We start from the raw sequence: 143,569 nt of genomic DNA on the forward strand, positions 1-143,569 counted from the left end.
GGAAGGTAGAGGGAGAGACTCTCAAGCAGACTCCCAGCTGAGCATGGAGCCCGACAGGGGCTCAATCCCACCTCCCTGAGACGATGACCTGAGCCGAAACCAAGAGTTGGATGCTGACCAACTGCACCACCCGGTGCCCCAACTTTTTTTACTTTTTAATCCCTCAGATCTCAAAGTAATCAATGGAATTGATACATGTTAAACATTGTTTCATTTATTTTCATTTCTGTTAACTGTTTTTGATAAAAGCTCTTCACAGATTCTGGGAATAAAGGAAGAGGACAGGTAAAGGAGGAGAAGGGGAGGCATTTTATAATTTATTAGATAATTTATCAAATTAATATATATCAATTTATATATGATTATAAGCCAGAGAAGCGCTGACTAATATTTTTCTAGGTTGGGTGGGGGATCTGGAAATGAGATGTTGGTGGAAAAGGAGACACAGTGCTTCAGAAAGGCATTGGGGTGTCCGGGAAATTTGGGGAGAACCTTCCCTACAAGCTACACATAAATGACGGCTCATAGTATCAGTGCCACACAGTGAAAAGTGGGGTCCCCAGGTGGGGTCCGCAGGTGGGGTCAGGATGCTGCTCTGGACAGTTGATGGATACTTGCAGAGTATTCACCACATGTGACAAATACAAATGGGTTTTCTGAGCTGCTTCTGCAGGAGTTTTCAAGTAAAGGGTCACAGCATTTGCACTGTAGACCAAGAAATGTTTTACCATGAAAATAGTCTTTCCTAAAAGAATGCAACTCTCTCGGGTCAAATCAGTAGATATGAATGCAGCCACTTGCTGTGATTCTAGTAACTATATGATCAGAAAATTACTTAATTACTTTCTTTTTTTTCCCTGCATTTTTGTTCTGTCGTGTTGTGAAGGAAGATGTCTTTGCAAGCTGGTTGTTCCATAACCATTTTTGCTGCCCTACGTAGATACACACCCTGAAGAGCAATGTGTTTTCCTTCTGCCAGCCCTGCTCCTGGAGGCATATCGACCTTCGAGAGGCATCAGGTTGATGTTATTGTGGTTGTTACTGTGTTTTATTGATGCAGGGGTGTTGGGGGGCTGCATCCACAGACTTTTTGGTTTTCTCTTGCTTAGAATTGGCTTACCAGGAATTCTGCAACCTTTCAGTCGCCTTCTAAATAACGTGTTGCTTTAGAACAAGTTCCTTCCTTCATTCGTTTGTTCGTTCCTTCGTTCCTTCCTTCTGAGACTTTTATCAGAGAGAGAGAAAGAGACTGTGTGCATGAGCAGGGGTGGGGCAGAGGGAGAAGCAGGCTCCCCACTGAGCAGGGCTTGATCCAGGCCTTGATCCTGGGACTCCCAGATCATAACCTGAGCTGAAAGCTGATGCTTAACCCACTGAGCCACCCCAGTGCCCCTGAAATATGGATATTTCCACAGCTGGGATTTAACAGTTTTTGAGAACCTCCTATTTCCAAATAGCCCAAGAACTGGAGGCCCAAAAATGGCAGCGATGCCTTCTCTGACTGCAGTCGAAAGGGAAGACGAGCGACACGTTGGTAGCTGCAAAATGGTTGAAACACCTTCCAGGGAGGGCATGGGTTGCATGGAGCACTGGGCATGGTGCCTAAACAATGAATCTTGGAACACTGAAAAAATAAAATAAAATTAAGATGCTAAAAAAAAAAAAAAAAAAAGAGCCTGTACGGAAACCGCCAGCAGTCGTACTGCTGTCTGCGTCGGAGAGATGAGGAAGCTGAACGGCAGCGGTAAGGCAGCACGAGTCATGCTTGAACATCCGGGGTGCGAATCCCCGGTGTCAAGGTCACCCAAGCAGATGGCTCTGGCAGACGTTTTCGTTTGCCTCCAGAATGGCGGGTCCCAAAGATACGTCCATGTTCTAATCCCCAGAACCTGGGAGTGTCCTATTAGATAAAGTCATGATTAAGTTAGGGGTCTTGAGGCAGTGGGTTATTCAGTTCAGCCTTGAACAGGCGGCACTGAGGACTCTCCCATGCTGGGTCCCCGGGAGGGAGCACCGCCAGCCCCAGGCCTCATGCGTCTGCTCTGGAGGTTTCGTCGTGATGTCCAGCACACATGGAGCAAGAAGGGAAGCTTATTTCCTTAAGCAGTTCTCCCTCAACCTGTCACCAGTTCCGTTTTTGGGAGTATTGTCTCTCTGTCGCGTGTCTTCTGGGGGGAGGGCTGGGAGGTGAGCCACGATGGGAATTCCTGGAGGTTGGTTCCCAACCCCACAGGGTAGCAGCCTCTCCGCCTTGCCCCACACACGCGGTGTGGGAAGAGTGAGTGCTTGCGCGAGGGGTCCTGGCTCCGGCTCTGGGACTGGGGAGCCCCGGTCAGCCCCTGTGGCTGTGAGGCCCGCATGAAGGACCGGGGCAGGAGGTACTTTCCCCTCAACAAGCTTATGGCCTGAGGCTGTGGGAGTGGGAGAGCCTTTTCTGCTCTGTAAAGGCATTGCCGTAAAATATGCCTTGTGGCCCCAGTTTTTGTGTGGAATTGTATGGAACTCTGTAGATGGCCTCTCAAAGTGCCCCTGAGGGAAGGAGACAGCTCACCCCGTAAAGGCATAGCTTCCGTGACTGCTTTGGTAAGAAAAGAATGTGCTCATGACCCACTGTTAAGATTGTGGGTCGCGGAGAGTATTTACTAGTAAACACACATCTTAAAACCACTGTTCAGTGCAGCTTGAAGGCCAGGGCGTGAAGAAAGGAGGCTGTGGAGGGGGTGCTGGCATAGGACGGTTCCAACAGATGGAGCACAGAGATCACAGCCACCAGGGCAAGGAGCCATGTGGGGAGTTGGGGGGACTCTGGCAGAGCTGGGTTTAGAGGAGGGCAGGAATGAGGGGCATGGGCCCTGATTTAGGAGGTGATCTGACATCCCAGCTGACAGCAGCTAGGAGCCCCTACCATGGCAAGGGGACCATGGGGATGGGGGTAGGAAATGGATTAGAAACTAAGGAGGAAGGGGTGCCTGGGCAGCTCACCCAGTTGAGTATGTGAATCTTGATTTCGGCTCAGGTCGTGATGTCTGGGTCCTGGGACTGAGCCCCGTTTCAGGCTCCTTGCTCACTGTGGAACCTGCTTGAGATTCTCCCTTTTCCTCTGTCCTTCCCTGTGCTCACACACGTGCTCTCTCTCTCTCCCTCTCTCTCTCAAATAAATAAAAATAAGGAGGAAGAACAGATATGTAGCCAAACTTGTAACATCAGATACAATTAAGGATCCAGAGAGGACAACAGTGAAAGAAACAACTATAGGAGTATCATAGCGGGGAAGAACAGAAAAGTGGGCTTCCGTGTATCTGCTAGTGCCCGGAGTTTGGGGAGACTCCAGGATGCAGAGTAATGCATCCTGGTAAGTCGAATTGAAGGCTACGACAAGGCTGAAGGAACTACTCAGGCCTGGAACCCAAGCCTGGTAGGGGAAGGGGGCTCATGTTTCCAGTCTGAAATGTTTGACTGGCATGTATCAAAGTCATCACCTGTACGCAGGGATGGGCCCAAGCTTTGAGGACCCTATATCTTAGGCAGTTTCCAGAGTCTTCTATAAGAAAGGGAATACCCAGTATAGTGCTGGGCTCTGGGGTCTGTGGCAGTGTGGGACCCTGCACTTAATTAAGCTTCGTTGCCATCAGCGTGAATTTGCCCGTGTGGGATGGCAGGTGAACTACCCACAACAGAAGCATGAACAGCCCGTCCCCCAGTGCCCAGCTTGAGCTCCTGTCCATAAGCAACCCTGCCAGGCTCTCCTGGCCTGAGGCACCGTCCGCCAGATGCAGGCTGATCTTCCCTTGCATGTCTTTCTGGGGTCCTCCACACAGAGATGCGTCTCCAAGCAGTAGTCTATTGACTTTTTTTTTTTTTTTAAAGATTTTATTTATTTATTTGACAGAGAGAAATCACAAGTAGGCAGAGAGGCAGGCAGAGAGAGAGGAGGAAGCAGGCTCCCTGCTGAGCAGAAAGCCCGATGCGGGGCTCGATCCCAGGACCTGGGATCATGACCTGAGCCGAAGGCAGCGGTTTAACCCACTGAGCCACCCAGGCGCCCCAAGTCTATTGACTTTTGAGTGTTTCTGGACTTGATATAAATGATGTCAACATGCACATTATCATTTTGCAACTTGCCTTGTTTTGCTCAAAACGTGAGAGTCCTGCATGCTGGTGTATGCAGCTGCATTGGCTCCTTTTCCTCCTCACTGTCTGAATACAGGGGGGGTCCCCGCCTTGCACGGTGTCCTGACCCGTGCTCAAGAGGCACGGCCGGCTCCACTCCCTCCACTTCTTCACTGATTTCCAAATGTTTACTGATCTGGTAGCTGGAAACCGATGACTCTCATGGGATGTTCTTGATTTGAAGGAGGCTGAAGGTACTCCTCGAAGTTCATCAGCTTCCTGTGTCCCCTCTGCACTGCTAACCATCCTGGGGCGGCGCCCACTCTGCACCGGGGTTGCTGCTGCTTGCTCACCGGTCGTCTGGGGGTTCTTTGTAAGCAATACTTTCTTCGCTTTATGCGCTGTTGAGTGTTCTCATTAGTGGCTTACTTTTTTTTTTCTGATTAGGCTCTTTTTTTTTTTAAAGATTTTATTTGTTTATTTATTTTAGAGGTACAGTGCGAGTTGGGGGAGGTACAGAGGGAGAGGGACAGGCAGACTCTGCTAAGTGCAGAACCTGACGTAGGGCTTGATCTGGGGACCACAAGATCATGACTTGAGCCAAAATCAGGAGTCGGATGCTCAACCGACTGAGTCACCCGGTGCTCCTCTGGTTAAGTTCTGAATCTCCAGATCAATCTTTTCATTCACGGTTTCTAATCTCGTCTTACAAAGTCCTTCCAACGAATGTCACAGATAATGTAAATTGTAGGGTGTGAATCTGCGTGGAAGGGAGGCTTGTGATGTGGCAGGCATCCCACTCCCTGGCTTCCCACCCGGGTACTGGATGTCCCCGCAGAAGCCCATCCTTTCTGGCATGTCACCGGCTTCCACATGGTGTCGGTGTCCAGGGCTGTGGCTGCACGAAGGCCTCAATGCCCTGCTCACTGCCCTTTCTCTAGGAGCTGTCCTGTGGGCCAGCAAGCCCCCCTCCCCCGAAATCTGCAGGAGAAACAAGCCTGCTCCCCCGCAGCCTCACACCATCCGGAGCGACTGACTCATCCCCTCCATCCCTCCGTCCCTGTGACTGCGGGTCGCATGCCATTTGACACATGTTCTGGGGATGGTCTCACCCTGGCCACTACTCCCTGTTCAATCTCCTCTCTTGTCCTTCGGAGGCTATCCCAAACCTCATCCCCCTCTCCAAGTCCCAAGCCCCCTCAGCTTTTCTCAGCCAATGACATTCTCAGGCTAACAGCCGGGGAGGCCTCCAAACTCATCACCTGCACAGACCCCTGCTCCCCTCCAGTTGGCTGAATCCAGTCCCCTGAGACTCTGCTCTAGCCTTGTCCCCTTTCTTCCTGCATTTCAGTGTCTCGTCCTTTGCCCCCTATTTTTGAGCACGTCCCCAAATTTCTTTCATCTTTACCCAAGAAAAAGAAAAAAGTTCAAAATTCAAAGTGGAAACACATGAATCCTTTCCTCCGTTTCTGCTAACCATGAGAGAGGACGGGGCGGGGGGGGGGGGATTGCAAGGTGGTGTGCCCTCCCCCCCTGCCTCTGCACTCACCCGTCAGCTTCAGCCGCTTCCTCCCTGCAGCTCTCTGAGCTCCTTCTCTAGGCCAGATAGTGTTCAGAGCTCCAGACCCGACCCTCCGGTTGCTTCTAGACCAGCTGCCTGGCTGACTCAGCTGCTCCTTATGCAGACATACAACTTACCATTTTTGCTCTCTTCCCGAATTCTCACTGTGGTCACTCCAGGCGGACCTGAGAGCTATTCTACACCCACTTGGCTGCAGAATCCTGTCCTCCTAGCCCCCAACCATGTCTCCACGGTAGCACCTTCTCCAGCTTCATTGTCGAACTGTCCTAATACCCTCTCTGCTGGCCTCGTCCCCGGCTCTCGTTCTTCACGCAGCTACCAGTTCTTTCTAGAGACCCGGGGGCTTCCACTCCTGCTCGTTTCTGATGTTCTCCATCGCTACTGGAGAAAAGCCTCAACCCTGCCACGTGACGTGCCAGCCCCCTGCACCCCGTGCCCCACGGATAAGGGCATTTCTAGATCTCTCCTGGTGCACGGACGCTTTCCAGTCATGTGACTACACTCTTGTGAGGGTCACTTTTCTCCAGCTCGCCCGTAAATGCTTGTGGCAAAGCAGAGCTGCCATCTCCCAGAAAGGCATTCTAACATCACTCACACCAGGCTCAGTGGTCTCCACGCCCCTCTGGTGCCCATTCTAAAGGGCGTGGGGACACTCCATGATGCCACCTGTGGTCGGATGCTTGCATCTGTCCTCTCCCTGTCGTCCTAACTAGCGGGGACAGCAAGGTCTTATGCACACCTGAGGGCCCAGACCCTGACCCCCTCCACCCCGACCAGCAGGTGTGGGCTCCTCCCACTGCACACAAAGTCCCCACTCACTGAGGAGGAAGGACGGGATACCCATCGTTACCACAGCCTTGCCACAGGCGTTGTGGAGTTTGCTGATATGCCCTTGCCCGTGAACTTCCTGCAGTCCTCCAATGTTCTCACGTGTTCAAGTCGGATTCTGAAGTCTATGGAAGCAAGCTGCTTCTGACATCTTTTTGTTAGTTTTGACTCTATTTCACAGATTTTATATAGTTATACCACATAAAAGCACAGAGTACTCTCAACTCTTATTTACAGGGTGTAAAGTTTTTAATAACAAAGTTTTCATATCTTGAAAGAGGATATTAACTAGAGCAGAAATACTGTCCATGATTGAGTCAGAGACAGCACAGACTATGTTCTATTTCGGGATTTTGCCCTCTAGGAGAACCCCCAGGCAGCGTGTCTAAATGCGACGACGACCCACTTCCGTGCGCTTCCCTGTGCTACACACTCTGTCGTGTCTTATCCCGCAGACGCGGGGGCAGTGGGGGAGGGCAGAGCTGGGGGTCCGCCCCCGGCCCCCTCCGCCCGGAAGCCGTGCTTGCCGGGGTCCTGCAACCGCCTCAGGATCGATTATCTTCGATGATGATCGTTCTGGGGAAGGGCTCGAGTTCGACAAATATGTACCGGAATTCATACTCGCCACTTTCTGGGTTCTGAAAAACAAACACATTTCCAGGTGTGACTTTTGTCGCCAGGGCTTAGGCCCCGCCCCCCGAGCCCTCGGCCGCACACCTCCTTCACTTCCAGATGCACGGTTCCTTGCTTCCCAGGCTCAGAGCCCTGGATGTAGAACTTCACCCGCATGTGTTTCAGCCCGTCCTTCACATATTCGATGAAACTGTGGGGAACCAAAGAGCACAGCTGCAATTCCCGTCTTTCAGAAACGACCCCCAGCTTTCCCGACGCCTGCGAAGCGCAGTACCTGACGTGCTGCCTCCGCCCACGGCGCGTCACCTCCCCGTAGCCCTTCACCGGCTCGCCCAAGACGGTGATGACCTGTGGGACAGACGCAGCACGGGACGCGGTAAGGCCTCCACCTTTCAGGCTTCCCTGGGAAATATTTTCTGAGAAACCAAGTGATTTTTTTAAGGAAACAAATCATTAAGCCTGGGACCCTCTCAAGACGACAAGTCCAACGATGGAGAAACCGCCCCAACAAGTATGTCTTTCCCATAGACACTGAAGTCAGTGACACTGTGGTGTGACCCACGGCTTCGCGGCAGGTGTTCCTATTTCCCACAGACCAGGCACAACGAGCTGGGCAAGGGTTTAAACACACATCGGAACATTTTTCGTGAAATGATTCTCATGGGCTCTAATGCTCAAAGCTATAAGAACAAGACAACTCTCTGAGTCACTAAAGACAGTCAAAGAAAACGAGTGCAGGCTTCCCCAGCTCTCCAAAAGTTGCTTTACTGCTTCTCTTCAAAGAAGAACCTACGCGAGTACATGTTTTGCTAACTGAACAAAACCCAAAGGCTTCTCGCTTTCCGGAACTGGTGGCTGGGCCTCACTTCACGCCCCCCACTCAGGAGCGCTTCCACTGGAGCGCACCACCCTCAGATGCCGGGGAGCCTCCAATGACCAGACAACAAGCCAGATCTAGAAGCATGAAACCATGATTCCTAATGGGAAAATCGACAATGACGTGGAAATGTAGCTCTTCCTGAATTTAAAGGGCAAATACTTTGGAGTCTTTCCAAAAACGTAACTGGAGCCTTCCTTAGTCCCTGCGCAGTTCCCCCTTTCTCAGAGGTGTGTCTCCCTGCCTCCTCCTCCATGGTTCCCGGACGGCCCAGAGTCTGATGATAAGAATCAACAGACTGAGAGAGCGAGAGGCCAGAGCCCGACAGCCTGGGGTCTCCTCCCAGACAGGACTAGAAAACGGGTGGAGCGAGTGGGGGCAGGGCCCCGACCAGCCAGGCACTTGCGGCTTCATTCGTCTCCCATCCCAGGGTGATGCGAGTTGTCTCTCACACACCTCGGTCTGTGAGAAGGTGCCGACAGTTTTTGGTGCTATCTGCGGTTTTCCTCTGAGGTATACAGACTAAGATTTCAATGAGTCACATTTGTCCCTGCTGAAGCTTTCCAGCCAGAGAGCAGGAACTCTGGCATACGATGGCTGTGCTGGCTTTCTGTCTGTGAGCGAAAGCAGCACGGAAAGTCCTCCTTCTGGAAGAACCCCTAAGAGCATGTGGGCGACTTTTCCGGACGCCAGCCTGCCCCCAGGTAGTGCTCTGGGCCTGCTGCGCTGAGGAGCATAAGCTTTGGAGTCACACAGACGTGCGCTTGGGTCCTGGCTGTCCCACTTACAGCGCGGCCATCTCGGTCGAGTTAGCTCATCTCTGGAGCGTCAGCCTCCCCTTCTGCCAATGGGACAGTCGTAGTATTTAACACCAACGGCTTCCGTGAGAGCCAAGAACGACGAGGCACTGAGTGTGGTGCCTGGTGCCTTCAGTGAGTGTCAATAATTACTGCTATGATCACAGGGTCATGAATCAGGTTTTTTACAGGCCTAGGAACTTACCACAGGAGTTTAATACTCTGGCAAGGTCTAAGGGTTTAATATCTCTGACCGTCTGTTATATCAGGATGAACACTGCTACACAGACTTCTGGGTGGTCCTAAAGCATTTCCAGTACAGAACAGAGAGCTGATACCATAATCACAATCCAACTGTGTGACTCGTATGACTTTATTACAATACAAACACCACTAGTCTCAGAACCAGTATGTGTGTTCTGCTCCCCGCCCCGTCCCCGGCCCCGGGATTTTTCCTGATCTTCAGTGTGTGCGGGACTCCACCTGGAAAACTAACCTCAGGGTGTGATCTGCACTTTTCTAAGGCTTTCCCGTAGACCTTATTAGGACTCCATGGAGAAAAAAGTTCTTTGAAAACTGCGTAAAACAAGCCACCTGCAAATCACAGAAAAAGAAGATCAAGCAAAGCAAGAACGAGACAAATGTGAAGTCACAAAGGGTTTAGGGGTCATTATTGTACTTGCTGTGATCAACCTGTGATACTGATCCCAAAGAGCACCACCATCAAGTAGGTGAAGTCTCTTCCGGCTTCTTTCACTGTGGAGAGAGAACACGGCAGAGTCAGACGTGGGCCCGACAGGGGCAGCGCACGCGGCTTCAGCGTTCCTAGCATGAATCGGGGCATGTGGATCCGGGACCCATGGCGGGTCTGCATGTGCTCTAGAGCGGCTGCTCCCAAGCCTCCCTGTGAATCAGAACCACCTGAAGAAAGTTTTCAAAAGAACCTAGCAGAGTTCTGGGCCACGGAATCGTACTTTATTTGGTATTATCATTTTAATACTCTTCACTTTCTAAGATGAAGAAACACCTGAACAAGGATCCAGGCCCCCGGGGGGAAAACATGCTACAGACTGGGCAGCACTGGACACGTTCTGCTGCTCCCAGATCGAGTGTTTGCTTTGTCAGCTGCGGCCCAAGGGCTGGAAACAGGCCTCGACTCTGACAGTCACTTCCCACGCCAGCGCGCCCCCACTGGCTGCACACACAGCACTAACAGAACAAAGAGCGCTGGGAATGAACGAACTCAGAACACGAGGAGCCTGTAGACACGGCGTCTCTACTGAGAAGGAGCAGCAGCAATGGTGTGTAGGAACGGGGCACAGACAACAGTGTATGTGTACGGTCTCGCTTAGGGTTCGTGAGCCCTCCTACTTATTATCACCTTGTTTTAAGGGACCCGGACCTTCTGGATTTGGGCTGTCCCATACAGTAACCATACACCATGCATGGCTATTTGAGTTTAATTTTACAATTAACTTAATTGTAAAATTAAAATTAAATAAACACTCAGCCCTCAATCACACCAGCAACACTTCAAGTGCCGAACAGCCGCATGTGGCTAGTGGCTACCATACAGAGACCACATACAGGTAGAACATTTCCATCCCCGTGCTAAGTTTTATTTGGACAATGCTGCTGTGGACATTCTGCAAAACAGCACATCTGTCCTTTCTATTCAAGCCACATTAGTCAGAGCCCAGAGTAACAAGGAGCATGTGTCAGGAAACTTGATAGACACATGCACTCTAAGTGTATGTGTGTGGGGGAGATGAGCCCAGAACACAGATCCAGGGCTCACTGACCACATAAATACAACTCTTAGGGGTACACTGCATGGGGCATGTTAAGACACCCCACCCCAAATGAAAGAAACTACTGCATCCCATACCACGATGTGTGGTAGGTCCCTCTGGACTCTGTGGGCAACATATCCCCCATTTGGAAACACTGCTCCCCCTCGGTCACTGAGTCATCAGGAAGGCTGTCGCCTTTGAATGGGGGTACAGATGAGGACAGGACTCTGCAGCAGGACCCATGTGCAGTGGAAGCAGTAGTGCTGCTGGAGCCAGATGACTTGACACCTGCTGTTGGACAGTTTGTGCCTTTGCCCTCTGCATATAGGCTGTCCATTCGTGCTGCACTTCCAATCATCCCCCCCAACCCTGTTCAGGCTATCGTGGTTGAATGATTATGTACATGTTCTCATGTTCAGCAGATTACAAACCATTGATAGGATACAGTTTTGTTTTGTTTTAGTTAATGTTGTTAAAAACTATATGTATCGAAATGACATAGAGCAAAATATTTGCAATAGTCATCTTTGCACGGTATAATCACAGATGTCTCAACCGTTTGCTTCCTTTTTACTTTTTTTTTTTTTACAGATTATTTGTGAAATAAAATAATAAACATTAAATTCATTAGCTCATCTGTGAAAACTCTGACTTTTCCTGACAGAATTACATTTTGTCTTTCCTATTATCTGTGTTCTTTCTATTGCTGCCCACATCACCCAGGGTAAATGTTGTTTTGAACATCTTTAATTCTGTAGCATGACAAGTCTATCTCAACATCTGGGCTCAGAAGTCATTCAAGGGGGGTGCCTGGGTGGCTCAGTGGGTTAAAGCCTCTGCCTTCGGCTCGGGTCATGATCCCAGGGTCCTGGGATCGAGCCCCACATCGGGCTCTCTGCTCAGCGGGGAGCCTGCTTCCTCCTCTCTCTCTGCCTGCCTCTCTGCCTACTTGTGATCTCTGTCTGTCAAATGAATAAATAAAATCTTAAAAAAAAAAAAAAGAAGTCATTCAAGGGCAGTGCTGAGTTGACCTGCCTGAGCTGATCCCTATGGATTATGCCTCATAATCCATATTCATTCCACCCAATTACTCCGTATCTATCGTACGCTCCCTGGTACTCTCTTTGTAGCACAATTACTGTGTTATCACTGTTTCACACTCTGTATCTACTTTTTCCTTCATAAAGTGCTCATCCATTTGTGTACAGGAATTCCCTGGCACACCCATTAGCATCCTTTCAAGTGTCAAGCATAGAGAAAATGGAAACTCAAGAAATACTCGTGAGTGGTTGGTTGTTCTAAAGAGTACTGACATGGCTATTAGAAAATTAAGATTAGGAAAATGTGGTTTTAACTTTCATTTGTATGAAACTGGGAAAGTGTGCCTCATATATAGAGTTTTAATGTCCCTCGATGGAGTGAATAGGAAACTCAACGGAGATGAGATGGCATCTGTGAAATCTACTAACTTGTTATAAACTTCTAAATAATGGCTAAGTTTTACACAGCTCCACACTAAAACTAACCGAAGTTGAGAAAATGTTTCTAGACATAATTCGACAAAGTTATGTAAAAACCAACTTTGAAATCTAAGTCTGTGAAGAAAACTGCAGGTCTATATTCTCAAATTCTGGACCGTGTTGCACGGTCCTACCTTCCAATTTGTGTGACTTGTTTTTCTATTTTTAGCACCGAACCTGTGTCAAAAGACACTGGCAGCTCCCGCCACGCTGGCCGAAAGACTGATCACTCCCGTTACCTTTCTGTGACGTGGAGACGACGGTTTCCCCTCTCTGACTGTGCACAGACACCTGTTTGCTGCCGTCGTCCCCTACCCTCTGGGCACTCTGCCCCTGCGTCCAGAGGGTCTTCTGGGCGACTCCAAGGAGACACTTCTGTAGCCCCGTTCTCTTTCGCTCTTGCAGACCCCAGCTCAAGCTAGGCGCAGTCTTCAAGCAAGCTTTGTTAAGCACTAAGTGTGGCGGGAACAGCCGCTTCCCCGACGACCTGCGCATCCTCTCCGCACACTGTGCAGCTCGTAAGAAAGTACAAATCATGATTACAGGAAAGTGCTCCGCTTTGGGAAGGTGCCAACTACGTCCAGCAAAGCTTCACTTCCCAATACACCCGCAGCCGGGGTGTACTCAGAGCCACACATTCACACCGGCGATTCTGCACGGCGTGTTCGGCAAAAACGTTAGCTCACGAAAGAGGCTCGTCCACCTCCTCTTCCCTTCCGAGCTCTTTTTACTCGAATTAAAGTGCTTTAATTACCTTCCGTACTGACATTCACACACTACCCGCCATGCCTCTGCAAAGTAACCTGGGAAGCCGCGAGGAGTCCTGGGAATAGTAGTTTCAGGCCTTCACTCTTCACAGAACTACCGCGGGGGGGAAAGGCATCAGGACTACAACTCCCACAGTGCAAGGCGGCCAGAACGCGCTTGCCCCCTCCACCACCTTCCAGGTCCCCTACGCTTGCGCCGCACGTATTTGGCCCCCCCCGGGGGGGGGCGTGATTAAGCAACTGACGAAAATCGAATTAGCGATTACAAGCTGGGTGTTCTTGTGTCCCTCTGAGACGGCTTTAAACTGGGAAATCCTCGCTCTGATTGCGGCTTTGCTGTTCCTCATGGGCAAATGATGTAGCCTTTGCGTTTCAGTTTCGCCCCCAGGAAACTGGTCAGGAAGGAACACAAACTTCCCCAGAGCCAGCACGTGGGGAGGGGCGAGGCCGTCGCAGTGCCCAACGCCAGTGGCCAAAACTCAGAGGCCCGCTTGCCGCGGGGCGTCCTCAGCATCAGGCCGTGGGACGTGCGAAGAAGCACGGCTCCCGAAGTTTCTAGAACAGCTCCTGTGGCTGAAGGAGAGGTGGTGTTCCCCTCCGCCCCGCCCCTACGTACGCGCGCCGGCGTCGAGTGGGCGTGGCGCCGGGCGGCGCGCTCCTTCCTCCGACCGCCGCTCCGCCTCGGGCGCGCCGCTGGGTCTCCATGGCGACGGGACGCGGCCGGCTCCTGCAGCTGTACTGGCGCGGCCTCCAGGCGCCGCGTTTGCCGCCTGGCGGCGTCGGGATGGCCCCGGGGCCCGACGGGGAGGCTGCCGGGCCCGCCGGGTTCAGGTGACTGTCCTGAGGCCGCGGGTCGGGTCACTACCCCCCCACCCTTTCCCCCTAATTTCCTCCGTGGGCCCCGCGCGGCGTGTTGCTCGCGGCTCTTGGTGGTGCCGGAGAGGTCTGAAGCCGCGGGCGGAAATTTCCTCAGCCTGGAGACGTGCGGTTTCCGCCAGTCCTGGTCCTAGCAGACTACGGCCCCGGAAGAGTCTCCCTCCTCCCCTGCGTTCAGTTCTCGGCCCTGTGGGGACCTGGGAGCCTCGGCGCAGCGCCTCGCGCCCCGCCGCGCGGATGCGCTGCACCTGTGGGCCGGTGCGGTCCCCGGAGGGGCGGGGAGGGCGCCCGGGCAGAGCGCGTCCTCCAAGCCGCTTGCTCCTTCTGGGGCCGGAAATCACTTTTCTCCTCCTCATGAGTTTGTAAGTTAGGGAAGCGGACTCTCCTCAGGAGAAGTTCCGCGTCTCGCTCCCGCCCGTGACTGCCGGATGGAGGCCACACCCCGCAGCAGGGAAGATGGTGGTGGTGGGGGGGGGCGTCGGCGAGCGCGCGTTCCCGGGGCAGCCCCTGCGCTTCCACCCTCCAGGAGGTCTGCTCGGCGCTTTCCTTCCTTCCCTCCTCTTTGGAGAGAGTTGGGGAGGGCAGAGGGAGAGGTGGGAGAGGGAGAGAGTCTTCAGCAGGCTCCGCCCGCGCAGGGCAGAGTCCCACCACGGAGCTCAAGCTCGCCGCCCGAGAGCGTGGCCCAGGCTGAAACCGAGTCGGCAAACCCCGCAGGGAGGCCTGCCGACAGCCCCTCGCTGGTGTTCAGTCCCCTGCCCCCTTCTGCCCGTCTTTGGGACCAAGCGCTGGGCTGGTGTTCTTGTCCCGACGTCTAGAGCCCGTCTCCTACCTTTCTCTCGGGCACCCTGGTTCTGAGGGGGTCCTCTTCTTCAGGGAGAGAAGGTCACGTTGAGGAGATGCGGAGGGGCGGGCAGCAGGAGCTGCAGGTGCGCTCCGTAAGGATGTTCAGCTTTACTCCAAGGGTAATGGTTCATTTCTCAGTGAAGATCTATCCGGTGGAGGTGTCCGGGCGCTATCGCGCTACCTTATTACATTCTTCCCATTTTATGGTGCGTGGTTCCTCGCTTTATACCCCTCATCCCAGTATTTGCCAGGTAGAGGGACAATACAAAGAACAGTTTGCATTCTTGAGATTCCTTTTGCGTGCAAGTCCTTATGATTTGTAAGATACAAAAAACACATGCGTATTCTGCCTTCTAATAAACCAAATGTCTGTGTTTACCTATAAAAATGGTTCTGTTATTTAACAGTTCAGTAACTTGAATTACTTCTTGTTTTCCCGAATCTTCAGGCTATGGCCCCATGGTCGTTCTAGAATCCATTACCCACTCACTCTGGTTTCAGAAGTGGTGCTCTGCCCCTTCGTATTATGGTGATGGTTGGTTCTGGAGCATAGTGCTAGGCATACCACAAGCCTCGTGACAACAAAAACGGGGACAGTGCCTCCAGAACTTCTCTAGGAGAGAAACAGTGGCATTTAACTTGGAACCTTGAACTTTAAATCAATTGGCGACGATTACTAAAATTACTCTTTATATAGAGAGCTCTATCAGTGGGGAGCAGGAGGATTTTTATGTGATGAATCTTCTGTTACTTTGTAAGTTGAGTGAACTACCTGGTGATGACTTAGAGTGCCTGGCATGGGAGCTCGCATGTCAGCCTGTAATTTGGTGAGGTCTCCATTCTTTTTTTTTTTTTTTTTAAGATCTTATTTATTTGACAGAGAGAGAGGTCACAAGTAGGCAGAGAGGCAGGCAGAGAGAGGGGGGAAGCAGGCTCCCCATTGAGCAGAGAGCCCGATGTGGGGCTGGATCCCAGGACCCGGGGATCATGACCTGAGCTGAAGGCAGAGGCTTAACCCACTGAACCACCCAGGCACCCCGAGGTCTCCATTCTTTATGGGGAAGAACAATCAGCTGTCAAGAATGATTGCAGATGGTCTAAGTAGGTGGTGACTTTATTGTCTCACTGCAGAAAAATTAGACTTTAATAAGGAATCACTAGCTCCCTTTTTAATGAAAAAATGTGAACATGTGTGAATGTCATAAACTGTTAGGAAAATAGCAGAAAGGATATTAGGCTGGCTTAATTTCTGCTTGGTCTAGTTTCTTTGGTTTATCAAATATCAAAAATCAGTGTCAGAAGATAACTTTTTTCTTTTTTTTAAGAAGGCAAGTTTTAAAATATAGAATTTATTCAAAGCTATTGGACAAAATCTATTACTTAAAAACAGTGGTTTTAAACCAAATGTCATTTTACTAATTATGTCAGCTAAGTGTGTGCTTAATTTTATAGACGCATAAATCTATGTGAGGACATGCATGGAATCTACTGATTTGTTAATTGTGTGGCCCTTGAAAACGTGCAATTGGCTTATTTTATGGAGAAATGGAGATGTACTTTTAGTAATACCAAAAGCAATAGTGATAAGATATAGAGTATAATATAATACGGTCGGAAGAGCTCTGGAGGGACAGTCGGGAGGTGAGAGTCTCTGGGGCTCTTGGCCTCTAGCTTTGGGACCTTAAATGAGTCGCTGTAAGTGCCTTGTTAGAACTGTAGTTCTAACTGATTTGTGAAATAGGGATTCATGAGATCTCTTTTAATTATGGAAAAATTAAACAGTAACAGGCTGTACTTCTCAAACATGTAGGTACCAGTGGGCAGGAAATGCACAGGGCATCCTCCTGACATGTAAAACGAATGCAGTGGCTGTGGAAAAATGTTAAGTAATTTAACTTTTAAGTAATATAATACATTTGTATAATAAGACAACCACAGGTAAGTATCCAGTACAATGCAACATTTGCATTAATTTTTAAGATCAAGTAGGAGATTTTTTTTTTTAAAGATTTTCTTTATTTATTTGACAGAGCACAAGTAGGCAGAGAGGCAGGCAGAGAGAGGGAGCGGGAAGAAGGCTCCCCGCTGAACAGAGAGCCTGATATAGGGCTCGATCCCAGGACCCTGAGATCATGACCTGAGCTGAAGGCAAAAGCTTAACCCACCGAGCCACCCAGGTGCACCTCAAGTAGGAGATTTCAAAGGACTTTTGAGCTTTCTGCCGCTGTGTCCCCAGATTTCAGGGCCACTGGTAATCCAGAATGGTGCAAATGTCTTTGGAACCACTGCTATTGCCTAAGGATTGTGCTCACACACTGTGAGTCCGAGCTCTCTTGTGTATGGGATTCTCAGTTTTGAAATTAAAACCGCTGAAGTCGCACAGTTTATTGCATATTAAGAAATATTAGAAAATATGTGGAATTCTGTCACTTCAATTCTCCAGCCCCCATTTAAAAACAACCACCACCCCAAAACCTTGTAACCTTGTAATCCTGTGAATCAGGCGTATCACTGGTTAATATCTTGTCTTTCCTTCCAGACCTTTTTCCTTTGTGCATGTTTAGTTTTTCTCTTAAGAGACAAATTAAAAAATATGATTATGTAGTGTATCCTGATATAACCTGCTTTTTTCAACTGATCTGTTATTAATGTAGCAGGTATTTATTGACTGTCTCTGTACGCCAGGCGTGTTGTGGGTGAAGAATGAGGAGTGAACAGAACTTACGCAAAAGACCTGCGGATGTGCCGCTTGCAGTTCCAGTGATGTGAGCGAAGTAGATAAGATGTGTAGTGACGGATGGTGATATGTGCTAAGCAACAAAGGAAGGAGGGGGCTTAAAGTATGTGTGCGTGTACGTGGCGTGTGCTCGTGTGCACACGCGCGCGTGTGTGTGTGTAGTGTGGGTCGGAGTTTGAGAGGGAACAGCCAAAGGAGTTGTCAGAGAGATGGTGGCATTGGCACGCATACCTGAAGGAGGTGAGGCACCCGCCATGCAGACATCTGGAAGACGTCCCGAGCTTGTGTCTAGCGCAGACACTTCCGCCGTGTTGAAGTGTCCGTTTCTTGGCTGAGCGTTGCTCACGGTATGGAGCCAGGCCGCTCCATCAGTCCCCGTCCTGTCCTGGGAAATTCGTCAGTGTAGACAGATCTGAGATGGACTTTCTCGAGTCACATATTTGGGCTTATTTTCTCGCTTTGGGATATATTTTGTACAAGTGAAATTCCTGGCTTAAAAGAATACATGTGCCTTTTAAGGCTCTTGACAAACACTCCCAGATTTGGCTTCCATATTGTTTATACCAGTTTGTGCTCCCAGCAGTGAAGGGGTGTTCTTTATTTGGTCTTCGCCAGTTTGCTAGATTGAAACAGATCGATACAGCGTATTAATTTACTTTTCTTCGACTCCCTTAGAAAAGACTTAGGGTGTAATAGATTTTATTTTTTTGACACTTTTTGATTGCAGAAATATGTATGGGAAAAAGCTGTTATCAATTTACTAATGCTTTTTTTTTTTTAAGATTTTATTTATTTGTCAGAGAGAGAGAGCACAAGCAGAGGGAGTAGCAGGCAGAGGGAGAAGCAGACTCCCTGCTGAGCAGAGAGGCTGAGGCAGGGCTCATTCCAGGACCCTGAGATCATGACTTAAGCCGAAGGCAGATGCTTAACCAACTGAGCCACACAGACATCCCAATTTACTAAGGCTTTTAAGCAAATTTATATTTGAGGACTCCAGCAGTATTCATTTAAGTTAAGGAAGCTTTCCTCAGTCTCTGCGTACAGCATATAGATACAGACCTCCAGGCTTCTTGGCATGACCGTTCATACTGCCAGGGCTCTAAGGGTCACTGGCTGGGAAGTCCTGACAGGTAGTATTATTTGATGGAGAAGTAATAGAAATGCCTTTTACTTAAAGCTTATGTGTTAGAATCCTTTGTCAACTAAAGGTATTTGTTTGATCTTGGAATATGTAATACAGATTGGCACAGAATTTACAAGAACTTGACCACTTAAAATAAGGAATGCTTTTAAATCACTTAAAATGCGTATGTTTAAAGATTGTGTATTGCGTTGAATGGTGTCCCTCAAATTCATGCTCACCCAGAACCCTGGGATGTGATTTGATTTGGAAATGGGGTCTTTGCAGATGTAATTGGTTAAGATGAGGTCACACTGGGTTAGGATGTGACTGGCGTCCTGATGAGAGGAGCCAGAGACACACAGGGAAGATGGTAGGGTGAAGATGGAGGTTAGAGCTGGCCATCCTATTGGCCATGAGCTGAGGAACACTAAGGATTGTCACCAACCACCAGAAGCTGGAAGAGGCAAGGGAGGATTCTTCCCTGGAGACTTTGTGGAGGGAGCATGGTCCTCCCAACACCTTGACTTTGGACTTTTGGTCTCTAGGACTGAGACAATACATTTCCGTCATTTTAAGTCAGCTAGTTTGAGTCAGTTTGTTAAGGCTGCCCTAGGACACTTAACACAATTAGGAAATTGTATTTTACTTCTTATTATTGTCTTAGAGCCAGGTCCGTGGAGTTGAAGCTTTTCTTTTGTGGAAAGCTTTGCTTAAGTAGTACTTTCAACAGGAATACAAAGATCGAGTGCATAGGTGGAAATCTCTGAATAAAGGGGGAGGACATGGCAGAGCTTTCCAAAGGAGGGCCTCTTCCGCCTGCTCTCATTCCCTTCCTGTTCTGCTGGGCACAGATTGGGTATCACTGGTTCTGCCTAGCTTCTTTGTGTTCCCAAGAACTCACTGGCACGTTGAGTGTCTTTCGTAGAAGCTGGCATGGAGAGGCCTGGGGAGCCAGTGTTTTTTACCTTGGTGAATTTGTTACTTTCCAGGATCTGGAGAGATTCACCATGTCCCTCCTGTCCCAGGCGGAGGTGCCAGTGTGCAGATGCTAGCTCGTGTTTATCCAGGGCTGATCACAACCAGCACGATGGCTGACGTGATACAGACAAACCTATAAAGGGAGGACAGACTCATTCTCTGGCTGCTCAGAAGCCCGTGGGGAATCATCAGGCATTTGAGTGCTTACGGGTGTGCACATGGTGGCGTGCCCATTTCCACGTGGGTTTCAGGTTGTGCTGGGTTGTGGGCTATATGGTCCCTGTGCCTCTGAGGGGTGGGCCACGCTGGGGATCTCGGACCATCCTTTGTTCAGATCCATCCCTGGGGCTTTGGTTCTTCCACTTCCAGAGAGATTACTGCCGTTCCTTCCAACATCTCATGGCCCTCATTTTGCCTCCAGTTATTGCCCATATCCTTTCTGATTGTTAGTCCAAATATATCCAGGGAATCGGCTTGGTAGGAAAAATGGGGGTGGGTGCTAAACTCTTGGTGAACGAAGTACGTACTTGGAGCAAAGGCACATTGGTGAACTGGGCAAGTGGAACCTATCCCCTAGATTTTAGTCACACACTGGGTGGGAGGCGGGTCAGTAATTGATGTATGTGTGTTTGTGTGTGTGGTCAAGAAGCAGCTTCCAAAGCTTTCCAAGATAACTAGCATCCCCACCAGTAGCTCTGTCTGGGGGCTGCTGCCTGGAAACTGAAGGCTACGGGCCCTGTGCCTTCCTGGGTTTCTGGCCGGGATTTAGATCCCTGCGGAGCCACGGTGGAGCAGAGCTGGTTCGGAGGGCTGTTTTTAATAAAAATGTATTTCAGGAACTTCTGAAAAGAACTAACTGCATAAAATAGTATACCTTATTTCATTGAATCCTAAAAGCCATTGATTGTAAGATTTACTATTTTTTTGTACCACTAAAATAAAAAAATAGATGGCCAAAGTATATTCCATTGAATGTGAGATACTTAAAATGTGAAAAAAATTGGAGCAGATTACTTAGTGTTTCCACGGCTATGATCGCCAGAGCTAGGTTGGAGCATTACCATCCCTCAAAGACCCGAAAAGCTGCAGATTATGTGGGCAGTTCTGGTTCACAAATCTGAGGTTTTTCTTACTTGACTGAGGCTGTTCTTTGTTAGGTTCCTGTTATTACACTGTTGAAGCTGACCAGTTGATAACATTTTATTTTTTCCTTTTGTTCCATTAAATGAGTTTTACAGCACCTCTTTGATATGTTGACAGCCTATAAAAGCAAATATTTAATCTTCTTGTTTACTACACTTGATCTTAGCCAAAGGGCCAGAAGCGATTAATTTTTTGTTTAAAACACATCAGAGTGAGTCCAGGTTTCAGGTATACTTACTCAGGACACATGGAATGTTTTCTAGTCCCTCTCCTGTCCCACCCCACTCCCCACTTCCTTATTTCTTTCCTTCCTTCTTTCTTTCTCTCCTTCCTTCCTCCTTTCCTTTCCTTTTCCCGAGAGGAACTTTTACAGTGAGTCATTCTTGGAGTTTATGAACCCTTTACGGTTTTGTAGAGGGGACTGGACAGGTCATCTGTCATTCTAATTTGACTTTTCCGTCTTACCCTCAGAAAGGGGCCGGGCGCCAGGAGAGCAGGAAGGGCTGTCCTGAAGCAGTGTGCCCGTGGGGGGAAGCGCTGTGGGCAGCACCCCAAAGACCAGCTGGTGTCTATGGAGAGGTGAGTCCTCATAGATGGGGCTCTTCTGGGGGCCTCTGGGGTGGAGTTCTTAGACAAAGTTCCAATGCTGTGCATACCAAGCTGCTATTCTGAGCTGAGAATAGAATTGCGTAGGAAGAAAGTACAACATGGAGAGTTTGCTGTGAGTCATCAGCCTGTCACCACTGTCATTATTAGACTAGGTTTATGAAGTGAACTTCTGAAAGTGACAAGTAAATTTTCCTTTTTAAAAAATGTTCTTCAAAATTATTCACGTTCTAGTTGATCAAAATGCTTGAAACCGTGGAAAGGAGATTAAAGTGTGTTCTTCTAAAAGCTCCAGGGGCCTCTGGGTCTGTTAGCTTTGTGAGCTTTGCAAGTCCATTTTGCCCTGGCAAGGTTCTGCAGGATGTTTTTTTTTTTTTTTTTTAATTTTTTTTTAACTAATTGTTTGAACTTGATGCTGAGATGGCTGTGGATTTGTGCTGTACTGATGCTTCTGGAGCACCAACTCTCTGCTAAGCATTGTCTGGCACCTGAACACGTGTGGGCACTGCAGACATTTCCAGTGGGGGGAGTAGGGCTCACATAGTCTGTGTATCGCAAAATCCAGATTCAAACGTAAGTTGCCTGATCTCAAGTTTTGGGCTTTGATATTATAACTCAGCTACCAGAGTACATGCTTTCAGGTGTTTTTAAAGAGAAATGAGAACTAAAAAAGAGTTAATTAAGGACAGCAATTTAAGCTTTAAACACTATACTCTGAAAACACTATTTGTCATACAATAATATGATACAAGAAATAGAACGAATATTCATTTGGTTTATCTGTTTGCCAAATATCCGAGGACCTTCTCTGTACTAAATACTGTGCTCTGACACTTTGTAAGTTTCTAGGATTGTCCTGCTTCTCACTTTCCTGTCTCCTTCCCCATCCTCCCCCACCTCCATCCTCTGCAGTATGAAACAATTAGAATCCCACACAGAGTGACCCAGTATGGTGTGGATAGTGATTTTTCCAGCTTTGAGGATACCTCATGAACCATAGCTAAGAATGTCTTTGATCTCTATTGTTCTAACTATAAAGTGGGGGGTTTTCTGCTTTTGCTAGAAGTATAGGGAGAACCCTCCTCCCTTCATTATCTTAGTCTGCTGGGTAGGAAGGTGAACCCTCTAATGGCCTTTGAATAGGATTTTAGTCTAATTAATTCTTCCTGGATAAGATTTGCCAGATACTTTTCTGAAATGTTTTCTTTAAGCCCAGCTCTACATTTTTTTAAGATTACATTTGCTTATAAAATAATAACTATGAGTTTTTGTGAAACAGTTGAATCAAAATATGAAAACTGTGTGCGACGGGTAATCCAAATGGTCACAAAGTGTATTTTCTTGCAACTTTGCCATCTCTGTGTTAGCAACATTTTGCCGCTTAAAGTGTCTAATTTATTGACTCTGAATGTAAGGAATTTCATTTGGCAGGAGGGATTTAATTAATCCCTAAGCAAAACTGCTTGTTTAACGAATCGGGGAGTCTCTGGTTGAATATCCCCAAAGCTTCTGAGTGGGGGGAGCTCAGCCTGGTGACGCAGACCAGGCAAGTCTTGCATTCGTCATCTTTCTCCGAGGATCCATTTCATTCTTTCTCACTATTGTTGGAATCTTAGGACTGATTATTTCCCTATGAAACATTTGATAACCTGACTTTCATTATAATTTAAAAAAGTAAAGTCATTGAAATCATAAGTGGGGATAGGGGCAAACCATTTTAAATTGGCCGAAGGGTTTTACTGCCCCAGTTCTCTGTCCCCAGGCCCCCCACCCCTTGCCCCACAGTCTTCTGTGGCTTGCTTTCTTCCAGCCTCAGGTCCAAAGGTGCCCGTTCCTGACTTCCTAACGTTGGTAAGGCTTTCTGGACACGCTCAGGTTCTGATAGTTGTTATGTAAAAGTGTAAGAGCATAGAAATACATGGGGTATTGAGAATTCAGCTCAATGTCATTTATTTAGGCAATAAAGGAGAAAGGAAAAGAGAGTTCAGGAAATCTTATGGGGCTTGGAGTTTCCTTAAAGTGCTGGAGGAAGGTTTCAAGTGTGAGGATGTATTGGAAGGGGGTGCATGAGGGGTGGTATGGGTTAGGTGGAAGATAAGTGGATATTTCCTATTCCAGTTTCTTCTTCCTCTCCTCCTCCTCCCCCTCCTCCCCCTCCTCCTCCTCCTCCTTTTTTTCTGAGGAGGAAGATTCTGTGTTACTTTTTAATGAATAGCTAAGAATCCATTCTTTTTCTCTTACTTCGTTTTATCTCATCGAAGAATGATGGGTACTTTCATGGGAAGTCCTGCCTGTGGATTCACAGTGTATGAATATGGGTAATGTGCCAAAGGAGTTAGCTTGCCATGACCTTGGGTCTCTGGATTCGTTTAGGTCATGAGCACTGTGGTAGCAGGACATTTCACTTGAGAAACCAGTGGAAGATAAGGGTGCAGTTTGCCTCTCATACAGGAGGGGTGCTGGTTGCTCTCTGTTTGGTGGTGAACAGCCAGGTGTTTTCTGGGTAACTTTTAGCTCAAATGCTTGCCTGCCTTTCTGATTTTTCCCCCTCTCCCAGGATGCCCTCAGAAATCTTGCTGAAGATCTTTTCCTACTTGGATGCTGTGACCCTGCTGTGTGCTGGATGTGTGAACAGGCGCTTTTATCATCTGGCCAATGACAAGTAAGGAGAAAACCAAATCTCTCTGACCTCTTTTGATGGTGTTTTGATAGAAGTCATGAAAACTAGTAAGACTGTTTTAACCAATTTTTTTAAATTTAAAAGAATTAATTTTGAAAGTGTTTCTAGACACAGATGTAGTATGTCTAATGCTTTACATGGTCAAATGGATATTCCCAGTGATTTGCATTTATACACTTTAAAAAAAAAAAGGAGTATCTTTGCATGAACTGAAAAAGATCAAACTTGTTATTGGTGTGCGCTTGTCTCCTGTATGGAAGACTGTATCTTCAGTGTCCGTATGTGTCAGTATGCACACAAGTGGGTTTCAGTGTGGGTTCAAGGGAAATAAGCCTGTTCTTGACAATAACTCTAGAATGGATGTCAGGCAATTTTTGTGTCTCTTTCTTAATGACTCTAATAGGAGATGAAGACATTCACTAAAGCAAAGTGCAGTAAGGCATTTTCATGAAAGAGGTCAATTAAATATCCCAAACTAGCTTTTTCGGGGAGTTCTTACATTGTTAAAGGATAGAGTTCCGATTGCTCAATAAGTCGATAAATTATAAATAGCTTTGTTTCTCTAAACATCACCTCTCCCCACTGACCTTCACGGGCTCAGATGGTGTAGGCACTGGGCCTTCCAGTGGATTTGGGGCCATACCTCTAGTGATGTTCCTTGCATACTTTTCTTATTAATTATATGCCCATCCCACTTTCTTGGGAGTTGTCCTTTAAAAATCTGAGCTTCTGATGCAATTACCTGTGTGTTTGTTTTCTTATTATAAGAAATATCTTAATTGCATACATTGCATTTTATTTTTTAAAGATTTTATTTGTTTACTTTAAAGAGCTAACGTGTGCACAAACATGAGCAGGGGAGTGGGGGAGAAGGAGAGACTCTCCAGCAGACTGTACCCTGAACGTGGAGCCTAACAAGGGGCTCTATCCCACGGCTCCAAGACCATGACTGGAGCCGGAACAGCGAATCCGGCGCTCCTGCCGCTCCTCCTGCTTGTGCTCTGGCTTTCAAGTAAATAAATAAAATCTTAAAAAAAAAAAAAAAAATCAGGTGCTCCACCGACTGAGTCACCTAGGCACCCCCGCACATGTTGAATGTTATTTTTAAGAGTCACTGTCTGATCGGATAGTCAGACTTCAAAAAGGGCACGTTAACACTTCATTAGAACAATAAATTGGGCCCATTTTGTCAACAGCTTGTTTGATTGAAGTGTGTGTGTGCCTGACTGGTAGTCAGAATAGCTAAATACGCTCTTGTCCTCAAATCCACCTTAGTCTTCTAACAGGATGGGGATCAAGAAATGAAGTGTCTGGGTTTTAAGTACTTGTTGAAGCATCTTATACTTGACATTTGTATTTTATAAATAATTACGTGGAACAATCCACACAGGATTTTAATTCTATAAAGAGCTCTTTTTCGGCTTCACTACGGTAAGCGCGGTCGGCTGACGTGCGGAAGCGGTTCTTCCTGCAGGTGGCACAGGTGGCACAGGGGGCAGGTGTGGCGGTGCCCGAGGCTGCGTGGGCCCCGGGCGCGCGCTCGCGGGTCGGGAGCCGGCGCGTGCGCGGGAGCAGAGTCCGCTCTGCTGCGAGCGGTGCCCGGGTTCGCGGTGCCCGGGTTCGCGGTGCCCGGGTTCGCGGTGCGAGTGACGAGGAACGTCGGTCCGCGGAAACCGGAACAAGCTTCTCTGCCAAGGGAGTTTATAAAACTGCCTGCTCAGGGGCTCTTGGCGAAATCGCGTCAGGCTTACCTCGCCGGACCTCAGTCGTCGTCCTTTTGCAGCTCTTAGCTCAGGTGGCAGAGCCGGATGTTTCTGAACGAGACGATGAATACCCGAGGGCAGAAGACTTGGCGCGGACGCTTCCGTGGGGAGAGGAAGGACCGGCCGGCGCGGCCTAGAAAGAGTGGCGGTGGGGTCCGGTTCGGGGTGTGTCTGCGGGGCCCCTCGCGGCTGCGGCAGTGCCGGGCTGCGCCGTTCTGGGGGGCACAGGCTTGCCTCCGGGGCGCGGGGGTCCCCGGCGCGGGGCCGCCTTGTCCTCGCTGCCTCTGGGCCGCGGCCACGTCGTCCCACATGCGACGACGCCGAAGTGCGGAGACGGGGGTCAGCATGTCGTTGCGCTTATTCAGGTAAAGCGCACTTTTCACTGTAGGAAACTGAGTTAGCCCCGCCTCAGTCTCCCCCAAGAGACTGTTCCCCAGTTTCTGGCTTTCCCTGAAGGCGACCGTTGGCTGTTGGCTGGGAGAGGCCTGCCTTGGGCTGGCTTCGTTCGCCCCGACCCCCGCTGCCGCCTCCGAGCTCCTGGCCTCGGGGCGCGACAGGCAGGAGGGGCGCGGGTGGGGCTCTGAGCTGAATTGGGACCCAACCTTGTGGCTGATGGGCTCTTTGCATTTGGGTAAATTACTTGGTTCCCTCAGTTCGTTCGCTGTTACTGAAGAGGCCGAGAGCCCGCAGGCAGGCGTGTGAGCTCTGGCAGAGGCTGCGGGGGCGGCCCCGGGGCTTCCGTCTCCTCAACAGACACGGACGCGCCTGGGCCGCAGCTTCGCACGGGGGCTCCGTTACAGTGTCTGCTCCGTGGGGACAGTAATAGTAGCCACTGTCTGGGTTCGTTGATGATTAAACCAGTTAACCTTTACAAAGTCCTCAAATTAATGCTTAACACAGTGCTCAAAAAATACTGTGATTTTTTCTTTTTTCGCTCATTATGCAGCGAATTTTTTCTTTCTTCTCTTTGTGCAAGCACAATGTGTTCCTTGTGGAAAAATTAAAACATAGAAATCAAAAATAACATACAATTCCATTGCTGCTGACATTTCTCTCTGTGTGTATGTGTATATGGTTCTCTTCTGATCTTTTAAAAAGGTACATACTTAAAAGTACACAATAGGAATCCCCGGGTGTATTTCTTGTTATCTCTCTGCAATGTTATTCCATTATTGCTGTAGAAAGGTAGTGGTTTGGAGATGCCAAAGACCATGAGATCACTCATTTCAACTTGACCCTGGGAAACAAGCTTTTCCTTTTAGTGTGTGTTTCTGGGGTTGGCGAATCTGAAACACTTACCTCAAACTGCAGTTCACTGTAACACACAAGCGACTGTAAATGTTCGGTTTGATTTATTCGTGGACTCAGACTGTTTAAAAACGATCGTGCATCTCTGAGGTAATCTGTTGCTACTGCAGGAGCATGCCAGTGTCTCTTAGTTAACGTAGTTCCTCTTCTCCCCCAGTTTTATTTGGTTTAGAATCTATACAACTGCATTTTCACCTAAAAGATGTAACTGGAAAGTTAACTCAGCAGAGAAGTCCGCTGTATCTATGAAGTCACTGTCGGTTGAGGATAAAGAAGCTGGATATTGGAAGAAAGAATTTATTACAAAGCAAAGAGCATCTGTAAAAGCCGCGCTCGCTCAGGTTCTCCAGCCTGTCAACCCGGACACAGGCCTTCCCGTCAAAACCAAAGAGGCCCTCAGGTATAAGTGCCCTCTTGAGCCATGCACGCCGGTTACTTGAGGGCCCCGTTTAACATTTATGTGCCCGTCACTGTGGAAAGGATGACAGAAGCCCAGGGGACCCTGTGTGTGAGCACATAGGTGCAGCTTAGCCTGTAAGGGACCGTCTTTTGAAGATTTATATGTTCCTGTGCACCTGTTAGCCATATAGTATTTCTCAATTCCATATACATGGCCCGGAGTTTATATGCGAAGCAGAAATAACCTAGGAATCTGCTGTAGTCAAGCAGGAGCACCCAGAGCACCCTTCCTTCTGGGTAGAACTTGTGTATTGCCAGTTCCGAGAACATGGGAGGCGTTCAGTGACTGTTTGATGGGTGAGGAGAAAAGCTCTGTAGAGGGAACCGTTGATGAACTGAACATTTACGTTGGGTGCTTTTGGAGAACTTCAGCTTTGGCTTTTCAGGAATTAGATACTTTAGAGATGATATGTGTAGTCGACTTTAGCGGTTTTTTTTGTTGTTGTTTTGTTTTTTTCCTCCTGCAACGAGGCAGTCATTTTTAGCTTTTCTTTCTCCAGAATATCTGGTTTATGTTGGGTAATTATATTGAAAGCAAAAAATGGACAAGAGTACGTCATGGAACACACTGACCTTTCCGTACATGATTCATCAGTGACGATTATGTGGTATGGCAAAAACTGGCCACAGCTAGCCATGCTGTCAGCCTTAGATTTGTGTGGTGTGATGCCAGTTTTTATGGACCGGTCTAAAACCCCCTCCAAAAATGGGTAAGTACTAATTCAACAGAACCTTTGGGTGAGAACATCCTAGGTGTAAATACTTGTACGTTAAAAATACCATCAGCATATTTTAATTTGATTTCATCTTAAAGACTTCTCGTGCATTGCAGATCACCATAGAATAGAAAAAGAATGGTTTTTTAACATTTATGATTAGATCTAAATTTAGTGTCCTCATATGTTAGTTGTCTGTAACAGAGAGTAGTATTCTAGTTAGCAAAATTCCTAGGTGACTGATGGCTAACCTTTTGTCCTTAGTTTTAACCATTTTAACACAAAGATATACAAAGCTATTATATCTGTTTTTAGTAAATGGTACAGTAATCATAGTTTAAACATTAGGTCCTAAGGTAATGATTCTTACTTTTATGTGCCTTTCTGTTGGACTGACTGGATGTGTGATCTTGGGCAAGTGGCTTAACCTCTCTGTGCCTCAGCTTTCCCATGTGTGGAAGGGGTTGGTGATGATGGCGATGAGTGCTGAGTGTGTGTGGCTGTTGTGAAGAGGACCAGAAGGTTTCACTGTCAAGTGCATTAGTCAGATCCGTGGGTGTCACCTTGCTGATGTGCACCGAGTCCTCACTTAGGGCTCTGTGCTGCGTCCACATGCATTCCAGGTCTCTCCCGCTCACTCTGCTGGTCATTAGTCCCTTTCTCCTAAAAGCCAGATGCTGCCTTCTCTACTGTCCTGACCTCCGAGCGCGAGTGCAGCTACATAGAAGGCACCGCGAACGTAGAGGTACACAGGTCATAGCTGCCTTTTCCAGGGTTGGTTTCCTGCCCTCGACTGTCTCCTTCACTGCCTGGCATCCATTGATGTTGCCATGGCATTTACCAGGCGTTGTTCCTGCCAGCCTGTGTGCTGGGGTTCCACCCCAGGTTTCTGTCACACGTCACGTGTGTCCTTGGGATGGAAGGTATTATTGTGGTGCGAGAGCGTTCTTTCCAGCCTCCCTGGACACAGACACATTTTTACAACTTTGTAACCCGGGACCTTGTTTTAGTTTCAGCTCTCTGGTGCTGATTCTTTGAGGATGTTTCAGGGTGTTTCTCCTTGTGCTGGGAATGTGAGCTCTGGGCCTCTCAGTGGTGATAAAGCTGGTCTCATTGTATTCTGAAAGTAAACTTAATGCTACTAAGAATAACACATGAATGATTTTCCCTGATTACGTTACTGAGATATTTCGGAAGCATGTTTACTTTTATAATTGGTACCTGTATTTGGATAAATCTCTGAAATTTCGTATGGTATCATGGTAGACACCAGATTTTTCTAAGATAGTGTTTAGTTTCATGCACTAGGAAATGGTGTTTGGAGAATCAGTCCACTATCTCTGTACTAATACAAACAACATGTTACCTGGCATATCACGAAATATTATTTATAGTATTAGGACAACATTATTAACATCAATTAAGATGGTCATGGAAGATGAAGTGGATAGGCTTGAACTGTAAAGCTGAGTTAAAGCTATTTTGCTCCTTAAAACTGCCATATGAGTCAGGAATCCTAGATACCGTGCAGTGGGAGAAGTGCTAGAATTCATCAGGAAAATTGATTTAGTGTAATTTATTTCCATTAAAACTCAGTGGACTTCAGAAAGTGTTTGATAAGCTGTGGGGAACAGACATTGAAAGTGTTTTTTAGGAATCTGTTTTGAGGGGCTCTTTGTTGCAAGTGGGAGAGTGAATGCTTTTATCATGCAGAAATTCTCACATGCATCTGTGTGACAGCAAAGGAGAAACTTGGTGATTGTTATTTGAGTCTTTTTTGTTTCCTCCATGAGGAAATTTTCAAGAATAGTGAAAGCCTTATTTATGTAATTTGCAATTTGAATTTTCCTGTATTTGATACCTTTCTAGTCAGACTCATTAAATTTTCTTCTCTGCAAGTGTTCTCCATGCTGTGATTTATGCTATATGTCTCCAAGATATTAGCCTTCGTTTCTCCTCTCTGTGTGGCCTGTGAGGCCGAGGCACATAGGGACTTCGCCTGTTCTCTCTCGAGTCTGTTTAAACTGCTGTGCAGCTGTGGTATGACTAGTCTCCTTTTGGGCCCACTGAAGAGTGTGAGAGGAGGGTTTTCATGCCCTGCTTGGCCTCATCTGTCCACACTGATAACCATAGAGGCAGTGACTACCATTTCTGAGCACCTTGGGGTTGGATCTAAGGTTTTCTTGATGCCAGACTTAGGTTCCTAACCCTGTGTTTGGCTTTCTCCCTGTGTATTCTACCTAACTGGGGTATATTTTTAGGTCACACATCACACACACACACTCGCCGACCACCACTCCCTAACTGTGGTTTTCAGCCCAAAAAGTCCTTTGAAGATTGAGGGAGAGACGAGGGTAGTCTGGGAGCTGCCGATTTGGTTCTGATGCTTAAAGCCTCCCCTTCTCACGCTCCCACTTGGAAACAGTACCACCGCAGAAACTCCTTAGTTTTCTGATTCTTTTACTAAGTGAACATTTGAATACCTTTCTCCTGCCAGCTGGTGTCTTAGGTGCTGGAGGAGAATGCTGGAAGGCCACATGGCCCCAGCTCCATAGGGACTTGCCTCAAATGGTAAGCTGTGTTAATTGGCCACTGAGAGCTCACCTGCCTTATAATTTCTATATATTGCTATATCTATATGATTTCTATATATCTATATATTTTATATAGCTATATCTATATTTACCATTGTAGCACTTTAGAAGTTTCATTCTGTTGTTTTTACCTCTTATGATGAATAGCAAAAGTGTTTCCTTTGTGTTTCCTTACACATCTGAGTTGTTACTTCCTCTTGGATATTAATTCAATACGCAGTGGATCTCCTTCATGACAGCACTCAGGAGATTTTGGTTTAAATTCATTTTCTAATATTAAAATGTTCACCCTCTCTGAGTTATCCTTGATAAAACTTTAAAAGGTATATATATCTGCTTTCAGACAATACCCTGAGACCCCCTCCTTTTTTGTCATTTAAAATATTTCATCTTTGCTTATGCATTATATGCCTTGATTAGGAGTACATGTGGGAATCTACTTTTGATGATAGCATTGTGCTGGGCTCTGAGGGGAAGAGGAGAGAAGATGGTTCTTTCTCACCCTCATGACTCTTCTACTTCTGCCTGAGCTGTTGAGTTGATAGTAAGAGCGAGGAGGAGGGAAGGAAACCAGTTGGGTGAGAAACTTGGGTGTGTCCATTTTCCTGTTATATAGGAGTTGTTTATGTCCCCGACCCTCCCCACACCATTCATTAACGAGGTGCACATTATTAGCATGCTCTTCTAAAGTCTTCTTGGGTGCGCTACACAGAATTGATAATACTCCAGATGTGAAAACTCATTTCTCTCTTTCCTTTCTTTGGCATGGATGTGCAAAGACCTCGGTGGCATTCTTTAATTGCAAAGTACAATCTAAGTAACTTAACTGAATCCACCATGATTGGCTGGGACAGCCTGATTCGGATCTTCTGTCTACACCCAGGCCTCCTGGTGGGGCTGTGGAAGGTAAGGTTCCAGTGCCTGCCTGCACTGTGCCATTTCCCTCCCCGCTCCATGTTGACTCACCATTATGCATGATACCAAATGTGAGGTCCCTCCAACTTTCCAATAACCATAGTCTGTTTTACGCTCCAGCAACTTCATTTTCCTAGCTAAACGACCCCCTGTTCAGGGGAGGCCCCTCTGCTGTTCTGCTGTCACAAATGATAGGCAACCTGTTCCTGTCTCCATGGTTTTGTTCATGTTCTCCCTCCCGTGTCATTGGAGCCTCCCCCTTCCTCCTTCCCAGCAGTCCCTGCTCCCTCCTCCTTTCACATCCGGTGTCTGCCAGAGGGTCTCTTACTGTGTGTTTACCCAGTCTCCACATGTGTTTCTGATCTGGTATGTGTGGCCTTACATGTCATCTGCCTTTCAGGAGACAGTGTCTGAAGAGTTCTCCTCTCCCACTAGATGAGGTTTCTTTTTTGCCGGGGTGAGACTGTTGACTGGCCCCGTCCTTTGGGGTTACTTTCTGGGCAGTCACTTCGGCAATGAGCATAACAGTGTGATGTTTCCTGTGCACCACATGTGGATGGAGATCTGTGGCCTCGGTTTGTGGGGGCTTTAAGATGGAAGTTCACAAACGAGAATAGCAGTCCACAAGTCTGAGTGAGGCTCAACAGAACCAAGATCTACAACATCGACCTTTTGTCATACTTTGTCTTTCTCAACCTGCTGGGGCCATCAGTTTTCCTATCCCTCCCTCGCTCTCTGTGTGAGGGTGACTTGTAGCCCACACAGCATTTGGCTTGTTGGGCACCTCCTTGACTTGAATTCATCTGTCTTTGTTGGTGCACGTAGTTATGAGGACCCTGGTTGGGCTGGTCATCCTCTGGCTGGCTACCGGAGAGCGGTGCCTCAGATCGACCATTCTGGGTTATCTCCACCAGTCCGTGTCAGCTATGAATTTGGGCAGGAATGGATGTCTGTTCCTCTACAGTCACATTTTCTACTACTCAACCTGGTGGCTGAATCTGTTTATTCCCACTGGCTTTGTCAAGTCAAGCAGGTAATCAAGAGAGGAACATGTGCCACTAATGTTAAGTATTTGTGGAATTAATCTTGTATATGTGAAGGTCTTACCAGTATTGTCATTATCTTGGGAAAGAGTTTGAAAGAACCTGGAACTAACCATGTGTATTTTCACGATGCACATAGAATATTTTGATATTTCACAAGTGCTGGTGATGTGATTGACATCACAGGATGTTAACCCTTTTGGTACCACGTGCTCTGTGTATTTGGGTAAACCGCGGTCCTGCTGTCAGTGCGCCCTGTGAATCTTACTGGATGGTAATAATGTATTAGCAGGAATAATGCTTTAGGACTGTGGTGATCTTGCAGTGGTAAGAAACTGCATCTATCCATAAGACGAATGTGCTGCGACCTTGTGAAAGATTAAAATATTTCAGTTGAAAATGTATTCTTTCTAATTAACTTTTCAGAGGGAGGAAGAACTGGCTTTTGTAATGGCAAATCTTCATTTCCATCACCTTGTGGAGAAGAGCACGTTAGGCTCAGCCACTGTGTATGTATTTATATGTGGGTGTGTTAAATTTTTGTATAGTCAATGTAAAGGATTAGAAGTTGATACCATCTTAATATCCTGAGAATAGCTACAAGATCTTCTGTTTTCAATCAGTAGAAACAAGCCAACAGGTGTAATTACTTAGCTGTTGCTGAAATAATTGGATTATTCATGAGCACACATTTGCTTTATTTGTTCTGGGTTCAGGATTATGTCCCCAGTAGAACAGTATTATGGGGGCAGGATAGTGTGTCATTAGCTTGTTATGCAGCATAGTGTGTCGTTATCACAAGATGCCAGTGCCTCAAGATGCTTCCCATTCTTTGCACTAATGTGTGTTTTCATATCTTGCAAGGCACGCAGACATCTGGCCAAGTCGGGTCTGCAGATGTGTTTTGCTTGGTCCACACAGTGTGTGTCTTTCGATGAATTTGAAGGTCTTCAGTTGGGGAATATGCTTTTCATCTCACTGCTCTCATACTCAATTTTTAAAAAAAATTATCTGGAAAGCTCCTGGATGCTTTTGAGTTTGCTGCCTTACCCAGTAAGGTTTTTCTTACCGAATAGAACTGTTCATCACAGCTGGGGCTCTTCAGCCTGGGTTCCTGCTCTGTAGGTCTGTTGTTTGGTGCATTCTCCTGCTGGGCAGCTCCATCCTCTGGCCCCGAGACTCCGGATGAGCAGAGCTGTCTTTGCAGAGCTGCTGGCCTAGGCACGTCCCAGAACCACGCTCCTCCGTGGTCCTCTGGGGAATACTTACGGAACTCATTCCTTTGCCCGGTTTTATAGAAGTTGGTGAAGGGAACATAAGGCGGTTCTTTCAAGTTCCTGGTGTGGAAGATCACTGGGAACCCTGTAGACGATTGATAGGAGCTGGTGTTTGGATGGATGCTAATTTGTTTTTGAAAGAGTATTTTCAGCTTAAACATTTTATCTCTGGTGTTGATAAACTTGTGTGTATGTTTTGTTTTGCTTTTTAGCCCCTACGAGCTACCTCCTCATACCCCTCTTTTGGATGACCACCCAGAGTACGGACTGCATGGCTACCAGCTCCATGTTGATATGCACAGCAGTGGAATTTCCTACCTGTGTGGCACATTTCGCAATCTCTTTACCAAGAAAGGTGAAAGTAATTGATTTTTTGTTTCAGTATGAAATTAAAAGGTTGGAGACAACAGGGGACCAGTTTTTATATGAGTTAAGAATTGTCTCTTCACTGATCATCTGTTGGCACTCTGTCTTCCCATACCCATACCTCATCCTACGACTTAAGAAATCCCGTGGCTAGATCTAGTCTCTTTAGTCTTGGGCTCTGTCTCCTTCACTACCATCTCTCTGCCTTCTGGAATATTCTCTACTCATCTTTTCTGCTAATACTTTCCTTACTGTTTAGCCCTGCTGTGCCTCCCCCGCCCACCCCAAACTTCTTCCCTTCTTTCTCGAAGGAATTCGAGAAAGTGTAGCATCTGTCCAGGATAAGAATAAAGAGAAACCACCCTTCTGTATATACTGCATCCATGTTTGTCATGCTCACCAAAGCCGAGACAAAGACTGGAGAAGGCTGAGAGGGAGGAGACCTCAGTTGAGTGAAACAGAAGAGGAATATAGAATGCCCCCTGTTCTGCTTTGTCTTATTGTTTCCTCCTTTTTTTTTTCTTAAAAGATTTTATTTATTTTACTTGAGAGAGAGAGGGAGAGAGCACAAGCGCAGAACAGCAAAAGGAGAGGGAGAAGCAGGTTCCCCACTAAGCAGGGAACCCAAAACCAAGCTCAATCCCAAGACCCTGGAATATGACTTGCGCTGAAGGCAGATGCTTAACTGACTGAACCACCCAGGTGCCCCTCAAGCATTTTTGGAAACAATATTTTATAGGGGAAATTTTATACTTCATTTCTGAATATCCTACTTCCCAGAATTCTTTCATTTAATAGATTTGATATCCATTAGTAATCCTTGCCTGAATCAATTTATTTTAGAGTTTAGAAAATGGTGATTTTCTAATTTTTGGTGATTTTTCTTATTAATGGTGATTTTCTAATACTTCTACATTTATTAGCTGAGATTTTCTAAAGAAATTCCCCACATCAACTGGTGAGCTCCTGTAGTGGCAGGGTTAATGAGCTTTCTCTTTGACCACCAACGGTCAGATTAAGGAATTGATGTTATCATCACTCCATGTGGTGGGAATTATTTTGAGTGCACTCTCTCTCTTCTTTGCTGTTTAGTGTCATTGTGGACTCTTGGTTTTTTATTTAGTCAATAATGTATAGACAACTATAGACATCATTCTTTTTGAAGCTAAAATTGTCCTTAGTTTGGTCAGTGGGTCTACTTCAAGCCAGCTCCTGTGCCCTTTTAATACACCCTCATAAGTCTTTAAGTCTTTGTTTTTTAACTCAGGATTTCTAGGTTTTTCTGTGCCTGTTGGCATTTTTATTAGAATTATGTCAAATGTGTATACTGACCTAAGGTGAATCAACATCTTTGTTGTTGAATTTTCCTCCCCAAGAATGTGGTTTATTTTTCATTGTGTTCAAGAATACTTACATGTCTTTTAGGGTGTTTCAGAATTTTCTTCATACTAGTCTTACACATTTCTTGTTAAGATCTTTAGTATTTCATCTTTGTTACTTCTTTTAAATTGTACCTTCCATTTGTAATGTTTTTTTGTGGCTTTGGTCTCAGGCCACTTCATAGAGCAAGTTGGGAAGTATTCCTGCTTACTTCTGGGGTTTTTTGGAGGCTTTTACATGGAATTGGTAGTAGATCGCCTTCAATGGTTGGTCACCTGGGAAGCCATCAGGGCCTGGAGCTTTCTTTGTGGGAAGGTTTTTAACTACAGCTTCAATTTCTTCTATAGATAGAGGGCTACTTAAGCTATCTCTTTCTTCTTGCATGAGCCTTGGTATTTTGTGTTTTTAAAGACATTTGTCTAAATATTAATTATGTTAAGATCAGTGGGGTAAGGGTATTTTTGGCTTGCTCCCTCTAGTACAAATTTCTCTGTGAATGTTCACCAAATGATGGGTACCTATATCCATCATTTTACTAGAGACTGCAAAAATGATGTTTCCCGGGGCGCCTGGGTGGCTCAGTGGGTTAAGCCGCTGCCTTCGGCTCAGGTCATGATCTCAGGGTCCTGGGATCGAGTCCCACGTCGGGCTCTCTGCTCAGCGGGAAGCCTGCTTCTCTCTCTCTCTCTCTCTGCCTTCCTCTCCATCTGCTTGTGATCTCTCTCTGTCAAATAAATAAATAAAATCTTAAAAAAAAAAAATGATGTTTCCCTAGTGCAGTCATTCCCTCTGTGACCATTATCTAGTATCCTTCTGTAAAGAAGAGTTTTCTTTTATCAACTATTTGGTTACCTGAAATATGATTAGTATGGGAAGGGCAGGGCATGTGCTTGAGTCCTTCTTTTTATTTACAGAATAGTGATAAATGCTCTAACAGTCTTCAGAGATGACTTAGAGGGTTTTGGGGGGGGGTATTATTTTGAACTCATAGATTAAAAAATGTAGTTTATGTATTTTCAGTCATTATTCCTTTTATAGTTATTGTGATGCTCAAATTGTCATCTTCTTTTGTGGTCTTTTGACATGACATGATTCCTCTTTGGTAGCTTGCTTGTACTCTAACATGACCAGATACCTCAGGCTCATCTTGTCTGTATCTTGTGCACATTTGGAATTATCCATTTTCCCAAGGAGTTCTGGTTCCCTTTAGTTCCACTACACAATGGCATTTAGAAACTATAACTTGGATCTTGGAGATGCACGTTGCTTTTGGGTTTTCATTCCCTTTAGCGTTTTCAGTAGGCGGTGCTAAGAAGTTTGTAATTTTTATAGTGGGAAGAAATAAATCATGCATTCATGTAAATGAAAGATTCTAAGGTTTTTACTTAACTTAGGTTTGACTCTATACTTGTATCTCTTTCTCATGCTGCAAGTCTTTGTCCCAAACAACATCAAAATATGTAATCATTTAAAAATGGCAATATTGATATTGTTACTAATAATGAACCCACTGAATGTTCTTTTAATTAAGATTTTCCTGCTGCTCTTCATAGGCTTCAGATGCACCATGCCAGAGAGTGAAAACACCCAAAGTAGTCCTCGGTGTGGTTATGCTGCCACTTACCGTACAACCAGAGTGATTTGTTTCAGTTGATTTTTTTTATTTTTCGGGATTGCTTTCCTTCTATATTTACATTAAAAATTTTTCATCCTGCATTTACATGGTTTATCGTTGAAACTATAAACAAGGAAGCTCGGGGAGGTTTACTTCTACCCTTGTCCTTCATCCCTGCTCTCTCCCTTCCTCCAGAGGTGACCCTGTATTTTGATATTGGCCTTTGGCTTATTCCGTAGATGCTTTTTTCTGAATATACAATGCTACAGGTCCGCGTGTTTCTATTTCTCCCAGCTTTTCTAAAGGGGCACACTGTACTCCTTTTTGAAAGTTCCTTGCTCTTTTCCAGTTGGTAATAGATTCTGGAGATTACTCTTTAGAATGACATGGAGATTTTTCTCATTCTGTCTTTTGAAACCAGCTTTAGGTAGGCACTTTGTTAATGGTTTCTGTCTGTGGTTTCCACGATTACAGAGAGTGGTATAGTAAATAAATGACGTTTTCCATACGTCCTTTTATATTTCGCCAGTTTGTCTTTGTAATACTTTCTGAGGATTGCTGGTCAAGGGGCAGATGCACGTATAATTTTGAAAGAGACTGTCAAATTCCCTTTTATGGGGGGATTTCTAACTTAATAAGGATATGAAGTCAATAAAATGTTTTATTACTGGGGATGTTTGTTCTAGGTTTGTATTATGTGTTATACAAGGCAGTTAAGGAACTTTCTATTCCTAAAGTACTTGGATTTAAAAAAAATATTGGGAATGGTGGGTAAATGTCAACTATGTCTTTGGGCAGTACTGATGCTCATATGATTCCGTCTCTGTGATGCTATTAATGTAGCCAATTTCCTCAGTCTGTCTTCTAGTGGGAAACATCCTGGAGCTTCTGACAGAAGCTTCTCATGTCATGTGTCTGCTTATTTTTAAGCTACTGTTGGTATTTAGTGTTTTTCCATTTACACTCAGATTATTTATAGTTTCATTTTTAAAAATCTGCTTCTGATCTGGTTATAATCCGGTTTTTTACTTTTCATTGAATCAGTTTTTAGTATTTATATGATTTCCTAGAATGTCGTATGTTTTGTTTAGATTTATTTTGATCTCTTTCTAGCTTTTTGAGTTGGCTGCTTTATTTTTTAATTCTCAGGGTTTCTTGTTTTTCTTCAGTTCTCTTTGTGCTGTGCGCAGGATCTTGGAGTCTCTGCTTCAGGAAGGAACTGAAGGTGATCTAGAGAATGAGCCCTCTTGGACCTGAGTGTGCTCTGCAGCCTCTCCTCAGGGCCTTGCCCTGGGAACAGTCCTCCCAGTTTTATGAAGGCGTGAAAATTCTGCCTTTCTTCTCAGTACTTCATCCCTTTTAACTTTATTCTGTTATTGAAATAGAGAAGAAAATCTTCTCCCTTTTTCCGGTATATACTGTTGAGGGGGCTGTTAACTTGCAGTGGTCTGTCCGCAGGGTACAAACACGTTTGCCCTCTGGGTCCTGTTAGTGGAGAAATTGTTCTCTCGAGGACGTCCTCAAGTGCCCTCTCACTTCCAGACTTTCTTATCTAGCACCATCTACACTCTCCTTGAGAGCCTGTGCTGTGTCTTCCTGTCCTCTTAGGTCAGATCTGTCTTAGGGCTGAGTGTGTAGAACTTCAGGAGGAGAGTTCTAAATGAATACAGCATTACCTTGATTAAGCCTTGTGTGCGTTCCTTATACCTGAGCTGTGCCCTTAATGAGGAAGACCGCAGTACAGGGAAGACTTGTGGGCACTCGTTATAGGTTCTTGCTGAATGTTTTATATTAATTATGCAACGTAATCTTCATAGCAAGCCGACGAGTTGGGTACTATTTTCTCTCCCGTGTTATTGGTAAGAGGCTGCAGCTGGTAGTGTAGGTCAGTTCTTTAATATTAGAGCGCTGTCTGCACCCGCACAGGCCGGTCTCCAGAGCGTGGGTCCTAAACACTGGGCTGCACTGTCTTCCGTATATTTGTACTTTCAGTGACGTGCTTCTCGAATACGTGTTCTTGTGTGTGTGACTTGGTCTGTCTTTTCAAAGTGTTGGCGTCCTAAGGGCAGTCCTTCTGGGTCCTTCTCTATGGCTTGTGGGGGCAGCCTGGAGCCACTGTTTTGTTGATGCTGGGGGCCCGCTGGGTAGGCTGGCTGATTGGACCCAGAGACTGAGGAAGTTGGAGGAGAACGGGAAGCTGAGATGGGGGTAACTCACTTTTCATCCCTTTTCACAACTAGAAAATAGATTTCCACCTTGAGAAGCCTGCCCAAGCGAGAGGCCTTTGTTTCCTCTGCATGTGCTTCTGCGATCAGGAATCAGCAGAGGGCGCTGCTGCCATCGGCGTCTTCTCAACATTTGAGGAAAGTACAAGCTGGAATGTCCTCTGCAGGTTCTGAGAAACTCTCTGGTGGTACCATGTGGTATATTTAGTAATTCTGGCCCTGTCATTGCAGTTGGGGATGACAGCACTTTGCCCTGCATTTTAAGAACACTTTCTCTCCCTATCAAGGATAAAAGGTTTTATCATCGTGTCCCTAGCGTTGAGGTGGCTCTGTCCACTGTCATCAGTGAGACATGAGAAACCCGGCCTGATTCTAACGAGGCCATCTGTAGGCAGCGGAGGAAGCAAAGGGGACAAGGTTGGATTTGTATATCTGATTCATTCATCAACAAGCAGTTAGTGAACGCATGTGCGCCAGCCACGGGCCATAGATGTGTCCGACGCGGAGCCTGCTGAGCTAGGTGACAGGCACGTGCGGGGCACGCGGGATTCCTGGGGGGGTCCTCTGGAAGGGCAGACCAGGTGACCAGCGCAGTGTTCAGATAGGGTAACAGTGTGGGTCTAGACTACTTAGCAGGAGACCCAGGGCATGGAAAGGGCACAGCTTTAATTAAATATGACGTAACTTTTTTTTTTTTTAAAGATTTTATTTATTTATTTGACAGAGAGAAATCACAAGTAGGCAGAGAGGCAGGCAGAGGGAGAGGAGGAAGCAGGCTCCCTGCTGAGCAGAAAGCCTGATGTGGGGCTTGAACCCAGGACCTGGGATCATGACCTGAGCCGAAGGCAGCAGCCTAACCCACTGAGCCACCCAGGCGCCCCAATATGACGTAACTTCTAAACAGAGCCTGAATTTGGTGATTGCATAGGGTCATTTCCAGCTTTCCACCTTTAAATAGGAATTCTGAGGACATACCAATCTAGTCCACAAATTCACTGCAGTTTTATTAAAAAATCCTTGTGGGAATTTACAATGCAACTTGCAAAGTTGAGTCTACATCCATTTAGACGTACTCAGGTGCATATCGAATGGCTGACAAAATTTTTGTTTTAAAATTTTAATTGTGAGATAATATATTCTTTCCTACATATGATGTGTGTACAGACTCCAGACAAACAAACAAACAAATAAACAATAAAACCCATGTAATCACCACACAGTTTAGGAAATGAACCATTACCAGTAACTTGGAAGCCACCTGGGTCTCCCTTCTGGCTGGTTCTGTATATTGTGTTAACCATCGTTCAGTGTATTAATTGTTCCTTTGCTTTTTCTCTTTCTTAAAATTAAACTTCTTTGTGTTGTGCACTGACACAGAGAAATGCATCAAACAGATTATCGTAAAGCAAACACTCATGTGATCACCATCCAGGTCTTGATTAAATTTTGAAAATGCATGGAGGGGACTGGCCAGACCTCATGTTAAACCCACTGACCAAGAGTGTGCGGTGTCACGGAGATGGGCGCAAGCTATACACATCTTTTGTGCCTCCAGAGTCTTTTATCAGATTATTCTCCCAAATGTGGGGCACACCACACAGCAATCACTAGCTGTTTTAATGAGTTGTACCACGATATACCTGTGTGTGTGAGCATGCCTCCCTGTTAGAGGACGCGTGTGTGTTCCTCTAGCGCGGTAGTGTAGAGTGCATCGTATAGATTCATTTGGCTAAAATGGGCTGAGAAGCTCTTCAGAATTGTCTCTGCAGGGAACACACACAATCCAAAGGCTCATGCCATGTTTTTTTTTTTTTTTTTTAAGATTTTATTTATTTATTTGACAGACAGAGATCACAAGTAGATGGAGAGGCAGGCAGAGAGAGAGAGAGAGGGAAGCAGGCACCCTGCTGAGCAGAGAGCCCGATGCGGTACTCGATCCCAGGACCCTGAGATCATGACCTGAGCCGAAGGCAGCGGCTTAACCCACTGAACCACCCAGGCGCCCCTCGTGCCATGTTTATACTGAAGTGCAATAGCAGAGTGAGTTCTGGCCAGTTGAGATGCTCGGCCTCTCTGTCACAGTATTTTCTCTGAACAAGACAGCCCTTTGTTCTCTTTTCTTAACTCTGTCTCATGGACTTTGCTACAAGGTCCTTTAGATTTTTTTTTCCTTTTTACCACACATGTTACTGTTACAGACAAAGCGGAAGACCCTGGTTAGTTCTTGGTGCCTGGAGTGGGACTGCTGACACAGAGAAGAGGTCAGGTCTGAGTTGGTTCGGTGGGAGATACCCAGGATGAGCAGGACCTCTGCGGCTCCCCAGCAAGGCCCCTGCTTGCGGCAGGCCTGTCCTCATCCACCTGAAGCCATTGCTAATGCCTCTCGGGGTTGGATCCCCGCTCTGGCTTGGTGCGCTGAGTTCCCAGGCTGGTGACCGCCCAGCCCTGCAGGATTCTTCAGCTGCCTTCACCCTTTCCAATCAGAGCAGGCTCCATTCTGGAGTGCTCAGGAGTAGCCTAGGACTTAATTTTATAAGATACTGCTCAAGGTTCCAGACATTATTTTCCCTCAGTCAGACATTGTACTGAGGGCAGGAGTTACTCCCTCTCGGCACTACCTCCTTGTGAATGAAAGGATCTGTGTCCTTCCTTCTTTCCCGAAAGTTTTCACTCCCTCCCCTTGGAATTTTGTCGTATTCCTCCCCCAAGGAAACTGGGAAGTTTTCTCTTTGTATTTTTATGTGTTCTGTCACCTTGACAAGTCATGGATGGATTCAGAGGTTTCTTAAAAGGATCCATATTATCACTCTTCAAAGAAAAATTGATGATCCCTCTACCTGCCCATACTTGCTACCTGCTTCTTTGTGTATGGTCCCTAAAATAAAGCTAAAAGGATGTTTAGGAGAAAAAATGTTTTGTCACCTAAAGTGGATTTATGAAAGGCAATGGGTAGGAGAGATAAACAGTGAAGGAAATAATGAAAGGGGTTTGTGAATGAAACCGTGATTTAAGCTTGTAGAAGTGTAGTTTCTTTGTCTGCTTGCTGTCTTTTGTTCTTTCAGAAATGTGGGTGGACTGCTGGCATTGGTATCCCAGGGCCAGTCCCGGGTTCAGTGATTCACTAGGAGAACTCACAGGACTTAGGATGTAGTAGTATTGATGACTAAGGTTTGTTATGGTGAAAGGGTACAGAGCAAATTGGCGAAGGGGAGAAGGTATGTGTGGGGCCTGCAGAAGGAAGCCCTGTGTGGGGCAGTCGCCTGGGAGGTGCTTATTTTCTCCCAGAATGAGTGTGAAAACATGGGTGCAAGGTTGTCTGCCTGAGAAGCTTGTTTAAAGACTCAGAGCCCGGGGTTCTTGCTGGGGATAGGTGCGGGAGGCCCCTCTGCCTGGCACTGTTGCAGGCCCCCAGAGGGCGGGATGCACAGCATAAACCACGTGGCTATTCCGATGACGATGGGAGGAGCCGCTGCTGTGGGTTCGGAAGGATGCGGTGGGAACACGGGTGGACTCCCAAGTGCTGGGACGGGCACAGGCCGGCCCCGCCAGCAGACAGTCCCCGGGCTGCTGTGTTGACTCTGCTCCACACGACTGTCCAGGAGCACTTCCATGAGAGTGTGGCCCAGCCTCTGGAAGGAGCAGGCAGGAAATACTACAGCTGCGTTTTGAAGTGTAAATAGAGCTTGAAAAAAGGCATGATCAGCAATGCAAAGGATGAAGGAAAGTGTATTTTTTGATCTTTGTATCAAGCTAATTATTACCAGTTTTCAGAACCTGAAGGAAAAGGGTTTTGCCCAGGACAGCATGTTGTAGCCTTTTTATCAGGATTGGGAGGGAGCATGATAGAAAAGAAGCAAAGGGGAAGGATTTTTAAAGTATGCTGCTTCTGTCATTTGACTTTTCCAGTTATTAGAAAAACGCATTTAAAATCGAATGCTTTTTTATTATAGGATTTAAAAATTCTGAATATATAGAAGTTTATAAAGAAGCAAATAAAAATCACCCAGGACAACTATTGTTTATATTTTGGCCCATTTTCAAACACCCAGCTATATTTCTATCTGTGGACCATATTCCGTGAACATACTCTGCCTTTTCCCCCCTTACCGCTGTGGGCATTTTCCCATGTCACTAAATCGTTTTAGCAAATTTGTTCTTGAAAAGTTGTATGACCTCCCATTGTTCGGTTTTATCATGATGTATTAGCCCATTTTCCTGATGGGCCTTTCGGTCTTGGCTTTTCATGATTGTAGTGCTATTGTGATGAACGTTATTTTGAAAAATATTGGCTGATTTGAGAAGTGAAAGTGACATCTGGTTGTTTTACATCTGCACGTGTCTTTGAATGTTAGCCTATTTACAGAAGCTGTTGACTACAGTAGAGGCGGGTGGTTGTAGCGGCCACTGGGTAGGCTGGGGGCAGGCATCATCACAGGAGCCCCCTCGCTGCTGCCGCTCACAGGCACGTGGCCGTGGCCAGCGCTCAGTGTCCTTGCTTGCAAAGTGTGGCCACATCTGAGCCTGCCTTCCAAGGACTCTCAGGGTCAGGCAGGTACTGGGGGCGCCACCAGGATGCTTGGCCTGGGCTGCGGCCCTGAGGCCCATTTTTACATTTCTCTTCTAACTGAATCTCCATGTGCTTATTTGATTGGTTCTGTTGTTTCTACGATTTATAGGAGTTGTATTTATTGAAAATATTTTCTCTATTTTGTCTTTTGCTTTTTAAAAAGAAATTAATTTTTTTCAGTGTTCCAAAATTCATTGTTTATGCACCACACCCAGTGCTCCATGCAGTACGTGCCCTCCATAATTCCCACTGCCAGGCTCACCAAACCTCCCACCCCCCTCCTCTCCGAAACTCTCAGTTTGTTTCTCAGAGTCCACAGTCGCTCATGGTTTGTCTCCCCCTCCAGTTTCCCCCAACTCACTTCTCCTCTGTCTTTTGTTTTTTAATTTAGTGTATATCATTTTTGGATCTCGTGTGTGTAAACCCACACTTCCTTTTGATTGACATAAAATGTTCAAAGCCTATGGATTCCCAAGCCCTTCCCTCTTAGGACTTTTTCTGTTGAAAATAAGCATCCCTCCTTCTTATGTCCCTACCAGGCAAGAAGATATTTTGAGCTTTACTTGTGGGTTTTTTTTTTTTTTTTCAGTTTATTTACTTATTTATTTAAGTCATCCATACGCTCAGTGTGGGGCTTGAACTCACAATCCTGAGATGAAGAGTCACACTCATCCAACTGAGCCCAACTGTACCCTCTCATGTTTCTGTTAGAAATTATGTGACCCTCCTCCAATATGAAATTTTTTACTGGTGAATCATCTATGTTTTCTCTATTTTCATCCAGTTATTCTTTTAGATGTGTTTAATAACCACTCAGCCAGATCTTAAAATATCTCATTTGGATTTTGACCAGATTTGCATTAAAAGTGTATGTCAATTTGGAAGGCAGGCAGTGATCTCTTTCCTTTTAGGGTTTCAGACTCTCTCTCTCCTTTATTTAAGTCTCTGTCGCTGCCTCCAGAGAAGCATTCTCTGTGTGAACCCTCCACTCACTGAGGCTTCATTTTTGTGTTGCCATCATGGGTGAATTTTTGCAGCTCATGTTTCCATGATCTCTTAGATTCAGGCTATGACCTACTGAGTTTCTGGAACATGCTCTTCATTAAAATACTGATTAAATAATGCATGTTCAATACTTAAGTCTGTAAGACACGCTAGAATATGTTAGGAGAAAAAGAAGGTATGGGTTTCAGAAACTTCCTTTTCCTCCAGAAAAGTGGGGTTTCATTTGTTCAGCAGCAGAACCTGATAAGCCCAGACAGATAACCTGTCTTTAAAGAAATTCTGCTTATAAAGTTTTAGTAGTTTGTTTCGGATGTTTTTCATATGTAGCATGTTACCTCATTTTTACTTTTGTGATTCCAAAAATAAATGACTTGTTTTGTTCCCTCTGTGGATACTAATTACTTTCTATGTTTCTAGGTCAGATTATTCTCTCTAAGCATTTATCATAACAGGAAGACATTAGAAATAGTACACTCCTGTCTGGGTGGTAATTACCTCTGAAAATTAGAACAGATAATTCTTTTTTTTTTTTTTTTTTAAGATTTTATTTATTTATTTGGCAGACAGAGATCACGAGTAGACAGAGAGGCAGGCGGGAGAGAGGGGGAAGCAGGCTCCCGGCTGAGCAGAGAGCCCGATGCGGGGCTCGATCCCAGGACCCTGGGATCATGACCTGAGCCGAAGGCAGAGGCTTTAACCCACTTTAACCCACCCCCCCAGGCGCCCCGAGAACAGATAATTCTTTACAGCAACTTCATTGGTGGTGGCTAGTACATTCCCTATTTTGTCCATCTGGTGAAAGATCAGCATTCCAGATGACTGTTCACGGAGCAGGAGAGCACACATCGCTGTGCCTTTTATGCCAGGGCTCATCAGGAGCTGAAGTACTCTATCTGGAGGTGAGACAGGCCACATGATTTGTGGGGCCCAGTACAAAATGAAGCTGCAGGGCTCCTTGTTAGAAATGGAAGGGTTTCCAAATGGCAGCAGAAGAGCCCAGGCCGCGTCCAAGTCAGGCCCAGTGAGGAGAGGCCTCTGTGTGGGTCCCTCTCGTCTTCTGCTGTTCTGCACTCTGCCTTCTGTGTGAAGGCATTCTGTCCTCACATTTTGAGTTCTTTCTTTCTCTCTGGTGATTTGAATTTTAAAAATAATTCAAAAGGAAGGATATGAGGTCTTTATTTTGTTTGTTTTCACTTTCAAGGATATTGTTTAAATAGTAAACCGTGATTTTTCATGGATATTTATTAAGGCAAGAGTGAAAAATGGAATCTCTTAAGACAAGCAGTTTGAGGAAGTTACCTCTAATAAGAAACATAAGAAATGGGTTTTCTAATTTTTCCCTTGTGTGAATTTAGTTGTTATTAGAACTGTAGACTGTCAGGATGTTGAACTTAGTAAAGCCACTTCGTAGGTCACAAAAATGTTACCGTCCATGAATTCTGTGTCTTCAACAGACCTTTTTGGGTTATTACTTCTTCTTTCTTCTTTCCCTTTCTGCCGTGATTTTCAGGGCACACAGCTGGGGTTCCGTGTTTGGTGTCAGTCACCGGAGAGCCCCTTTCCTTATTGCCCTGTGGCGTCCCTGCATTGGATAACTAAAACACTGCTCCCTGTGACTCTGCTTTCCTCACTTGAGTGCCCCCTGGCCCCTTGGGGGAAATCACCAATGCGTGACCGTTGGTGCTTTCAGACTCCGATTTACCCCTTGTTGCGACCCAGAAGTCTTAATCAACTCGCGTCAAGTCCCCTTTATGTGTCATGGAAGGGCTGTTTAGATATGATCAGAGCCCTCTTCCTGCTCTGTTCCTTGTTCTTGGGCTTACTACCTGATGTGCTAAGAAACATTGTCACCTCTGTGCCTCCTGATTTTCCTCTCTCATCTGCTGTCACATTGTCACTATATTACAGTCTCTTTGTGTTCTTGGGTTCTTTTCTGTTTCAGAGAAAAAGATGTCCCACTTCTTTCCAGAAAGTATATCCCAGTTTCTGTTCCTAAATATATCTGCCCTGACCTCCTCTGGGACCTGTATAGAGCCGTTTGTGTCTCAGCATCATCTCAAATATGTTTTCCCATCATCATCTTCTTACTTTTTCACTTATATTCATTTTTCTGATTCAAAAATTATTTTTAAGAGGAAAACCTCACTTCTGTACAGATGAAAACAATGGGTTGAAAACTACGGAAAACCTAACCTCAAACTGGCTAAGCAAGAGAGTTTCATGTTGAAAAACCCAGGAGAAGGTTTTATTTCAAACAGTTTGATCAGGGCTTAGTGCCTGCCAGTGGGACTGGATGCGTCTAGACAGCCTGTCTGCCCTCCTCGCCTCTCCCATTCTGATTTGTCCTGCTTCACTGTATTCTGGGTTAGACTTCCTCCTTCACAGCAACTCTGGCTGCTCCAGATCTCATGTCCTAGTGTGAGGTTCCTGTTGCCAACACCTCCTCCCCAAGAGTTTCATTGCACCTCCTTGGTTCTCGTTGGCTTAGGAACTCGTCCCTGACTCAGACGTGTGCCAGGTGAATGGGAAGCTCTGTGTCTGAGCCTGGCAGCTTCCGTCTGAAATATGGAGCCTGATCTGGGGTGTGTCTCTGAGGAATATAAGAACAGGCTTGGTGAGAAAGGCAGAACAGATGTTGGAGAGCCCAAAACAAATAGCCATACACCTTGTCCCTAAACATCTTTGGAAAGAGTAGCCTAGAAAAAGTAACGTGTACTCAAACCAACTGGATTAATGTAAAATTGGTCCACAGGCAAGGAAGATAGGATTGGGTCTTGTGAAAAATACCTGAAAAAGTCTAAATTTTTACATCAATGGAAAAAGTTATTTTGAAACATTATTCAATTAAGGAGCAGTGAGTTTTTAAAGAGTCTAAGTACACACTTCATCCTGTTGAAAATCGAGTATTATCACCAGCACCGGGAGCAAGGCCAGCAGCAAGTGTAGCCTGTTAAGGGTTCTCGCTAGTATGAGAGAAGTAGAGACTCAGAGACTTAGGAGATTTTACTGATGTTGTCAACTTACCAGCTCTGGACTTGGGAGGGAAATTGTCCTACAGATTTGAGAGTTCTCCTCTTCCAGTCTCTTTCCATCGCAGCTCCAATTCATTTCACTCTTGCCATCCACACAGCAGGTGAAACTGGGGGAGAAAGTTCTGATCCTCATCACACTCGGAGACCTCCTCTCTTTTCATAGTTCACGATCTGGGTCTGTATCGAACTACTTAAATTTCATGTGTATCAGGGGTTTGGAAAATAAGAGAGGTATCTGAAAAAAATTAGCTGAGAAAAAGGGAGAAGCTATCTGTTTGCCTTGAAGAGATTTTTGATAGATACCCAGCAAGGAAAGGGGGAAATACTCAAGATTTTCTCACCTGAAGAGCAGGTGCCTGTTCTATCGATCATTTGAGTCTGATGACTTTTCTGTCTTGTTATTAACTATTCCTTTGTAATGTTGGTGTCTCTGCAGGTTTCAGTTGTTAATACTTGATGACAAATATTTTCGAGTTTGTAGGGTCTTCCTTCCTCTTTACCCAAGATTTATACACCTGCTTGGGAGTTGCTTCCAGATGTCCAGTCCATGAATTCCTGTTGGTTTCTCAGATGGCACGCTAGGGCACCACCTTCCTCAGTGCCCAGGCTTGTGTTCAGTGAGCCCGTGTGGCCTTTCCTGCCTCAGCCAGTACTGTTCTTCTCTAACCCTCTTCTCTTTTCTCCTTGTTTGCCTTAGGAAAATCATTCCATCAAACCAATCAGTCCATCTCTCCTCCCAACATTCTTTACTTCCTGCCTTTCCTCTGTTCTATTTATGGGGCAAAAAATGAATTCTAATCATGGCTGAGAAATGAGAAATGTTATTAGTAGTGCCATTAATCATGCCATAGAAGACATGACCTTTATTCCCAAAGACAGTAGGTTATTTTAGGAAACCTCTAACATGCAGAAACAATCCGGTATAATTAAATGTTAAGGTGGATGTGCAGCAGGGCTTAGAAAAGGAAGAGCTTAGTGTAGGATGAAGGGTGCTATGAGCCATGGAGGTGAATGTTGAGGTTTTGAGGGACTAAACTCCCTAAGGGAAGAGGAAGAAGATGTAAAGACACAGATTTGGGCATTCCCAGAGTTATGGGTTGGATAGGCAAAGAGCACCTCATTGTCAAAAGCAGAAGGGAGCCTTCAGAGGAAACTTGATAGAGCTGCTAACAGCTCACCTTTATTGAGTGCTACTTTTTTGGTAACTTTTTATTTTGATGTAATTTCCAACCTAGAAAAAATTACAAGAATAGTACAAGGACTCCCACATACATTTTTCTGATTTTTTTTTCCCCCACCATAGATAGTTTTGCTTTTTCTAGGACTTTATATCAGTGCGATCCTACAAGATGTACTCTTCTGTGTCCAGATTCTTTCTTTCAGCAAAATGCTTTGAGTTTCATTTATACTGTTGCAAGTCTTGATGTCATTCCTATTTATTGAGGAGTAATACTCCATTGAATGAATATGCCACAGTTTGCTTACCTGTCTTCCTGTGGACGGATGGGGAATATGGGTTGTTTCCTACTTGGGGCTATCCTGAGTAAAGCTGTTACAGAATTTTTGTGAAAGTCTTTTTTGTGGAGATAAGTTTTTTATTTCTCTGGACGAAGTACTTAGTACTGGAATCGTTGGGTTTTGGGGGAGGTTAATGTATTAAAAATTGTAAGACATTTTATTATGTACAAGTACATTTTATGTGTAAGAAATTGCCAAAATATTTTTTTAGAGTGTTTGTACCATTTTGTAGTGCTGGCAGTGTTGTGTGAGTGTTCTGGTTGCTCCATATCCCAGCCAACATTTGATGTTGTTAGTCTTTTAAATCTTTTTTTTTTTTTTTTTAAAGATTTTATTTATTTATTTGACAGACAGAGATCACAAGTAGGCAGAGAGGCAGGCAGAGAGAGAGGAAGAGAAGCAGGCTCCCTGCTGAGCAGAGAGCCCGATGCAGAACTCGATCCCAGGACCCTGAGATCATGACCTGAGCCGAAGGCAGCGGCTTAACCCACTGAGCCACCCAGGCGCCCCAGTCTTTTAAATCTTAGTTGTTCCAGAGTGTAGGAGAGAGATTGATCATCATGGCTTTCATTTGTGCCTCTCTAATGGCCAGTAGTGGTGAGCACTTTTCTCTATACCTCTTGGCCATTTTCCTATTTTCTTTTTGAAGTGTCTACGAATCCTTTCACCTTTCTAAAGATAATGACTTGTCTATTCTTGAATTATAGGAGTTCTTTATGTATCCTGAATACGAATCCTTTGGCAGATAAATGTTCTACAAATATCTTTTTCCAGTCTCTGGCTGGCTTATTCATTTTCTTAATGGTATCTCTAAAAATATTTTTTTATTGAGACATAATTGGCATATTACATTACTTTCTGGTTTATGGTATAATGATTTGGATATTTATACATCATGAAATGATCATTGCAATAAGTCTAGTTACCATTTGTCACCGTAGAGAAATTTTTGGCAACTTTCAAGTATGCTCTACAAATATTTGACTGTAGTCTTCATGCTGTATATTATATCCCTGTGGCTTACGTATTATGTACCTGTAAGTTTGTACCTCTTGACATGCTTCACCCATTTCATTCACTCCTCGCCTCTAGCAACCATCATTGTGTTCTCTGTATTTGAGTTTTATGTTTTTGTTTTGTTTTTCAGATTCCATATATAAATGAAATCATAGGGTTTTGTCTTTATGTGTCTGGCTTAGCTCATTTAGCATTATGTCCTTTAGGTCCATCCATGTTTTTGCAAATGAAGGATTTCCTTCTTTTTGGTGGCCAATAATATTCCTCTGTATGTGTGTGTGTGTGTGTGTGTGTGTGTGTGTGTGTGTGTGACGTATTTTTTGATATGATTTTTTAAATGTATATTACATATTTTTTTCCATTCATCATTAATGGGCACTTAGGTTGTTTCCATGCCTTGGCTGTTGTAAATAATGCTTCAGTGAACATGGCGAGGCAAAGGTTTTTTTTGACCTGGTGATTATATTTCCTTTGGACAGATACCCAGAAGTGGAGTTGCTGGATCATATAGTAGTTTTTTTTAAAAACATTTTTGAGGAACATCTATACTGTTTTCCATAGTGGGAAGTGTAAATTAGTGCAGCTACTTACCAACAGCAGTGCACTTGGGTTCCCTTTTCTCCACATCCTCACCAATGCTTGTTATTTCTCGTTTTTGTTGTTGTCGTCATTGTTGTTTTGTTTGTTTTTCATAACAGCCGTTCTGACAGGTGGGAGGAGACATCTCTGGGTGGTTTTGGTGTGCATTCTCTGATGAAGAGTGATGTCAAGCATCTTTTCATGTATCTGTTGGTCATCTGGATGCCTTCTTTGCAAAAAGATCTATTTAGATTCTCTGTCCCTTTTTTAATTGGATTTTCTTCTGATACTGAGTTTTATGAGTTCTTTATATATTTGGCATAGCAACCTCTGTTGGCCATATTATTTGCAAATATTTTCTCCCATTCAGTAGGTTATCTCTTCACTTTATTGATGGTTTCCTTTGTGGTGTCGAAGCCTTTTAGGTTGCTGCAGTTCCATTTATTTACTTTTGCTTTTGTTGACTTTGCTTTTGGAGTCAGATCCAAAAATGTGTTGCCAAGACCTATAGCAAGGAGCTTATGTTTTTTATGGTTTCCAGTGGTGAGTGTTAGCTCAAGTGAAGGAACCCATGCCACTTCTAACCTAGTTATAGGAAGGCTGGGGAGGGCAGATGAGTAAGCCTGGGACTCACAGATGCAGGAAGTGCCACAGATTTGGGGAGCTGGAAGGGATTCCCCAGCATATATTGTCTGCTAGTTTATAGGTCTTTCTCTACTGTCAGTAATACGAAAACAAAACCATGTGAGAATTTAAATCTATATTATAAATTCTCAGTATTTAAGCAAATAGGAGATTATGTTTCCCCTTTTGTATATGTTTTAATCTGCTATAAGATCTGTCTTGTAATAGACACATAATGTGTGAATCATGTCTCTGCCACTTAGTGGTATGACCTTGGATGATGTACTGTTCATCTCTCTGTGTGTCCTTGTCTAACCTGTGAACTCAGAAAACTATAATACCTAATTAATAGTAGGATTTTAAGATATTTTAAAGTAGTTCTTTTAAGGTACTATATATAAAGTGCTTGACCCAGTGGTTGGCATACAGTACTCAAAAATATTGCCTATCTTATATATACACATTTTCACACATACATTCAATGCACAGATTGTTTAAATGCAGGGTGAGCTTAACCTTTTTCTCTGATAGATACAAGCACTTACAGAGTGTGCAGAGAGAGCTCTGACCTTTCAAGATCCTGCAAATGTTAAAGTTGTTCTGAAGTGGGAGAATATTTGGTAATAAAATAACAACAGTCCTTGCTTCCACAGAGATTTCATGTTCATTAGCTGAGACAATTGCCAGTGAGATGTTATTGGCTGTTGTACTTTGGGGTCCATTTTCTGCAGTGTCCTGAGGACAAGCCACATGGAAGACAAACTCGTGGTTTCCTGCCTGGCTGCCGGCGTGCATGCCAGCGGTCGGAGGTCTCTCTCGGTTTTGCACATGGCTGTGCAGTAAGGCAGAGCAGAGCAGAGCCACATCTGGTCCACTCAGAATGTCATTACCGCGTCTCCTCTGAGGCTTGGCTTCTCACAGATCTCCTCCCTGCTTCGGTCCAGCCCTGCTGAGGGGACAGGGAGCTGTTGCTGGGAAGGGTCAGTGTCATTTGGCGTTTGCTCCCGTGCTGGGGGAGAGGAGGAGAGAAGCTTCGCGGTTCTTGCTAATTACTCAGCAGGGATGGGGCGCCGTGGTGAGCTGCCTCTGTCCTGGGGACAGACAGGCTCCCGGTGCCCTCCTGCAGGGCTGGGAAGCTCAGCTCCAACGGGCTCTCCTGCTCAGAGCCATTACTGTGTTGTGGGAGAGGCTGCTGGCAGAGCGGCACTGAGGCTTGGCTTCAGGGACGACACTGCCGAATTCCTGGGTAGGGCTTTGGCTCCCAAGGCAACCTAGCTTTGGCTTTATTTTGTCCCCTGGAATAACTCACCTAAGGTCAAAGAACATTTGTTCTTCCCCATCCTTCCGTGACTCCCTTTGCCGAGTAGGAGTGAAGGAGCTGTTAACGTTGTCCCGTGCGCTGGTCACTTTTCAGGGGACACTAGGAGAGTGTGCGGAGTGCCTCGTCCTGGAGGTTCTCTGAGCATCAGGCCTTAGAAAGTGGAACCTGCATGCCTGGGTCGTCATGGGCCCTTGCTGGTGGCCAGGTGGCTCTCAGTCAACATTTATCTCATCAGAGGAGGGGCAGGGCCTCTGTCCTTAGCTGTTGGCGGGAAGTGCAAGGATTTGTACTTACCAATAAGCACGTGAAAGATGTTGGCTCCCTTCATGTGCATGGGGCTTTGCATCTCTTCCCTACTGCCCTGCTCTCAAGGTCCTCAGTCCTGTGGACATCGCCCTCCTTGCTCCCTCATATTTCATGTCTGGGCCGCTCTGGCATCAGCTTTCCGAGAAGCTCCAGTTCCTGTGTACTATTGTCCTGCTGTGAGCTTAATCAAATCAGGAGAACCTCGGCCTCCTTAGCAATCTCTCATCAGTGACAGGTAAGATCCAGGTTCACCCCAGGCCGCTCTCCCCACCCCACTTTGAGGGGGGCTGCACGTTTCCAGGGTCCACACTCGTGTCTCTGTCTCTGGAGCACGGGCATGCCGCCCACTGCAAGCCAGATGCCTGCATCCAGGACGTGGCTAGATGAGGCATTCTTTAGGAAGCAGCAAGCCTCAAGAGTCTTGACTTGTCCCACATGGGTATGTTGTAATTTACAAAATCTTACATCTTTTCAGGATCCATTGAAAATGGATATGTGAAGCTTGTTGTTATAAGGTTTAAAAATAACACAGAACACCTACCTCTTATTGGAAAAGTTGGCCTCTCTTGGAGAACTGATGTTTTCGATGGCCGTATAAAGGTAATTTGTTTTATTTTCTTAATGTAACCTGGCTTCTGTGGAATAAAAAAAATGTCTGTCGATGTATATCTATGATACTGCTTTTTAAGTCCTGGTTTTACTATTGTAATGTCTGAAGATATGTGCACATTCTCTTCGTTTTTGACAGCCAGTTATCTGTTCAACCAATGCTTCTTGAGTGCCGCCTGTCTTTTGTGGAGTGTGGCGGAGCAGGAGTGGTGGGTGGTATGCCGTGACATTTTTGTATCCCTGCCATCCCTTGAAGCCCCTCTGTCTGTCTGTCTTGTGGAGAGAAAGTGGAGCTCTAGATTGGACCACGCAAGTAGCATTTACTCACCGTCTTAACTGCTCTTACACCAAGTTATAAGTCAGGATATAGAGACTTCCTTGAATACCCTTCCTTGAACAGTTACATCAATTTGTGCCTCACCAAAAATTAGCCACAAGGATGGGAGAGTTTATTTAGTGGTTGGGAGTCGGCAGGGAAGGAGGGAAGAGAAGGGGGCGGAGGAGAGTGAGAGCACTTGAGACGGAGTTTATTTCTTCTGTGATCTCATGCCCATGGCTGCCCCTGCTTCTCATTGTTCTCCATCTTTGTTTTACGGGATGAATCGGACTTGTGTATCCCTGGTGAGCCAGTGACATCTGTCTTCAGTAACATACCTCTGTACGAGTGTGGACGCCTTGTTAGAATAATTACTGATGGTCACGAGAGCATGTCATCATTGAGTGTTAAAAACAGCTAATTATCATTAATATCTCTTGGGCCACTTGCTGTTTGATACAATGAACTGCTTTATTCTCTTTATTTGTAAAGAAATATTTCAACTTTGGTACAGAGTATTTTTATCATATACAAAAGAATAGTGTTTCATGTCTTTAAGAACACAGACCTGGCTTTTTTAATGGGTCTTATAAAAATATGTACTGAAATAAAATATTAAAGTTGGAGTAGACCTTGAGATCCAAGAAAGGCAGAATGCAGATACAGGAGACTTAACATGTCTGTGTGATTATAAAACTGATGTAATTTGTTCTGTGTTTTCTGGTATTTGGAGCAGGATGAGAGCAGAGGGAGGGAGGTGGAGTAATTCAGAGAAACAAAGCTCTGTCCCAGCTCTCGTTGTCACACACAGAGTCTCTGGTGGGACTTTATGTAGGGCAGACTAAGCTGCGGAACAGAGCACCCTAAATAGCATTTTAGCTGCAAATGTGGGGACAGATTTTTTACAACAACCAGAGGCCAAAGGTGTAGCTTTAAAAGGAGCTCCAGGCCGTGATTCTGTAGGTCACTAGACTGACATGACTGAAGAGTGCATGTTTCCAGCAAAATGGCTGTATCTGAAAATGAGGTTTCGAGTCCTTGAGGTCAGGCATGGACTGCATATCCCCGCACACTGTCCCCCCAGCAGTTCCTTCTCTCAGCTGGGCTCTGGGGGGAGGTGGAGCGGGGCTCCATGGCTGGGCCCTCTCCCGTGGGCCGGCTCCGGCTAGGTGAGGACCATTTGTACTTAACTGTTCCTAATTTGGGCTTTGGTATTAGGACTGAGGTGTCCTCAGAGTTCCTAAAGGAGAAAAGTTGAAGTAAGTGATGTCATTCATGTCCCTTGTGTTCGCCATGCAGATCGGGAATTTCCCTCAGGCATCTGAGCAGTGTAACTAGTGAAACTATAAAACATGTTTTAAGAAATTGCTCTCAAGACGTCAAAAATTTTATGAACAAGGGTAAACTATAAAAAGGTTTCTTAGATACATGTAACTATTAAACACCAGAAAACAAAGTGGCATGCTTGTGGTGAAAATTGTGGAAACAGCCTCCTGGCCTGTCGCCCAGCACCGCCATCAGGGCACAGGTCATTGAGGAAGTGTCCCCCAAGCCAGTGACTTTGCGCCCGGGACGGATATTAATGATCGTGGTAATGACAGAGGGAGGAGCTGCCTGTGGCGCCGTGTTGTTGAACTGCCGTGTGGTCATGGGTGGGCTCTCGGAGGGCCTCCTGGTTTACCGTGCCCAGAGGAGTCTTCTCCGTCACAGGAGCACAGGGGCGTGAGGGCCGCCAGCCCACCCTCGCTGCCCAGAGGCCGTTCAGACCAAATATATCTGTCGCCTGAGTGACCACAGTCCAATGTCAGCAACTCATTATTTTATGTGGGCGATTACTCAACTGTCAACATTTATTTATTTATTTATTTATTTAAACATTTAATTTATTTATTTGACAGAGAGAGATCACAAGTAGGCAGAGAGGCAGGCAGAGAGAGAGGGGGAAGCAGACTCCCTACCAAGCCAAGAGCCTGATGCGGGGCTCGATCCCAGGACCCTGGGATCATGACCTGAGCCGAAGGCAGAGGCTTTAACCCACTGAGCCACCCAGGCACCCCTCAACTGTCAACATTTAAAAACATCACATCTTTGCTGATGAGTTTTCTTTTTCTTTCTTTTTTTTTTTTAAATTTTATTTATTTATTTGACAGACAGAGATCACAAGTAGGCAGAGAGGCAGGCAGAGAGAGAGGGGGAAGCAGGCTTTCCACAGAGCAGAGAGCCTGATGTGGGGCTCTATCCCAGGACCCTGAGATCATGACTTGAGCCGAAGGCAGAGGCTTAACCCACTGAGCCACCCAGGCGCCCTTTTTTTTCTTTTTTTAAAGTTAGATTGTGACCTCAGAGGTGTAGTAGAGCTGACTGCCGTGGCTGCTGTTAGTCCCGAGTCCACACAGACCTGCTGCCCTCTGACTGGTCGCCATGGGTTTACAGTCGCCGTGTGGACGGCCGGGGCGGTCGGCCTGCTGCGGCCTTCGGGAGAAGTCCATGTCGTCCGACCCAAACACTCTCGTGCCTTCTCTCCGTTCCTAGTGGAAGTGCTGAGGGATGGAGTTTCCTTCGGGAAGGCTTTTCTCATACCCGTCCCTTGTACTTCATCCTTCATGCCTTGGCATTTTGGGTGTTATTTTAATGTTACTTTTAGATCTGTACGGTGCTTGACATCCGTTGTGATTCAAGCTAGATGTTTTAGTCTAACTGCGGTTGTGCTTTGTGCAAGAATAGTGAAGCCCGCCGTGGGCGGGTCATGGGTTCAGGGTGTGATGGTGGCTGTGTCCCCACCCCAGCCCCCGGGAAAGATGCCCTGGCGGGTTGGCTGGCAGTGCTGGGTGGTTGAAGGAGTCTGCACCTTGGGAGGAACCCGACACCCCACGTGCATGAGGAGGTGGCCTGTGCTCTGTGAAGCAGGCTTGGGTGTCCGCAGGGACTGGCGAGGGGCGGAAGAGCCTGGCAGCCGCTGTGGGTCCACCTTGTGACCTGGCTCCCCGCTCAGTGAGGAATGCCCCGAGGAAGGAGGGAGTAGCAGGAGGCAGGTGGAGAGGCAGGCTGGGCGGCTCACGGCTCACGAAGGGCCTCACATCCCAGGGTACAGAATTTGGAGTTGAGTTTGTGTCCTGGGAGGCAGTTGAAGGGTTTTGGGCCGCCATGTGCCGGGCATTCCGTGGGGTAAGAAGGGGTTGGAGAATGCAAGGCCTTTAGAACCGGGTGGGCGTTGCAGCTCGCCTCGAAGGTGGCTGGGGGCCGGGAGCAGACAGAGGAAGCCGTTTCCTGGAGGGCTCAGGGCTCGTGAGCAGCGTCCTTCTCGAAGAGTTCTTACACCTGTTGACTGTTCCTCCGTGATGTCCTCCTTCACCTTCCTCTGAAATGTTGGGGCAGCCCGGGATGTCCCCTTCTCCTCCATGGTCCCCTCCTTGCTCATGCTTCTAGCCGCTGGATTTCGATGAGGTTCTGAGGAACAGACCTGAGAGGCTGCTAAGCCCGCGGCTCAGACGACGAAGGGCAGTGGGTCAGTGTGACCACCCGACCTGGGATTTATCTTGGGCACTGACGTGGCTGCAGAGCCTCCTTCTTCAAACGGCCATGATGATGGCTATTTATTCTAGAAGGGCTCAGCGACCTCAGCACAGAGACACACTCTGGCTCCCAGGGTTGGCTGTGGCTCCCCCGTTCTCAGCTTCAGCGAGCCCTTCTCCGTGGTCTATGAATGGCGGGCCCTGTTCTGCCAGAAGCAGATGGGGTGGTGGGTGGACGTGCGCTGTTCCGGGACCCGGAAGGGCATTAGGAGCAAGGTCTGATGTTGGGCTCCTCTGGCTGTCTCGCCGGGTGACCCCCGCCTCATGTGCGCGGGGGCTTTTGGCTCTGGGCCACACTCTCTGCCGTCGGGGACTGGGGGTGGTTCCTATGGCTGGTTCTTCACTCAGGTCTCCTCCAGAGGCGGGAACCGTTTCTCATCACTCACTTAATAGACCAGCTCTCACTCTCTTTTTTTTTTTAAACTTCTGGAATGTTTGTGTTCCTTTAGTTTCTCTCTGAGAAACACTTTTTTTGAGTCGGGACTCTGGCCTGATCATACTCAGGTCCACATGGTCAGCACCGTTGGCCACATTGAACCATGTGTAGATCTCTGAAAGCAGTGTTTATGCTGACATCTGTAATATCTTTATGTATCTCTCTATGTAGACATCTGTACTATCTGTGTGTCTATAGTTAGGTTGATATCAATGATATCTAAGAGTAAGCATTTAAGTTCCAATTAATAAAATACTAACACAGGGCACAAGTCATGGCAAATCATGAGCCATTTCTAAAATGGGAAGTGTTGGAGGATTTTAGCCTTGATACTGCTTCATAGTTTCTTGAGGGAAATAATTAATTTTTGAGGATGTAATAAAATAGTATATGTAAACTGCCTGGATTAGTGGCTAGTAAATAGAACATGTTAAAAAATAGAGCTAACATTACATACTCATGTTCATCTCATAGCAGCATTAGTCACAAGAGCTAAAAGGTGGTAGGAACCCAGTGTCCGCCTGCAGCTGAACAGAGAAACACAGTGTGGTGTGGACTGCTGTGCTGTGGACTGCTGTCCCGCCTTCCAAAGGAAGGAAATCCTGGCCCATGCTACAACATGGACGAGCTTTGAGGGCACTGTGTTACATGAAATAAGGTAGATGCAGAAGGTCCGATACTGTAGGGTTCCACTTACATGAAGTACCGAGAGCGCCCAATTCACAGAAACATTGACTAGAATGGTGGTTCCCGGGGGCTGAGGGGAGGGAGGGCTGGGACGTTACCATTTCATGGGTCCAGAGTGTCGGGCTTGCAAGATGGAAAGAGCTCTGGAGGCAGACGGTGCTGAGGCTGCGTAGCAGTGTCACTTAATGCCAGGAAGCTATATGCTTAAAAATAGTTATGAAGGTGAAGATTTGTTGCATGTGTTTTACCACAATTAAAAAATAAATGTAAAACTGTAGCTCGTTAATAATAATCAGCAGCAGCATCTCCCCCTGACTCAAGTCCCCGTGGAGCAGTGACTCTTCGCACGGCATGGTAGATGCGGCAGGTCTGTAAGGGACACGTTTCTTCTCCCCAGACCCTGCTCTTCTGCAGCGATGGGAGGGAGAGAGTGGGAGGTTAGCGCCCCTTCTACCTTGCCCTCACCTCTGGATACCAGATTCTGCTCAGTGTGGCTTATGCATACTGCCTCTGGCTGCTGAGGGCTTGGCTTACTGTCTCTTTGCAGACGTGTAACGGTCACCTGGGCCGTTCTGCGTGGCCTCCATCCCTGTCTCAGTGCTCTTTTGTTTACTGGAGACGCATTTATTGGCACTAGTGGTTGCTTGCGGTGGTGGAGGTGATGGGCAGCCTCCCTGCCGTCCTCATGACCCCGCCGTCCCCTAACGCCCCTAGTTCCTAGTCCCTCCAGCGCTTCCTGATCTCCCATGGTCCTGGTGTGGCCCCGCCTGCTTCTGTAATTCTCTTCTATTTTCTGTCCTCCCTGCCCTTTCACTTCACCCTTCGTGACAAGGCTTCATTTACACATTTGTGCGTGTGTTCGTTAGACCTGGAAATCAGGTCCAGCTGGCCATTTTGCCCTTACACTCATGAGTATTTGTTTATCTTGTAGAGTTGTTCTATAATGGACGTAACCCTTTTGGATGAATATGGGAAGCCCTTTTGGTGTTTCAGTTCCCCCGTTTGCATGAGATCTTCTGGGCCCTCTGATGGGCCTAACTTCTTGGGACAGACTTACTGTGTTGACTACGTGGACTTGGAAGGAAAAGTGCACGTGGAGCTGGTGTGGATCAAGGAGACGGAAGAATACTTCATCGTCAGCCTGGTCCTTTACCTGAGGACAGCAAAAATAAACCAGTGGTTTGGGACAGCGTACTAAGTACTGGCAGGAGGTGGCAAATTCCTGTTGCTGTTTGTTTGTTTTGGAGTGCTCACCGGTTGTGTTCTTGGTGTTGGAAGTTGAAATAAAGCAATCGTCTGTTTGATGCCTCCTTCTTTCACATTAGAAATTTGATTCCTGGGTCATTTTAAAAGTAATGCTTAGAGAATTAAGTTAAATTTTTAAAACAAGAAAATAGCATGTATTTGTATAAAATAAGGGAAAAGATATTCTCTTCTGCCCTTACAATTTAAAAGACAAGGCATTCTGCTTAAGCATGTGATCATGTGATCACTGTGTGTGTGATCAGTGTGTGTGTGTGTGCACATGATGACTCTGTACATGTGTGTATGTGTGCACATATGTCTGTGTGCATGTGTGCGTGATTACTATGCACATGCGTATGTGTGTCATATGTCTGTGTATATGTGTTTGTGTGTGTGTGTACATGTTGTAGAGATAGAGGATTTTTTTCTTTATTGGCTAGAACCCAAAATGAAAAAGTGCATTTATTTTTATTTTTTATTTTTTTTTAAAGATTTTATTTATTTATTTGACAGAGAGAGATCACAAGTAGACGGAGAGGCAGGCAGAGAGAGAGAGAGAGGGAAGCAGGCTCCCTGCTGAGCAGAGAGCCCGATGCGGGCCTCGATCCCAGGACCCTGAGATCATGACCTGAGCCGAAGGCAGCGGCCCAACCCACTGAGCCACCCAGGTGCCCGAAAAAGTGCATTTAAATATGAACTTCATGGTGTCCATTAAAATGAGAAAGTGCTGTGTTCACGGCATTCAGCAGCCACATTAGTATTTAGTGAAACTAAAGTCGACAAGTGCCTATCTCCTGAGGTAAGATGTATCTGAAATCATCAGAAGAAACTGTTATTGCTTAAAAGAACAAGTGCGATACAACTGCAGTGAACGCCCCCAGCCGGATATTAGTGGAGACCCGGGAAGGCTGAGTTAGAGGGGAGCACATCCTCTGTGCAGATGTTTTAGGACAACTGACAGGTACTTGGCTTTCAAATATGGGGACCACGCATCTGAGCTGTGTGCTTTTGTTTTAGGGATTTGGTTCTAAATTTGTTTTAAATTGTACAGATTATTTTTTGATTACGTTTTTATCTCCTACTTAAGGTTACCCTCGTAAGTGATTTCTGAAATGCCGTGTTGCTCCAGGGCGGGGTGGGGGACTTGTCGGTGTGTGTCCTCTCCTATTTCCCATCTCATCCTAAGCTATCCGATCAGCTCCTCCCTTGAGGAGTGTGTGTGTATGAGCTGCTTGAAGACAACAAGAAAAGGTCTGGGACAGATATCAGGTTCTTTTTCAATATCTATCTATTGAAAAAATGGGACAGTACAGTACAGTACAGCCGTCCCTGCTGTCCTGACCTCTGGGTCCTGGGCTGGAGCCCTGGGAAGGGAGAAATCTGAAATCTGGGTCAGAGCAGAGAACAGGGGCCGTATTATCTCGTGGTGCCACCAGAGGGGTGCAGAGCACCTGCCCCACCTGAGTGAGCGGTGGGGGATGGAGAGGCAGTGGCTGGAGTCATGGAGAGGACCAGATATCAGGGGAGGCAGTGGTGAAAACCACGTGTCACCTGTAGGTCAGAATTGAAAAACAACCACGGAACAGTGGGTGGTGATGCCTGGAACACATTGAGTTAAACTGTGGAGGATGTAGACGTCCCGGAAATGTAGGAAGCAAGGCAGAGCCAGGGACAGAGTACGGGTCTCTTTGCCCCCAGGGGAACGCTATCTGGATGGAATGGGCAGCCAGGTCCTTCCGTGATGGTGGAGAGACTTGGGCCAGGGCATCTTGGTAGAACTCTTGTCTATATGGAATTGAGTATGTGTGTAAGGTCTGCCGACCAGACTGCTAGGCCCGTGAGCACGACTCTGCTGCCTTGTTTACTTCTTTCTTTCCAGCATCTAACAGGATGCCAGTCTCGTAATACTCACGATGGTTGAATCCACAGAAATTATAAGGACTGTACCCACAGCTATGGGAGCATGAGGCAGGCAGGCATAAATTCTGACTTGACGAGTCTGGGAGCCCTACATGTCTGAGTTACCTCTGGGCGGTGTTGCGGGGAGGGGGAGCACAGCCAAAGAAGGACATTCATGGAGTCATGGCATTTGTGTCTTATCAGAGCACCGTGGGTGCACCCCACATCACCAAATGGTGCCAGAAGACCCGGTCCTGCCCTCACCTGCCCTTCCGTGGGTCTGAGAGAACGCTCAGCCATTTAAAGCTGTGTCTTCTCAAATTTGGCCCTGTATTTCTCAATAATATTCTTCTGTGGCTGTTTCTGGATTTGTCAGTTTTAGACATCTATTGACTGAAGGCAGATAAAAGATAGCTTTCCTATTCCAGCCACCTCCTCTCTTGCAGCGTATCAAGTGGGGCAATTTTATATAGTTTGTTATGGTTTGTTAATTACAGCTCTGATACCATTCCCTGCCGAGTCACAGAGAGTAAGAGGGTACTTCTTTCTTTTACAACTTTTTATTTTTCTTGCACGAATAATTGTCTCCCTTTTTTCTTGCACGGCTTTGGTGAGCCTTAGATTTTCCAAGAAGTTCAATCTTTCATATGGTGGTCAATTTTTTCAGTATTTTTTCCTAAATCAATCATATCAAATAATGTACAAATTCTGTTTTTTCCCCAGGCTATTTCATTTCCAGAGTTCTGCCTCTGTTTGCTTTAAACTTCTTTTTAGCTCTGCTGGACAGCTCTCATCCTGGGAGGTTCCTGTGGGAATCTTATTTTATGGAGTCTTGTCTTCCTCTTTCTTGATTTATATCTTTTTTTTTTTTTTTTGCACACATTCTAAGAAAAGTGATGTGGGAGACACATTTTGGGTCCTTGAATTCCTGAAAACGTCTGATGGATAGTTTAATTGGGTACACACTGTAGGATGGCAAAGGTTTTCTCTTAGAACGTGAAGACAGTTTTAACATGTGCACATATCCTAGCCTTGCTGTGGATGGAGATCCTGCCTTTTTGATTGTTCTTCCTTTGTATGTGACCACCTGTTCTCTTTCTCTTCTCTCTCTGGAAGCTTCCAGAATTTACTCTTCTTGCTTGGTATTTCAAAATTTCAAGATAACATGTCTTGGAGTAAATCTTTTTCATTCATTATGGGTCATTTAAAGAATTTTAGTACTTCAATCCTGGATTGAAAAAGAAAAGTATTTTCGGGTGCTTGGTGGCTTAGTTGGTTAAGTAACTGCCTTCGGCTCAGGCCATGATCCTGGAGTCCCAGGATCAAGTCTCACATCGGGCTCTCTGCTTGGTGGGGAGTCTGCTTCTCCCTCTGACCTCTCCTCTGTCATGCTCTCTCTCTCTCTCTCATTCTCTCTCTCAAATAAATAAGAGCTTAAGAAAAAAGTATTTTCTCTTTTTCTCTAGCTTTTATTGATCAACTGTCATCCTCTAAGTTTAGTTTTTAAAAAACTTCATCTTCACCATTTGGCAAAACCAAAGTAGATTATTTTAATTTTTTAAAAAGATTTTATTTATTCATTTCACAGAAGGAGAGAGAGCACAAGTAGGCAGAGCAGTAGGCAGAGGGAGAAGGAGAAGAAGGCTCTCTGCTGGGCAGAGAGCCTTATGTGGGACTCCATGCCAGGACCCTGGGATCATGACCTGAGCTGAAGGCAGCCGCTTAACTGACTGAGCCACCAGGTGCCCCCACTCAAAGTAGTTTCTTATAGGCAAGAATCACCAATGGATGCAAAAATTTGTGGGTGAAAATATGTTGAGGAACAACATGGGGACACGGTCTCCGAGTGTGTTGCTGGAAGGTACTTGCTGTTACAGAGGACAGAATAATGTGTTCGTAGTGGAGGGACCTGGGGAGACAGTCTATTCTCCCGCTGCTCCCCTCTGGCCAGATGCCTCCTCCACACCTTGGCACATCGTGATTGCATGCTCTGCCACAAGGAGACCCTTCTCATCCTGCCCATCCTCACCCATATCTCATGCCTCGGTGCCCCCCGGCCCCCGCTCCTGCACGTGCGGCCTCCTCACCCCACGTGGGCACGGAAACCTCATGGTGCCACCATGTTATGAGATTTCAAGAGTCTTTTGCTGCTGGGACGCAGCATAGCGAGGCACGGAGAGATGAAAGGCAGCTCCCTGTGAAGCTCGGCCGTGGGGGGCATTGTGCCTGGGGACAGGGTGATGGCACACTGGCACTGGAGGGGGCGTCTTATGAATGGAAAGCCCAGCAGGGATAGCTCATGTTTGAAAGCTCCTGGTAGGTTTGCAGATTTGGAGAATCCTCTGGACGGGGGTTGTCCTGGTTGTCTACTGCCTGCACCTGGGGCCGTTAGGGCAGGTGCAGAGAGGTGCCAGAGTGTGAGAGCCCCTCAGCTAAGGAGGTTGGTGGTCTGTGGACTTAGCCTCCCAGGAAGGGGACTCACCTGCGTCTAGCCTCAAGACTGGCTCGGGACAAGCATTAAGAAAAGCCCCAACCCCAGCCAAAACCAACCATTTGACAGCCACGTCTTTGCATGGATGTCCTCACCTCCCTCCCTCACCGGGCTGCTTCAAGTGAGGAGCCCTCCCACCCTGTCCGGAGTGTGTGGACCCTCCACCCGCCCACTGCAGGTGCCTGCCTTGTTGGACCCAACTTCACGGCTGTTGGAATCAACAGTGGGGGGAGGGCAGATGTTTTTCAAGGGTTACGATATATTGGTATGTGTCATCAATGCTCACACGTTATGCCCAAGCTAAATAATAAAAATTTCAGGGGGCTGGCCATCTTTGTGTTGCATGTAGTGATATTAAGTTGTCAACACGTAAGATAAAAACCTTTACTCGTAATACTCCTTTGTCTGAGAGGAAGTCTTTTGACTGTAAAGCAGGTGGAGTTATGCTGGATGTCTTAAATACAATGAGGACGGAGTCTCACGGAGTTAATGCAACAAAAGTAACAGGTGCAAACTCTTAATTATGCGGTTGGCAAAAGAAACAAGTGTGAGCTATACCCAGAAAAGCATACCTACCACTAGTGTAGAATAAAAGGGACATATTTTTATTTCAACTGTACTCCAGATGCAAAATCTTGCCTGTTCAAAATCAGACCAAAGATCTGACCAGCCTTCTTGAAGGTGATTTTTATATGTGACCTGACTCTTATCTCATTGTCATTAACCTCTGGTAAGCCTGACCGTAACTTGTAGAAAGAAAATGCACCCATGAGAAAGTCATTCTGCAAAAGGTTTCCTAATGCCCATAGCATGAAGAATGCACCTTTAAAGAACTGGAAGTGAAGGTGTGGGTCCTACACACCACGGTACATTTCGTTTGTGGAATATCACATCAGCTTCAGCATAGGATGTCTTTATAGTCTCCTGCAGCTTCGCGGACTAACATCTGGATTTCCCTTGAGCTTCCATTGGACAAGACATGGGCCACAGAAGCCCCTGAGGCTGCAAGCCACCTGCACTGAGGGCTGATCAGTAGGCTTAAGCACAGGGAATGAAAGGTGGACAGTGGGAGTCGCTTCTTCCGTGTTCAAAGCTGTGAGGTCGGCTAGGCTGCGGGCGAGGTCGGGGAGGAGAGGGCTGGTCTGGGCACAGCTATAAACAGCAACGGGCCCTGCCTTCAACAGAACAGGAGAAACAAGGGGAATCAGGCAGGAACTCAGGCTCACACACCCATCATTTCAGGTGTACATAAAATTATGTTTTGTTCCTGAAATGCATGGGGATGAGTGTGTGGTCTGAGAAAAGCAGAATAGTCGGATTTACCTGGGAGTGTCAGATTTTAGAGTCTTACCAAACTGTTCAACCCCAGCCTGGACAGCTGGCCTTTTATTAACCCTCTCATTCACCTTTTGGCCTCTTGGGGGTTATACACTGAACTCTGGGAATTGCCCTGAAGACAAATGTTTGTTAACTGGTTGACATATAATCATATGATTGTCACAGTAAAATGGGTATAAAAAGTATATTCGTTTTTATGTGTCTAATTCAGAAAAGTACCCATATACTTGAGATGAAACACCTATGCTCTCTTCCTGACTTGCTGTTGGCTGGGGAGGAAGTGAGAAATTCACCATGAAATAATAACTTTCATTTCTAAAAATTGAGAGCTTATTGTGTGCCAGGCACTGTGTAACAAGCTTTACTCTATCTTTAAAATCCTTAAATACCTGGGACGCTTGGTGGCTCATTGGTTAAGCATCTGACTCTTAATCTCAGCTCAGGTCTTGATTTCAGGATCATGAGTTCGAGCCCTACATTGGGCCCCATGCTAGGCATGGAGGCTACTTAAAAAAATATCTTTAATGGCCAAAATGAACAAGTCAGGAAATGACAGATGCTGGTGAGGATGTGGAGAAAGGGGAACCCTCCTACACTGTTGGTGGGAATGCAAGCTGGTACAGCCACTCTGGGAAAACAGCATGGAGGTTCCTCAAAAAGATGAAAATAGAGCTACCTTATGACCCCGCAATTGCACTACTGGGTATTTACCCTAAAGATAAAAGGTAGTGATCCGAAGGGGCACGTGCACCTGAATGTTTATAGCAGCAATGTCTACAATAGCCAAACTATGGAAAGAACCTAGATGTCCATCAACAGACGAATGGATAAAGAAGAGGTGGTATATATACACAATGGAATACTATGCAGCCATCAAAAGAAATGAAATCTTGCCATTTGCGACATCGTGGATGGAACTAGAGGGTATCATGCTTAGCGAAATAAGTCAATCGGAGAAAGACAACTATCATATGATCTCCCTGATATGAGGAAGTGGAGATGCAACATGGGGGGTTTGGGGGGTAGGAAAAGAATAAATGAAACAAGATGGGATCAGGAGGGAGACAAACCATAAGAGACACTTACTGTCACAAAACAAACTGAGGGTGACGGGAGGTGTGGGGGTAGGGAGAGGGTGGTGGGGTTATGGACATTGGGGAGGGTATGTGATATGGTGAGCGCTGTGAAGTGTGTAGACCTGGCGATTCACAGACCTGTACCTCTGGGGCTAAAAATACATTGTATGTTTGGAAAAAAATAAAAAAAAATTAAAAAAAAATCTTTAAAACCCCTGTCGGGTAGGTGGTGTGCTAACAACATTGTATGACGAGGAGCTGTGGTTCAGGGGGATTAAATGCCTAGAGGTGCACATCTGGTAACAGAACTAGGATTCACCTAACTGTTGCTGCATACTGATGCATATTCTGGGGCACTTACTTTGGGAAAGGCAAAATAAGGCTTCTGGGAGATAGGTGTCCTACAACTCAATAGCAAAAATAACTTGATTTTTAAAATGGGCCAAAGACTTGATAGGCATATGGCCAACAGGTATATGAAAAGGTGACCAGTATCACCAGTCCCTATGGAAATGAGCGTCAAAACCCCAGTGAGGGATCTTCTCACACCTAGAAGGACAGCTGAAATAAAAAACCAAAAGATAGTGAGTGTTGGTGAAGCTTTGGAGAATTGGGAACCCTCGTGCCCTGTTGGCGGGGATATAAAATGGTGCAGCCCCTGGGGAAAACAGCCTGGAGGGTCCTCAAAAAAATTGAAAATAGAACTACCATATGATCCAGAGCTATCATACTCCCACTTCTGGGTGAATATGCAAAAGCGCTGAAATCAAGATCTTGAAGAGGTTTCTGCACCTGCATGTTCATTACAATGGCGAAGATAGGGACGCAATCCATCCATAGACAGGTGAACGGATAGACGAAATGTGGTGTGTACATAACGTGGAAGGTTTTTAAGACTTAAAACAGAAAGAAATCCTGCTATACGTGGATGAATGCTGGAAACATTGGGTTAAGTGAAGGAAGGCGGTCCTAAGAGGACAAATACTGACGCATCTACTTACTTGAAGTGTCTGAAGTAGTGGAGCTCAGAAGAGAAGGGAGAAGAGCAACCGCCAGGGACTGGGCGAGAGGGGCCTGGGGGAGGTGTTCGGTAGCACAAAATTCAAGTTATATGAGATGAATACACCCAAGAGATCTGTACAACACGGTGTCTGCACTTCACAGTACCATACGCTTCAACGTTTGTTGGGACGATAGGTCTCATGTTAAGGGTTCTCACCACAATTTTAAAAAAGTCAACATGGGGGGCGCCTGGGTGGCTCAGCGGGTTAAAGCCTCTGCCTTCAGCTCAGGTCATGATCCCAGGGTCCTGGGATCGAGCCCCACATCGGGCTCTCTGCTCATCGGGCAGCCTGCTTCCCTTCCCTCTCTCTCTGCCTGCCTCTCTGTCTACTTGTGATCTCTGTCTGTCAAATAAATAAAATAAAATCTAAAAAAAAAAAAAAGTCAACATGGGTAGTATTTCCATGTGGCAGCATCTCTGACGGGCACTCAATTCAGGCACCATTCTTTTTTTTTTTAAAGATTTATTTTTATTTTAGAGAGACTGTGTGTGAGTAGGGGGAGGGTTGGAGGGAGAGAGACAGAGAGAATCCTTAAGCAGACTCCCCGATGAGCATGGAGCCTGATGCGGGGTGTGACCCCAGGACCCTGCGACCCTGACCTGAGCCGAAATCTAGAGTTGGCCCACTGAGCCACCCGGGTGCCCCAGACACCATTCTTGTGTTCATTCAGAAACAGGACCTTCTCTTATTAGGAAACACACGCCCTCTCTTGATAGCTTTTTTTTTTTTTTTTTTTTGGAAGATTTCTTCATTTGAGAGAGAAAGCACGAGCGGGAGGGGCAGAGGGAGAGGAGAGGGTCTCAAGCAGACTCTCTGCTGACCCCTGAGCCGAAACCAAGAGTCTGACGCTTAGCCGACTGGCCACCCGGGGGTCTCCCCCCCATTTTAATAAACTCTTGTTGAGTATTCCTCTCCGTGAGGTGCCAGCACCTGTGACTAAGTAACTGTCAAGAAAAATGTGGCTCCTGGGTGACTGGTGGTGTGTAGTGTGCGTCTGATCCCACCCGGCTCCACCTCTGCTGTTTTTAAAGGGAAACTGAGGCAAGTCCTAAAACATCAGCTGAAGGGGAGCGCACTCTGTTACATCTGCTCAGGAGATTTTAGTCAGTCGCGGTGGCCGTCCCTGTGAGGAGCAGAAGTCGTATCATGCGGTGTGTGTCCGGATGGGGCAGGAGGTGTGGACTCCGCCATTTCAGCTGTGTGGTGTTTTGGTTGTGGAGATTCTCAGGAAATGTTAGCCTTGGTGCAAACGGGTAAGCCCAAAAGAAGACTGATGGTCGCTGAAACCTCACATAAAAACAGATCTGGAAGAAGTAATGAGCATGTAAGAAAATGCTTAGTGGCAAAAATGTTAATTTGTAAAATTTGGTAGGGACCAAAAAAAAAAAACAAAAACAAAAACAACAAACCTGTGAGTCAGGTTAGTGCTGTGAACCGGACGTGGAGAGGGTTTGGCGCTATCAAGAGGAAACAGTGCGCACAGTCCTCTTAGGCGGTCTAGAGAGCCCAGCAAAGCGCTGTGTAGGTTTAATGGCCTTTATTGTTGCTGCAATTCTGAGGAAAATGTTTTTATTGATAAATAGGGACTAAACATCCTCTGGGTCAAAATAGTTAAAAACATTCTGTATTGATTCAAAATGTCAAGTACTTCTTAGCCTCAGTGTGCTTTAAGCTCACCAAAAATTATATATATATATATTTTATAACAGGGACTAGATGGGAAAATGGACAAATATATGCAATTTGATTTGTTGAAGTCATGGAATTATGAGTACATTTTATGTGTAATTCTATTAATGTTGCTGTAATATAATAAAATATTTAAAAATCTGAAATCTAGTTTGCAGCTGCATGAACTCGGTTAGATTCTGATGCAACTAGACTCTGGAGCCTGCAATAGAAGTTATTTGATCTTTTATTCACATCCGGCCGACACCTCCGTTGCCTGTGGTTCTTGTGCTTTTTCAATACATACTGATTTCTCGCCTTTGATTAGGGCATAAGAAATTGCAGTTGTCATGGAATGAGATGCTAAGTGGTGTCTTTTACAGATTTACAAACCCTGACCGCCCATTTTCCCAGAACACGATACTTTCTTTCTGTAATAAGATTCTGTTGGCCACTGTTCCACAACGAAATTGCTGATTTGCCCTATTACTCGTTCTGCTTAAGTGGAATGAGTGGTCATGCAAGAGAGAGCTGTTCCGGAAGCGGCCCTCTGAAACGGCTAAGTGATGTGTCTATTTACTACGCGCTCTGTGTGCGGCGAAAATAGGCCTGCGTGATGCCCGGCCATAAACTGTTGGCTCTTCTCTCTTTCACAAGGAGATAATTATGGTACATTTATAACTATTTTTTTTTTTTTTTTTTTTTTTTTTTTTTTTTTTTTTTTTTTTTTATTTGACAGAGAGATCACAAGCAGGCAGAGAGGCAGGCAGAGAGAGAGGAGGAAGCAGGCTCCCCGAGAGAGCAGAGAGCCCGATGCGGGGCTCGATCCCAGGACTCCGAGATCATGACCTGAGCCGAAGGCAGCGGCTTAACCCACTGAGCCACCCAGGCGCCCCATTTATAACTATTTTTTACAGAGATCCTCAAAGTTCTCCATAGGAAAAAGTCCCCAGATGGCGAAACTTTGTTTCAGTGGGAGGGGGCAGGGGAGCAAAACGGAAAACCTTCCACACAGTATGAGGAAAAGGTTAAGAGTTTCATTCCGGAGGCACAGAGCATAATGTAATCTCATGGATTTATGTTACCATTCACATTTATTCTTCAAGGATATTATTAAATTAGGAAGTATAGCCATGCATTTTAATCACTATGATTTATGCTAAAAACCTAATAGCAACAGAGAGCATTACTTCTGTGTATGGTGTCCTCCCCGCCCATCTGTAAAGCTGAGCTCCGTGAGGAAATTGTTCTCTTTGTATTCTGTATGGGCTTGGAATTCGGGTGGAATACTGAGAATTGCCTTCGGTTCTTCAAACTGTGTTGGACTCCGAAAGCGGTGAGATCATCCTGTAGCTGATGAATGTAAACTCTGTGTTTCAGACTCAGTGTGAGCCCTGGGGTGTTTCGATGTGTCTATTTTCCTTGATCTCCAGCAAATACGTCACATTTAAGTGGGAAGTTCTGGCTCATGCTTCACGGCACTCACTCTAAACCACAGATAGGAAAGCTGTTTCCCCTCAACGATGACCAGTTCTTCGAACAGGTATTGTGCACCTGTTCAGTGCGGGGCCGGAATCTGGGTGCTGTGGTTACCAAGATGACATGATACGCTCATCACCTGGTAAAGCAGATCACACAGCTTGCCCAGGCCTGGCTCCGGGCTAGGAAAGGATGGGAGATGAGGTCTGGCTGCTAGTGGAAAAGATGCCTAATTTTGTGTCTTTAGTAGCTGCTCCATACCTATTTGTTGACCTCAGTGACAAGTGTGGGGAGCAAAATCGATCTTATCAGACATTACCCTCTAGCTGTGTGACCTCTGGGCTGAGAACTTATGCTAAAATGGCAGGTTTTCCGCCTCTTCTGGGACTTTGGTCCCCTGAGAATTGCAGTCTTAGACATACAAGGGAGGTGTGTCTCCGGGGTCGTGGTCGGTTGTGTTACCCGCCAGCCGGAACACTAACTTAGATGCTGCTGTGAAGGGATTTTGTAGAGATGGTTCACACCTATGGTCATTTGACTCTGAGTAAAGGAGGTTGCCCTCCATTATCTCTGTGGGCCTCATCTATCACTGAAGAGTAAAAACTGAGGGTTCCCAGAGGAGAAGGAATTTGGCCTCAACACTGCACATCCACGGACCCTGTCCAACTTGCCTGTCTGCGGGCCAGCCCTCACGAAGGAGGGAGCCATTCTTAAAGTCAATCACAGGCCTATGGCCTGTTGGTTCTGTTTCTCTGGGGACCCTGACTGGCACACTGTCCCTCCCACCTGCTGTCCCTTCTCCCTTCTCTGTCATCCTTCCTCTTGCTGCCTGATGCCTACTTTGTGTTTCCTGTGCTTGTCAACCCCACTGCAGCCCACCCCCCCACTCGGATGTACAGCCTCCCAAGGGCCCGTCCTGGGCTCTGGAGCTGCCCTTTTTGTTCAGAATCACATTGCCCACCCAGGAGGGCCTCAGGAGGCATTGGGGGATTAGGTGAAAGTGAGGGTTCACACAGTGTGGCTCACGTCTGAATCAGAGGAGACTCGTTAAGACTCTGGGCTGCACCCCCAGAGTTTCTGATTCACAACACCTGGAGTAGGGGGCATGAATCTGCATTTCTAATGGGCTCCCAGATGAGACCAAGGCTGTTTCTCCCAAGACCCCACTTGGAGAACCTCTGGCTAGTCTCCTGACAGCCCCACATAGCTGACCATGTCATTAAAGGATCAGGAACCAAAGCAGAGGACAGGAGACTCTTTCTTCTTTCAAAGATAGAGTGAGGGGGGTGGAGAGGGTGAAGGACAGGAAGATTGGGGCTGAGAGAGCAGGGGGGAGACCTGGCCTGGCAAAGGCAGTCCTGAGAAGGCCTAAGAAAAGAGAAGTAGAGGTTGGAATAGATGACTTGCTTTCTGGGACAAAGCCAGGTCATCTTTTTGTTCCTTATTCTAGCTCATCAGACTCTGTAAGTGCACATTGAATAGACATAAAAGGTCCTTCTTGAAAGTCATGACCAGATGTCAGACTCCTATGTAATATTTGGTTAGGGCTGGAAGGCTTCTCCTTCTCCTATCTGCCCTGAATCCATCAGGTGACATTTGTACATTTCCTCCCGAGAAACTGCTGCTAGCAGAAGGAACCTCCGAGGTATTCATTCATACATTCATTCATTCACAAAACACTCACTCAGTAGCCTCCTAGCACATGGGATACATCGTTCTGTGTATGCAGGGGATTGTCATGTCCCTCCTTGTCTTCAAAAAATGCACAGCCCAGCCAGGGGATCTCTTGAGATCTCTAGTCTCCAAGGAGGGAGTCTGTGCCCTGGCTGAGACAGGAGTCTCCTGAGCCTTTCACAGTCTGATGGAGCAGCACTGGCTACTCTAATGGGCCATCCCTGGTGGGGAATGTACTGTCTCATTGGGTGAGGAGGCTGCAAGCAAATATTCCAGGTGCTTGATGTCAAGAGGTTAATGCTGTTCGCTCAGTCATCCCATAATGAACAAGCAGGGCTCTTTGAGTGGGCAGTTGAGAATCTGCAGGCTCCAAAGGAGTGACTGAGTGATGGAAATCAAAGCATCTTGTGTAGTCCAGGCACAATGCAATGTGACAGACACCATCCCTGTGTAGATTTGATGGGAGGTAGGGGTAGGTGGGGGTTCAGTGACTTGCAATGACAAACACACAATGCAGCTCATACTGCACACTCCCTCTCCCCAGTCTTTCGCCCAGAAACACTAACAGTATTCATTTTCTGGGAAAATATTCCCTAAGAGTTCTGCATCATAAATCAAGGCCACCAGGAATTCAGCCTCAGGTAGATAGCTGCATTCTCACTGTCCCACTGGTGCAGTGTGGAGTATGACAAATCACATAGTAATGAGAGGAGAAACTCCTTGTGGAGCTCATGGATGCCCTTAGAAAGTCCAGTAGAGGACAAGGTCCAATTCTGAGAAACAAAGGCGAAGCCACAGCTAAGACAGAGTGAAGAGAGCTGCTTTTCTTCAGGCGCCTTCTCAGGTTATTAAATCTAGCACAGCAAATATTTACTGAGTACATAGCAGGTACAAATTATTACCTGTCTCTACAACATTTACTCTACCACAGTCTGTAATAAAATTTGTCTGTGATTCAACAGTAATTGCCCTGTTTTCAACCTTCAATGTCTGTTTAACTTGAAGATATGCCTAAAATTTCAGAGCTCAAATGAAAGTTTCTGGACACCTGTCAGTGCGGAAACTGAAACTCGCTGTGAATGAAAAATGGGTTCATAGCTGTTTTCCACTTGCTGTACTGGAATCTTGGAGAATTTTTCCATATGAGAGGAAGTCAGTTGTGCCCATCCTGGGATTGTAAATCCGGTATATATAGCAACCAGCTGCAGATGGCACTGAACACTGTGGCGTGGTTCTCTCCCTCCTCCTCAGCAGCTCAACTGTGAGCACATCTAAAGGAAGACATTAATGTGTGGATGAGGAAGTCAGGATGCAGCTGAAGCGTTCAATTTTAGAAAGCTAGGAGCACTGAGATTACGCCGAGGTTAGAGTGTTTACTGTAACCATCTGGGCATTGAAGGAGTGGATGCGTCCTGGTTCTCGCTTCATGGTTCACTTTCACAGTGACCTCTAGGGGTCATTTAGAAGGGAAGCTTGCTGACCGAGACAGCATGCTAAATAAAGCCCATAGAGAGGACATGTTGAATTGATGAAGTTTCCTTCTTCATTGAAGTTTGCTGAAGAGATTACAGGAACCAACTGATGTCATCCTTCTCATGGTAGGCAGTCAAACATGTCCAACCCCAGTGAGTTAGTTCATCGAAGTGAGTGCAATTTTGTGTCTTCCTGACTTGACTCAAATAATTGAGCTGCTAATACCCATTAGAGAAGTGGTGCTTTGTTTATGAGATTAGGCAAGTTATTTTTAGAGGCAAGTGAATACTGGAAATTGTGCCCAAATTTCTGCTCACAGCACATTTTATGGCTGTGTGTCTGGAGAAGTTAATAGCTTCAGTTTTGGGGACGTAGCTTTGGTGAAATTCCTCAACCAGAGTCAGCCTCTGAGAGATACATGTGATTGGGATGGAAGTCACCTAAGAAACGTTGGGATAGGGGCACCTGGGTGGCTCAGTGGGTTAAAGCCTCTACCTTCGGCTCAGGTCATGATCTCAGGGTTCTGGGATCAAGTCCCGCATCGGGCTCTCTGCTCAGCAGGGAGCCTGCTTCTCCCCTTCTCTCTCTGCCTGCCTCTCTGCCTACTTGTGATCTCTGTCTGTCAAATAAATAAAATCTTTAAAAAAAAAAAAAAAGAAAGAAACGTTGGGATAAGCCGTCTTTTAGCAAACTGTGAACCTTAAAATGATAATTCACTGCTCCTGTCATTTGCAGAACTACCTCTTAGCCAACCAGCTCTGCAGACCATGTGGTGTACAGAGGATGAGACTAGGAGTTGGGAGGGCCTTTCTGTCTCTGAGAAGTAAAAAAGAAATGGGTAGTTAAATGCTGACCTATGACGATGACCTTTTCACTTACTATGCTCTATAGCTTTAAGATACAAGATAAAGATAAATTGAGATCATGCGGTACTACCATTTAAAACAAAAGCTAAGAAGCAGCTAAGGGGCATGACAAATATGAAGTCAAGTAATTGATAAATGACTCCTGCTTGAAAAGCTAATGAGATAATTTCCCTAATTGTATTCCTACAATCTCTCAGAACTTTAGGGTTTGGTGAAAAAATAGCCTGGTCTACTTTCTTCCTGTAGAGAGAAGTGACCTTTCTGTGGATGTTGGCAAAAATTTCATTCCAGTAGCCAGTGGTCATGGAAACAATGAAACACCTGTTTTCAGGCGACCACAAGAGCAAGGATTTGGCATAAATGCACTTGCCTTCCCAAACTGGGGATAACACAGAGTTGGGGCTTCCTTAGGGCAAGGTGCCCATACAAAGGCAAACCTATTTGCTCTAATAATCCTCCCTATACAAGCATTGTTTTTATTTTAAAAGGTGCTGTGTGATATCCATTTTCCTGTCCTGATATACATGTTAGTGAGCCTGACTTGTGACATGCTGGACAGGTAATTAGGACACAAGGGTGAGGCTCCTGCCCCATCCAGTGCCACTTCACCTTAGAAAAGAAGGCCCAGAGGCCTTATTTTTCCCTCCCAAAATTGAAATAGGCTTCTTAGATTGTCATGGAGTACAAAAGCAATGCATGCTTCTTGTAAGAAGCTTACAAAGTACAAAATGAAGTACAAAGGGGAAAATAAAAATCACCTTTAAAGGATGTAGATATAAATGATATTAACAATGAAAAAAAAGGACGAGAGGACTGATGTGACAGAGATTGAAAATATGAGAAGATTATGAACTAATTTATTCAATGGGAAACAAAGAAAACTAATGAGTTTTTAGGAAAAGCACAACAAAAATTGATTTAATAAGAAATGGAACATGTGAATAAAATAAAATCATTAAAGAAATCCAATAATCAAAAGCCCATATTAAAAAAAACCCTCACTATGTTTAAAGAATTTAAAACTGATTTTTCACTTTATGTTGACTAAGGACCAGATAATACCAACATTTAACCAACTGCTCTGGAGCATGTGAAAACAGAGTGTTCTCCTTCATTTTTAAAATAATTTAAAAATCTTTTTAAAATTTTAAATTATAACACACATAGAAAAACTGCATGAAGGGGGTGCCTGGGTGGCTCAGTGGGTTAAAGCCTCTGCCTTCCACTTGGGTCATGATCCTGGGGTCCTGGGATCTAGCCCCGCATCGGGCTCTCTGCTCAGTGGGGAGCCTGCTTCTTCCTCTCTCTCTCTCTCTCTGCCAGCCTCTCTGCCTGTTTGTGATCTCTGTCTGTCAAATGAATAAATAAAATCTTTAAAAAAAGAAGAAAAAACTGCATGAAGAAAAAGTGTACAGATTGATGAACTACTATGATTCAAAACCTTGCAATACTCTCCTCCCACCCCAGTACTGGCCTCACTCCCAGAGGTCCCCAGGTGCCTTTCCAATAAAAACTCTCTCTCTTTTCTCTAAGGGCAACCACTATCCTGACTTGTAGGTTATCACATCCTTATTTTATTTCCATATTTTCACAATTTAAGTATGCATTCCTAAATGCCTTAATTTTCTCCATTGTACAACTGTTTTGGATAAAAGTCTGAGGTAGTGCAGGAAGGCTGGAAAAAGGGGAAAAATGATTAGAAAGGAATACTCAAACTGTTATTTGCAGATGTTATGATTTTCTACATCAAAACTCCAAACTAACCCATTGGAAGAGTATTAAAATTGGAGACCTCATCAAAGCTTCTGGATATAATACCCATGTTTAAAAATAAATTTCTTTTAAAGACCAATAATTAGAAAGTTTAACTAAATAATGTATTATTTATAATTGCCAAAAAACAAAACAAAAAAAAAATCCACCAAAACCAAAACAAACAACTCTATGGCCCTTGGGAACAAACTCAACAAAGAATATATAAGACCTTTATGGAGAAAACATACAACATTCTCAAAAGACATTAAAGAAAATATAAATAAGTAGAGTTACCATTTTTGTAGCTGGAAAGACTTACTCTAAAAATGTCAGTTCCCAATAAGTTACAAATGCAATCTAATTGCAACCTCATTGCTAAAATGTTTTACACTCAATAAGACAATTAAAAAGCCATATGAAAAAACTACAGGATTAAGAATTAAGACAATTTTGACGAAGAAGCTAACAGACCTAATTTGAAGACTTATTTTGTAATTAAAACATTAAATTTAATTAAATTAGCTCAAGGGTAGAATATTGATTTACAAACACAAAGTTGAGAACCCAGAAACAAAATCATACATAATGGAAACAATTTATGGCAAGGTAGAACTGTGATTCAAATGTGAAATGATGGACTTTTCAATAAATGGTGCTAGGATCATTGGGCCATATGCAAAAGATAAAAATTAGACTCCCTATTTGGGAGAATGGACCCAAATAAATAAAATGAAAGATGAAAGAGGAAAGATCACAACCAACACAAAAGAAATACAAACAATTATGATAATATATGCCAACAAATTAGGCAATCTGGAAGAAACAGGTAAATTCTTAGAAACATGTAAACTACCAAAACTGAAACAGGAAGAAACAGAAAACCTGAACAGACCCATAATTAGCAAAGAAATTGAATCCATAGTCAAAAATCTCCCAACAAACAGGAGTCCAGGTCCAGATAGCTTCCCAGGGGATTTCTATCAAACGTTTAAAGAGTTAGTGCCTATTCTTCTGAAACTGTTCCAAAAAATAGAACTGGAAGGAAAACTTCCAAACTCATTCTATGAGGACAGCATTACCTTGATCCCAAAACCAAAAAATTCCACTCAAAAGGAGAATTACAGACCAATATCCCTGATGAACATGAATGCAAAAATTCTCACCAAGATACTAACTAATATGATCCAACAGTACATTAAAAGGATTATTCACCATGACCAAATGGGAATTATTCCTGGGCTGCAAGTGTGGTTCGACATCTGTAAATCAATGTGATACACTACATAAAGGACAAGAACCGTTTGATCCTCTCAATAGATGCAGAAAAAGCATTTGATAAAGTACAGCATCCTTCCTTGAGTAAAACTCTTCACAGTGTAGGGATAGAGGGAACCTACCTCAATATCATAAAAGCTGTATACAAAAGCCTACAGCAAATATCATCCTCAATGGGGAAAAACTGAATTTTTCCCCTCTAAGGTCAGGAAAATGACAGGGAAGTCCATTCTTAACACTGTTGTTCAACATAGTCCTGGAAGTCCTAGCTTCAGTAATGAGATGACAAAAAGAAATAAAAGGCATCCAAGTTAGCAAAGAAGAAGTCAATCTTTCATTCTTTGCAGACAACATGATATTGTATGTAGAAAAACTGGAAGATTCCACCAAAAGGTTGCTAGAACGGGTACAGGAATTCGGCAAAGTTGCAGTAAATAAAATCAATGCACAGAAGTCAGTTGCATTTCCATACACTAACAATGAGGCAGCAGAAAGAGAAATCAAGGGATTGATCCCATTCACAAATGCAACAAAAACCATAGGATACCTAGGTATAAAACTAACCAAAGAGGTAAAAGTTCTGTGCTCTGAAAACTATAGAACACTTATGAAAGAAATTGAGGAAGACACAAAGAAATGGAAAAACATTCCATGCTTATGGGTTGCAAGAACAAATATTGTTAAAATGTCTGTACTACCCAAAGCAATCTACACATTCAATGCAATCCCTATCAAAATAACACTGGCATTTTTCAAAGAGCTGGAACAAATAATTCTAAGACTTTTGTGGAAACAGAAAAGACCCAAATGGTCAAAATAATGCTGAAAAAGAAAACCAAAGCTGGAGGTATCATAGTTCTGGACTTCAAGCTGTATTACAAAGTTGTAATCATCCAGAGAGTATGGTACTGGCACAAAAACAGACATAGATCAGTGGAACAGTATAGAGAACCCAGAAATGGGCCCTCAACTCTGTGGCCAACTAATTTTTGACAAAGCAGGAAAGAATATCTAATGGAAAAAAGACAGTCTTTTCAACAAATGGTGCTGGGAAAATTGGACAATTACATGCAGAAAAGTGAAACTGGGCCCTTTTCTTTCTTTCTTTCTTTCTTTCTTTCTTTCTTTCTTTCTTTCTTTCTTTCTTTCTTTTTTTTTTTAATATTTAATCATTTGACAGAGCACAAGCAGGGGGAATGACGGGCAGACAGGGAAGGAAAAACAGGCTCCCCACCAAGCAAAGACCACAATGTGGGGCTTGGAAACTGGACCATTTTCTTACATCATACACAAAAATAAATTCAAAATGGATGAAAGACCTTAATGTGAGACAGGAATCTATCAAAATCCTAAAGGAGAACATAGGCAGCAAACCCTTTTGACCTTGGCTGCAGCAACTTTTTGCTAGACATGTCTCCTGAGATGAAGCAAAAGTAAAAATAAACTATTGGGACTTCATCAGGAAAAGAAGCTTTTGCACAGCAAAAGAAATAGTTGACAAAACCAAAAGACAACCTACAGAATGGGGAAATATATTTGCAAATGTCTTATCAGATAAAGGACTAATATCCAAAATCGATAAAGAACTTATCAAAGTCAACACCCAACAACCAAAAAATCCAGTCAAGAAATGGGCAGAAGACATGAACAGACATTTCTCCAAAGAAGATATACAGGCAGCCAACAGACACATGAAAAAAGACTCAAACTTACTTGGTATCAGTGAAATACAAATCAAAACTACAATGAAATACACCTGAAACTACAGTGAAATACCACCTGACACCATTCAGAATGGCTGAAATGAACAAGTCAGGAAACAACAGATGTCGGTGAGGACGCAGAGAAAGGGGAGCCCTCCTACACTGTTGGTGGGAATGCAAAATGATACAGCCACTCTGGAAAACAATATGAGGTTCCTCAAAAAGTTAAAACTAGAACTACCCCATGACCCAGCAATTGTACTAAGTATTTATCCAAAGGACACAAAAATAGTGATTTGAAGGGACACATGCACTCCAGTGTTTATAGCAGCAATGTCCATAACAGCCAAACTGTGGAAAGAGCCCAGATGCCCAACAACTGATGAATAGATAAATTCCATATATACAAAGGAATATTATTCAGCAATCAAAAAGAGTGAAATATTGGGCGCCTGGGTAGCTCAGTGGGTTAAGCCTCTGCTTTCGGCTCAGGTCATGATCTCAGGGTCCTGGGATCGAGTCCCGCATCAGGCTCTCTGCTCAGCAAGAAGCCTGCTTCCCTCTCTCTCTCTCTGCCTACCTGTCTGCCTACTTGTGATCTCTCTCTGTCAAATAAACAAATAAAATTTTTTTTTTTTAAAAAGAGTGAAATATTGCCATTTGCAGTAATGTGGATGGAACTAGAAGGTGTTAGGTTAAGTCAAATAAATCAGAGAAGGACAGATACCATGATTTCAGTCATGTGTGGAATTTAAGAATCAAAACAGATGAACATGGGGAAAGGGAAGGAAAAATAAAATAGGATAACAATGAGAGGGAGGCAAACCATAAGAGACTCAACTATAGGAAACAAATAGGGTTGCTGGAGGAAGGTGGGTGGGGGTCATGGGGTAATTAGGTGATGGGCATTAAGGAGGGCACTGGATGTAATGAGCACTGGGTGTTATATGTAACTGATGAGTCACTAAATTCTACCTCTGAAACTAATAATACAGTATTTATGTTAATTAAATCAAATTTAAGTAAAAAATTAAAATAAAATAAAATTAGACTCCATACTTCACACCATACACAAAAATACATTCTAGGTAGACTAAAGACATAAAATTTCAAATTTGAAATGAAAATATCCGAGAATATCTAACTTCAGCGTAGGGTGGGATTTTAAATAAAAAGACCAAAACAACACAAACCACATAAGAAAATGTCCATCAGATTGACTACATGTAAAGAAAACTTCCATTCAAAAACAAGTGAAAAGACAAACCATGGACTGAGAGATGCTTGTAAAACATATAACTGGTGCATGATTAATATCTGGAATGTATGAAAACTTCTTGAAAGCAATAAGCTGAAGACTCAAAGCTCACTAGGAAATGACATAGGATATTAACAGACAAGTCTCAGGGCAGGCAGGACGGATGGGCACTAAACTTATGAACAAGAGTCCACCTCACTAGTCACCAGAGGAGTTAAAATTAAAACCCGAGATATCATTTCCCACTCTTCAATTGTAAAAAAATGTAAAGATCTGACAATTCCAAGTTTTGGTCAGAATGTGGATCCTAGAAACTCATTTGTCCTGCTGGTGGGGGTAAAAATTGGTACAGTCTCTTTGGGAAAAAATTTGTATTCTCCAATAAGGTGAAAATTGGTGTACTCAACAATCTGGCAATTTTATTTCTAAGTGTATATCAGTGGGAGATTTGTGCACATGTGTACAAGGAGAGATATATTGTGTTTTAACACTATTTTTTGTGATAGCATGAAATTGGAAAAATCCCGTTATGTTCATCAACAAGAAAATGAATTTTAAAGTTGTGAAATACTTAGAAAACATTAGTTTAAGTGAATGAGCCAGAAGTACATGCATGAATGTGGGTAAATCTCAAAAACATAATATTATAGTAGGATACAATTTGTATAAGGTTTAACACTTTCCAAATCAACTCCCACATATTTTATGGAAATGCACATTTATAGAAAATATATTTAAGACATGAAAAATATTCATGAGAATGGTAAACTTCAATTCAGGTGAATGGTTAGAGAGGGAGGTAAATAAGGTGAAGAGACTAAGAATACTTAAAAAAACTGTTGTGAAGCTACTATTGGCAAAATATTAAGAGGCTAAGGGATATGTAAGGATATATTTGAAGTATTTTGTATGGAAGTTAAAGCCATCATCAGTATACATTGTATCTCTATCTATAGATACATCTACCCATCTGCCCATCCACCCACCATCCATCTATCCATCCACATCTGTCTGTCCCTATCTATCATCTATCTATGCTACATTTTAGGATCTTTAGTGTTCCATAGTAAGGACATTGTATATTTTATAATTGTATTGTAAATTGTATTGTATTGTATATTATAGACTTGTATTAAAAAGTGATTTCCTGATTATAAGTTTATGTATATGAAGTTTGGTTTTATTTAAATTTTTAGAAATCTTTGTAATTAAATACACCTATAATCTCATTTACTGCATCAGTTAGCATTTCTCAAAAGCACCATGAGAGAACAAAAAGTGGGTGGAGGTTGCTATCTCTGACTTGCATACAGTCTCTTCCTAACCCAGCCCTTTCATGCCAATCCTTCATGCCTGAAGGTCTGAACAAAGGACTGTGAGCCGAAATGAACCCTCAAATATATGGGCACATCTCGAAGATGTTGTGGTTCAGTTCCAGACCATCTCCATGAGTTGAGCATCATGATAAAATGAGTCAAATGAATTTTTGGCTTTCCAGTGCATATAAAAGTTATGTTTACACTACAGTAAGTGTGCAATAGCATTATGTCTTAAAAAATGTACCCACCTTAATTAAAAAAAATACTTTATTGCTAAAAATTACCAGCCATCATCTAAGTTTTCAGCAGGTTGTAATGTAATGTTTTTTCTGGGGGAGGGTCTTGCCTTAGTGTTGATGGCTGCTGACTGACCAGGGTGGGGTTAATGAAGGTTGTGTGACACAACCTTGTGTGGCAATTTCTTAAAATAACAAGTAAGTTTGCTGCTTTAATCAGCTCTTCCTTTCGTGAACAATCTCTCTGTAGCATGTGATGCTCTTCAATAGCATTTTACGCATGGTACTTCTTTCAGAACTGGAGTCAGTCCTCTCAAACCCTGCCACTGCTTTATCAGCGAAGTTTAAGGGCTATTCTAAATCCTTTGTTTTCATTTCAGCAGTCTTCACAGCATCTTCACCAGAAGCAGTTTCCATCTCAAGAAATCATTTTTTTGCTCATCCGAATGAAGTAATTCCTCACCCGTTCAAGTTTTCTCATGAGTTTGCAGCAATTCAGTCTCTCCTTCAGCTCTGCTGCTAATTCTAGTTCTCTTGCTGCTTCTACCACATCTGCAGTCACTTCCTCCACTCAAGTCTTGAACCCCTCAAGGTCATCCATGAGGGTTGAAATGAACTTCTTCCAAACTCCTATTGATATTGATTTTTGACCTCTTCCCATGAATCACAATTTTTTTTTAAAGAGTGAGAGAAAAAACACAAGAGTTGGCGGGGGTGGTGGAGGGGAAGGGGCAGAGGGAGAGGGAGAGAGAGAATCTTAAGCAGACTTCATGCTCAGTGAGGAGTCTGACATGATGCTTGATCTCATGATCCTAAGATCATGACCTGAGCCAAATCCAAGAGTCAGATGCTTAACCAACTGAGCCACCCAGGTGCCCCAATCACAAATGTTCTTAATGGCATCAAGACTGGTGAATCCTTTCCAGAAGTGTTTTCCCATTTACTTCACCCAGATCCATCAGAGGAATCACCGTTTTGGCAGCTGTAACCTTCTGAAATATATTTCTTAAACAATAATTTGAAAGTCAAAATTGCTCCTTGATCAATGAGCTCCCAAATGGATGTTGTGTTAGCAGGCATGGAAACAATATCAATCTTGTTGTATCTCCATCAGAGCCCTTAGGTAACCAGGTGCATTGTCAGTGAGCAGTAAAATTTTTTAAAGGAATCTTTTAATTTTCTGAGCAGTTCTCAACAGTGGGCTTAAAAATATGCAGTAAACCATATTTTATTTTATTTTTTTTAAAGATTTATTTATTTGACAGACAGAGATCACAAGTAGGCAGAGAGAGAGAGAGGAGGAAGCAGGCTCCCCGTTGAGCAGAGAGCCCGATGTGGGGCTCCATCCCAGGACCCTGGGATCATGACCTGAGCCGAAGGCAGAGGATTTAACCCACTGAGCCACCCAGGCGCCCAGTAAACCATATTTTAAACAAATGTTCCATCATCCAGGCTTTGTTTTCCCTTTCACAGAGCATAGGCAGAGTTGATCTAGCATAATTCTTAAGGGCCCTAGATTTTTTGGACTGGTAAATGAACTTTGGCTTCAGGTTAAAGTCATGGCTGCATTAATCCCTAACAAGTCAGCCTGTCCTTTGAAGTTTGAAGTCCAGCGTTGACTTCTCTTCAGCTAGGAAAGTCCTAGGTGGCTTCTTCTAACAGAAGGCTGTTTCATCGACACTGAAAATCTGTGGTTTACTGCGGCCCCCTTCTGTAATGATCTCAGCTGGTTCTTCTGGAGAACTTCCTGCTTTACCTTGTACTTTTTTATATTATGGAGATAGTTTTTTAAGCCTCAGGAACCAACCTCTGCTAGCTTCCAACTTTTCTCTAGTGGCTTCCTCACTTCTCAGCCTTCACAGAATTGAAGACAGTGAGAGCCTCTCTCTGGATTAGGCTTTGGCTTAAGGGACTGTCGTGGCCGGTTTGATCTTCTATCAACTTTCTCCCTCTCAGCAATAAGGCTGTTTTGCTTTCTCATTCCTGTGTTCACTGGAGGAGCACTTTTAATTTCCTTCAAGAACTTTGCCTTCACATTCACACTTTGACTACTTTTGGCGCAAGAGGCCTTGCTTTCAGCCTGTCTCAGCGTCTGACATGCCTTCCTCACTAAACTTACTCATTTCTAGCTTTGGTTTGAAGTGAGAGAGATGTGACTCTTCCTTTCACCTGAACACTCAGCGGCCATTTTAGAGTTATTGATTGTCCTAATTTAGTATTATTGTGTCTTAGGAAATAGGGAGGCCTGAGCAGAGGGAGACAGACGGGGGGACTCGGGGTTGACAGAGCAGTCAGAATGCACCCAAGATTCATTATGTCGTCCATCTTGTGTGGGTGTGGTTCATGGTGCCCCCAGACAATTCCAATAGCAACATGAGAGGTCAGTGATCACAGAGCACCATTACCAAGATAATACTAACAAACGCATTTGGAATATTGTTAGAATTACCAAACTGTGGGGACGCCTGGGTGGCTCAGTTGGTTAAGCAGCTGCCTTCGGCTCAGGTCATGATCCCAGCGTCCTGGGATCGAGTCCCACATCGGGCTCCTTGTTCTGTGGGGAGCCTGCTTCTCCCTCTGCCTCTGCCTGCCACTCTGTCTGCCTGTGCTCGCTCTCTCTCTCTCTCTGACAAATAAATAAATAAAATCTTTAAAAAAAAAAAAAAAAAAGAATTACCAAACTGTGACCCGGAGACGTGAAGTGAGCTAATCCTGTTAGGAAGATGGCACTGATTGACTTGCTCAATGCAGGGCGGCCACAAACCTTCAGTTTCTAAAGAAAAGTGCAGTATCTGCAAAGTGTAAGGAAGTGAAGGGCAGTAAAATGAGGTATAACTGTAAAACCTGAATGGAGAAAGTTTCTGTGATTTGAGTTTTAAGATACACATTTATCAGACCAAGAAGAGAACAATGTGATTGCAAACATGCCCATCGGTTCCTTTGACATCTTTTCTTCGTACATTGGATTAGTGCGCACTACGCTAGTTATTAATCACTTTTTCCTTGCTTGGAAGAGAGCTATTCTCTGTAACTTCAGAATCCATGCAATGCAAGAAGCAGCCTCTGCTGTGAGCAGGGACCAGTGATGCACAGCCGAGTCCTTAGTTCTCACCCTTAGAGCTGTGCTGTCACGTCCAGATTTGACTGGGAGGAACTACAAAACCTCATTAAGACAATTATGGCCCTTGAGTCACCCTGGGGCTGATCGTGATTATGTACCAATTTGCAAAGTTGTTTTAGGTGATGGGCAAGTCAAGTGGGCTTGTTGTGAACCCTGCACCATGGCTCACTTCCTGCTGCTCTCTTGTCAGAATGTACTTCAAGGTCATTAGCATCAACTCTGGACTCTCACAAAAGAGACCTGAGAATAGGACTGTTCCACCTTGCAGCAGAAAGATGGAAATTTGGCAAAAAGTTCGGAACACACCTAGAATAATATCTGCTACTAGCTTTCCAAAGCTCCCGAAGATTCTTTTCTTAGTCACCAGAAAATCCCACTGCAAACACGGCATAAGCTGATACTGGAAGCGGGTGTTCAGCACCCCCAGGGAGAGGTGCTCACCACACCTATTTCTGGGTACAGCTGGGAGGTTCAGTCCTCTTGGATGAAGGGTGAGGCTGATGAGTGGAAGCACAGAGGATGTTTCCTCCTAGAGCACTGATAAACCACAGTGCCTGGCACACAATCAATACCCAATAAAAATGTAATTTACTTAATGAATAAATGAATGCAAATCCATTATGAGTCTTCCACCATAGTCTGACCTGGTTCAATGAGTAGCATGTTAGTGGTTTTTATTTCTGAACACACTGTGGCCTGTTTTTACCAAGCTTGACAAGTTCTTTACACTCTTCTACTTTATGTAGGTCAAGGAGATAATTGCTCTTTAATATTTGAAAAGCAAATAGATGTCATGGATAGTGAAGGACACTCTGGGACTTTGCATTTATAGCCTAGTATCCCGTGTCCCCATTTTATTCTTTGACTTGTCCTTTTGGTTCTGACCATGGTTTTGCTCGGTGTCCATCACAAGTCCCCAAAGAACCCGGAAGAACAAATGCAATGATGTCTTTAATGGGCAGGTGCTTTGGAAAATAAAGACATTTTGTAAGTGAGAGGATTTGGCTTTATTATTTGGGTCATATATTTTATCAGTAGCCATGTGAAATGGAGAATCACCATCATTTGCTTTAGGCTGCCAAGCTCTGCAAGATGGCAGATGTAAGGAAGATCACGGGCTTCTGCTGGGGCCAGGTGTGGAGGGGCTGGTCAGCTGGATGCAGGGACAGAAGAGGACCTGCGAAGGGAAAGATTACAACTAAGGGTCCAAACTAAGGAACTTTGGACCTCAAAGGAGACCATCTTCACCCAACCCCCCGGTCTTTGCATTTTACCTTTGTCTGTTGCATATATTGAAATAAGTCACTTTAAAAATCTGCATTTCATTGAGAAAGTGTGCTTAATAAACATGTAAATTGTGGAGGACAAAGTAGAAAGCAGGAACACTGTGGAGTTCAACAAATCCAGGGTCAAATCATAACCTTGTCAGGTCCCTGGATGCGATGAGGACCCCATCCTTCTCTTCCTGCACCCCAGGCCCATCATCTACGGAATGGAGACAACCTCTGCTGCGCAGGCATGAGTCACTGTCTCGCTCTCATGTGGGGAAGGCGCCTGTGGGAGGTCCTGCTCTCCAGCGGCTCTTCTGCTCTTCTGCAGGGACCTTAGGAGATCTGAATGGATGTGAGGCCTAAGGTGAGGTAAAGGGGGAACTAAGGCTTTTGTGACCTACTGACTACCCAGGGTTGGGCCGACGGCTTCCTGTTCAGATGAGCTGTGTGCGTTTCTGTGATGGAAGAGTGGGGGGGTGCACTTTTAAACTTCTACTTCGCTTTGTCAGTTATAGTAAATCGGAAGCCGATGGCTCTGTGTTCTTACTCTCGGTGCTGGACGTGTAGATGCTGTCTCTGCTGTGTGATGTGGATGCCGCAGCTGGTTTGCCTGGGCCTGGTCGGGGCGGGAGGAAGCGGGGACTCCTGGGGGTCCCCCAGGCTCCAGGCACGGTGGGGGTGGTGCTGCATTTGTGTGACCACATCACGCACCTGCCTGGTGCCTCCACGCTCTGTAAGGAGCACCTGCGAATTGTAGGAGACATTATAAGGACTGCTGTTTATGTGGGGGTGTTGAGAGAGGTCTACCTATCTGTTTGGAGCAGAGCTTCTCATTTCTTCTTGGGAGACAAGAAAGTGAAAATATGGAGACATCTACTGCGCTAATGAAGGAAAAGACAGATAGTGATGACGAGGAAGGAGAGCTCTGTGTGCAAGTGTGTGAGCACATGTCTGTGCATGCACGTGTGCGATAGAGAACACACTGATGCCTTTGGAGAAGAGAAGCGGGTATAGAAGTAAGAGAAAGGCAACGTGATAAAACTGAAAAGCTTCTGTGGTCTTCTCACCAAACATTTTCTCCCTAAGTTTTTAGAAAAGGGTTTTTTTTTTAATTAATTTTTTCAAGATACCTGTTTATTTGAGGTCTTGGTACAGTGATCTAAATAGGACAGAATGTAGGGAGAGGTGGTTGGGTTATGGACTTTGGGGAGGGTATGTGCTGTGGTGAGTGCTGTGAAATGTGTAAGCCTGATGATTCACAGACCTGTACCCCTGGGGCAAATAATACATTATATCTTAATAAAAATAATAAAAAAACCACACAAAAAAAAATCGGACAGAATGGAGGAGAAATTGCGACAGAGATCAGATAAGTTTTAAAGCTGAAGGCTCTTTGTCACATTCGGGAGAAATCACCATTAGTTCTCCAGGTTTGGTCAGGTTTGGTTTTCCTTGCGAGTGACCTTCGGCATGGAGGCAGGCGGGCTGGCGGAAAATCGAAGCATGGATTTTGGTGTCTCCGCTCGGCCTCCCCTTCACTTAGTAACCTTGTGCATGTGATTTAATTCTCTGAGTCTCACTTTTGTCCGCTGTAAAATGTCATCTGTAGCATGACAGTAGATTCTTCCTTAAATGAGATGGGAAGCCCCTGGCCCGTCATAAATGTCCGACTAATACAGTTGTTGTCTGTGTGACACGTATCACAATGAGTTGTGTCTGTGGATCATGACTTGGCTGTGCACCACAGTGAAACGAGCTGGAATGCAGATGGTGAGCAGAGTTGGGAAAAACTGGATAACAGAGACTTAGGAAGCTGAAAGGGACCTCATCCAAAATTTGGAAACTGCTGGTGTAATACACATAAAATGCATGCTTTTCTCTTATTTTGCATGCCTCCTGATTGAAAATCAGTCATCATTTTAAAGATTTGTTTGCTTCGTTCATTTGGTATTTCCACCAATACTTAGTGCTTTCTGTGCTCTGTGCTCAACCCCAGAGGCCTGGAAAAGAGAGGATAGAAATACCAAGATGAGCAAGGCAAAACCCTGGCGTCTGGAGGGGCCCAGATGGACGGGGATGTGCTCATGGAAGCACGTGGTCTGTGTGGGATCCTGGTGTGGTGGGAGAAGAACTCCAGAGGAGAGACCATGACCAGGAGGGCTCCTGCCTCTACTCTAGACATGGAGACTTGCTGCGGAGGAGAGAGACTTTGGGCTTTTAAGTGGTGGAAGGTTGTGGGGGAAAGTGATCAAGGCGGTCGGGCCATCTTCTCTTGCTAACCGGCATTTACTAGAAGGGAGGCTCCAGGCCTCCCCTAGAGACTGAGACCAGGGCCTATCTCCCTGGAGGTCACATTTCAAAGAGCTGGCTCCCAGGGCTTTGAGAAAGGCGTTCCTGGACTGTGGCTGGGAGAAGATTTACTTCTCCGAGGGGCAGACGAAGAATTTACAATGGCAAGTTCTCTAAAAAAATGCTCTAAGGAAAGGGAGGTCACGGGGTAGAGTCAGGAGGAAACCTGTCAGAATTTCACTAGGTGGAGGGGACTGTCCATGGCAGTGGGAAGGGAGGGGAAGGACACCCATGAGAGGAACCATGAGGCGCAAAGGTCCAGAGGAACCTGAAAGCCACAGGTTCTCTTCACTTCCTCCTCCACTGCTTCCTAAATGTGTAACCTGGGCCAAGTTACTTAAGCTATGAAGTTCAACTTGCTAGTGTGTAAAATGAGGATATTGTTGGAAGGATGAGATAGAATCATGCATGCAAATGCTTACGGGCGTACACTAAGTGATAATGTGAACGTTTTTTAACATTGTCATGTGTAGATAAAACATGAATGGTTTGGCCTTCTTAGTCTCCAGGCGGAAGCTGGATATCTGCTCTGGGGCCGGTACTGGAGGGCGGGGTGTGTCCTCCAAAAAAATCCACTTCCGGGATGCCACAGGAGAGACTTAAATAGGGTAGTGACAGGGTGACATTCAGAGACTTATAACAGGGGCATCCCTGAAGACATTACATACACGAAGCAGGAAACAGGTTTTTTTTTTTTTTTTGCTTTTATTTTTGAGAATGAACATTTCTTTAAGTATTAAGAAATATGTTTGCATATTATGTCATATCAGTTAGTGAAAGGAAAACCCACACACACCCAGACAATCATGAGAGTAAACTCTGAAAACACATTTGGTAGACTTCCACGCCATCGTAGTCGACTTCCACGCCATCGTAGTCGACTTCCATGCCGTCCTAGTCATGTTTTTGTTTTCTGGAGTTGACAGTGCTTTGACGTGGTGGGGGCCTTGCCAGCTGTGGAGACGCCGCCCCTCCCGGGGCTCCTGGTTCCTACAGCATCCCACACCCCAGCCCTCTCTGACCTTGCACACCCCAGCCAGTATTTCCTCTGCCCCCACCACCCCCAGGACCAGGGTCCAGATGACTGGAGACCACCCCGCTAGCCCAGAGCCTGCCGACATTATTCAAACTACCCAATCCTAAACTCGCCTACCCTGCCTGGCCCAGTCCTTCCCAGGGAAAGCACGGTAAACAGTCTGGTCTGTGCTTCGTCCTTCACTCCTGCCTCCTCACTGACCCTGGTGCGTCCCAAGCACCCCTGTGGGGTATGGGTGCTCTGTCTGGGACCTTAGAGTCCTAAAACTTCTTCCAGTGTCATAAAGCTGTCCGTGTTGTCCCTCAGTCGCCTGTGTAACCTGAAGCCCAAGAACAGCCATACATACACCGGATCCTTTTTCTGCTCTCTGTGCTCTTCTTCCCTTTCTTTTCCAGCAGGCGGGGTCCCTGGGTTCTCGCTCTGTTTGCCTCTAAAGCTTGCCCCACCCCCGATGGGCTCACATTCACCGGGCACATGGCCCAGTGTCTCAGTCCATCAGGGTGGCTGTGACACAGAGCTGCGGACATCGACTGTTCCGGTTCTGGGGACTGGAAGTCCAAGAGCAGGGGCCAGCCTGGTCCATGAGGGTCCCCAGCTGGTCCCGCTTCTCCTGTCCTCACCAGGGGAAGGTGCTAGGGAGCTGCATGGCATCCCTTCTGTCAGGATACTACTAATCCTATTAGGAGGGCTCGGTCCTCACCACCAGTCCCCTCCCAAAGGCCCCACCTCCTCATACCATCACCTTTGGGGGTTGGGATTCCAACATCTGGACCCAGGACCCAGTGTCCGCCCTCAGTGGGTCCTGGGCCACACATGGCTGCTGCTCCAGCTCTGGCTCTTCCTGGGCCGGCTTGCTTCCCGTGTGCTCAGAGCTCCTGCCCTGGTTCCTGCACACCCAGGCGGCTCCACTGACGCTGTGAGCAAAGGGAAGGGCCTCGAGATTCTGAAAAGAAACCTTAAAGTGAGTGAAGAGCCTTCTGAGACCCAGCATCCATGTGTCCCAATCCTCCCTTCCGGCGGTGGCTGCTCTGGAGGGGCTCTGGTCTCTGCCTTGCCTCCCCAGCTCCCTGCGGTGAGCGACCCAGTGCCTTCCCTGGGGAGCAGATCTGAAGGCTCTGTCCCTGCTCCCAGAGTCTTTAGCCTCCAGAGAGAAGGGTCAGGTCCTGCCCGATACCCTTCTAGGGTCAACTTCTTTTTCTCACCTCAGGATGACCGAGAGTTGGGACACCCATTTGTGTAGACGGCTCCCATGACAGAAACAAGACTGAGCAGTATATTGTCACCCACAGAAGCAGCCCGCAATCTGAAGTAACCCAATATTTGGATCCTCAATTGAAAAAAATCAGTTAAATGGGGGAATCATAAGGAAATGTTAGCATGCATCTTCTAAATATTTTAATTTAAAGCATAAGTATGTACTTTCATTTGCCAGTCTTTTTAAAGACCTTTTTTTTTTTTAATAAGATTTATTTATTTTAGAGAGACAGAGGGAGTGCAGAGGGGTGGGGCAAAGGGAGAAGGAGAGAGAGTCTTAAACAGACTCTGCACTCATTGTGGAGCCCGATCCCGGCCTTGATCCCACGACCCCGAGATCACAGTCTGAGCCGAAACCAAGAGTCAGAAGCTTAACCGACTTTGCCACCCAGTTGCCCCTTGCCAGTCTTTCGATATCGGGTCAGTCTGTTCTTTGAGTATGGGGTATATTTCTGTGTCATCTTTCTTGCACAAACCACAGACATATTTCACTACTAGGATTTAACTTGCTTAATGTGGATTGAAAACCTAAAGACACTTGCAAAGGAATCTGCATTGGGAATCTCTAAAAACAATGTTACTTTTAGTTAATTGCGGAGACTTAGATTCACCGAATACCTCAGATTGTGGCTGACTCATTGCGGTCTCAGCAGAGCCCTCCTCTTCGAGTCTACTGAGCAGTCGTGGCGCCCACGTTACCCTGTGGTGAACTGTGCAGTGTTAACCTTCGAGACCAGTGGTCACTCCTGTTGCCTCTGCCGCACACACTCATGCGTGTTGATTAGCCTTAGATATACGTATATCCTTGTCAGGTATATGATGATAGTTTAGTGTTGTTAATTCAACAAATCTCACTCACTTTCTTAGCTTTTTTCTCTCTACTTTTTTTGGGTTATCTTTCCTACTGCTGAATATATACCTAGTTTGTTGCTTTTAACTAGATTGTCAGTGATCCACAGTATGTGTTTTCCCACGTATTTCTTATCTATTCCTCTAGAGATAGACAGCACATCAATTATGCTACATAACAAAACACCTGGAAGTTTGTGCCTTACGACGGCTGTTTTACTTGCTCATGATTCTTTGGGACAATAGTTAGAGGATTGAGCCATTTTCTGGTCTCATCAAGGGCTCCACATGTGGCCACAGTCATCTGTGGCTCACCTGGGGCTGGATGGTGTAAGACAGCCTCCCAATTGTGCCAACCATCCACTGTGCTACATGTTCCAGCAGGATTTCCAGGCCCTGATACTACTGTGAGGGCCCGTCCGTGGGTGTCCTGCTGCCAGGAAGAGTCACCATGATTGTGTAACAGAGTCACTAGGCTCAAAACCTTAGAATTTTGTATGAAAGAAAACTTAAAAACTACTTATATTTCTAATTGTTGGAAATGGTTCATAATTATGCTAGCACATGATTTTCTGAATTGTCACCAAAACGGTCACCCTTGGTAAAAAGAAATTACTTTCTGAACTTCTGCAATGACTACGTATCACCCAAGGCCATATGGAATGATGAATGTATCCATATGAGACTTATTGTGAATGTAACACTAGTGGTTCAAATAGAAACTATGACAAATTTGGGCTTCTTCCTTTTTTACTTGGTGGGCCATTTGTTTATTCACCAAACTCACCCCCTTGGCAAACAGTTATTGAATGCTGTTTTGTACTGGACTATAGGAAAAATGTAGTTGACTGAGACACTTTGTTCTCCTAAGGAAATAATAACCCAGATGGAAGATGTGACATGTTCCTAAAGAATGATAACATGAGGCAGAGCCAGATCAGCACCAGACGGGAGTTTTGGACCAAGTGCTGTAGGACTTGGGGGAGCAAGCATTTTCTTCCAGCTAGCAGAGAAGGAACTAATATTTATTAAGCAGGTACCATGTGCCCTGGACCTTTCTCTGTGTAATGGGTGGATTCTGTGCACATGTGAAGGTCAGAGGACTTGAAGAGGGGACTTCTCATGGGGGCGGAGTGAATGAAGGCAGGGGTGGAGGTGGAGCACAGCGCGCTGGTGAACCGGGAAGTAGCAGGCACATCCATGGATTAACAAGATGGGAAGCTGGGGAGGGGCTGAGAACAGACGCCAGAGGCCTTAGGCACCAGTGAGTTTTTGGATATTACTTTGCAGGAAGTGGGAAAATACAGCTTTTTAAGCAAGAAAATGATGTGATCAAAATTCTGTGTTAAGAGAATTAACTGAATGAATCCAGAGTTTGTTTACAGCTCCTTCCTGAGGTGGGAGAGACTGAAAGTGAGTGAAGAAGGTGCTGGAAAAACACAAAAGTGGGGAGCTCTCCTAGTGGGGAAGGTGGTGCCATTTAATGTAGTCCCTGGCCTGGGATGGTCCTGCTTGGTTTTCCTCTCCATTTTCATCATTAGTGGGGTCATCTTGCTTGTTTATGCATTTAGTTGTTTAAAGTTTGCCCTCACCTCCACTTGAATAGAAGCTCGGGATCTATCTACATCATTTGTCCTCAGGACCAAGAATGTAACACACACACAATAGGCAATCCTTGATTGCATTTAGAGTTAATCACGGTTCATGGAAAACAGGTTAGAAACACTTGATTCCTAGTTTGACTTGATTTTCTCTAGTAAGATTGGGTTTGGGGAGGACTATGGAGAAACATTTAATTTCTGTATGGAGTTGTGCCATTTTTGAGTACTCACACATTTTATTTTTGCCTCTCAGCAGTCACAAAAGCCGGTCTGAAAGGCAGACATTCTTTCAGTCACATTTATTGAGCACTTACTCTCTGCCTGTGTTGTACTATGTGTTGTGCAACAGAAGGTCTCAAAGTATGATGGAGAAAACCAATATACGCAGAGAATCGTAATATAATATGTCTATGTTAGTTAGGGTTCTCCAGAGAAACAGAACCAATAACAGTACATATATATAGAAGGAGATTTATTACAAGGAATTGACTCACATGATTACAAAGGCTGAGATAACCCAAGATCTGCTGTCAGCAAACTGGAGACCCACAAGAGCTGATGACGTAGTTCTAGTCTGAGTTCGACAGACTCGAGACTCAGAATTAGCTGATGTTTCAGTTTGAGTCTGAAGGCAGGAAAAAAACCAGTGTCTCAGTTTGAAGGCATGCCAGCAGGAGGTGTTCTCTCTTCCTCCAGAAAGAGTCCATCTTTTTGTTCTTTTCAGAACTTCAACTGATTGGATGAGGCCCACCCACATGGAAGGCAATCTGATTTAAATGTGCATCTTCTCCAGGAATAGCCCCACAGACACACCCAGAATCATGTTTGACCAAGTGTCTTTGTGCTTCATGGCTCAGTCTGGGTGACACATAAAGTTAGCTGTCACAATGTCCATTGTTGTTGTAGAGATATAAACCAGGTTCCATTCTGACAAATTCCTTCTTGGGCAATTAGAGAAGTTTTGTAAAGGAGGCAAAATAGAAATAGTTGACAGATACCACTATCATCTCTGTTTTTTAAAGGAGGAAAGATAGATTCAGGGAGATTAAAGAATTTCCCACCATACACAGACAGGAAGTAATAAAGCTGGGAGTTGAGCCCACATGTTCTGATTCCAATTTCATATTTTTACATTATGTAGAATAAGCAAGTTGGAGAAAGAATTATATTTTAAGATAGAGCTAGAAGATCCAACTTAAAAAAATGATTTGTGATTCAGGTCTTAGTTCATGAAGGGATTTACAAATGCCAGAGGGATTTGTGAAGGTCCTTTTAGAGTCATAGTAGGAGAGGTCTCCCTTCCCTGCTCCCAGAGCCCATCAGCCCCATCCCTGTGCTGCTTGTGGGATGGGCAGTGGTGGCCCTTGGCATTGGTACTTGGGTTTCTCAGGTGTCCTGCTTTGTAGGTAGATGAGGACCTATGGTAGTGATAGAGTCTTATAGCTCCCAGTTGTAGGCAAGAGGACTTGGTGGTATTGGTAAGTGTTCTGTGCCCTCTCTCCCCTGGAAGTTCATTTCTCATGTACATCTACTTTATGCTGTTTTTGTAGACTGGTTTCCCTGTGGGCTTTTAGCTCTTGTCTGCACATAACATCGATAAGCAAGTGGCTTTTGAGTGCAAGACGTGTCCCCACCTTTATGTGAGCTTATGTGGTCAACGCCTGGCAGGACCCACTCCAGACGGATGCTTTTTAACTTTCCGTTCCAACTCTCCAGGTAAAAATAAAATCCTGCTGGCTCACCCTAGGCCAGGTGCCCACTCTGGCGCAATGCTGGGTATCTCTTGGTGCCACCCCCTAACACAGAATGCAGGTGGTGTTTTAAAGAAGGGATGGGCTATCCAGGCATCTCTGATGTGTTTTTACAAAAGTCCTACCTCTGACTTCCTCCCGGGACCCCAGGATGCTTATCGCAGCAGTGACTGATTGTGTGTATCTTGGCATTCATCATGCTCCCCCTGGGAACACCACTCTTAGGACTCTTCTTTCTGGCCACTTACAGGGTCCTCAAGAAACCACAGTGGCCAATATGATGTTAAGTGCATCCCGTTTTGATAGTGCTGAACTATTGGAGAAAGTATGTAACCGCCTCTCCGCCTGGATCTGCAGTCAAGTCTCTGTCTCAGCTGTTCCTGCTGTGGACTTCAACTGCCGTCTGGAAGAGTGTTAGTCATCTTAATAACGTGAATCGATCATAAGCCCAGCCTGCTGGACAATATTGCAATCAAAACAGCAGAGGCTGAAATGTTCCAGCCGGAATGAGAACATAGGAACATAGCTTGACTCAGAAACTCTGCAGCGGCATCCAGCGGAGCTCCGATCAAAAGAGACTCACCAGCCACAGCTAAAGTGTTTTGGCTGTGAAAAGTGCTTTCGTCACTAAAGGGATGTCAGCACTGTAATTTTGGGTCCCAATAATGAAGAGAATAACAGTAATTATGGACATTTTATGACCAGAAGCCTTCCAATCAAATGATACAGTTCAAGTTGTATCTTTTGAACCTGTTGAATTGCCTTCTGTATCAGTTCCTGAAGGATGTAATTGTTATTAATAAGACATTAACAGGATATCATCTCCTTCAACGGTAACTCCATCTCTCTGTAGAAGTGAGTTATTGGAACAATTAAGAGCTGTATGAGAGTGTACGATCTAGAGATGCTTCAGTGTTTTCTCCCATTGCTGGTATACTTGATGCTTTTGAAAAAATGTGCCTACGTCTTTTGTTCCTCCCCAGTCCTCCCAAATTATATGGGAGTTAAAACTGCCCCTCTGTTCTTTTTGAGGATTTTTTTTTTTTTTTTTACAACAACTTGCTTTTTGGAATGACCGAGTGACTTTGAGAATTCTCTTTCTTATTGACCCAATCGTAAGGTGTAGCAGGAAAGAACAGAAGGCCCCGGGGACTGCGTGCCAGGTGCTGGGTAGATGCGTTCTGATAGTGCCGTCCGTCCTCACAGCACCCCGGAGGGGAGGTACCGCTCTCCCGACTTTTACAAATGAGGCAGTGAAGGTTGCAGGGCTGATAATGACAGAGTGTGTGTGACGCTCAGGTGATCTGACACCAAAGGCCAGCATCGGCCTTCTGGAAACTTCCTCTCCCTCTGCCCCCTACAGTTATAATTAGTCACTAAGCAATTGCAGTCTCGCTTAGGTCAGTATGTGCTCTCACGCCTGTATACAAAGTACGGTGTGTGACAGACAGGACTGGCGATGTGGGCATTCTTCTCCCCCAATCCCAGACCCTCTCCTCCATAGAAAGACCTGACCTGAGCCGCGATCCTCTCCTGTAACGAAGCAGCCTCTAGACATCAGCGGCCAGGAGAGCCCTTCGGGGACCTTGCAGGACCTGGCGCAGCAGTGGGGCGTGAGGCTGGGCTAGAACCCATGCCACACCAGTTGGGCAGCGCTCTCCCCTCCTCGTGCTGACGCTGGGGCTTAGCCAGGGAAGGGGGTTCGGAAACGGGTCACTGGTGAGAACACAGAATAGGGGCTCCCGTGCAGAAGTAGCTGCACTAGAGTTGCCTGTGGGACTGGAGACCACCTTCTATCCCCTTCCGGCTCACCTAGCAGGTGGCAGAGAGAGGCCCCGAACAGCAGCCTCTGGGGCTGGGGCCGGAGCACTCAGTGTCACAGGACTTGGGAAGAGTCCCAGGGTGGGATGTCTCCCTGGGAGACAGGTAGTGGGGGGCTTTAAGCATTTGTGCAAATACCTGTGGGCAGGCGCGTCACAGCTGTGCGTGTGTGAGCGCGCGTGTTCCAAAGAAGCCTCCACTCAGTGTCCTTTGCGTATGAGAACCAGCGTCCCCTCTTTGCTGGACTTTTCCCTTGAAATTGCCCTTATCCTCCCAACAAAACCTGCCTCTTCCAGCACTGTTTGGGGCATCCGTCCTGTGACCAGGGGGCAGGCAGACCTGTTCTCATACCTGGCGACCCCCAGCCTCAAAGGGGAGACTAACGTCAGCCTGCAAGGACTCCTGTCCTCGAGGTTCCGGATGATGCTGGCGGAAGCCTCTGGTGGTGGCTTGTTCTCCATGAGCAGGAGATGGTAAAGCCCTGCCTTCCCGCACTGCCCCAGAGACGGGAGAAGGAGGGAAGGAGGTGCTGCAAACTCCGGACACCATGGGAGACCGAGTGCCTTGTGGCCTGCAGCACTCCGAGGGGGTCTGTGCGTCAGCGTGGTGGCCAGGGAGCACCGTGGAGGGGCGAGGACCCCACCTCCCCTCTTCCTTGGGAGCAGGTCTGCAGCCGCTCTGCTGGAGCAGCTGCTGGTCCCTCCACCCCCGATCTACGCTCATTCTTTCAGCGCTCTGAGGACTCATCCGAGAGCCAAGGGACTTCTGTTCTTTGAACTCTTGAAATGCGGTGGGCTGGGTGAGCGCCCCCTCTCCTGTACCACGCTGTGCTCCGGCTCTTTCTCCCTCCTGAGGAAAGCGGAAGAGAGCCTGGAAGGGACAAGCTCCCCGGAAGTGGCGGTGTCTACCCGGGTTGTCCAGGGAAAGGATGACCTGGTGGACTGCCTCGCCCGCTGGGCCGCGGGGCTTCTACAGTGGGCACCGGGGCCTCAAATTCGCTTACAACACGCGGTTTCCTAGGAAGGCAGTGAAAGCAGGTTTTAAATCCGTGTCCATTTAAAAGCTCTTGTGTTACAATCAGTTTTATCTTTTTGTGATGGAGAAGGGCTTAACCTCTGTGGTTCCCGTGGCTGGGGGGGTGGGAGGGGGGCAGGCTGGCTGGGCCCCGCCTGTGTGTCCAGCATCCAGCAGGAGGTGCTCGCTGCATCGGCAAGAGCGTGGCTGGGGGTGGACCGAAGCCCGGGGTGGGGCTCCTCTTCTTCAGCCCACCAGCGGGTCCTTCAGCTCCCCTGACCGGTCCAAGGAGGATCTCTGGCTTCTTGGCACCAAGCACTGTTGACAGGCTGGGTTTCTAGGCATATTCTTTTCTGGAATGATGCCCACCCAGTCCCAGGCAACTAGGGAGAAGTGCTCCGGTGGGGAGGAAGACGAGGGGAAGACGGGACAGCTGTGCCGGGGACCCCAGGGAAAACCGCAAGGGCCAGGAGGGGCCCTCCAGGGAGCGATGGGCTGGAGGGCGGCCTGCGGCTGGAGCGCGGCCAGGCCAGCGGAGCTCACCCCTGAGCTGGGGGTGGGGGGGGGGTGTGGAGCCTCCGCAGGCTCTGAGCAGGGATGGGCGTGATCAGATGTGCGGGTTTCACTCCTTCCTCAGTGTTGAGGTGACTGAAGGAGAGAATGGAAGGGGAGAACCAAGCTGGCAGGCTGTGGCCATACTCCAGACGGGGAGGGACAGTAGACTTGGGAGAGAGTTGGAAGTGGAGTAGACAGAGTTTTAAAATCCGGCTTCTGCTTCCTTGTTTCTTTCCGCGCTGCCTCCTGTAAGCTGCACCCGCCTTCCTTCCGCCCTTCCCTCCTGCCTGTGCTGTTCCCTCTAGTCCTGCTCTCCCCACCTCTCCGTTCCTGCCTCCTTAGACACCTATCCCCGCCACGCCGGAGCTGACCTCCGTTCATATTCTGCCATTTTATATGATGATAATGACTTCTGTTTAAATGTCACTGGACTCTTCCATCTTCCCACTGGATCGGGAGTGAGTGGCAGAGTCTTATCCGGTGTTTGATCTTCAAGGTCTTGCTGGGGGCCTGGCTGGAGGCCCATGTGCAGCGCTGACTGTAGGCCCGAGTGTGTAGGAGGAGAGCTGGGTGGTCAGGGGACTCTGGGGCCCTGGAAGGGCCCCTGAGGGCCAATACTGCCTCCCAGCACCAGGGCCCGTCGAGCGAGCAGCAGGCTCAGGAAGAAAGACCTCGGCTGTGGATCCGATGTGTCCTGTGGGCAGTGCTGCCCCGGGGGACATGGGAGTGGCAATGTGGAGCGAGAGGCTGCTACATGGTTCTGGCACGCAGGACATTTGGGACTAGAGATCCAGATCTGGGAGCTCTCCGGCATCAGTGTGGGCTTAGAATGCGCTGAGGACACTAAGAGAATATTCCCAGGGAGAGGACGTTTCTGGGACTACAGCAAGCATCTTAACCTGTTTAACTTTGAGTTTCCCCGTTTGTCAGCTGACGCTGCTACTGCTCGCCTCTTGTGACCAGTAGACACCTGTAAAGGCTGACGTCCACCGGGAGCTCAGCCCAGTTATGAGCACACAGTATGCACACAATGAGTGGAGGGAGAAATGGGACCCGTGGCGATATCTAATGGACGGGGGAGGGTGTCCGAGAAGAAACAGAAAGGTCGGAGTGAGACTAGCAAAACCTCAGTTGCTTTTCTTTGTAATAATAATGTGAAAATGCGGCATAACTCTGAAGTTGTATTTGTGGCATTCTCAACTTTAAGTCAAATTTAAGTATTTAGATTTTTTCATTTTTTATTCTCTATTTATTATATTTCAAACAAGTGAAGCTAAAGAAAATTTTCAATGACGTAATTTTGGGAAAAGTTCTGTTCGTGTAGCGTGTTACATTATAAAGGATGTTTGCTCAGATCTGCTTTTTATTTGATTAGATTTGCTTATCTTTAGTGCCAAGAGTAATGTTTCACATCGAACTTTTCACATACGACTGCTGCAGGCTGGTAGTATTTTATTTAATTAAAAATCAGCTTGTGGGGGAACCTGGTGGCTCAGTGGGTTAAAGCCTCTGCCTTCCGCTCAATTCATAATCCCAGGGTCCTGGGATCAAGCCCCGCATTGGGCTCTCTGCTCAGCAGGGAGCCTGCTTCCCCCCCTCCTCTCTCTCTGCCTGCCTCTCTGCCTACTTGTGATTTCTGTCTAATAAAGAAATAAAATCTTAAAAAAAAAATCAACTCGTGTAGAAGAGGAGTTTGAGAATTAATTCCTACTGCTGAAAGTTTGTAGTAGAAAATAATGGTTTTAGAAGCTTTATCAGGTAGAAATGTATTTTCTCAATTAATGGCTTGCCCAAGAAGTGATTTACAGTTTTCTATAAAGATAGGTACCAAGTATAAGTGACAGGTACAAATGCTCTAAAAAGTCCTCATCCATCCATGTGATTTTAAATCAGTGGATTGTGAAATTCTTCGTCAGAAAAATTGATTATGACTCGTTAGGCCCTACTACAAAATTATTCCCGTCATTCATGTATTAAAAATATTCTTTCCATCATGCACTTTTCCTGGTAGCCTTGTCCGTTTACCCTTGCATGTCAGACATTGTGTTGGACATTATCACGCGGGTGGGGCAGCTGAGCGCGCTGGGCTGGGCATCTCACACTCGCGAAGAAAGGTCTGACCCCCACTAATGAAAGAAAATTAACGCAACGAGAGACCGGCCACGTTTCATCTACCACATTGGCAGTGAGTAATAAACAGAGCGCCTAGCGGTGTGAGATTGTGGGCACAGACATGACCGTCTTCTTTCACAGCCGGGACCAGTGGAATTGGGATGGGTTTTGTTCAAGACAGTTTGACCAGAACCACAGGAAAACACAGAATCCTTGGAGGCCCCAATTCCACATCCAGAATTCATCCAGTGACAGCGGACGATTTGGGCACAGATTTGTGTACAGGCCCGCACGCTCCGGATGTCGTGTCCGCTCGTGACAACGGAGAAGCCGGCTCCTTGCTCAGCCACACGGGAATCATCACACAAACCGCAAAGCCACGCAAGGAAATGCTGGGTAGCCAGTGAAACCCACATCCCAGAAGAAGGTGACTGCTCGTGAAGATGGAAAGCGTGTCTGCGTGACAAAGGCAGAGTACCAAATAGGCTTGGGGGTATGCATATAAACATAGCTTCCTGCATGCAGAGATGATCTCTCAGGATGAAATCCTAGTTATTTGTGGTTGTAAAACAGCAAGAATCTGTTATTTCTCATGACTCTGTAGCTTAGACGAGGCTTCGCTGGTGGCTGGGTTGGGATTCCTCTGCTCCTGGGTTCCCCTCACAGTGCTCTGTTTCTCTGGAGGTTGGACTGGGCTGGGAGGTCTGAGAAGAAATCGCTCCCAGGCCTGGGGTCTCAGTTTCCCTCCAGTGTAGCCGATCCATGAGGCTAGCTACAGCTTTCCGCAGCAAGGAGGTCTGGGGTAGTGGGGCTTTTCCCGTGGTGGCCGGCTTCTCCTCAGAGGTGAGGCAAAAACCACCAGACCTTCAAAGCCTCCACTGAAAGCCAGCATTGCCTTACCTCTGCCCTTTCCATTGGTCAAGAAGAATCTTTTTTCTTTTTTTAAGGATTTTATTTATTTGACAGAGCGAGATCACAAGCAGGCAGAGAAGCAGGCAGAGAGAGAGGAGGAAGCAAGCTCCCCGCTGAGCAGAGAGCCCGATGTGGGGCTCGATCCCAGGACCCTGAGATCATGACCTGAGCCGAAGGCAGCGGCTTTAACCCACTGAGCCACCCAGGCGCCCCGGTCAAGAGAAATCTTGAGGCCAACTTTGAGAGGAGGGTGGAGCATACGCACTTTCAAGGAGAAAAGGAATGATAGCAGCCATCTTTGGGTACTCTCTAAGGCAACAGAGACTCAGATTTTTAAAGCAGTTTTCTGGTGGTGGTGTGATTATTATACATTTATAGATGTATAATATAGATTATTACATAATAACCTACAATATATATAATACATGATATAGATTATTATAAATATAATATAATCTATAATAATATAGATTATACATCTTTATATATCTATACTTTTTGTCTCCTTCATACTTACACTGAATTTTTACTTTATCATCAAAAACAAAAAACAAAAATGCTTACTACACCAAATTATAGTTGCATGTATAAGGCATTATAATAGGGTTTGAATCACAACCTTGTTATGTACTTTATTTGGGCCTGTTATTTGTGTTTGCGAAGCCACCATTACTTAACATGCTAACTGGGGATATTAATATGACCTTATGATATTTACCCAAAGGATACAAAAATACAGATTTGAAGGGATGCATGTATCCTAATGTATATAGCAACATTATCAACGATAGTCAAACTATGGAAAGAGCCTAAGTGTTCATTGAGGATGAATGGATAAAGAAGATCTGGTGTGTGTGTGTGTGTGTGTGTGTGTGTGTGTGTGTGTGTGTGTGTATTTTATGCGGCCCTCAAAAAATGAAATCTTACCATTTGCAATGACATGGACGGAACTAGACAGGATTATGCTAAGCAAAATAAGCCAGTCAGAAAAAGACAATTGTCATATGATCTCACTCATATGTGGAACTTAATAAAACATATGAACTTATGGGAAGGGGTGGGGGAAGAGAGAGAGGGAAACAAACCACAAGAGACTCATGAGAACAAACTGAGGGTTGACGGAGGGAGGTGGGCGGGAGATGGGATAAACGGGTGAAGGGCATTAAGGAGGGCACTTGTGATGAGCATGGGTGTTGTATGTAAGTGATGAGTCCTTGAATTCTACTCCTGAAACCAACATTGTACTGTGTGTTAACTAGCTAGAATTTAAATAAAAATTTGAAAGGAAAAAGAAGAGACCTTATGAGAAGTAAAATGAAGTCTATATAGTGACCAGTAGGTGCCCACCTAGAAAGTGCCCAGTAAGTGATATTTCCTTTCCTTCTCTATGTGAATCTTAGTTTTGATATGCAACTGGCATGGCATCACCATGTTCGTATTTTTTTTCTGAGCTTCGTGATTTTCACATTGTTTTATTCATATCAGTAATACAAACTCAGATTTCTTTGCTCGAACAGAAGAAAAATTCTTTGGTCATGTAGTATTTCTTGACTGGAGAGGAATCAGGGAATGTCCAGTTTCCATCATTAATTGCAATTTATTCAGGTCTGCAGACCGGTCCAGAGAAACAAGGTGTTCTCTTACAGGTGCTAACTGCGAAATGTCGAGCAGCCCAGCACACAGTGGGAATTGTATGGGTGTCCTGTGGAGGGAGCCCAGTTCTGGGACGGTGAAGATCCAGGATTCTTCTTCTTCTTCTTTTTTAAAATTTTATTTATTTATTTATTTATTTATTTATTTATTTATTTATATATTTGAGGGAGAGCAAGAGAAAGTGAGAGAACATGAGTTGGGGGAGAGGCAGAGGGAAGGGAGAAGCAGACTCTCCACTGAGCAGGGAGCCGGATGCCGGGCTCAGATCCTAGGACTCCAGGATCGTGACCTGAGCCAAAGGCAGACGCCCAACTGACTGAGCCACCCAGATGCCCCCAGGATTCTTTCTTTTGTTTTACAGCTAAATAGGTGTGTGGTTTTAAGAATGCCATTTTGTGTTTTGTCTTTGAAATATTTAAGATGGGAGAGATTGGATAAAGGTGATTTCTAAAGCTTCTTTCAGCTTTAAGATATTGATTCTACCAGTTTAAGCTCATGTCAAGAAGACTAGATGAGGTGTATACCAGCTCTGCTTCTTCTGATCAAGAGCTGAAGGCTAATGCTTGTCAAGGAAACTGGCATCATTTAATGGATGGGGCAGCAATGGGGCGTTGGACACTCAGTCTTTATTTTAAATATTACCACTGACCTGTAGGTTGACGCTTGGGAAATTAAATCCTGTCTGTGTGCTTTCTTTCCTTATGGATCTGAGAGCAATCTTCTTACCTCAAGAGGTTGTTATGAGATGAATATACCCAAAGAATGGCAGTTTCCCAAAAATATGATGAGATCTCTAATGGCCAGGAGATGATATTTTACCATTAATGAGGACTCACCTGGACAAGAACCAAAAATTACATCCATAAAGGTGAATCAATGCTCACTATACTCACTATATGGACCTAGAAAGACCAGCACAGCGCTAGTTTCCACAGAGTCTCTGGCTCTTGTGTGCATCTTGTCACTGAGATCACTCTGAACTTAGACTTCTACATGGAAACAAACATTTAGCAGGGGTCACTGGGAGTGAACAATGTTGGAAAGGCTGCTAACAAGTTCTCTACTTGGGAACTATTCTCATGTCATAAACTGACAACTTTTGAGGCGTAAGATATTAACATCAAATTATAGTTTATGGTTTTTTACAAGTTGAAAAATCAGTTAATACAAGATATAAATAATGATGCTGGTAATAGTAAATGGAAATCAGTCAGTGACCCCATCTACCTACCTCTGCAATGGGATTACAATTTCATGCCCAGCAGATAGGTAAAAATGAATGATGATATCCAGTTTTGGTATGTTGGAGGAGCAGAAGAATCCCTTTCCACACTAGTGATAGGTGTGTAAATTGGTGTATACAGTTTCCAAACAACCTGTGTGGAAGAAACATGCATCAGTTGATCCAGCAATTCTAGTTCTGGGCATTCTAGAGAAACCTGCTGCTTGCTCAGAGAGGCGTGTATCAGTATGTCCACAGCAGCATCACTCAACACTGGAGAACCCTGGAAACACTTCACCAGCAACCAGTTGGACAAATAAATTCTGGTATGTTCAGACAGCAGTGAAATGAACTATAGGTACACATCTGAACAGGAAGGAATCTCACAAAATTATAGTATTGGTTTGCTAAGCCAACCCTATCAAAGTACTGTTGGCTGGGCAGCTTACACTACAGAATTTTATTGTCTCATTGTTCTGGAGGCCGGATGTCCAAAATCAAGTTCTGGTGGATGGTTCCTTCTTAGGCGGTGAAGGAAGGGTCTGTCCCAAGCCCCTCTCCTTAGCTTGTGGACAGTCATCTTCTCCCTCTGACTCTTCCCATCGTCTTTCCTCTACATATGTCCCTGTGTCCAAATTTACCTTTTCCATAAAGACATTTGTCGTATTGGATTAGGGTTCATTCTAACATCCTCATTTTAACTTGCTTACCTCTGTGAAGACCCTGTCTCCAAAAAAGGTCACATTCTTAGGGACTGGGGGTTAGGGTTTCAACTGCTGAATTTTGACCTCTTATTTCAACCCATAATAATTATTCTGTATATTTTATAATCAGGTTATGAATTTTTATTTGTACTTATTTAATCAAAATATGTGTGTACACCTATCCACCATGCTAAGGAGGACATCCATGGCTTTCAAAAGACCCTTAGCAAGGTCTACGACCTTCAAAAAGTTCAGAAACTCCTTGGGCGCCTGGGTGGCTCAGTGGGTTAAGCCGCTGCCTTCGGCTCAGGTCATGATCTCAGGGTCCTGGGATCGAGTCCCGCATCGGGTTCTCTGCTCGGCGGAGATCCTGCTTCCCCCTCACTCTCTCTCTGCCTGCCTCTCCATCTACTTGTGATCTCTCTCTGTCAAATAAATAAATAAAATCTTTAAAAAAAAAAAAAGTTCAGAAACTCCCGCAAATTGAAAGCGGAACTTCTACTACTATTACTTTTACTGCTACCACCAGCATGATGACCACCACGACCGTCACAGTGCTGCTCTCACTGCGAAAAGTGGAACCAGGGTGGGTTGTTAAATGTTAGGAAGCTCATAAGAAAAGCAGGCAGAGTCTTTTTTGTAGGGCACTGAACAAGTAGAAAGCTCATCCTTGAAATGGTTTATATGTATCACCACGGGAAGTTATTTGAATAAATCATCTCATCGCCTTCCTGTCTTTGAGAAGGATTAGAGTCAGACCATCTCAGAAATATAGTTGTCCAGTTTCCACGAGAAATCTCCTCATAGGTCTTCATTGGTCACCTCAGGTTGTTTCCTGAGTGTGTGCTTTTGAATGCAGGAGATGTTTAAGATGATCCCAGGGTGAGCTTGTGGTTCACACCTTCGTACCAAATCCTTGCCCTCAGGGGTCTGTCATCTGGGCCATTCCTTGCAGCTGTGACAAATGAGCAGCAATTCGGGGAGAGTAATCTTGCCATGTGCCACTGCGTTTGCTCTGGGGCTGAGCACCTCTGCTTTCACAGGTGGGAAGGGCCCTACTCAGTGCACCCTCTACCTGTCAGCAGTACCAAGCTGAGGGCTCTTTACTTTGGGGCCTTATAAAAAAGGCAGCAAAGGTTCGCTGAGAACGGCTAAGCTCCTATCCTAAAGGAGGAGCCATCTAACTTTACTATGTATTAGCTTAATATATGAAGCAAGCACTCTAGAGATCCTCATGGTGTTCTGACGTAGATGGGGTATCCCTGCCCTCACTTCCATAAACTGGGGCTGAAGTCAATACTGTGGAGTGGGGGTGGGTCACCGAATGTGCAGCTCTGGAGGGCATGGTGTGGGGGGCCCTGGGAAAGGAGGAAAAGCCACGGAGCTTCCAAGGCCCATGTGTCAGAGCTGAATGTTCCCAGGGCCCATATGTGGCATCACATGGAAGTGTGTGTCATGTGTCTCTTATGGACATACCTACATGAAGTGTGCTTAGCAGTTACAAGTTGTTTTAATTGTCGGCACAGAATGCTCTGGAAGATTCTAGGCCTTTTATTTCATATGTATCAAATGGAAGTGAACTCGATTCCATTAATTAGGACCGAGAAACTACATTTGAAACTGTGCTGGTAGCCACACGAGGAGAACTCAGTCTCGTGGGGGAGAGCTTGGTCAAGATATCGGGGATCCGAGTGGAGAGCCCACAGAGGCAGCACCAGTACCCTGCTCAGTGTCCTCTGCCCTTGGTCGCAGAGGATGGCATTGGCCCACACAGATATCAGGGAATAAAGAAACTGGGAGGGAATAAAGGGAGAGTCCAGGAGGAAGCGGTGTACCCCCGCTTCCCTAGTTTGCTTTACATTTAATCATCTCTCAGCTTTATCTATGCAGATGGCTCTTTAAATTCTTGTTAAATTCATGGAAAGTTCCAGTGCCCTTGTTAAATTCATGGAAAGTCGCTAGTTTTTAAATCACGCACATTCTCATGCAATGTAGTTAACGAATAAATGCACTTGCTTTATGGGTGCAGAAGTTGTATTTCAGGCAAGAAAGCTCCTTCTCAGCTATGGAGAAGAAAAATTTAAGAAGTATTGTTGAAAAAATGAAGAAATTGTATTCTTTGTTTGAAGCCAAAGGAGAAAACTGAATGTTTTAAACATATGCAGTACTGAAAAGCACTGTATTTTAAATTAGACCGGTATGATTTGTCACTAATCTGTAGTAGATTAAATTCTGAGCGGCTCCCTGCCGCTGACTGCGTTTAGTTCAGGATTTACTACCTTTTATTATCCTCGGAGAGTAGGAAGTCTGAATAAATTACCTCTAAACCCTAGCCCTCTGCCTTCTAGCTTGTTTTGCTTCCTTACCATTGCAGATAGAAGAAAGACAAACACATTCGTTGGATGTCTTACATTGCATGGAAGGTGTGTTTCGTTCACTGAACACAGGTATGGCGGGCATTGATCTCACGGTGCTGCTTCCCCGTGAACTTGGGTGGGTTCCATATTTGTACTTGTCAAGCCTGGCATCTTGGGCGTCACAGAGGAGGTGGTCATTACATGTTCCTGACCAGCTGACTAGCTGACTTACTTAAAGAAAAGTCAATCTGTTGGTGGCTTTGGTTAAATAAACTTTTAGAGGCGGCGTAACTGGGGCTTTATGTAAACAAGGATAAGGATTCATGGAGTGAGTCTCGGGGCGGGGACAGCCTCTGCTGGCAGAAGGGAAATGTTTCTATAGGGTGTTTTGAGGAAGGCCAGGAAGCTACAAGCCCATGCTGAACTCCTGTGGTTCCATTACTCGAGAATCCTTTCTTAGTATTAATACAAATGCATCTAAGTGATAAACAGCTTTGCATTACCTTTATGCGAATTAGTTGTCAAATCCTTTTTTTATTTAAATTTTCCATTTCTGGAAATGGAAATACCATTATTCTGGTGTGAACACAACATGGGATCTGCCTTCTTAACAGATTTTTAATATAGTATTGTTGACTATAGGCACTGTGATGGTTAGCGGGTTTTAGGCTCTTCCATCAGTCTTAACTGAAACTTCAGGCCTGTTGACTGGGACTCGCCAGTCCCCACTGCCCCAGTCCCTGGCCACTCCCAATCTACTCTCTGACTCTGCTTTAGATACCTCATATAAGTGGAATCATGTTTCATCAAAAAATTAAGACTGGAACTGCCATAGATCCAGTAGGTCCACAGCTGGGTATTCCTCCCAAGGAACTGAAATCAGAATACTGAGGAGATGTCAGCACTCCTGTGTTCACTGTAGCACTATTCATTCACAAGCTAAGATATGGGCACAACCTAAATATCATGGCAGATGAGTGGATAGAGAGAATGTTGTGTGCACGTACAGTGGAATACTACTGAGCTTGAAGACCCCTTGGTTTATGACCATCACCCAGGGAGATGAGCCCTGGGCACCCAGTCTAGAGGAGTGCACCCTCACCCCCATGACACTCTAAGGACCCCTCGCCTTGCTGAGCTCATTGTGAGCTGATGTGCTCATGTGTTTTATTTTCTTCCATCTTTATCATCTACCTCTGTCCACTGGAACCCAGCGGGAACTGTGTGTCTAGTTGTTTTCTGGGTCTCCAGTGCCTGGCACAGGGCTGACCCCATGGGCACAAAATCCACATTGTCCAAAGGATTCATCATTCCATTAGCTGAGCTGCAGAGCCTCCCAGGGTAAGGGAGGGGCCTGCTTGATTTGCCCCGATGCGATAGGACCGGGAGGCAGGGCATTCCCGGCCAGGGTGCCTTGACCTTGGCCTTGAGTGTGACAGTGATTTCCCCTGTAAAGGCAGCCACCAGAGGACAGTCACTCCTCTACCTTTCCCCCAACTCCTCTGTGACTGCCTCAACTGACCGTTCCTGTTTTCGTCCTAGAGAAATGATGCCCGCCTTGGCCTGTTTCTTTTAATGGAAACTCCTTAATAGCCCTGAAATGAAGGGTCGTTTTGTGAGTAACCACCTCCATGGGACCTCTCCCTAAGAAATGAAACCGAGTGCTTGAAAGAGGGAGCTGTGTTGCTTGTTGGCCCTGCAGTGAGACGGGAGCTGTGGAGGGAAGATCCACAGGCTTGAGCGGGAAACCTTCTGGAGATGAAATCCTTACACCCTTGGTCTGAAAGTAATGCCCACCAATAGAGAAGAAAACCATGACGTGAGGAAAATTTGCAGTGAATCTTTTTTTTTTACTATTAAAACAATGGTTTCAGTTTCAGCTTTCTGTTTCCTTAAAAGTGTCCAGATGAGAATAGAGACTCTTAAAAAATATGGGGCGCCTGGGTGGCTCAGTGGGTTAAGCCACTGCCTTCGGCTCAGGTCATGATCTCAGGGTCCTGGGATCCAGCCCCGCATCGGGCTCTCTGCTCGGCAGGGAGCCTGCTTCCTCCTCTCTCTCTGCCTGCCTCTCTGCCTGCTTGTGATCTCTCTCTGTCAAATAAATAAATAAAATCTTAAAAAAAAATATATATATATATATTCGCACTTACCATGTTTGAACTGTCCTGCCCCCTACAACTGTTGGTGCAGATTTTCCATGGATAAGGAAATCTCCGTGATTTTTGTTTATCTATTATTTTTTATTTTTTTTTACAAAGATTTTATTTTTATTTTTATTTTTATTTATGTATTTTTTAAAAATTTATTTATTTATTTGACAGAGAGAGAGAGATCACAAGTAGGGAGAGAAGCAGGCAGAGAGAGAGGGGGAAGCAGGCTCCCTGCTGAGCCGAGAGCCCGATGGGGGGCTTGATCCCAGGACCCTGAGATCATGATCCGGGCCAAAGGCAGAGGCTTAACCCACTGAGCCACCCAGGCGCCCCAAGATTTTATTTTTAATGTCTACACGCGACATGGGGCTTGAACTCCCAACCTCGAGATCAAGAGTCGCATGTGCCACCGACTGTGCCAGTGAGGCGCCCCGTCCAGGATTTTAGTCTCCGTGAAAAGTAGCATTTGGGGCGTCGCTCCTTGGGGCAGCGGGACAATACACTCGTGGAAGTTAATGCTCACGGCGCCGGCACAGAGTTGGTGAGACCTCGTTAGCACGGGCAGCCGAACCACGGCTTTGCTTTAGCCCACGCGCCTGCGAGCTCTGTGTTGGACCCAGACCGTGTTTCTAGGTTAGCGTGCTCTGAGTCCAGAATTTGTTGTTGACCCTGCTGACACCACGGCCCTCCCAGCAGCCCCGTGGTGGGTCCGCAGTTATGGCCCCCACGTGAGCAGACAGCCGCACGCCGGGGTTCACGCTCTTCGGAGCTGCCTGCAGGGTGGAGACAAGAGCCAGGAACATTTATGCAGCTTCTTGATTGATTCTTTTACATTTGTTCTCGAGTGACAATTCTAGCGATCTGCTGACACAGGCACATATCTATTTAAGGGAACACCTTATTTTGGAAATGTTATTTTTTTTTTCCTAAAAGGGTAAGAAACTTTAGAGACTTTATTTTATTTATTTATTTTTTTTGTTCCTAGAGAACTTTGTCGACTTGGTGACAGGTTGACAGAGGAAAGTTTCAGTGAGCACGGGAAGCGTCATTGGGCTGGGGTTTGGAAGGGCTCTTGGAATCATCCGTACCAGCTCTGGAAGAAGAGGCGTGCAGGGAAGTGGGGCGGCTGGGCAGAGGCAGGAGAGGAGACGGTATTTCCTGACCCCAGGGCTGCTCTGATTCTCTCTCCTTCATTTTCTAAATCGTAGACTCATCATTCCCTACCACCTTCCTGCACTGCACCCTCCTTCAGAGACTTTTAATGTTGGTTAAAACTGGGCTACGGGTTCTGGAACTGGGTCTGAGCACTTCTAGGGTCTCCAGGAATTTGCTTCATGTACCGTGAAGGCATTGATATGGTGTGAAATACACGGGTCATCAGACAAGCTATAGCTTGTCTATAGCCAGGTCTAGGGTCTATAGTCAGGTCTAGGGTCTATAGTATTCTGTAGGGTCTCTCAGAGGAAACCGTGACCTAAAGTAACTTAAGGATCCCAAAAGTAGGAAGAAGTAGATGAGCTCTGGTGTTTTTATTCATTTCTTCAAGTAGGTTGTTATTAATACTGACCATGTGGACATGGGGAGATGGAGAAGAGAAGGGAGTTGAGGGAAACAGGAAGGGGAGGTGAACCATGAGAGACTATGGACTCTGAGAAACAACCTGAGGGTCTTGAAGGGGCGGGGGGGTGGTGTGGGAGATTGGGGGAACAAGGTGGTGGGTGTTAGGGAGGGACGTATTGCATGGAGCACAGGGTGTGGTGCAAAAACAATGAATACTGTTACGCTGAAAATAAATTAAAGAAAAAAATACTGACCGTGTGTCTGGCTCTGTGCTGCTTAACCGGTTCTTGGTAGTTCTGGTAAAAGAGTTGGGTCGCCTTGAGTTTCTCTCTTTTACTCCCACTCTAGTTCGTCTACTGGAGGCGGAACACTTTATTTCATCTCACTGAAACACCTTTAGGAGCAAGTACCATTGTAAACCTCCTGGTCTTCTGGGTATGCACCCAGATGGAAAGTGCTAGAAAAGCCCAGAGGAAGGGGCCATGCAACCCCTGGCACCTTCAGTCTTTGGACACGTGGTTGGCTCACCGTCAGTCCCTGTCCTGATCTTCTGCAAACGTTACCCAGGGGCGTCGTGGTGACTGGGAACCAAAGCACACAGGAGCCTTGTGATGGTGGGCTTAGGTCTTTGTGTCAGGAAAGGACACTGTAGGCAGAGTCTTGTCCTGGGGGCCCGGCTCATCATGTCACATGTGCATGCGGCTCCTGAATGGTTGGTACTTATAAGATATTAGATAACTTTGCAGCGACCAGATCTGTAGTTCCTTTTAGATCCTTCTGGCCTGAATTCAGACGGATGAATCAGAGTTCTGTGGTGTCTGGTCTTGGTATCAGTTTCTTTGCCATCTCAAAAATCCATTTAAAAGTTTTTTTTTTAATCTAAATTTCTCTATAATTTAAATCTATAGGAGTACATTTGGGGTTATAAGGGAGCATATAAAATACAAAGTACTTCTGTTCATAAGAGCCCTAAATATTTATTAAGGACCTACTATGTATTGGGGTCACACTGGTGAAGAAGACAAACTTTCTGCCCTGATTCTACTTTTAGAGGGGAAGATGGATAGAAAATATGTAAAAAATACATAAATAAGGTAATAACAATAATTACAAAATAATATAACATAATTTTAGATAATGATAAGTAGGAACCAGTCAGAGTTCTTAGTAGCAGACAGCACAAATTGGTCAGCTGAAACAAAAAAGGAATTTTGCAAGTGTGTCAGGCTGCTTCTGGAATCCACCAGAAGGCTTGGTAAGGAGTAAGGAGAGGCAAGGCACCGCCAAGGCCCTGATATGGGAGCACGGGCCTCCCCTCTGGCTCATCTGCACCGCACTGCGATGCTGGAAGCGCACTGCTGCTCGATTCTCAAATCCCCCCTCAAGCTCTGGCGCTTTAGCCGTGGGCAGTCCCTCACGGGTCAGGGTCCCAGGTGGACTGAGGTCATGGGTGAATGCTCCAGCTCCTGGTGGACAGGAGAGAGAACCTCTCCCTTTCCACACCTTCAGCTTTGCAATAGACAGGCACCTTGTGATCTCTCCACAGTAGGAAGGGGTACTTGGAGATGTCAGGTAATGGCTTTGACAGTAATTGGGGGAGGTTGCTGGGGGGCCTCTCCGAGTGTGTAACATTTGAGCTGAGATCCCTGTGATGAGAGGAGGTAGCAAGTTGGTCCATGAGGGAACATTCTAGCCAGAATGTCCAGAGACAGAAAGGAGCCCAGCAGAGAAAGAGACAGAGGGAAGCAGGGGAGAGCTGGTGGGAGTCTAAGAAGGAAGAGGAGGGTGGGAGGGGTGAGGTCAGGGCTTGCAGTGTCTCCTTGTGCAGGACCTTGCAGATCCCAGCAAGAGGTTTAGCTTTTACTCTTTTTTTGTGATGGAAACCATCGCAGGTTGAGATGCTGCTCTGTTTGTGAGGGAAACAGTAACCAAAGGATGCTGTGAACCACGTAGTGGCTCATACGTTGACCATGCCATTGCAGCTGTCCCAGTGAACAATGAGGTAGCTTGGAGCAGGTGGAAATAGTGCAGAGGGAAAGACGTCAGCTTGTGGGAGAAGCAGACCCGGCAGGGGTTGGAGGCGGCCTAAGGTGACAATCAGTAGTTGAGTTTTAGCTGCACTGAATTTAAAACAATTCTTACCTTCTCAAGGGGAAATGTTAAGGATCTGGATCTCAGGGAAGAAGACTGGGCAATTCCAGTTTGCAAGTCCCAGCTGAGTAAATGGTGCTTAAAGCCACAGACCAGGACATCACCAAGAAGAGCGTGTAAATGGAGAAGAGGGATGAGGGAAGTGCACCGGGAGAGGAGGGTCTCCGGGGGGCCAAGAAGGAGGTGCTGGCAGGTGGGGTTCGCAGGTGAGTGAGCAGGCGAGCGAGCCTAGAGAAGTACGTTTGTGCTGGGTAGCTGGAGCACCACTTTTAAAAGCAGGAATTCGGTTTGGTTTACATTATTTCTAACAGGCATTGTGGAAACATTTTGCATTTTTTGTACCTCAAAGTTATTTTCCTTCAGTGAATTTTATTTATTTATATTTATATTACATTTGGTTCCACAAAAGGATTTGAGGCAATTTGGTATAAAAAGATATTAGAGGAAAGCCATTAAAATACAAAACGAAACTGATGTGGAAAGCAGAAGAAGGTAAATACTACCTGTGCTAATGTTCCACATTCCGGCTTGGCGTGACTATTACACTTAACTCAGTCTCCCAGCAGCCAACATCAAAAGTAACAGGTTGGGTTACATAACTCTCTTCAGCTGTCAGGAAGAATGCCTAAATTTAAGGGAGACAAATTATTTCCAAATGTTGCTAAAAGTGAGATGGTTTTGAGTCTTCCTATACGTAGTGGTAAAACATGTCCCCGTAATAACAGAGCCCGTCATTATTTTATTCTCACGCAAGCCCTGTAAGGTAGATTTCACGCTCATTCCCATTTCATAGCTGAGGCTGGGAGAGCAGCGGCCGGCAAGATCACAGAGCTGAGCAGTGGTAGAGCTGGGATTTGAACTTAGTTCCGTTGGGTGCCGGCACTTGTGTGCTTGGCCACCAGGCCATCCGGCTACCATACTGTGGACGAGGGTCTTGGACGGCCGTGCTGCTGTCTGCCGCCGTGCTGCTCCCTCACCATGCTGTACCACCGTCTTCAGGACAGACGGCTCTCCTTGAACCTTTACTTTCAATTGCCAGCTGGATGTCTTCAATTAAATGATTATCTCAAATTCAACTTTTCCCAAACTTGTACCCTTCAGTTCTTCAGACCTGTTCTTGTATTCTTGGGTCATGGTCCCATGTACTGGAAAGTCATCTTTCCTTCCTTTCATCAATAAAGGTGCACAATGAGGGGCGCCTGGGTGGCTCAGTGGGTTAAGGCTCTGCCTTCGGCTCAGGTCATGATCCCAGGGTCCTGGGATCGAGCCCCGCATCGGGCTCTCTGCTCAGCAGGGAACATGCTTCCCTTCCTCTCTCTGCCTGCCTCTCTGCCTACTTGTGATCTCTCTCTGTCAAATAAATAAAATCTTTAAAAAGGAAAAAAAAAAAAAACAGAAAAAAAATAAAGGTGCACAATGAAGGTGAATTATTAGGTGAAATAACCACAGTCCCTCACTAGACACTCACTTGGTGTTTCCTTGTTGAACAAATACAATGACTACACACTTGGTTGTGTGTAATTGTAGCCTAGTAAGAGGCATGGAGAGAATAAGTGGAAGGTGAGGCTGGAAGAGATGGGTGGGTTCGATGGTGAAGGTACCTGGTGGTACGCTTCTACCTTCTTCCCCACTCCCCTCCACCACTCCCTTTACCCACCACTACTTACCTTTCAGATCTCAGTGTAGGCATTCCTGCCCCTGGAGTGACACAGTTTTCTCTGGGAAGCTTCTCTCACTTCCTCCTGGAAGCCCCTCTGACTACCTCAGATCCATCCCTGCCGTGTCGGGCTAGGAGTCCGTCCTGTGTTCCCTTAGCACTTGGTGCTCCCTACCACAGTGCTCGTCACGCAGTCATGCCAGTGCATGTCTTTTCCTTGTCTTCCTAAATGAGAGCAAATGCTCCTCGAGGAAGGATGTCTGGTGGTTAATGCTGTCAACGGGGATGTCAGCTGGCATTGTCCCATCACATCCTCCTCCTGTAGTCTGGACTTCCTCACAGCATGGCAGCTTGGTTCGGAGGGCAGGAGCCCTGGGGGAGGGAGGGAGAGCAATCACAGGAGCTGTTTTGCTCTTTGTGACCTTGCCTTGGAAGGCATGGTGTGCCACTTCGCTGTGCTCTAGTCGTGGAGACAGTGACTAAAGTCTTCCCAGTTCACTGGGAGGGGACATAGACCCTACCTCTTGACGTGGCTGGGACAAGGTAACAGGTCATACCTTAAGAAGAGAACAGGAAATGGGACACATTTTTGTGGTTCCTTTGAAGATACAAGCTGTCCCTCCAGCAGAGGTTAAACAGGATGTGACGGCAGTAGACAGGTGCAGGTGAACTTGCGGTACTCTCAGAACAGTGAAAGTGGGGGTAGACTCGAGCGTTAAGTGGGAGGACAGGAACTGGGGCCACACACAAGGGTTATCCTTGGAGGAGTTTGGCAGGAAAGAGGAAAGAGATGGGGCCACGTGCCAATTATAGAACGTTTTTATATAGGTGTATTTCATAATTTTTTAGTGTGTCCACTGGGTTACCCATTGCTGGCGTGGTTTTGGTCAACGGATATTCCTGAGACCATTAGAAAAGTAAAAATTCTGGGCTTTTAAGAATTCCTATCTTTTTGGGACGCCTGGGTGGCTCAGTTGGTTAAGCAGCTGCCTTCGGCTCAGGTCATGATCCCAGCGTCCTGGGATCGAGTCCCACATCGGGCTCCTTGCTTGGCGGGGAGCCTGCTTCTCCCTCTGCCTCTGCCTGCCATTCTGTCTGCCTGTGCTCTCTCGCTCTCCTCTCTCTCTGACAAATAAATAAAATCTTAAAAAAAAAAAAAGAATTCCTATCTTTTTATTTATTTTTTTAAGAATTTATTTATTTATTTGACAGAGACATGGCAGGGGAGGGAACACAAGCAGGGGGAGTGGGAGAGGGAGAAGCGGCTTCCCGCGGAGCCGGGAGCCCAATACAGGGCTTGATCCCAGGACCCTGGGATCATGACCTGAGCCGAAGGCAGACGTGTAATGACTGAGCCATCCAGGCACACCAGGAATTCCTATTACTACTAAATGCTCCCCCCAATCCAATAAATTGGTGAAATTTTGTGATGTGAAGTTTCTTTTTAGGTTATCTGCTGGCTGTCTCTGACAGCAGGAACCAAAAAGAGCTAAACTTGTTAAGCCCAACTGCTGACTGGTTGTGTTTCGTCAAGCCGGCTGGTTAATCAGAGAATAGCAATAACCTGCTTTGGAGCAAGGCCGATCAGACTGCTGTTGGATTTATAACGTATCTTTCATGTCACGTGTTAGAGGGTGGAGGAGGGTCCATAATGTGTCCTCTGGGCTGAGAAGACACTTTAACACAGAAAAACAGAGCCAAGCCATTGTATACCATTTACACCGTTGTGTCCAGGGCAACTTACCAGCAGGGGCAATGGGCTGGCAGAGGGGATGATTATCCAGACCACTATACACCTGGCCCTATTCTCTGCCCCTATGCGGGCCTTAATCCCCAGCTTTTCTAGATCGAGGGGCACGGGGAGGTCACAGCATTGTCACCTAGGGTAGTGCCATCTGTGTGGCAGAGGGGAGCACAAGATGGAAGGCGGAAGATGGAGTCTCTTGCCAGCACTCAGTCATCAAGTTAGCGGGATTCGTAAACAAAAATGTTTACTTTGTGGCTAATTTAAGGCAGTGTGCTGAGGTTTTTACCCACCCAGGAGACTTTGTGGATAGTTTTGTATCTTAAAAGTGACCACACTGGGGTGCCTGGGTGGCTCAGTCAGTTACTCAGGTCATGATCTCCAGGTCCTGGGATCAAGCCCCTTGGCTCCCTGCGCAGCAGGAAATCTGCTTCCTTCTCTCTCTTTCCCTCTGCCCCTCCTCCCTTCTCCCTACTCTCTCTCTCTCAAGTAAATAAATAAAATCTTTTTTTTTTTTTTAAAGTGACCACATTTCCTACCTAAGTTGGTGCTCTTTGACGTGGCAAGTGAGGCGCTGAAGGAGTTTGCTTTTTCTGACAATCTCAGGGCCCAATCCATGCCCCATACCCCACTGTCAGCCACTCTTTGACTGTAAGGTGTTCCCTGGGGACACTGGCTGTTGTCCTTGCACCTCTCTGGGCCTGTGTGTTGCCCTTTCCTTTCCTGTCCTTCTCACTTGGCCAAATAAACTCCTGCAAGACACGGTCCCAGTGTTGCTTCCCATTTGCAGGGCTGATGTTTCTTCCTCCGCACTCTCACCGGACCTGTGGGAGTTTTTGCACGTTTGCTGTGATCTCTGGGCTCATTTGCTGTTACTATTAGACTGTGCAGTCATTAGGATGGAATCCTACTTTATTGATCTTTGTTTCTCCATTGCCTAGCATGGTTCCTGGCATGGACCAGTAGGTATTCAACACATCTTGTTGTTGTGTAGACCATATTAATTATGTTCGAAACATTTGGTGCATTAAATTGTAATTTTGGATAATTGGTAATCTGAGGTTGATAACCACTTCTCAACATTCAGAATATTTTATTTTATATGACATGCAAAATGTAAGATGGAATAAGTCGATTTTTTTCTTCAAAAGTTGTCAACACTTATTCAGTTCATGTCCTTAACATTCAGAAGGGCACTACTTACTTTTGTGTGTGTGTGTGTATGTGTGTGTGTGTGTTCAATACTGAGAAACTATTTTATTTCAATTCCTCTTTTCACAAATGTGTATCTTAGATGCATGCAGGAAAAAAACATTGACTCTGTCACCATGAAAATGGTTGGCCATGACCATGCAAGGGTCAGGTAACCAGAAGAGAGGGAAGAATTAAAATAAGAGGGGAATATTTACGAACCATTAACTCATCAGCCTGACTCTTGCTATGTTAATGATATACTAATTAAGACTGCTTTTCTAATAATCCCGTATTTTATATGGCAGTGGACTGTGCTTATATAATACAGCCAGTTGGAATGCTGAGAGCGTGAAATGTGTTCATGTGCATCCCTACAAGAGTCAACTGGTATGTGGCAACCACAGCACACACAGAAGAAGGCAACCTCTACATGAAGTGAAAAACTTCAGGGCTGCTGGTCTTTCCTGCCTTGTTTTTATTATTTTAGATGATTGATGCAGCTCAAGTAAATAGGCCTTTATTGCAGAGGATTTTCAGATGTCTAGAAATAAGGCAAACTCATTTATTTTAGCATTAATGGAATAAACCTTGACACAGAGCCATACTGTCATAAATGTCTTCAGTATGACCAATAAGATACATTGCTTTTTGTGGTGTTTTTCTGGATTTCTATTAAACCATGGTGACAGGTGGAATATTGTACCCAGCATGTCTGCTATCCAGATGAAGGAGAGGGTTAGCACGAAGTGTATAATAAGAAAAAGACAATTTCTAATTTCTTTTTCAAATGACTTTTCAGTAACCTTGACACAGATTATCTGCAGGATGTTTTATGCTGAGCATAAGGAACTCTTTTTGGTAGTCAGGAATCTTCTTCATTTTTGTCTCAGAGAAAAAAACAATCTTGAGGAGATCTTGGGCTGAGAGATTTAAATTGAAAAGAAATTTTATCTCAATTTCCAAGAGGACTGAATCACTTGGAAATACTTTACAGTCAGTAGGGTTGGGGACACAAACAATCCTGGAAGATGGCCGAGAAAAAGGGGTAGATAATAAAAGCCAGAAAAAAACGTGTTTCAGAAATAACCAGCACATTTCAAAGAGCAATACACTTACTTCTTGTTTTATTTTTTGTTTTAATTTAAAAAGAAATTGGAACGATCTTAAATTTATAAAGAAGTTGGAAATACAGCACAAAGACCTTCTATTTTCCTGACCTGCTGGAGAATCAGTTGCCAACCGGATGCCCCGTGACTCCTGGATATTTCACGTGTATTTCCTACATACGCAATCGTCACCACCAGGAAATGATACCGATATTATCACTATGTTGTCACTGCTCCATTCACTTGTCACCAGTCGTCCCAGCAATGCTCTTTGTGGGAAAACGGTCCCATCCAGAATCGCATGTTGCCTGTCTGTCTTGGGTCTTCAGGCGCCCTCAGACTGGAATGGTCCTTCAGACTCTCTTTGCTTTTTATGCCCTTGACACTTTTGAAGGTCACAGGGCACTTATTTGGGCGAGTACTTCTCAATTTGGGACTGCCTGCCATTTCGTCATGATGGGATTTGGGTTCTCCGTCCTCGACTGGGACGGCCCTGAAAGGCTGCTGTGTTCTCAGCACATCCTCTGAGGCAGCATATGATTTGCAGTGCCCCGTTTCTGATGGTGTTCACTCGGGTCACTTGGTGAAGGGATGATCTGCCAAGCTTCTCCCTGGAAAAACGACTCTTCTCCCCTTTGATATGTTACATTATTTAAATAATCCCTTCTCATCAAACTTCAACCTATTCATGTATTTTACTGGTCACTATGGAATCACGATTTTCCATTTATTCAGCAAGTTCTAGTTCGTAATTGACATCTGTTTTGATTCCCGCGTTGTCCCGGATCTGGCCAGAGGGAGCCCTTTCATCTCCCTCGTCGGGGCCCCGATGTTCTTCCATCATCCTTCTTTGATCACGTGCTTTCTTTCTGGCACAGCAGGATGTTCCAGCAGATCTTGTACTTTTCCTGCTCTGGCTGTGGCGGCCACTGTAGCCACTGTTTCTGTATCTGTTGCTCGTTCTCCTTAGGGGAGGATGGTGTGTTTAGGAACCAAGAGCCATAAGGTGTGTTTGTTGCTTTTGGGGCAGAACCCTTCCCAAGCCCTCTTCATGGGCAGAGGTAGGGATGTGTGCATGTGAACACACACACACATGGATTTGTATTATAAATTTTTGTGTAACTGCTCATCTATCTATTCTGTTTATCTACCTACTTTCCAGTTGCACTGACCCTTCCAGTCTGAATCTAACACTGGTTTCCTCTATTTTTGTACGTGTGAATCTCTTCTCTAGTGATGAGCAGCCTGTCTTCATCCTCCTGAATGAACATCCTCAGTTCTCTGGGCGGTGTCCCTGTGTGTGACCATTCTCTCTCACTGCCTCCCTGCCCAGGCTCCCAACCTGCCAGCTGGCCTCCCTCCTCTGCGGGCACCCTGCCCGCTCATGGGGCCCTAACACCCCGTGTTCCACCCCATTCCCGCCCTCCATCCCTCTCAGGCTCCCATACCCCACTCTGAGCCTCTAGAGTTTCCCTCCTCCCCGTCCCTCCCCCCTGTGGGGCTGTATGCCTCCCTTGGCCTCATCTAATGGCTTCCTGGCTGCGTTGTTGAGGAAGAGAAGGGGAAAATCAAGAAGTGGAACTTAACTATCGCCGGGGAGCCAATTGTTGCAGCTGGGAAGGGAAGAGCCGTCGTACAGGAGCTCAGAGGCACATTTGCAACCCTGCTTTGAACGTGGTACCCTCTAAGGGCTGCCTGCGGCTCCCGTGGGAAAGGAAGCCCGTATGGACAGCGAAGAGCCGCTGACTGCAAATGTGCCCATGCGGTGCCCTGGAACCCGTGTGGGGTGTGTCCGTCCCAGACACGCGGATGCCTGGAAGCTGTGAAGCCCAGAGAGGCTGCCCAGAGAGGGGTCAGCTGTATGGAAGGCGCACTGTGACCGGACACAAATCCTAGCTTTGTGGCACAAATGGTCCACGGAGGAGAAACGAAAGGGCGAGGGTGGGAGGGATTCAGCTGCCAGACAGTGTCCTTCCAGCAGACAGCTCGGCTGACTGCAGAAACACTTCCTTCCTTCAGGCCTTTACCACATGCCGCCCAGCCCCCAGCTCTGGTGACGTCCCTGCAGTGGGTGCCTCTCCCACCCTGCGTCACCTTTGCCGCCCTTCACCCTTGCTGATGTGCTGAGTGTTTGTCCTCTGCCTTCCCCCACTGGCCAGCCCGCTCTAGGACGGCGGGCGTGTGCGTTGTTGACTGCTTCAGCTTCCCCGAGCCCGCAACGCCACCCTGAAGCTTCCCCGAGCCCGCAACGCCGCCCTGAATGGAATCATTGTTAACAAAAACGTTAATGAGAAAATGAATGAAAACATAACCAGAAGGTAACAATGGACACTGGTTGGAAACAACCTGAGAACAAGGGAGTTTCAAAGAGGGTCACGTCCGAGCAGTCCTCAGCGACCTGGAGAACATAATTATCAAGGAAACGAAAAGAAAAAGCATAAAGGCATGTGTGTATAAGAACCAGAAAAAGGCAAGACTGATGTATTAAAATGAGAGTAACTTTAAGAAAATAAGTAAAATGAGAGTGACTTTTGATCCTGTTTCTAAAACAGTGGTGGGTGAAGTGGGACTGGAGAGACCAGTGCCTGACCACACGGACCCTCTCCCCTGTGCCTGTTGAGAGAGGCTCTTTCCAACCCCCGGAGACCTTGAACATTTGCAGACAAGCGCTGCAGCCCAAGATCCCACAGAGACCCCAACAGATTAGACATTTGAGAAGGAAGATGAATTAACAAAAGGCAAAGTTCATTATGTAAAGCAGGATTAGAAATGCATAATGATGAAATTTCAGGCTACAGAATTCTATGGAACAAAAAACAACTTCAGACAATGCCCCATCATGTCAGAGATCAAAAATGTCGTAATAGAGCATTACATAGCCTACAGATATAAATACCACATGTCGATACTAAAAGAATGCTACCAAAATAATACTTAGGAAACTGTGTGACCTCAAATACTTGCATCTGTTAAAAATAAACACAAAGAGAAATAAGTCAGGTTAAAAAAATAATAGCAGAATTTGCGTAACAAGAAATAAACAGAACTGATGAGCCAAATACATTTATTTTAAGAAATATTAATGAAATTGATAACACTTTATGAGACTAGATTATAAAATGGCAAATAAATAAAATTAGGAATAAAAAAGGATCATAATAGTTAATAAAAACGGAGAGTGTTGTTCTCATCAATGGGCTAATTAATTTGATAAATAGATGACATCATAAGAAATAAAATGTTTTAAAATTGATAGGATAGAAAATGCAGATATTCATGAATTAGCAACACAAGTAAAATAAAAGTGTAAGATAAGTTTAAAAATACAAGCATAATGTATAAGAACACAGACTTGATAAATTCACTGGAAAGCTTTTTGAAGTCAAATATTTAATTATGACTAACTAAAGCAATCATTCAAAGCATTTTTAAAACATTGGTAATTGTTCATGTCATTTTTTACTTAAGCAAACAGGAGTCGGGGAGGTCATAACCAGGAAGCCACCTTAAGAAATTCATTTTCCAAATAAGACCCCATTTCAAGCATTTACAACAGATGGGAATTAGTGGGATTCATCTGTTACTTAAGGAACGGAGATGCTATGAGCGAACCAGGAGATGGTAAGGCATCCCAGAAATTAGCAACAGCAGGACTCCGCTACCATCCCAAGTCTGGGAGGACAGAGGAGGGAATGGAGCCACAGGACCCATGGCTGAGCTCCGCAGAGCCAGGAGCCCCGAGGAGAACATGCAGGTCTCTGCTGCTATGGTGCAGGGCCAACAGGGCGAGGGGGAGAAGGGAGCTGTTGGCCAGCAGCTCCCAGACTGGCACCTCTGGAGGACAGGCGTTTGCCTGCTGAGCACCCAGAATTTCTTGCTACATATATGTATGGTTCACTGTGCTGGGTTTCCTCTTCAGTGGCATGTTAAATTTTGTACAAGTGGACAAAGTTGCACATTTAGTGACAGACCCTACCGGGAAGCCCGCAGATCGGGAGCAGGCATGGTGCCTATGATGCCAGGCTCCTGGGCTACTTTGTCTCCTACAGGAAGGGCACTGGCAGCCAGGCCAAGGAGCGTGAGAGACCCAGCCTACCCAGCAGACTCCTGAACTGGGCCTTGTTGCTAAGGTCCTAACCATATAGACTTCGATCCCCGTGTGAAGAGATCTTGAACTGTTTCCCTGCCCTTGATATTGACCAAAAGATCATGGTAACCGAAAGACCGTGGTCTTACATTCTTGCATGGAATTCCATAGACCATGGTAGCTAGGGGGGGCGGGGGGGGGGGACTCCCACCTTGAAACACCTCTCTGTCTTGTGTGCTGGAGCCTCTATAAAAAATAGATCTCTCTCTTTTTTAGTAATTCTAGATCACAGTGTGAAAGTCAGGTCCGGAAGCCTGTTTGGTTTGTCCTATGGAGCCTCCTTGCCTCAAAATCTGACCCCAATGGAAACAGGGGTTGCCCGTAGAAGAAGAACTACTGCCATCACATGGGGCTTTGTGAGGTGGGTGGCCTGGCCACCAGCTTATCGGGGAAAGGACATTCTCCCCAGTTATGTCAGGGGCACTGGGAAAACTGTGGAGTTTGGGGAGTGCTGGAGGACAAGTGTCGGGCAGGCAGCATTCTCACAGAAGATTCTGGAAGCAGTGCTCCTGGTGTGGGTCATCCTCATGTGGATTTTCTTAAACACACGAGTGAGGACCTCAGAGACTTGCTCTTTAGAATGCCAGGGTATTTCCTGACAATTCTCAGAAATAAGTGAAAGACTTTGATGGAGAGAATTATATTGATGGGGGCCAAGAGTTTGATAATTCTGGATATTAATGAAAGTGTAACCTTACTATGCTCATAACCGGAGGAGGTTTGGTGAAATTCAGATGTCTTATAATTCATATGCTAAAACATGGTCATGAAAAGTACTTTCACCAAAGGAAAATTCTAGGCCAAATACACATCCAACAGATACAACAATTCTCAATAGAATTTTAGCATATATAATCCTCATCAAAAGGGAAATATGCTAGGATACCTGGGTGGCTCGGTCAGTTAAGTATCTGCCTTTGGCTCAAGTCATGATCCCAGAGTCCTCGGACCAAGTCCTGTATCAGGCTCCCTGCTCAGTGGACTCAAGGAGTCTGTTTCTCCCTCTGCCCCTCCCCCTCCCCCTCCCCCTGCCCTGCTCTCTCACTCTCAAATATATAAATAAAATCTTTAAAAAAAAGAGAAAGGAATATGTTATCACAAGTACATAGAGCTAATGTATCACATTAATACTAATACTTGCAATATAATTCAATTTAACACCTATTGATACTTGTTGACATTTAACAAGTCGAGGAACACTGCTCACGTGTGAGAGCAGGATTCAAAGTCATCCAACATGTGTGAGAGACAAATTCATCTCTGTCTTCGTATGTAGTGATTGAGAGGTATGGGCTGTCAGGAAAGATCGATTATATTGATATAGACCACGTTCTGAGAAACTGAAAGTGTAAGAAAAAATATAACTAGACATTAAAGTGAATTATCATCTTTGCCTAATTACTCCAAGGCAGAAAGAAGAGTCAATGTGCATTAACACCTTTTTTTCATGCTTTGTTGATTATACTCTTAATTGCCGTGCATGCGTCATGACTGTCTACTCACAACTTTATACAAATTAAAGGAAATAATGTGTCCTGTTGCTGAAATGACATGTCCTACTGTCTGGCAGTGGATTAATAGCATCATTTCATAAGGAGGGAAAATTTATATAGCCATATTGTATATAGTATGTGATCTATAAATAATTGATGTACCATATTAATATAGACTCAGCCTCTCCATAAATTTGACATTAATAAATTCTCCTACTTATATGTCTAGCGGCCAGAATGAAAAAATGCAGTTAGGAGAATGAGAACAAAGCCTATTAATACCAGTAAGGTCACTTATTTGGAGCTTGTAAATGTTTTCTGTGTGCAATTTTTAAATTTTAAATCAAAGTGTGGGCAAGTTAAAGGTCATTAACCAAACCTTCAAAATATAAAAATGTTACTGAAATTTTTATTAGAAGTATAATTTGTACATAATAAAATATATAGATTTTAAAGTATACATTTGAGGAATTTTGAAACTACCCTATCAAAATATAAAATATTTTCAAAACCCCAGAAAATTCCCTCATGTTTCTTTCTAGCCAATTCCCTACCTGAAGCAACCACTTACATTTTTATCACAATAGCTCAGTTTGTGTAACTGTAAACGGTCACATAAATGGAACAGAGAGGATGTACTCTTTTGTATATGGCTTTGCCTAACACTGTCAGATTCATCTGTCTTGTCTGCCTCAACAACATACTCTTTAAAAAAAAAATCAGTGAATAGGATGCCATTGTATGGAAATACACTTTTATTTTTATTTTTATTTATTTATTTGACAGACAGAGATCATAAGTAGGCAGAGAGACAGGCAGAGAGAGAGGAGGAAGCAGGCTCCCTACTGAGCAGAGAGCCTGATGCGGGGCTCAATCCCAGAACCCTGGGATCACAACCTGAGCCAAAGGCAGAGGCTTTAACCCACAGAGCCACCCAGGCACCCCGGAAATACACTTTTTTTTAATCCATTCACATGTTGATGGACATTTGGTTGTTATGTTTGGGGCTATGATGAGTAAAACCACTAGGAACATTCCTGTGTGAGTCTTTTTTTTGGACATACGTTTTTCCTTTTTTTTAAGTAGATGCCAAGAAATGAAATTGCTGAGACTGTATAGTAAGTGTATGTTTAACTTTATTCATTTATTTTTAAAGATCTTATTCATTCATTCATTCATTCATTCATTCGAGAGAGAGAGAGAGCACGAGCGGGGAGAGGGGCAGAGGAAGAAAGAGAGAATCTCAAGCAGACTCCACGCTGAGTGTGGAGACTGGCTTAGGGCTCAGTCCCACACCCTGAGATCATGACCTGAGCCGAAACCAAGCGTCAGACTTAACTGGCTGAGCCGCTCAGCCGCCCCTGTGTTTAACTTTATAAGAAACTGCCAAATAGTTTTCCAAAGTGGTGGACCCCTGCCCACTCCCACCAGCAGTGCATGGGAGTTGGGCTGCCCCACACCCTTGCAGCAGGAGTAAATGGCAGCCTTTGAAATGCTAGTCCTCGTAGAGCGCATCAGCCCGAGAGAGAAACGCCACCGCACTCTCAAGAGAATGGAAGTCCGAAGCCAGGCTCAGGGGGAGGCACTGCCATTTGCTAGGCATTTAACTTGTTAAGTTTTAAAAAATATTTTAATTCCAGTATAGTTAGAGTACAGTGATACATTGGTTTCAGGTGTACAATAGAGTGATTCAGTGTCTTCCACATTACTCTGGGCTCATCCTAAGTGAACTCTTAGTCCTCTTCACCGGTTTCACCCCCCCCCCCCCAGCCACCCACCTCGCTCTGGTAACCAGCAGTTTGTTCTCTATAATTAAGAATCTGTTTTTCTGGTTTCTTTTTTTTTTGTTAATTTGTTTTGTTTCTTAAATTCTTAAATAAATTATATAAATTATATATAAATTATTTAATTATATAAATTATTTAAATAAATTTAAATAATTTGTTTTGTTTCTTAAATTCTTAAATAAACAAATTAAATTTGTTAATTTGTTTTGTTTCTTAAATTCTACATATAAGTATTTGTCTTTCTTTGACTGACTTACTTAGCATTATATCCTCTAGATCCACCTGTGTTGTTGCAAATGACAGGATTTCGTTCTTTTTTTTCAGCTGAATAAAATTTTAGCATGTGCGTGCGCGTGCACGTGTGTGTGTGCGTGCGTGTGTGTGATATGTATATGTATATATACATACATACCACATCTTCTTATCCATTCATCAGTCAATCAGTTGATGGACAGTTGGGTTGCTTGCATACTTTGGCTATTTTAAATTAATGCTGCAGTAAACATAAGGGTGCATATATTTTTTCAACTTAGTGTTTTTATATTCTTTGGGTAAATACCCAGTAGTGGAATTACTAGATCATATGGTAATTCTCCTTTTAATTTTTTTCCATACTCTTTTCCAAAGTGGCTGAACCAGTTTGCATTCTCACCAGCAGACCACGAGTGTTCCTTTTTCTCCATATCCTTGCCAACATTGCTTCTTGTGTTTTTGATTTTACTGTTCTGATAGGTATGAGGTGATATCTCATCGTGGTTTTGATTTGCATTTCCCTGATGATGAGTGATGTTGAACATCTTTTCATTGTCTGGTGGCCATCTGTAGGTCTCCTTTGAAGAAATGTCTGCTCATGCCTTCTGTCCATTTTTAAATTGGATTATTTTTTTCACTTGGTTTTTTTTTTTTGATGTTGAGTTTTATAAATTCTTTATATATTTTAAATACAAGACCTTTTGTGGAAATGTCATTTGCAAATATTTTACCGCATTCAGTAGGTTGTCTTTTAGTTTGTTTCCTTTGCTGTGCATAAGCCTTTTATTTTGATGCAGTCCCAATAGTTTATTTTTTGCTTTTGTTTCCCTTGCCTGAAGAGACACATGTACAAAGATGTTGCTACTATGATGTCAGAGAAATTACTGCCTTTACTCTTTTCTAGAATTTTTATGGTTTCAGATCTCACATTTAGGTCTCTCATCCATTTTGGATTTATTTTTGTGTGTGGTGTAATAAAATGGTCCAGTCTCATTCTTTCACATGTAGCTGTCCAGTTTTCCCAACATCATTTGTTGAAGATACCATCTTTTTTCCTTTTCATATTCTTGCCTCCGTTGTTGAAGATCCATTGACCATATAATTGTGGGTTTATGTCTAAGCTTTCTATTCTGTTCTTTTGATCTATGTGTCTTTTTTTGGTGCCAGTACCATACTGTTTTGATTAATACAGTTTTGTAGTATATTTTGAAATTCATAATTGTGATGTTTCCAGCTTTGCTTTTCTTTTTCAAGATTTCTTTGGCTATTTGGAGTCTTTTGTGGTTCTGTGCTAATTTCAGGTTTGTTTGTTCCAGTTCTGTAAAAAAGGAATTGCGTTAAATCTGTAGATTGTTGGGTAGTATGGACTTTTGACAATATTTGTTCTCCCAATTCATGAACATAGAATATCTTTTCAATTGTTTATGTCATCTTCAATTTCTCTCATCAGTGTTTTCTAGTTTTCAGAGAACAAGTCTTTCGCCTCCTTGGTTAAGTTTATTCTTAGTTACTTTATTGTAAATGGAGCTGTTTTCTTAATTTATCTTTCTGCTGCTTCATTATTAGTGTATAGGAATGCAGCAAATTTCCATATGTTGATTTTGTATCTTGTGACCTTACTAATTTCTTTTATCAGTTCCAGTAGTCTTTTTGGTAGTATCATGTCATCTGCAAACAGTGAAAGTTTTACTTCTCCCTTACAATTTGGATGCCTTTTATTTCTTTTCCTTGTCTGATTTCTGTGGCTAGGACTTCCAACTATGCTGAATGAAAGTAGTGAGAGTAGGTGTCCTTATGTTGTTCCTGATCTTCGGGAAAAAGCTCTCAGTTTTTCACCATGGAGTTTGATGTTAGTTGTGTATTTTCATATATGGCCTTATGTTGAGGTACATTCCCTGTAAACCTACTTTGTTGAGGGTTTTTATCATGAATGGATGCTGTACTTTGTCAAATACTTTTTCTGCATCTATTAAAGTGATCATACAGTTTTTATACTTTCTCCTGTTGCTATGGTGTATCGTGTCAATTGATTTGTGAATATTGGACCACTCTTGTATCCTAGGAATAAATCCCACTTGATATGGTGAACGATCTTTTTTTTTAAAATTTTATTTATTTATTTGACAGAGATCACAAGTAGGCAGAGAGGCAGGCAGAGAGAGGGGGAGAAGCAGGCTCCCTGCTGAGCAGAGAGCCCGATGCGGGGCTTGATCCCAGGACCCCGAAGATCATGACCCGAGCTGAAGGCAGAGGCCTAACCCACTGAGCCACCCAGGTGCCCCGTGAATGATCTTTTTAATGTGTTGTTGGATTTGGTATTCTAATATTTTGTTGAGAATTTTTGCATCTATGCTCATCAGAGACATTGGCATGTAGTTAACTTTTTTTTCTAGTGTCTTTATCTGGTTTTAGTATCAGGGTAATGCTGGCTTCATATGATGAATTTGGAAGCTTTCCTTCCTCTTCTATTTTTTTTTTTTGAATAGTTTGAAAATAGGTATCAAATTTATTTCTTAAAGTTTTAATGTAAATTCAATTTAGTTAACATATAGTATATTATTAGTTTCTATATATAGTCGAATATAGGTCGAATATAGTGATTCATCATATAACACCCAGTGCTCATTACATCAAGTGCCCTCCTTAATGCCCATCACCCAATTGCCCCATCCTTCCATCCACCTCCCTTTCAGCAACCCTGTTTGTTTGCTATAGTTAAAGGTCTCTCATGGTTTGCTTCATGGTTTGCCTCTCTCTCTGCTTTTATCTTATTTTATTTTTCCATCCCTTCCCCTATGTTCATCTGTTTTGTGTGTTTCTTAAATTCCACATATGATTGAAATCATATGGAATTTTCTTTCTCTGACTTATTTCACTTAGCATAATATCCTCTAGTTCCAGCCATATAATTACAAATGGCAAGATTTCATTCTTTTTGATGGCTGAGTAATATTTCATTATATATTATATATATGTACATATATAATATATATTTTACATATATACATACATATTTATGTGTATATATATTATCTATCTATCTATCTATATACCACTCTTCTTTATTCATTCATCTGTTGATGAACATCTGGGCTCTTTCCTTTAAATATTTGGTAAAATTCACCTGTAAAGATGCCTGATCTTGGGCTTTGGTTTGGTGGGAATTTTTTTGATTACTGACTTACTTTTATTGCTGGTAATTGGGATGTTCAAATTTTCTATTTCTTCCTGATCCAGTTTTTGGAGGTTATGTTTCTAGAAGTTTATCCATTTCTTCCAGGTTGTGCAGTTTGTTGGCCTATGATTTTTCATAATGTTCCCTTATAATCTTTTGTATTTCTGTGTTGTTGTTTGTTAGTTCTCCTATATCATCTGATTTTGTCTATTTGGATCCTCTCTCTTTTAATAAATCTGGCTAAAAGCTTATCGATTTTGTTGATCTTTTCAAAGAACCAGCTCCTGGTTTCATTGATCAGTTCTATTGCTTTTTAGTTTTTTTTTTTAAGATTTTATTTAATTATTTGACAGATAGAGATCACAAGTAGGCAGAGGCAGGCAGAGAGAGAAAGAGGAGGAAGCAGGCTCCCTGTTGAGCAGAGAGCCCCATGTGGGGCTCAATCCCAGGACCCTGAGATCATGACTTGAGCCGAAGGCAGAGGCTTTTAACCCACTGAGCCACCCAGACGTCCCTGTTTTTTAGTTTTGATATTCACTTATTTCTGTTCTAATCTATATTATTTCCTTCTTTCTGCTGGTTTTAGGTTTTGTTTGTTGTTATTTTTCTATCTTTTTTAGGTGTCAGATTAGGTTGTTTATTTGAGATTTTTCTTGCTTCTAGGAGGTAGGGAAGTGTTGCTATGAAATTCCCTCTCAGCACAACTTTTGTTGCATCCCAAAGATTTTGGACTATTGTGTCTTTATTTTTATTTGTCTCCATGATTTTTCCATTTCCTCTTTGATTTCTTGGTTGACTCATTCATTGTTTAGTAGCATTTTATTTAACCTCTATGTATTTTTGTTCTTTCCAGATTTTTTCCTGTGGTTGGTTTCTAGTTTGGTAGCATTGTGCGTGGAAAAGATGCATGGTATGACTTCAGCATTTTTTATGTTGAGACTTTGTAGCTTAATATGTGATCTATTCTGGAGAATGTTCCATGTGCACTTGAGAAGAATGTGTATTCTGCTGTTTTAAGATGGAATGTTCTGAATATATCTGTGAGATCTATCTAGTCCAATGTGTTATTAAAAGTCACTTTTTCCTATTTGATTTTCTGTTTGGATGATCTATCCATTGATTTAAGTGGGGTATTAAAATTCCCTACTACTATTATGTTACTATTGATTACTTCCTTTATGTTTTTTATTAGCTGCTTTCTGTATTTGGGTGCCCCCATGTTGGGTGCATAAATATTTACAAATGTTATATCTTCTTGTTGGATTGTTCCCTTTATTATTATATAATGTCCCTCTTTTTCTCTTGTTACAGTCTTTGTTTTAAAGTACGTTTTGTCTGATATTTTATCAGCTTTCTTCTTATTTCTATTTTCCATGATAAATGCTTTTCTATCCCTTCACTTTCAATCTGCATATGTGTTTAGGTCTGAAAATTGTCTCTGGTAGGCAGCATATAGATGGGTCTTACTTTTCATCCATTCTGTCACCCTATGTTTTGCCATTTTTTTACTTGTTTTATCATTGATTTTGTAGTTCTCTGTTCCTTTCTTCTCTTGGTGTCTTTTCTCATGGTTTGCTGGCTATCTTTAGTGTTATACTTAGATTCCTTTTTCTTTATTTTTTTTTGCATATCTATTACCGGTTTTTGATTTGTGGTTACCATTAGGTTTATATATAACATCAAGTGCATATAGCAGTCTATTAAATTGATGGTTGCTTAAGTTTGAATCCATTCTTAAAGCACTAAATTTTTACTCACCCCTCCCACATTTTAGGTGTATGGTGTCATGCTTTTGTTTTGTGAATCCTTTGAATGATTTTTATAATATACTTAATTTTTACTGCTTTTGTGCTTCCTACTATTTTTATTCTTGCTTATGGTCTTTCCTTTGCACTGAAAGAGTCCTGTTTAACATTTTTTTGTAAGCATGGTTTAGTGGTGATGAATTCCCTTAACTTTATTTGTCTGGAAAACTCTTTATCTCTCCGTCTATTCTGAATGATAGCCCTGCTGGATACGATATTCTTGGTTGTGGATTTTTTTTTTCTTTCAGCACTTTGAATATATCATGCCATTCTCTTCTAGCTTGCTAGAGTTTCTGCTGAAAAAATCAGCTGATAGCCTTATGGAGTTTCCCTTGTATGTAATGACTTTATTTTGCTGCTTTTAAAATTCTTTCTTTATCACTACTTTTTGTCATTTTAATTACTATGTGTGGACCACTTTGGGATGATTTTGTTCAGGACTTTCTGTGCCTCCTGAATCTGGGTATGTGCTTCCTTCACCAGATTTGGGAAGTTTTCAACTATTTCCTCAAAAAATTTTTCTACCTCCTTTTCTCTTTCTTCTGTTTCTGGGATCCCTATAATACAAATGTTATTATGCTTGATGTCGCTGAGGTACCTTAATCTATTTTTATTTTTTAATCAGTTTTTTTTTCCTTTTTCCTGTTCAGCTTGATTGCTTTCCACTTTTCTGCCCTCCGGGTCATTGATTCATTCTTCTTCTTGTTGTCTATTATTTATTCCCTGTAGTGTATTTTTAATTTCAGTTATTGAGTTCTTCATCTATGATTGGTTCTTTTCTATGTTTTGTATCTTTTTGTTGAGGATCTCACTGTGGTCCTCCACTCTTTTCTCAAGTCCAGTGGGTATGTTTCTGGCTATTAATTTAAATTCTCTATCATACATATTACTTTTCTCCATTTCATTTAGCTCTCTTGCTGTGATTTTGTCCACTCTTTCATTTGGGACATATTCCTCCTGTCTCTTCATTTTGTCTCTCTGCATCTGTTTCTATGTGTTAAGAAAACAGCTATGTCTCCTGCTCTGGAAAGTAGTGGCTTAATAAAGAAGACCTGTAGCGCCCTACAGTGCAATATCCTCTGTTCACCAGAACCTAGTCTCTCCTGCGTGTGTTGAATTTGCTCTGCTACTGTAGCTGAGTTGCATTTGCCTTTAGTTCAGTTATCTGCAATGGCATTTTTTGTGTGTTGTGGGTAGGGCTTGCTTCCTGTATTGTTAGTAGGCCAGTTTTGGGTGCATTGGGCTTGAATTGAGTCAGACCAGGTGTTTGCAGAGCTACAGTAGCACCGGACCATAGGGTGCTTTACCTGTGTTGTACACACCCTCCTGCATGTCAGTTCCGTGTTGCACACACCCTCCCACAGGTCGGTTCCGTGTTGTACACACCCTCCTGCTTTTGCTTCCCTGGTGGATGCGGGCTCATCCGCCCACCACCGTAGTTCCGAGGTAGCATTCCTTTCAACCTTGCTCCACGTGCTATGGCTTCTCATCTGATACGTGACCACACATTTCTACATCTTCATGCAGCCATAAACAAGAGAGTTTATTTTTCTTGTACAAAGTCTGTTCAAGAGTGGAATGTCTTCTACAATGAGCTTCATCATGGCTCACTTATCTCTATCGATGAGAACTGTTACCGCATGACCTCACTCACATGTGGAATGTAAGAAACAACACAGATGAACATAGGGGAAGGGAAGGAAAAATGAAATAGGATAAAAACAGAGAGGGAGGCAAACCATAAGAGACTCTTAACTCTAGGAAACAAACTGAAGGTTGCTGGAGAGGAGGGAGGTGGGGGATGGGGTAACTAGGGGATGGGCATTAAGGAGGGCACTTGATGTAATGAGCACTGGGTGTTATATGCAACTGATGAATCACTAAATTCTACCCCCAAATTAATAATACATTATGTTAACTAACTTGAATTTAAATAAAACAAAAATAAATAATTAAAGAGGCCAAATATTAGGAAAAAACCATAAAATTTCTCTTATGCGTCAGCACTCTGAATTCTCCTGGGCTTGGCTCTAAGTTTGAAAACTGACAGTGTGTTTTATTTCTAAGCCTTACTGACATTTTATGTTGGCCCTAATTTTGTTGAACATTGTGTACTTTTCTTAAAAATATTAATGAACAACTAGGAACGAATTGTACCTTGTGAACACTGAATGACACAATAAGCATGTCCTGACTCAGCAAAAGTGCCTTAGTTTTTTTTGGAAGGGCAAGCATTTGGCTATAATACAACTCAGTGAATGGTGCAGATAGTTCGAAGTCAGGAGAACTGGTTCTAGGCGTCATTGAGCAGCAGGATACTTGGTGATAACTCCGGCAGCGTCTTGAAGAAGTGTAAATCTTTTGTCAATATCCCAACATTGCTGCACTTTGGAGCTTGGTTCAGTAAACAAACCCCATAATTGCAGCGTGGCTCTATGTGCCTCAATATCTAGAGGTTTCTGGAACATCTAATGTGATAATATTAAAATAATTTACTTTTGAGAGCATGTCAGAGGAGGCAGTTGGCCAAGAGCCTTGAGTGTTCCGCACTTTCTTGCTGAATGTGCCAGGCTGCAAGACATTATCTGTCTCCATATCTAGAGCTAGTCATCTAGGAGGGGAAGTTCATTGCCTACTCCCCAGAGGATGGGGCCCTGGCTTGTTTGCTGCTTGTTAAAATCTTTGCTATTTGCTCAAGAAGTACTGGGCCTTGGGTTTCCTTCTAGTAAAGCAAACACTGTTTGCAGGATTTGTCTAGGCCAGCTGTCACCTGTACGGATGTGGGGAATGGAGAACAGGAAGCTCTGGTTACTGCTCTAGCCATAAGCAATAAGGTCCTTTGTCTTGAGCATCCTGTGCCTTTGCCAGCTTGCATTAAATAGTAACAGGTGGGCACCTGGGTGGTTCAGTGGGTTAAAGCCTCTTCCTTCGGCTCAGGTCATGATCTCAGGGTCTTGGGATCGAGCCCCGCATCGGGCTCTCTGCTCAGCGGGGAGCCTGCTTCCTCCTCTCTCTCTGCCTGACTCTCTGCCTACTTGTGATCTCTGTCTGTCAAATAAATAAATAAATAAAATCTTTAAATAGTAACAGGTAACTTACTGTTCTTCAGTAGGGTAAAATCTCAGACTCTTCAAATTTTTATTAAGTGATCTGCCTTTGTTTAGCACCATGATGATGCTGCTTTCCTGTAGCTGTCAGTGTTGACCATATTAAAGACCCCCGCAACCAAACATTTATGAAGCACTTACTGTTGTGGATGGGGCACACACAGGCACTGTCCGGAAAACTTCAATGGTATAAGTTAGGTATTTTTCCAGGCTATGTGCAATGGGAAGTTAAGTGTTAAAGGAGAGTTCCACATTTTTCTCACATGAACAATAAGTCTAGAGTTCATGGCTTACAGCTGGCGTGGCAGCTCTGTGAGGTCACTGAAGTTCCAGCCCCCCAACTGTGTGTGTTACCATGCTCAGCGTGTGGCTTTCCCTCACAGGCCCACTTTCTCCTCAGACCTCTGACACCTTGTCCCACTACTCACCCTTAGCTAATGACTTTGCTTCTTACTTCACTTGGGAGGGGGAGGAGGGAAATATGGAGGAAGAAGAAATGAGATCTATTTCAGAAACAGAAAAAAAAAACAGAGGTACCAAAAATACCTGCCAAAACTCTGCTTATATATCTCTAGCTAGAACTGAGGGTCTTGTTGTGGTGAAAAAAATTGGGATTTTACCCGTAAGGAGAATATATAATGATCAAGTAACTAATAGCATCTTCAGAAATGTTAGTATCTATGTGACCTTTGGAGCTATCCTTATTTGCTTTATGTAGGTGTGGAATAAAGGGATTCACTTGCCTAAGGTCACATTATTAGGTCACAGACCTAATATTGAACTCTACTCTCTCCTGTTCCATCCTGGAATTGCTAGTAATCATATACAGTTGTTAATGGCCGTAGAATATTTGTAGACTATTGGTAGGTAGGTAGAATGTTGGTAAAATATTATGGTAGAGTCTATGGGTAGATGTATTTTCTTCTTGCTACTGAGAAGTTTATATTGCAATAGGCATGGTAAGATACAGTCACATGAAAGGAAGATAAGGGCAGATTCCTAAAGTTCATGTTGTCAGAGTTCAGAGGAAAGGCTATCTGGCAGGTCTGAGAAGACTTCAGAGAAGAGGGCGATCTGCTCTGGGTCCCAGAGAACAGGCCCACATTCTATGAAATAGGGTGGCATTAAGGCGGCAGGAAATGATCTGTATCTTGATAGTAATGATGTCATGTCCTTTCTTGGGACAGGTTTTGAGGAATAATACTGAGGAGATTGGCTAAAATTTTAAGGCATCCTGGCATAAATGGAGACAAATAATTTTAATAAGCATGTTGTTGGTAATTTTACCAGTTGAATGTGGTTGAATGTGAATTTATAGTCATCTCATCTCATTAATGAGATGTATCCTTTGACAAGATACTTCTGTGGCAGGAAGTGCAGGAGAAGAGAGGTGTGCTCCACACGGCTGGTTCCACATAGAGAAGCCTGGGTAGGTGGGTGGCCAAATTCTCAGTGGCTGGCAAGGTACACTTGTGCTGTCTGGAGGTAGTGGGAAGTGCAACCTCCCCCAGGGCCCTGCTGTAATTCTCAGTGTAGTTATTGGTCTGATTGTGCCCAGGTTGTTGCCCAGGTGAGACCTCTACCCATTCCCTGTCACATGTTCCTTGGTGGAATGACTGTATTTCAAAGCTCTAGAGCAGAATAGACACTCACTTATGAAAATACCACCTGAGTGGCACTTCCCTTTCCAGCACCTCAGGTGATATGAGACAGAGAGGTGCTCACACTCCTACCAGTAATCATCATATAGGATTCTGAAAAAGTTAAATTAACTGAAGTTAATGTGAGAATTTAGTCTGTGGATGGTATCTGGGAGCTGAACACACTCCTCCTCTCTGAAGCCCCAGTTTGAATGTCCTTTACATTACTCAAAGTGTCAGAAGAAGTGGGCCACCTTGCTCTTCTCGGTCTTCACCCCTCCTCTGCCTCATATCCTCTACCCCTGCCCCCTGACCAGCTTTGCTCTGGGCTCACTTCCCAGCTCACTCACAGCCCTCCTGCTGTGAGGGCTTGGACTGCATTGTTGTGTTCTCAACTTTGTGCTGGGTTTCTTGGCTTCCTCTGATGGCCACATTCATGTACAAAAGCACCTCGAAGTTGTATGCTGGGGGAAGGTCAAGGTGCCCTCCTGTCAGACCCACCACCACTTCTCTTCTTTTCTAGAAGGCAGCAGGTGGCTTATGCTCCCCAAGGCCCCGCTTTTTCTGCTGATTTGGCACAGAAAATACTCTACTTCCTAGGCCTGTGGCTGGTTCTAGACAGCAGAGCACAACTGGAGTACCCTAGCGATCTCCCAGGGCAGGTGCTGAAGAGCTTGTCTGAGTGTTGTGGGTCATTCTTTTCCCTACTGGAGAAACACAGGTGCCACACAAGGACAGAAACGCAGCCTGGATCCTGAGTGGCACATGTAGAGATGCCCTGGAGTCCCTCAGTGCTGTGTGGGTGGGAAGGAGTTCATCAGTGAACTGTTGGATCACTGAGATTTGGGTCTATTTGTTATTGGTACTGAGGCCAACTGATTCTTACTAACTCTTACTAATTTAGAAGCTATTTGTGAATGTTTTCCTAAGTGACATGCCCATGAGTCCTGTTATGCTTCTCCAGGGATACAGTCATAAGGTTGATGTGAAGTCTACTTCTTGGCCACATGTTCCTAGAAGATGCTAGAATTTGTTCTAGGAAAAGGAGATAGTCCAGAAATAGGGTTGTTGGTAAAAGAAAGAGGAATGGACTTGGAGAAACAGGAAGGATTCAACAGTTCTGCCTGGAAACCTTCCCAAATGAGGAAAGGAAAATAATTCAAACTCACAGATTCAGAGGTCGGGAAGAGGAGAATGAATGGAATCCACACAGGTTTCAGAACACAGGGCCCCATATACTAAGAGAGGAAGAAGCAAGAGAAGGCTAACAACAGCACAACAAACCCATGGAGACCTCCATGGCTCCATTTGTCAAGGGATGCTTGGGGACCCTGGTTCCCCTCAGACTCTCATTAGATGCTCAGTAAACTGGGTCAAGAGGTGTACAAAAGAGGAGAGGAAAAGGCAGAGTAGAGGAGTGTAAGCAACATGACTGTCAGTACAGAGACCCCCTGGGGTGCGTATCCAGGGCTGGGTGCCCACTCTGTGAACCCAGACCAGAAGCACAGCCTCTCATGAACCTGTTAGGACCATCACACCCCAGGTGATAGCTGTAGAGGCCTTCCCAAAGCTTCCGTCTAACGCTTTTGTTCTGCAGATGGAGAGACGTGAGCTAAATGTGCAATTACAGTCAGGAAAGGACAGGCATGGAGATGGTGTAGCCCCTGGTCAGGGCACCTTTCCAATCTAGACCCTTTTGATTTCTGAGCATGGCATCTGTGCTCTGGCAGATCAGGTTCTTCCTGGAATTGTGGGCATGATCGGTACAGCACAGGCTCTGAACGGGTAAGACCCCTAGCTTTTCTGGTACAGTGGAGACTTTTGCCTTAGCTAAGACAATCTGGGTATCCATGCCCCGCCCCCCCATTTCAGAGTCCCAGTCAAAACATGGACTTGATTTATTTGTACTTTGTTAGTCCCATCACTGACTTCTGGGACCAAATAATGATTATTTTCCATCTGGCAACTTTATTTATTGATGGTGAAATTTGAGAGAGCAGGGCTGACATAACTGTACGAAGTAAGTCCTCCAATGCCTACTACCAGGGCCACAGAGGTGGGTGAGGTCGTTATTCTGGTTCAACCTACAGAAGTATGACTGATTTACTAATACATCTGCAGTAACATAGTTTATGCATAATGACAATTATGCATATCCTTCAAAGTGGAAAAGGGGAGGCAGGAGAGATCACGATGATGCAGCATGAGAAGGATGCAACCTGCTGTTGATGGCTTCTTGAAGACGGAGGAAGGGGCCACGAGCCAAGGAATGTGGGTGACCTCTGGGGGAGGCTGGAGAAGATAAGAATGCGGGTTCTCCCCAAGAGAATCCAGAAAGGATGAGGACAGGCAGACACTTGGATTTCACCCAGCGAGACCCATACAGGACCAGTGCCTCTGTGGGGCAAGTCCTTTGTCCTTGTCTAAAATGATAACCCTTATACCTGTCACTCTCTGTCCTGGTTTTATTTTCATCATGAGACTTCTCACCATCTGAAATATTCATGTTCATTTCATTTCTTGCTTGCTTATTTTCTTCCTCACTTTCCTAGAATGCAAACTCTGTGAGTACGGGGGCCCAACCTAGTTTTGGGGTTTTGAAGAAGCATGCTTCTTTCCAAGCAGATGGATCAAATACCAGCATTTAACAGATCCAGTGCAAATGAGGAATGTGGGACCCCTCCCATTTCATTTCCTCCCCATCCGCTGGCTTGTTTCTGTAGCTCCCCTGTAGGAACTGAGTTTCCCCCAGGAGCTCCCACAGAAAGCACTGAGCCCAGGGCAGCTTCTCCTTTCTAGCTCATCTACCTGGTAAGCTGCCTAGTCCCTGCTGGAGGAAAATGAGGGAGGGATAAGGGAGAGGCCCAGAGTGTCCTCTTGCAGAAGACCCCCAACACAGATAGAGGGGAGTGGAGGTTCCAGATTAACTCCAGCCATGAACCCCTGTGTATTTCTAGTGCCTAATACCACTCCTGTCATGTGGGAGACACTCAATAAATAGGGTTCAGGGACTAATCAATGAATGTATACTTCATTTCATGTTTAGGGCAACTCAAAAACGTGTTTTGCGTCTACTTTACTGGGGAGGCTGAGGTAAATTTCCCAAGCTTGGATAATTACTAAGCGACAGTGCTGGGATTCAAATCCAGCTCAGCTTTGCTCTACAGCCCATCACGCTGCTTCCCAGAGCACCCTATGTTGGAAAGAAGCAGCCATCTGACAGGTGTGGCAAAGTCTAGTCGGTGGGTATCTGCTCAGGGGTCTACAGTTGAGCTTTCAGGGCAACGGGGGGTGCCAGGTGTCCGTAAGGGGTTAACCCTGCTACTTCGGGCTGTGGGAAGTGCCTGCTGAAGGCCAGATGCCCTTGCTGGGGGGCGCAAGTGTGTGAACACGCCCTCAAATCACATCACTGCTGCTCAGGGCGTGCCTGGCACTGAAAGGATATTGAGGAGTGTTTTTGACTTTTCCTTGACTCCATAAAATTTCTCTGAGGAATTCAACCCCTTCGTGGCTACTGTTACAGCATTACCCCGCAAATTCTTGGGAAGGAGGTGAGGGAGGGCATGGACTCATATTAGAAAAGATCAGGTGGAGAGAAGTTATCAACTGTCCTCAGCATTTTGAGGACTCAACCTGGGGCTGGCATTACCAAGTTTGTGGTCTGAGCACATTTTATTTTCTGACCCCCCAGGAGTATTTGCATTTGCACTATAACTTAATTGTAGAGACTGCTCTGAAGAACATGCTGAGGACCGTGACCAACGGGAAGCTTGCATTCTGAGGAATTTCATAAACTAAGAGGAATTACCAATTCAGCAAAGATTATAGCAGGAGTGTTCTGTAAAAATGTTTTTATCCCCACACGCTCTCTCCTGCATCAATACCCACCACCCACCTTGTCTGCAGACCCCCCCGCCCCCTGCAGCTACCGGATACCAGAGTGAGCAGGTCGTCCGCTGTAAATTTTAGCTAGCTCTAAGACCGCACTTCCTCGTTACACCACATAATTCTTTAATAAATCACTAGTTCCTTCATATCTCGACATGGGAGAGGGAGATTTGTGTCAGCATCCCTCCTTCGTCCCAGTCTTAGCCAGTGAGCACACGTGACTTCCTTCACTTTCCTTCTTATAAACTCTCATCCCAGCTCCTTTACCCGTCTCACCGTGAAGTTTAATAGTCTCCATAAACTTTTATCTTGCATTTTATGTGGTTGCTACTAAATCTCATGCTGTCATTTTAATGGCGAGCTTTCATACCTATTCCACTAGCTCTCTGCTCTGTGGCATGGGGACCTGGCATCTGGGTCGTTTCTGAACAATGGTGATTCTCCCCAGCGCCGCTTCCTGTTGGGTCACGCTGGGACGTTGGTTTCGAGGAGTTTCAGGGCTGAGTATATAGAGGTCCTCCTGCTGTGATCTCCTGGGGTTCCCATTCTCCGCAGACTTGAAGGCACAAAACTCTATTTGGGAGACATGTTCAAGTGCATGATGACATCTTTCTCCTTGAACTCAAACTAGTGTCTTCTTCTGGTGCGTGTGTTTTGAATCTCATGTATGAGCACTCTGTATGCACTAGGACTTCACATTCTGTCCTGAGAGTGTCTGCCGCTTACACTCAAAACTCTTCTCATGCCTCACGCAACAGTGAGCACTCAGGAGTCCGCTGGTAGACACTGGCCTGAGAGTCAGAGGGCAGTGCCTCTTGTTGCTTATTGTGGTTCCTCTTAGGGCTTCACTGTATCATTAAAAGGAAAAGCCCATCCACTGGAAGGAGTTCCCATTGACTCTGCATTCAGTAAGGGGCAGCTGGCCTGGTGATCTGATCTGATCACCAATTACACTACTAGTTACCCTAGAACTCTTTTAGATCTGTTCTAGAATCTGAAGGGACATTTTGATTCAGGACTTCAGACAAACCACTCAAGTATTTTTCAACAAGCATTAATCCACACTTTGTAATTAACTCTATAGTTTTTTAATGATATACTCAAGGACAGAGCTGATTATAGCAATATGCAAGGATAGTTAACTTTAATGTGTCCTGGTGTTGAAACTCATTCCTTCAAATTAAATTACTTATAAACTTCATAGCCAGGAATGGGTTAGGCTGTTGCTATTCTGATATGTATTTTTGTTTGTTGTTCTGAGTCTCTCCATGGGGCCTATGCTGGTCTGCAGAAATTCATGGGACAGCCACTTCCTTGTCTTTGAGTTTTTATTAAAGTTACATATTTCACAAAGAATGTTATTGATAGGTGCCATATAGCAGAAGTTCTCCATACAAATAGGCTCGTAAAATGCCTAGTTAGATCTATGTCTTTACTGTGGGATTTCTTAGAGCCTCTAATGCTGTGATATGCTGTAGCAGGGCCTCAGCACAGTTGGAGAGAGCTGAGCTGCCAGCTGATTAAGACAACAGGCCCAAATGAAAGTAGCAGTCCAGACTTTACTCCCTTACCGCCATGGCCCAAGCAAGGGGCCAAACCGGCGATGGTACCGCCCATGGTCAGACCCAAAAACTCGCACATGGGAACTTGACCAGGTGCTGCTCTCTGCACACAAAATGGCCTTCCAAGAGGAGGATACACATTGGGACATTTCTCAACCACAATTACCTACAGAGTTTTTTGTTTGTGGCTGGTATTCTGATTATAGAAGTAGCAGTTTTTCTACCTGAAATTGTTCAAAGCCTAGTCTTTATGGAACATTTTTCCCCCCTAAATGCAGAGGTTTCATCACTAGCATTTCTTTTGATCTATCTAAAAATTCACACAGCTGTGCCTTTCCTGTAGCACTTACATGTTTTTCTAAAGACAACTGCAAAATGCTCTATCTGGTGGGAGCCGTCCGCAGGTCAGCTGGGTGAGCTCTGGTCAGGGAGATTTTTGTAGAACATCCTGAATTGGCAGCAAGAAAGTCTCTGCCGAGAGTGATGCGTGGCTTACCCCCCACCTGAAGTTTTCTGATGATGCTACAGCACCTGTGCCAAATGGCACCTCACGCTGTGCTTTTATCCCACACGTGGTGGGCAGTGTGCGTGGGCGTGCAATTCTGGA

At 45.0% G+C, this 143,569-nt stretch overlaps 2 protein-coding genes across 11 annotated transcripts; one reads left to right on the forward strand and one right to left on the reverse strand.

Moving 5' to 3' along the window:
* Positions 1-6,735: 6,735 nt before the first annotated feature.
* Positions 6,736-13,320, reverse strand: TIMM21 (translocase of inner mitochondrial membrane 21). The gene is made up of 6 exons (XM_047697134.1): positions 12,380-13,320; positions 9,521-9,583; positions 9,324-9,421; positions 7,428-7,501; positions 7,238-7,343; positions 6,736-7,158 (listed from the first exon to the last, which is right to left on the reverse strand). Exons 1-6 carry the CDS (start codon positions 12,675-12,677, stop codon positions 7,066-7,068), a joined length of 732 nt encoding a protein of 243 aa, XP_047553090.1. The 5' UTR covers positions 12,678-13,320; the 3' UTR covers positions 6,736-7,065.
* A 140-nt stretch (positions 13,321-13,460) lies between these two features.
* FBXO15 (F-box protein 15) lies at positions 13,461-97,186 on the forward strand. 10 transcript variants are annotated; one of them, XM_047697130.1, is made up of 11 exons: positions 13,618-13,738; positions 14,657-14,745; positions 21,079-21,186; positions 23,771-23,875; positions 27,122-27,364; positions 27,909-28,133; positions 31,513-31,639; positions 33,118-33,200; positions 34,181-34,323; positions 53,999-54,123; positions 60,075-60,464. In XM_047697130.1, exons 3-11 carry the CDS (start codon positions 21,179-21,181, stop codon positions 60,339-60,341), a joined length of 1,326 nt encoding a protein of 441 aa, XP_047553086.1. In that variant the 5' UTR covers positions 13,618-13,738; positions 14,657-14,745; positions 21,079-21,178; the 3' UTR covers positions 60,342-60,464. The 10 variants fall into 10 exon arrangements, with proteins under 10 accessions (XP_047553082.1, XP_047553080.1, XP_047553081.1 ...); XM_047697129.1 differs by lacking the exon at positions 13,618-13,738 and adding an exon at positions 13,783-14,145; XM_047697126.1 differs by lacking the exons at positions 14,657-14,745; positions 60,075-60,464 and adding an exon at positions 96,445-97,186 and having other exon boundaries at positions 13,461-13,738.
* The last annotated feature ends 46,383 nt before the right edge of the window (positions 97,187-143,569 follow it).

Source organism: Lutra lutra, chromosome 12 (assembly GCF_902655055.1).
Source record: "Lutra lutra chromosome 12, mLutLut1.2, whole genome shotgun sequence".
Lineage (NCBI taxonomy): Eukaryota > Metazoa > Chordata > Mammalia > Carnivora > Mustelidae > Lutra > Lutra lutra.

What these genes read in the sequence shown, in the direction of transcription:
- TIMM21 (XM_047697134.1), bottom strand. Translation starts at nt 12,677, where the DNA reads ATGATTTGTACTTTCTTACGAGCTGCACAGTGTGCGGAGAGGATGCGC. An exon ending in CGTCTCCACGTCACAGAAAG is followed by an intron (nt 9,584 to 12,379) that starts GTAACGGGAGTG and finishes CTCTCTCCACAG; the next exon opens with TGAAAGAAGCCGGAAGAGAC. An exon ending in CTTTGGGATCAGTATCACAG is followed by an intron (nt 9,422 to 9,520) that starts GTTGATCACAGC and finishes TGTGATTTGCAG; the next exon opens with GTGGCTTGTTTTACGCAGTT.
- FBXO15 (XM_047697124.1), top strand. Translation starts at nt 13,611, where the DNA reads ATGGCGACGGGACGCGGCCGGCTCCTGCAGCTGTACTGGCGCGGCCTC. An exon ending in AAAACCCCCTCCAAAAATGG is followed by an intron (nt 28,134 to 31,512) that starts GTAAGTACTAAT and finishes GGATGTGCAAAG; the next exon opens with ACCTCGGTGGCATTCTTTAA. An exon ending in TCCTGGTGGGGCTGTGGAAG is followed by an intron (nt 31,640 to 33,117) that starts GTAAGGTTCCAG and finishes TTAACTTTTCAG; the next exon opens with AGGGAGGAAGAACTGGCTTT.